We start from the raw sequence: 144,179 nt of genomic DNA on the forward strand, positions 1-144,179 counted from the left end.
CCTGTCTCATGCACTACTGTCAGGATATAGTGACCACTTTATAAAAAGAACGTTTTTTAATAATATTTACTCCATTTCTACCTACTGCTGCTTTAAGCCCCTTGAGAGGTTGAATTCTCTTTAGGCTTGATGTCCTTGAACAGGTCAGAGGTCGAATCAGCCAGGGGAAGAGCAGAATTCATTAGCACTCAGGCAAGGTGAACACATGCATTAAATAGGACCTCTGCTGCCAGAACATACTTAAAAAATGGCATCCTACCATTAATGCTGCATATTTTTACCAGCAGTACAACATTTATGCAGCGCTGTGGGAATATGACAATCAATGTTGCTTTGCTTTAAGGCTTTTTGTTTTTATTAATTGGAAGAACATTGCAAGGCAAAATAAATCACAGAGCAAATATGAGTATTCATCAATTTTTTCATCCATTCCCCCCTCCCCAACAGTAAAAAAAAAAAAAGGAATATCAATATCACACTATTGGCAACAGTTGCAACAAAACTTAAAGCAACGGTGACACCAAAATTATTATGAAATTAAATTTAAATAGTTAATATGATTAAATTATTAGTGAAACACTATGCACATGAAATAATAGAATACATACAATACACACAAAATAAAAAAAATAATAATATATAAAGTCAATTAAAAAAAAAAAAAAAAAGATTCAATATGGTTTACGAGAAGTTTCCAAGGGAACCCTTAAGGGAAAATCGAAGTTTCTCCAAACCAATGGACAGTAACGTGCCTTTCACCCACCTATTGTGAGTCGGAGGTAGAACATGTTGTGTTGCCTTGCCAACAAGGTGGTAAAGGCGAGAACATGTTGCATGACGCTTTAGGGCTATTTTGTAACTTTTGCCATCGTCTACTTCATGAGACATTTTAATCTGTTTTTGTCACTCTTATCTGAATATGAAGAGTTTTAAAATATAAAATATTCTCTTTGTGATTTTTTTTAATCTTTTCCTGTGACTTCATGGCCTTTCCTTTACAGCTCTTCTAATTATTTCCTGGCTTTGGTGGAATTTGCAGTCACACAACACAATTGCATTTCTCAACAGGGTCTAAGGAGAAAAAAAATCAATTTACTATATAAATGCCTCTACTTCAATTAAAGAAGCTTTTGCAGCCCGAGTCATACACGGTATGTAATGACACACGAGGCTTATCTCTAAATTGCCTGCCAGCTCATGTTTGTTTGCTATCTTGTTATTGTACTGTGTGGAAGTGTAATTTGCATACATAGTTATAAGTTAAATGACCTGATTTCCCATTGACTTTTAAAGCGTCTTATCTATGAATGTGATGTAGCTGTGCAACATTAAATTAGATTTACTCAGCATGGCTGCAGGACTGAATTGTGTTACCCACTCAGATGACATTAATGTGTCTTCGACTTGATGTGAAGTGGTCTTACAGTACAGCTCAGGAGGAGTTTCATTCAAGTGTTTCTGTACAGAAAAGAGCTTAATGAATGTATTTGTCTCCTTGTCATTTCATTAATAGTCTCCTCGTGAGGTAAACATCATGCTCCAGCATCTGTCGTCCTAATTTGCGGACAGTTTCTCTCGAACAGGACGTCACCTGCAGCAGGAACATATGGCTTTTGTTACATGACAGTAATCTTATTATTGGTGACATTGTTTCGTTAATGGATTTTATTACCATAGTAATCTCTCCTAATGTCACAGCAAAATGCCAGACACATGCTGTAGTAAGCCATTTCACAGTTCCCCAGTGACCTGTGTGACAAAAGGTGCTTACAAAGTGGTTTCTTACAGAAATCCGATGCTAATTAGAATTAAAATTCTACATTACTTTCAAAAACCTTCCAATTTAAATGTTTTGCATCAAATTAGTTTGTGAGGATAGTTTGTGGATGCTTGTTGTTGTGGATATTTTACTCTGTGATACAAAAATGCAAAATATATATTGTATGTCATGAACAGATAGTTGGAGTAAATGCTTTTATTCGCAATCTAGTGATGATTATAAATGCGGAGCCATGCAAACATGCTGTATATTCCCAGTCAAACTTTGACAGCAGTAGCTGGAAAAAAAGCTCAGAAGACAGATGATCTGCAACATCAGCAAACAGAAATGCCGCAGAGTTGAATGTGTTTAATATGATTAAACATGTATATTTTATACTCTTGCCTGCAAGCTTGCATTGTAAAGACTCAGAGGGTTCAAGGTATCACAAACAAATTGCATCTCTACACCAAATCCTGCTGAATTGTTGAACTGAATCGTTTCCTCTGAGGTTGCAGTTTCCTCATCCTGCAGAGAATTATCAGCAATATATTCGGATGAATCTGTGAGACAGGATTTAAAGGTCTACACTGACAGTCATGGTGTAACCTTTGCTAAAAGTAAAGTGTTGAAAAGATTACTATAGAGACAAACTAACCTACTGAATTTAAAGGGCGTCGGCTCGGTGTGTCTGAACCTTAAACCTGCAGTAGGCAGAAAGATTTTGGCATCATTGGGCAAAAATGTCAGCATATTGTAATTCAAGTACAGTGAGAGAAAACTAGACTTCTGGACCTCCTCATGGCTCTGTTTTCAGGCTTTAAAAAATATAGCCCGTGATGGGAGACTTTGGCCAATCACAGGTCATTTGAGCGTTCCTATTGGCTGTGCTCCGGCTGGTGGGCGGTGCTTGGTATTTCCTCAACAGATCTCATCATGGCTGCCGGGTCACAAACTTTCTCATTTTACAGCTAAACAGTACACTACAAGATGTTTCTGAAAACATTTGAGACATAGACATTATTTCACAGTTTGTTGGTTGGTAGACACTCCAGATACCCAAATGTACTGTATGTGCACACAAGCACTGAAAAAGTGAGACCGTAACTGTACGAAAGTCCTTCTAAAACATATTTGTTTTATGCGGCAAAGAGTTCAGTTAACTGCAGTCTTTTTTTCCCACAAAGATCAGTGACTCTGATCTGATTGTGGTCAGGGCTGACAGCAGATAGTTTCATACACACTCAAACAATCTCTATAACTGATGCTGGTCTCAAGCTTCTCGCTCATCAGGCTGTGTTTAACACTGCGTTGCACGTTCGCCGTCAGCCGTTCCAGCCGTTGGTTCTTGATAGATGACAGAGCTGAAAAAGAATAATTGTGGTTTCACAGTAGTTAAGAGTCTTTCTTCTGCTGCTGATTCGGCTGAGCCCTGCAGAAATCAATCATCATGAACAACTGAGCGCGACGAACTCGTGCGACGTGCGTGTACACAAAATGAAACACTTGCAAACGCACACACACACACATGCATGGCCATTAACATACAGAATATGAACCCACTGTGGTTCCTGTGGTGCTATGAAGTATAAAAGCCTGGAGAGCAGGGGAGGAAAATCAGCGAGTTGTGCTGCAATGATAATTACTCGACAGTCTTGAATAGGTATTCATCAGGCAGTCGAGGGAACCTGATAGGCTATCAAAGAAAATGAATGAGTGGTTAAGGTCAACAGTATTTCACTCAATGAATTATTATTAAATATTAAATTGTTGCATTATCCCCTCCTGACAAACACACATTTAGTGCTAAGTGCTTTGCTCAAATGCTTCTCTATAATAGATGCAGTAACAGGTAGAGTTTCATGTAATGTCTGAACTCAGACTTGTCTGGAGCTACATGATGGTTGAATCAATGTTACTGTACTGTACAGTTCAATAACAGTATACATCAGAAGTCAGTTTTCAGATTAAAATAAACTATCATCCCTTGGTTTCTGCTTGAAGAGAACATTTTAAGGGTCATGGTGCGACTCAACCTTTTTATTTCGGTGTTGAAAGTGTAACTCTGTCTGCTCACTTCTACTGTATAACACTTCAAATAGCACAAACCCACACACAGGACTCTTGCATAACTGGTGAAAATAGTCTGAGGAGGTCAAAACTCCAGCAACACACGTAGTATCAAGAACAACTTTACTGTGCGAGCGATGCATTTCGCCTTGTGGCCTTCATCTTCATCATCACCATAAAACACATTTTATAGAACATTTAAATGAAACTGGCATGACAGAAAAACATGTTAAAAAGACACCCGATCACATACATTTAGACCATAAACTGTATAAAATATGGATGTAGTTTCTGTGACGTCACCCTTAGGTTTCTGAGGAGCCGAACCTGTGACTGCAACCACCTTTCACTCAAAGCGGCCACGCCCTCAATTATGCCTGACTTTCAGCCTTATTATAATTCAAACGGGTGGGTTGTATAAAAATCCACCCGCCATACAGTTGTCATGAAAGGGGAAATTAGCTATAGAGAACAAAACCGTTTTTTGTACCAGGCTGTAAACATGTTTATTTCTGCTGTAAAGTCAGGCATTTTTACATGGGGGTCTGTGGAGATTGACTTGCTGTTTTGAGCCAGCCTCGAGTGTTTATTTGAGGAACTGCTGTTTTTGGGACTTCCGCATTGGCTTCGTTTCTCAGTATCGGAGGTTGCCGCTTGATATAAAGACACATATCAGCAATTTGTGCATTCACACATGGGTTAGTTGTGCTCATGTGGGTTTCAGGCCAATCATATTCTGGTAGAGAGGAGAGGGGGTGGGGTTAATAATAGGTATGGGTGACAACAAATGTTGGGCCATTGACAAGAAAAATGCATCTATGGGGAGGTTTTTCCCAAAATGTGCTTCTAAAGTGTGGCATATGTGAAAACACTTCACAAAGTGCTAGACATCGAATGAAAATGTCTAAAATAAATAACTTGGATAAAAAGAGAGCCTTCGATGAGAAACATTATAAAAGCACATATATAAGAACTGATGAAAATAGTAATTTTGTCATTTCCTTCAACTGAGATACGATGGCAGTGAAGAGGCTAAACTAAACTTAGGAATTTTAAAAGCATCATAACTCAAAAGAGTATCATGACAAAAACAAATCTCAGAGGATGGCACTTAAAAGCATTATCCTTGATGGAAACACAATACAGTACATGGAAACATACAAATCAAAGGAAACAGTATAAGCCTACTAGTCCCCCTTGCAACTCCACGCCCATGATTCAAACTCCCTCCCTTAAAAGTGAACCATCAACATTCCCCACAGGTCCGCCTTAACTTATGTTTTAAAAATTGCCTTTGTTTGGCTTTGTTTAATATCCAGGGGCTGGTTGTTCCATAAGGAGATCCCAATATAGAGAAAAGAGTTTCATGCTATTTGACTTTTTAACACGAGGAACAGTGCATGACGTAACGCTTGCTCTTGTGTTGCGATGGCACAGCCTTCGGGAGCAATTTGGGGTTCAGTATCTTGTGGAAGTGCATTTCAACATGCGGACTGGAGGAGCAGGAGGATCAAACTGCTGATCTTCCGATTGGTGGACGAGCCATTCTCTAAAGCCACGGCCGCCGACTGGGGCCCTTTTTTGAATGATATTAAACATATGATTATGATTCAGGCAGAGAATGTCACAGTTGCACTGACTGCAACACCATCAGTGGGTTTAGCCATGCTGTGAGAGATGAAACCTGCACAGATGTCGTAGTTATTTCTATAATAGAAATAGATCATCACCCTGGACAGAAGCTTTCTATTGTCTGGAACATGTTTGAAGGCTTACTTGGCAGATTTCCTCTCCACTCCTTCTGTTACATCACAATTTGATGTCCCGGTGTTCTTCCCCACCCACTGAGATGTCAGTGTCACCTATCCCATCGGTACACCTCGGCAACGGGGGGTTAATTAAGATTAACGTGGGGGCTGAGAAGGGTATTGCTGACTGAGCTGACACACACACACACACATTCATACATACACTTTACTATGCAATCTGGTGAGAGGAGATAACCGCTGGGCAGTGAGTGCTGAATGGAGTAGTAATTCAGCACAATAAGATTATAAAGCTTCATTTCGTCACAATACGGGCCATAAACTACAGATTTTATGTGAGTATTATGTCTGTCCAGCTTGTCCGTAGATCATCCTCATCCCTGACTTTCTTCCTCATCCCTAAAAGGTCGCTGGAAATGACTTTGTGAATGTTATTTTTTCTTCAGTGGTACGACAAGTGTAGTTTATTCTCTTGGCTTGTCAAACTAGCAAAGCAGTAGAGATGTGAGGAGATAATACCTGACACAAAGTTTCTCTCCAGAGAATAATAACGCTAGTTTATTGTGTTGTTGATCACAATGAAGGAATACCACTTTCTTTTCCTTTATTTATATGTTTTGTTTTGTTTGTCTGCTTGCACTTTTGGATTATTAACCAATATCTTACTGTTGATCACAGGAGTAGACCTATACTTACTCAGGCTGTTCTCATACACCGTTCGTAGCTATACCCACAAAAAGCAATGCAATGTAATTCGTATATATCCCACAAAATCAATTTGTATTTAATCCACGTAATGGTGAATCAGGAAGTATAAAGAACGACAAATGCCATGTAGGGAGGAAGTCGGCGTGGATGGTTGGATCAAAAAACACCGGACTTTCGCCCAGGAGACCAGGGTTTGTCCCGTGTAAGCCAGAAGTCAGCGTTGATTTATTTGACACGTAACTTCCATACCTAAGTTACGCCACTTCTGGAGTTATTTTAACCCAAACCACAATCTTTTCCTAAACCTAACTAAGTAGTTTTGTTGCCTAAAGCTAACTAAGTAGTTTTGTTGCCTAAACCTAACTAGGTAGTTTTGTTGCCTAAACCTAATTAAGTAGTTTTGTTGCCTAAACCTTACTAAGTAGTTTTGTTGCCTAAACCTTACTAAGTAGTTTTGTTGCCTAAACCTTACTAAGTAGTTTTGTTGCCTAAACCTTACTAAGTAGTTTTGTTGCCTAAACCTTACTAAGTAGTTTTGTTGCCTAAACCTTACTAAGTAGTTTTGTTGCCTAAACCTAACTAAGTAGTTTTGTTGCCTAAACCTAACTAAGTAGTTTCCTGTGAAGACGGATTTTTTTTTTAAAAGACTGGAATAGAAATTGACACATACGTCACGTGTTGCTGGACATTCTTAGGAAAACGCACAAAAAATGAGGAATAACTTTTCCTAAGCTATCATATGTAATCATATATGAGGATACATTATACATATGCATATATATAACATATTACTAGGCATTATTGTATATATTTAGTATGGCTCTAGTTTTAAGGAATATCTCAGTTTCTAATTAACATTTAAGTTATTTTTGTCTGCATTACTTTATTTTCTTATCTACCTCTTTGTGTGTCCTTATGTTGTTTTGTACTGTGTGTGACTTGGCGTTTGTAACACCCATTGGGATAAAAAAACGTTACATTGAAACTGAAATGTTAACATTACACACCAAATATGTATAAAAGAAAATCCACATGGTTGTCTCTGAACGACACCCACGATAGCGTGTTTACATGCATGTGGAGGAGCATGATTCTGGCTTTCGTAGGACAAATTAAATCCTCCCTTTGGTTTCTTCAGAGGAATGATTTATCACAACAACACAATGAGCTTTAATTAAGTTGAATCCAATCAGTTGATGAGGAAACAGCAGCAGGTGGTGTGGCTGAAGCTGTAAGAATGCTGCTTGTTGAAAATTAGATGTCAACAGTTACATATTAGGCAACACATAAAGTTAACAGAAAATGGCACAAATAGCAGCTCTACAATTATGCCAACCATATTTTTGCTGTTCTATTCGTGATGATAATACAGTATTGGTTCCTCCTTTGTAAGCAATGTCTCTGTTCTTTTCATTCTTTTCTTCCTTCTGCAGGATCCAAGATTATTATGGGATCAGTGCTGCATCCTGTCACGAAAAAACAAGGAACTTTTCCTTGGGGTTTGTTTGTTTGACAGGGAGTGCAAGACATGCACACATACACACACACACACACACACACACACACACACACACACACAATGCCGTGGCAGCAGCGACAAACAAGACACAGGGTGAGCTTTTTAGATTACAGCACTCTGTGTGGTGAAATCATGGGAACTATTCACAACACTGACAGAACGACATCTTACTTTAATGGTTTGAATTTCACTCCTGACAGCAGATTGATTCCTTAATTAAAAAGGTGTCTTTGGAACAGAAAAAAAATGATGGGTTTAATAACCGTTTGATTTTCTCCAGATTCTGTTGCTCGTCGCCTGCTGTGTGTCAGTCTTGACAGGTTGGATACACACACACACACACACACACACACACACACACACACACACACACACACACAGTCACGTTTTCATGACTTTTGAGGACATTACATTGACTTGCATTATTTTCCTGGAGACTAACCCTAACTGTAACTGTTACTTGCCTCATCCTAGCCCTTACCCTAACCCTAAACCAAGTCTTCACCCTAAAATATAATGATTTACGTTATGGGGACGTGATTTTGTCCCCATTTGGAGGGCGAGTCCCCACAATGTGACTGTGTAAACAAGTGTATGTCCCCACAACGTAGGTAATACACACACACACACACACACACACACACGTTTACACAAGGGAATCCTCACTTTGCTTTTAGCACCCTCGCCTGAGCGCTTGTCTCCGTCTTCACAGGCGAGTGACAGTGACATACTAATCAATATGCATCTGAGAGCTGAACTGGAGAATCCATACAAGTGAATTGGGCTCTCATATTTAACTCCCAGCACGTCCTTCCCTGCAGACGCAATCACTAAACAACAACAGCAACAACCTCCACCAAACCACAGATGTTTGCCTTTGTGGTTTCTTTTGATTTTTAATAAAGAGGATGTTGCTGTAGAGACAAATAGCAAATGTCTATTGAGAAATACTCGTGTTTTTCGACGTCTGAGAGCGCTGTAGCATGTGTGTAGGGGTTTTGCACCTTGCATAACAAGCCCTTGCCCAAAGACATTATTATGTGGGGGGCTTTGATGAGAAAGCACCCATAGATGTCCTCCTTCTCCTCCTATCACATTGACTTTGTGGTTACCCATTTTTCTTTTGGAGCTTCCAACCCACAGCGTCCCAACAGCTCATTATCTGTCGGATGACGCACTCATCTTGGTGGCACATACTTTACTTGAAAGGCGGCTTTTGTACGTATGTGTGTGTGCAGTTTGCATCCCGATCATGCAAGCCTGTGATTAGCGTCTGTCTCCAACACCAACACTGCATCTTAAAGACTATATGTATTCAAATGAAGGTTGCATGGCATTATGTTTGTGGTGAAAACCTTCCTACGTCACCTCTCTTTTGAAAATGAGCTGAAAGTGCTTTCCATCCCCAACTTGTGCTGCAGCACCGACCAGACATTTGTATCTCTTCAAACACTCATTGTGCTCCACGTCAGTTAGATGAATGGCGTGGGTGGAAGATCACAGTTCTCCATGCCATGTACGTCACAGCTGATATAGCTTACTCAGACACAATGAATAGGGAACGGCTCAGCAGTGTTGGCGGTCCATCTCCAGGTGTTGTCTACTATCTCGCCGGAAAACAGGTGCCATCCATCTGTGTGGAAATTATACTGGCGGGGAACGGATATGGGCTAACCTAGATGTTAATCTGTTGCCTTCTGTTTACCTGCAACAGGCGACATATTAAATTAGTCCACAATTATCTCCTCTTTGACACGGTTGCTACAGTGACACTGTCTGTCTCGCTGCCAGCGGCTCAAGTAGCTGTTCATAATAGAATTTTAAGGATAAGTCTTGTATTTTCTTATTTGAAAAGACAAAAGCCAGCTTTTTAATAATCCTACTGACAAGTACTGTGTAGCCCAATCCTGATGTAGCTCATTTCTCTGCTATAGACCTCCACTGTTTTTGACGTTAACATGCCTTTTCAATACAATGAACGCTGTAAGTTTATTTTGAATAAAAAACTAAATCTGCTGCAGAAAATAATGCCCAGCAAATACATTATCAATTTCCATTTGAGTAACGTTAGCTAACACTACAGTGCCCAGTTGTTTTAGGAAATTATTCATCCTTTTTTTTTTTTATGAAAGTATATATTTATGACCTGTTTACATCTTAATGGGATTTGGGCCAAGTGCCACCGACAAAATAGGGAAAATACTCACCTGCTATTATCAGAATCAGAATCAGAAATACTTTATTGATCCCCGGGGGGCGTCACGGTTGCTCTTGTATAAACATGAGAAATGTAAGAAAATAGAAGTAAAGGAGTATGTAACATGTAAATTATGTACATAATGCTACAATGTGTATATAATGTTCCGTAAGTAAAAAATAAGAAAATGAGAATATGAAGAACATGAAATATTTGCATCAAGACGTGCATAATATTGTATGTCTAGGGCTTTTATTGTGGAAGGTAAGAACAGAAGGAGTAGATCTAATCCATGCTGCATTTGTCAAGGTTGAAAGGAGTAAAGTTTGCCATCCTAGTTTTGACAACGGAGCCTCCATGTTGTTGTTTCATAAATATAGGCGCAACTCAACCTGTTCCGCACAACGTGATTGGTTGATGCCTTTATTTGCAGAAAAATCAACCTCGTTCCAAAATAAGTACGTCACTTTTTCGCCACGTAATATTCACATTCTGTGTGATAGTACTCATGACAAAAACAACAGTTCGAAAAAATATATTGACGTGTGAATTAATTGCACTAAAATGCCCCCGGTGTGTAAAGGCCTTAAAGATTGTATGACATGTTTCTGGGCAGACAGGTAATTCACAAAACATTCTGCATGATAGCAAACTGGTAAACAAATTATCACAACACTAGCCTAACAACTGAAAAATGCACCGAAAGTAGAGGGATGACTGTTGATGCTCACCCAAAACATTATTGAAATTCCTCTTTCTTGATTCGGCTTTCACCCCAAAGCCACTCACAACTGGAAATGTATTAGTGCTGGGTATGAAAAATGTGTAAATATATGCTCAGTGTTTAAAAGGCATCCATAAATAGCTGTGAAAACGACATCACTAAAATAAGGACACCTCTGCCTGTTAAGCCAAAGCATTTGTAGAATTCCCCACAAGACACACAGAAATTGGATTAACCCTTGCCGTTACCGGGCCTTCCTCTAATACGGCGTGTCTGTTAGCCTCCATTTGTGATATAGTTATTGTCACAAAAAATTAGTATCGATATCCTGTCTGTCTATTTTTCTCCTCCAAACTCATCATTCTTTTCAAGTGGATCATTTATTGCAATCTGATCTGCTCCTGTGGGTGCATGTGTCGCCCCGCTCGCAGCAGTAATCTTTCTCCTGCTGTTGAACCTGAAAGTGTAGGTGCAGACAGTCCAAAGAGAGAGCTACTGAGTGTTTTTGACAGTGAAATTGTAGTCATCATATTCAAGTGATTGAACAGACCTAAGACAAGGTTCTGGTGGTTTGACCCTCAAGCTCAGTCAGACGAGAGAGGAGATAGAAAGAAAAGAAAAAGAGCTCCACACCTAATCTTACTTAAAGGGGACACCATGTAGAGTTTTCGGCGTGTTTATAGCTGTAGGTGTGGTGTACCAGCCCGTTCTCATTCCCAGGGCGGTGTATGAGACGCACCGGGCTTTCCATTAACTACAATGTAAACCCATTCACGGCAACAGTAAATGCTCAGAAAAGTGCACCTACTTACCTTGATAATGACATGAGAATTTGTGTATTTGAATGACTGACTGCACTCTTTGTGGGTTGCGATAGCTAAGTTATCTAACATTTTATCCTTGGATATTTGATGTAGATATGAAGCTTTGTATGCTTATGATGTGTTTTCTATTACGCATGTAATGATTTCACGGTCTTAAATGGGTTTCTGGCAAGGTTATGATTTGGGCTGTTTTACATTCAATTGGGCGGATATTAAGTTGTGATTGGGCTGGAAATTGTCAATCGGATCTGACAACACTGGTGATGACGTAGTTTCAAGGGTGAAAAGACATATTAAGGGTGGGCAGGAGGGGAGGTGGATGGGTCCAACAAACACAAGGCTTTCATCCAAGAGTCCGCTGTTCGTGTCCCGCGCGTTAAGTTTCACTTTCACGTTACAATCAGCTGTTTCCGAGTTCACAACGTTGAGTTTCATTTTCATTTTAAATTTTTTGGAGTTTTAAGCCCAACCATGTAGTTTTTTCCTAAACCCTACTGAGTGGTTTAAGTGGCCTAAAGTGACGCCAAGAGGCGTGACAAAGCGGCTGTATGTGACGAGTTGGGATGAGAACGTGTTGGGTGTACAGTAGGATGCCCATGACACAGGCATAATAGCAAAAAGAAAGCAATAATTGCAGCTTGCAGCATCTCAAGGCGACTAAATTGCAAACCCTCATCTTGTTTCCATACTAGACACACTCGCACACACACCAGTAATTGTTCCTCCTTATGATGCATCTGGTATGTACTTTTCAAAACTATTTCCTCCTCTTTGGCTCATGTGAATGAGATCTACAAGAAGAGGAAAGAATATTGGCCCTGGACCTTTCATACGGCGAGGACGCAAAACGCTTTTCACATTTTGACAAGGTAACTGAGAAAGAAGACTTAGTGGTGAGTGATATGATCTTGCTCTAAGGAAATCATTTTTCTCATATTCTGTGATGAGTAGAATAGCCTCTACAGAAAACTTCTCCCTCTCGAAGCGACAGTCTCTGATTGCTGCAGTTCAAAGAACAAAAATATAGTTTTTCTCAACCAGTAATGTCTGCAATGAGGATGGACAGCTTGCTCCCACAATCTCTTCACACTGCTGTGGAACATAAGTGCATGTGGGCTGTTCATTCTTTTTAAGTGTGTGGCTGTCAACCTGAGGAGCAGCTAGTGACCAGATGGCTACAGCAACAGATATTTCAGGGCCAGATGAACTTCTCAGAAGTGCTTCTTGTTCTAGCCTGAAGTGTTGGGTGATGAGGTGTCGGACAAGGCATTTTCTCGAAGTGAGACTTGGATGTTATTTGCAGCTCTGCAGCTTATATAGCTGTCTTGCCAGTTGCCAGTCAATTTCCAGGACAGAACACGGTTTGGAGTGTAATTGCAATTGTTTCTTTCCCAGACACTGCAGGTATCTCACTTGCTGGGCAAGCGCGTGATGTGAGGCTGAATAACAATGAGGATCAATATAATAAGGGGATCACAAGGCTCCTGGCTCGCTGGTTAATCAGACAATATTTAATTACACTTGCGGTTACCTACAAGCAGTCAAGTTATCTCGAATCCATTTTGCTTACATGAGTTTGTCACTATTTACTAGTTTATTTTTAAGCACATTATAAATATAGTAGGAGCTGAAAGGCATTTTAATATATTGTGTATCATTTTGCATTTTGAGACTACAGTGTTGAATATTGATATTCTTTATTTTTCTTACAGTCAACAAATCCCATCGACAGACTAAAACCAACAAGGAATTTATCCACTATGTAGTCGAAGTCCGATATAGCTCATTCCTTTCTGCCAGAGATCTCCATTGTTGTGTTGAAAACACAACAATGAAGACACATTTTTGTGCTGAGTGACCTTCCCTCGTCACCATGACAACACATTCTCACTCCCAACTCGTCAAATATCTACACTTGGTCAATGGCCCTACACTTCAAACTTTGATGCTAACTAAGTTAACCCTCTAACGTCCGTTTTTGACGGGTCAGGGAAAGTGTGTCAGTTTCTACTTGTTGCAACGTCGTTGCAAGTCAACGTTGACTTGGTTTCACACGGGACAAGAAAGTCTGTGTTTGTTTGACCTATTCATTCACCCTGACCTTCTCCCTAAGCGGACTTTCTCGCTCTTTATACTCCGTCAGTTGCTCTGACTGTCTCATAATGACACGGATGGGTTTACATTGAGGTTAGTTGAAAGCCCGGTGCGTCTCATAAAGACGCTAAAGGGTGCCTAACGCGTCAGTATCATAAGCAGCGGGCCACTGACCAAGCGCTGGTATCTGAAGTTGGGAATGAGAACGGGTTGACCATGAACTTGGGCAGCCGTAAATACTCACGAGAGCACCAAATGTGTATTAATCCACTGCTGAAAATAGTCCCCAACAAATAAAACTCCAGCCAGCTCCTAGTATTCATTCTGTCGTCTGCTCTGTTTTTCCTGCCACTTGACTAACTCTCCACTCTCCTGTCATTGCAGATCCAGCCACTCCCTCGTGACCTGCAGTAACTCTTTCCTCGCCTTTCCATCACCTGACCTTCCCCGCCCACTTCCTGACCTGCTTCCCATTACCCTAATCAGCCTGGCAGTATACGTACATACCTTATTTTCACTAAATTATATCTATGTCAGCGCCTTTCCTTCTGAATAGGTGAAGGGCATGTCATTTTGAAATTTGATGGAAGCCAGGAATGGCATTTTGTTAACTGGAATAAGAATAATAAAAAATGTTGTTGGCTTTCCAAATAAATCAAATGATGAAAGATGGATTGTGTCCTTGGAAACCTAGGTTACCATTTCCCTTGACTCACCTTCTACACACATCACCTCGTATAAAATTCAACCAACATTTCCTCATCTACAGTATGAGCCTGAATCTTAGAGAGGACATATTCTGCTTATTTTCAGGTGCATCTGTATTTTGGGTTTCTACTAAAACATGTTTACATGGTTGTGCTTCACCCTCTGTCTGCAACGCTCTGTTTGTGCTCCTTTGGGCCTTGTAATTTTGCAGACCTTTTACATGCACAAAAACTATATGACACACTAAAGGAAAGGGGGAAAGCACAATAGGTTCTCTTTAATGTATATGTCGTCTGATAAGCCAGATATGTTGCCATATAGATTGCCTGGTGATGGACACAGATTTTAGACTGTATTGTCGAATGTAAAAATCATAAAATGAATCTATAATTCACATTTATGTATTCAGCATCTTTCTCAGGATTATTTCTGGACCATGACAATACAGGAAAATTAAATCAGTGAAAGAAAAATCACCTCCTACTTGTTCAGCACAGCAATTTGTCAGCCACCAAGAACAGCAGTGCTTTGGTAGCAGTATACTGGTGTGCAGCAGAGTATAATTGTACAAATTTGTTAGAGAGCTAGAGCAAGATAAAAATGGACTTAGATTGAAAAAATTTTACTCTATTAAAGCAATCTCATCATTTTAAAAAGAGGGTGTAGAAATCTGGGATCACAACAACATACACACATCATATGGAAAAACATGCAGAGGCAGCACTGAAGCATGCAACATTTAATAATCTTCATACACACACTGATCTGCCTACAGCTACTGCAATGCAGAGGAGAGGAAGTCCGTCACACTGACAGTATAAACAAAGGTATTGATATTAAAAAGCTATCATTCATTAAAATCTGATTGAGAACGCTTGTAATTGTTTTATCTGTTATCTAATCGTCAGTCATGCTGGCAAACGCATGACAGGTTCGAGTCTGCAGAGAGATGAGAGACTTGCCCCGAGTTTAAGCTCCTGTATTTGTTACCACGAATGACCCCTGACTTTGGGGAAATTAAATTACCCTTCTCATCTGGGTGAAATATAATCCTTGATTTAATTCAAGAATGCAATTTTCATTATCTTTGTCTCATGCCTGTAAGCAGCGGCGCAGGTCTTTCAGACGTGGAGGGAGACTCCCAGTCTCATAAAATTTGGAGAAAGTGAAATGAGCAGGAACTCTGGAACGGATTGACAACACAGATGATGTGAATCCTTCTCTCCTCAGTGATCGCTCCCGTTCTGACCGCAGGCTACACATCCGATACTACTGCTGCTGTTGTGGAAGTTACATTTTTCCTGCTTTAGGTTGTTCCACATAACACTGTAATTGTCATGTGGAATGATATCGTTAACAATTTCGGTTAAAGTTGAACAGGCATGATTTGCACGGGAGAGACAGGGACACAGTGGTGTAGTGAAGTATACCATGGATGTATTACAAGAACTGGATACCGGACCCGAAAGAAGGCACCTATTCAGTCCAATGAGAATTGCTTGCCTGGCGCATACTCCAAAAAAATTTACATCCAGGGTATGCGGCCCACTGAATATGTGTATATATCACGGATGTATAAAGATAACTGGATACAGCGTCGGAGGTGGGTTCCCTTTCATTCCTATGAGAGTTGCTCAGTGGCTCATGAAGCCAAAATGGCTCAACTGCCGAGTGTTAAAGTACCTGGATCATCCGGTGATCTTCCGCATCCATTGGGCCCATAGAGCAGGCGCAGTAGCGTTTTCTTTAACTCCGCCTCTCAGCCCTTGCTCCAGCTTTGGGCTCATTCACACGAACGGAGGAAGGAAAATAACTCCGGATTCGGCTATTAGTGCATTTTACAACTTGATCTAAATAAGGGCTATTCAAGTGTCCGTACTTCTTACCCAATATCAGTTTCAAAAGTATTTTTGGGCCCAATAGAATCACGTGATGGACACAGAAGTTGTAGTACCACCGTTTGACCACTACAAAAATGTGCTTCAAAGCCCGGCGCTCTTCCTTAGGTATAACATAGTGTTCCTCCCGCTGGCCCCGCCCGCAAGCTCCCACTAGGGGAATAGACTTTAAATTGTGATGACATCACAGATTTTTAAATTGCTTTCCTTGGCTTGAGGAAAGTTTTCAAATATATTAACTCCCTGGATGGAAAAATCATAATAGAAAGAGTCATAAAATGACCTGCAGCTTGAAGTGTCCTGGCAACAGTTCGTAGTTTTTGACAGTGAATTATGAATGAGTTATGATATTTGCATAACCAATGGGTGTTTATGGGATGCATTGTTGCCAAGTACTTTGTTGAACTATGTCTCTGTTTTTTACTATGTCTAAAATGATTGATAGTTACATGCAAATTGTGTATTTTAAATCACTGTAATGCAAATGATATAATGTATCTTATAATCTTATATGTGTGTGTAAACAAACAAATGTCTCTTTTACAATACTGGTCTGTATATGGAGAAAATTATTTTTGGGCCTTAGGTGGATTTTTTGATGCAGCACTCTGGACGCTATTCCCTGACTCAGTCGTGTACCATTCCCTATATGTAAATAAAGCAATCAAAGTTATTTTTGTACATGTTATATTATTTAGCAGCAGCTTGTCTTTTTCAAGGGCATTTTTGTAAACCTACAGAATGATGTCTACCGTTTGCCCGAAGGTTTAAATCCAGTTTTTCCCAAAATTGTGCAACTCTGTTCTGTTGTCATGGCTTCATCAGTTCCCAGTAGATACTGTAAATGAATATTCCGCTCTTGAGCAGGCTGGTCTGTGCCGTTAACACAAACTGAGCCATTAACAGCCACTTCATCGAGTGGCCTAACCTCTCCCTCTTGCTATACACTTACCATGCTAAATTTGGGTCTGTCGCTGCATCTCTCATCTCTCAGCAGCTATTGTGAAATGACTTTGCTTTGAGTAAATCCTTCTGTTCGCTTAAAGTACAAGTGAACTATTCAGTAACAGACAATTTGAGGCAAATTATCATTAATTATCATTACAAAGTGGTTTATTTAGCGAATGTTAATTGATGCTACAAAGACTATTTATTTTTATCCATTAGCTCCAACAGTTAATCTAGTCAGAAGTTACGTTCCAACATTATTGTGCTGCTGATTGATGCAGAGCTCATTCACAATGTGTGAAATACTGAAAGTTATTTGATTTAATTCAGAATAATTCTATCAGCCTTTTATTCTCTGTTTAATGAATTTGTAAAATGTGCAACTGCTCTTTCTCAAACCATGTGTTTGCATATAAATGGATGATTTAGGAACTGTAAGCTGCATAAATGAGTGGAGAAACATAGCTAATTAATGCAGACGCTTCCGTAAAGGGCACGGGGGGTCACTGAATGGTTTGATGAGTATGAAAATGAGGCGAATCATATGCACCAGATGTCAACCTAGTTGAGGGGAATCATGTAGCCTAACGGAAGAATGACCATGAGGCTTAATTCTACGAGGACACTTGGTGTTTTTTTCTTTAATTTGTCCCCTTTCTATACAGTATGTACATGAATTTATACTTAATGCCTTTTATGTTCTTGTATCTCAGTAGAAGCAGTGAGAGGAATGTACAGTATCTGTTTTTTCTTGCTGCACCTATACAGAAGCTTAAAATATATCATAGCTCACCTTTCAATGCCTCCATTTGAAAAAAAAATAGAATGTTCTTCCAACTCAATAAGCTCCCTGAACAAGGCACGACTTTTTTCCAGTCTGGCACTCAGCCAAAGGACAGGATGTTGAACTTGATAAATAAGATATGGAACATAATGAACATTATGTAGCTGCAGACTTTAGCTGCAGTTGAGACAGAACTAATGTCCAAGTTTAAATTCATGTATTGAAGAGAACTTGTTGCTCTCAACTCACTTCCTCCTCTTAAATGTGAGACTAATAAAATAAAGCTTAATTTTGGCTGCAGAGGCTTTGTAAGAAATGATGTCTGATCCCAGCTGAGTATTCATATTTGTGTGTATGTGATGACTACTAAAACAGATGGAGGACAATATCTCTCAAAAGTATTCGCTACACTAACAATATGGGTGTATTGATGGCAATATCAGTCTGTCATGCGCTATAGGTCTGTCCACCACTTTGGTCCTGACCAAAATATCTCTCGCTTATATAACTATTAGATATAGTATCATGACATTTGGTACGTGGTATCCATGGTGTCCATAGGATGAATCCTAATAACTTTTTCTCTATAGCGCCACCACGATGTTGACGTTTGTGGTTTTGAGTGAAATGTTTTATTCTATTATATTGCAGCCCAGTTGCACAGAAGTTCATGAAATAGTTACAAAATTGAATGTATTGATTCGTGTACATAGACACAAATTTCAAATTTGTTCATGATGGTCAGCACAAAATCAGTGCATATGTAATCGACGTAATCAGGAGTCAACGTTGATTTATTTGTTACATAACTTCCGTACTTAAGTTACGGCACTTCCGGAGTTATTTTTACCCAAACCACTATCTTTTCCTAAACCTAACTAAGTTGTTTGTTGCCAGAGCCTAACCAAGTTGATCTATTCCTAAACCTAGCTTTATTTTTAAAAAGTGCAGAAATTGACATTTGCGTCACGTGTTGCTGGACATACGTTGTTGAAAGACGTGCTGAGCGTCATGAAAAAAAAAAAGGGAAATTCATGTCAATGTAGGCCTACATGAATCAAATACATTCAATTTCAGGACTATTTCACGAACTGCGGTGAGACTGTATTGGTTATCGGAAACTATTGGATCGATTGCCAAATCTGGCCTGAACCAAAAAGACCATCTTTCAAATAGTCTTTCCTTTTTCATCCAATTCTTGTTTCACCCGGCCTAGGGGGAAACCTGAGCGCAGCATAAAACAGTGACTCCCAAGAATAACCAATGCTGCTGCCGTCCAGTCCACATTATTGATTTATTCAGAAGCTATTGGCTAGAACAGTCTTCAGGGTGAGCAACAAAACAATCTTTAAGAACAGAACTCGCTCACCGAACCTCCCAAAAGAAAACAAAAGAAAAAACAGGCAGCATCCCTACATCCCTACTGAAATAAACAGGAGAAAAGGGTTCTTCACACCCCTACACCAGGATTGATTTTTAGACCACATTCACATTGTGGTACAACAGATCGGTACACTATAGGTTTGACGACCCACTTGGGAGCACAGCACTGACTGGTTGGGAGTCAGGGAGAAGAAGGAGTTAATTATTTTGTCCTTTATTTGACAGAGAACAGTGTAGAAATGGGGGAGCGAGAGGGGTATGACATGCAACAAACTCTTTTTAAAAAATGTTTTTATTATTTATTTGTTGTACGAGTTACAGATTTATTCTGATAACCACATGGAGGATGATTTAATTTCATCATACTTGACATTAAAGATGCATTCTTCATTAGCTCATCTAATGAATCGATGAGTCACTTATAGGATTCCCAGTTTCTAAGCAGTAATTAGTCTCTTGCTGCTAGGAAAGGGGATTCCCAGTAAAAGCTGTTTAATGGTCCTAGTAGTTAGAGGCAGCAGAATCCTCTAATTACATTGCCAGGCTGCAGAATGGCCAAACACATGCACACACACGCACACACAAACACACATTCCTCTTGTCATTATCATTAGGCAAATGAAAAAGAAAGCATGCCACTGCGATTAGCACACAAGGTGGGCGGAGAGCGCTATAAGTTAAAAGGGCAGAGTGGGAGGATGGAGCTATGGATTGATGTACAGTCTGAGGGATTATGGAGATTCATCACCCGCTGTCAGTCATGAAGGGCATGCAGCAGCAGAACCGGGTCTCTATGCATCATCTATAACCTGATGCAAATATCCATTCTGCTTTTTCCATCCCTTTTATTTGTTTTGTTTTTTCACCTTCATCTGAGCAGAAAGGAGACTCTATCCTCTCCACAAATGACCACGCTTTGTTGCCATGGTTACCAGGTCATGACAGGGAAAATGTTATTTGTGCATGGGTATTGCATTTATAAATTCATATGCTCGCTTGCACATTTCAGTCAGTCTATATCTCGGTCAATTTTCAGCCTGAGTGTAATTATGAATCACTTTCTTGTTGCTTGCTGATAGTTGTCTTATGCACTGGGTCACATTGTGGGCCGTGGCTTCTTATTTTTTCAATAATGACTGACTGAACAGAACTAAATTGAATTGGACTGAACCACTGGTTTATCATATGATGTTGCTTTAGCAGTCTTCAGCAAAGAGGAAACTTAAATGGAGAAGCCTACTCACACATCCCATTGAAATCATTCCTGAAAGTGCTGCATTAGAAGTACGTTTGTATAAGTTGCTTGTCTGTTAAGTTCTACATGCATGCATTACAAAAGTCACATAGTGATACGATAACGGAGTGTTTTACGAAAGTTTTACGACATTCACTGAATAAAACAGTGACGTGTTCAGAGAAATTTCAAGCCAATAAGCCTGAAATGTAAATACACAAGCTTCGTCTTCAAAAACAGTGTTATATACAATTTTCATTGAGTTCTCTAAAGCCTGGTGAATTGTTAAAAATGTAGTAAATTGTGATGTGAGTAAAAACACTGCAGATCTACTTGCACAGAGCTGTTAAATAAGGGTCAGATACAAACATGACACTGAGGAAGCAGGTAATAAGGTAGCATATAAAATTCTCTGTTTCTCAGTTTATTGACGCCTGTCCTGCATCAACAATACACATACACATTTTGTTGTATTCATGTTTGGTGAGACATTGGTAGAAATGCAAAGCACAGAAACATTAATTGCTTCTCTACCTCCTCTCCAGCCACATTCCTTGTTCTTCAGAACCCTTCATTGGCATTTTCCATCCATCTACCAGATGCCTCTGGACTTTCCCTTCTTCCCCCATCATCTGACTGGCCCACCCATCTACACACCTGTTCCCACTTCCCTAATCTGCTCTGCAGTTGCCTGACCTTCCCCGCTCCCCTGTGTGCTTTCATAGTCTGTTTCTTAGTCCGTTTTGTCTGAATCAGAGTGAAATTGATTATTTGTTTTTTTTTTCTCTTTTGTCTGGTTCATTTTTACAGTTCACAAATTAAAGTGGATCAAATTTTAAAAATAAGTTTCTGAGGGGCGTGTACAAAGGAGCATATTTATCTTTTTTGTCTCAAGAGCTGCCACTTCTATGCAGGGAATCACAGACTTTGATATATTACTGTCAACGTTTTGTTCACTTTTACTCGGCACTGATCTACTGCGCACAAATCCCTTCTCCTCCAGTTCATCTCGAATGACTTGGAAAATTAGGAAACTGGCTAATCTTTTAACTAAATAATGTCATTGTCTGCATTGAGAAAATCCTTTAGGTATACAAACTGCTTTGCATAAACCGGCAAATGCACACTGGTCAATCTGAATCTCTGTCAGGTCATGAAATCTGACGTGGGCGATACGAGGTTTTCACCTTTCTGCAATGTCATGCTAATTAGCAGGATGTTCGATGCAATGCTCAGCGCCTCCAGAGAATCCTCTTCTGTTAATACAGCTTCTCTAATTCAGTGTGAAAGACACTGAAGTGTGATTAAGCACATTCAGCGTGTGATAATGTGTGTGATTCCGCATTTTCATTCACAATACATACAATTACTTGACACTCGGTTACATAAAACTCTTCAAGTGTGAGTCATTGTCACGGCTCTGCCCAACTCAAGAACATTACAAAAAGGGGACAAAAAACGTCAATTGTTGTTAAGTGATTTCCTTTAAACCGTAGCACGTAACCGAACAGAGACTCTTGTGAGGTCAGTGTGACATCAGAGAGAGAGAGAGTGAAATCTGTAGAGGAAAGAGTCAGGAACAGAGACTCAATACTGGTGACAAATGCATGTTTCGTAATCCACAAATAAAAAAATAGAAATGTGTTGGACAATTTGTGAGTTTCTGGTGTTCACAAATGCATTTTCCAATCCACAAACAGCCGCATCCCAACTCGTCATACACTGACGCTTTGTCAGGACCCCTTGGTGTCACTTTTTAAACTATGACGCTCCACAAGGGTCTCAGTAAACACGTGCTAAATGTTGTGAATTCAAAAACTCGCTTAGGTTTAGGCAACAAAACCACTTAGTTAGGTTTAGGAAAAAACATGGTTGGGCTTAGAAGTACTACGTTTGTAAAGTGAAAATGAAACTTAACATTGTCTCCTGGATGAAAGCCCTGTCTTTGTTGGACCTATCCACCACCACTCCCACCCACCCTATGTGTGTTGCTTTGCTCTTAAAATTATGTTCCCACGCTCAGCAACCACTTTCTCTGAGCATTTAATATTGATGCGTCTCACACAGGCGCTAAAGGCTGCCTTGTGCATACTGTAAGTATCCCATGCATGGCATGACAAAGGGTCAGTATTTGACGCCCTGGGTAAGAGAACGGGCGACATATGTAAACAAAAAACAATTTTACAAATAAATACAACCCAACTTGAATGGTATTCTACATATATATACATCTTCAAGTTTACTGACCAATAGTATTTTCTTTTGAAAATCTTCCTGTGCATATAAATGTCTAGAAATGATTGTGATTTATTACTTATCATTATAAATTACTCACACACAAATTGTCATACACATTTGTAAATCTTGTTTTTATTTGTGGCTTTTTGTCACTAATAATGAGGCCAATAAATGAGATGGTGAAATTAGGAGAGGAGCTAGTGAAAGGCTACTAAGAGATCTTCATATAAAGCTGTAAAACATGATACAGTAGTTAAATTCAGAACAAATTCACAAATGCACATTCAGGTTAAATTCATGCATTGAGCAGAGGATTACAGTACCTCTATTCTCAGGGTTTACTTTCCCTACCAACTGTGAATCTGTGTGAGCGCTATTGTGACCGAGGCAGTCGTATCTTTTCTCAGCATTCGGTAGAAGCGGTGAAAGGGTCAGTGTAGATCATGCAATCGACAGAAAACCACAGTCCCTTTTTACGTCAGCAGGGTGAGAGGAGGGACACAAAGAGGCTGAATAAAACATTCATTCAGCTCTCCATCCTGCTGGAGAGTACCCACGTGCTGTGAATACAGTAAGAATGTCAAATACAATACATGTTACTGTGGGCAGGTTGGAAAAAAAATTTTGGTTTAGTAGCGGAGGCCTCGAAAATATTCATGCCGAGCAAAATATTCATAGAGTTCAGCAGAGTTCAAGCGCATGACACTACGGAGTAACATCATTTTACAACAGCAGATCAGTAATTTGTTGTGACTCACCAGTTCAACCGCTGCAGTTAAAAACCTTGAAGAGCCCGAGGTCTAACATAACCTTTACAATTATCAAATCAATATTTATTATCTGTCTCTGTGATCCGGGTCATACAAAGTGTGGGTAAACTGTTTTTGAGTCCCTTGCAGGCAGAATTTGTGTACACATGTGTTTTTGTGTGTGTGTGTGTGGCGTTGCTCTTGTCTTGCTGTTAGATCTCTGAGCGTCCCCATGCTACAGCTGGCCAGAGGGTATGTGGACACAGAGGTGTCGCCTTATTCAATCAGTAGTCCTCATCTAATTCTACATTACAGTCAAAAAACAATAAAAGGAGTTAAAAAAATAGCCCATTTCTAAGAATCTGAAAACAAGGTTTGTTCAGGACCCCATTGGTGCTGTGTTTTTAGCTATCGCTACTGCGTGGCAATCGATTGGTCTGTCCACCATTCGAGATGGAAATCTCAACATCTATTGAAGGATTGCAATGCAATTTGGTACATACATTCATGGTCCTCAGAGGATGAAACCTACTAAATCGGGTGATACCTTGACTTTTTCGCCAACATGAGGTTGACATTTGTGGTTTTTCAGTGAAATATCTCAACAAACAATTGGATGGATTGCCATGAAAATTCATAGTTTTGAAAGTTTTCACTTATTCAGTGAAATATTTCAACATCTACTTAAGTAAATAATAACTATTGACAACTGAGGGGCGGCAAACATTATTGAAGTTACAGCAACTACAGTAAGTCTGAGAATTCTACAGTGCGCAAACCATGGCCTAAGCATTCTTCAGTGTATTTATGTGTTTCTGTAAAAGAAGCGCCATCTCAAGGTGACACCGTGCAATTGAATGAATAGGCAAGTTTACAGTGAAATCTAGACACACCCTGTCCGAAAACGGGAGGAGCGGGGGAGACTCCCAGCGGCTGGAAGTTGGCTGGGAACTGGCTGGCAATCGGCTGGGAACTGGCTGGAAGTCGGCCGGAAACTGGCTGACAATCGACTGGAAGTCGGCTTGGAGGGGAAATTCTAGGTGGCTGCATCTGTACTAACTTTCGTCATCTCTTGACCTTTCCTCTAGCGCCACCATGAGGTTGACATTTGTGATTTTCAGTGAAATATCTAAACAAGTCTTGGTGGGATTGCCATGAAATTTGGTCCAGACGTTCATACCCCCCTAAGCATGAATTGTAATAACGTTGGTGATCCCTTAACTTCTCCTCAAGTGCCATCTATCACGTCAAAGTTTTGAAATGTTCAATTCTTTGGTTTATGACCAAATACCAGCAAAACCGACAGCCTCAGTTGCACTTGAATGCATATTTGTATATGTTAGCATGCTCATAACTTAGTAAACATCATACCCACTAAACATCAGCATGTTGTCATTGTCACTGTGAGCATGTTAGCTTGTCAACGTTACCATTTTGCTCAAAGCACATGACTAGGTATAGTCTCACAGAGCTGCTAGAGTGGCTGTAGATTCCTCATCTTGTTTTAATTTTGTCTGACAGAGCTGCTGCTTTCTATCTCTGTGTTAAATTGTCTTTTTTCTCCTGTTGCTTTTGATTTGCACTTCTTCTGGAGAACTCCCAAGAAAGAACAAAACAACTTATTGAGACAGTTTTATTTTTCTAACAGATGCAACTGCTGAACTAAACAATATGTGTCAGCTTCAAAAGACATTTTCTTTTTTTTATGCTTTGGTGCATGTAAGAACAAATTGGATGAACAGGAACAATACGATGATGAACATCTGGAGTACGGATGAAAATACAGCAAGAGGAAGAGTGCTATATGTGCTATCTCGTCAGAACTCAAAGCTTTGGTCTTCACTGAGCGCATTAGGATAAAATGAGTTTTGGTGATTACAGTTACTGTAGTTTTTGTGTTAAAAATATGGAGTTTCGGCACCAAAGCCACACTGCTCTTAATAAATCTCTATGTCCGTGCGCCGTAGACCTCAATTTCAAATCACAGTGAAAACTCGGAACATCTCAACATCGTTAAATCACTATGTCACTATAATTAAACAAAGGTAACTTCCATTCTGAAAGTACGCACGTATAATTTTCTTGGAAACCAATTTATTTCATCAGTGGTAAATGGAGTCTGACAAGCCCCTTTGATGATCTTTATCTATTATTTAGTCATTTTTTTTTCACTCGTGCTATTTCTTTCTTCTCTCAGAGAGATTTCAAGAGTGCTTTTCAAAAGAATATTGATTTTAATGCGAATAATAAGACTCAATTAAATTTGAGGACCTGTCTCTTACTCCAGGGATTGTGTTCGATCTTCCTGTTATATCAATAGATTCTGTCCATTCACTATTCATTCATGGAGGGATTAGGTATGTACTGAATATCGCCCATGGTTTTCTGTAATCAAGTGCACTCCATCACTCTGTGGGTTGAAAAAAGCTGTATTCTATAATGTTAGGGTGAGGGTACCTGTACATGCAGAGGTAAAATGACTGTTGACGACGTGAAGCCAGTGTTGCTTGTGCAGCTAAAACACAGTTTATCAAACCTGTCTTTTCTCACTTACCTGGTCCCTCTGGTGTGCATCACACAAGCACACACACAAATGTTCCCCGTGGTCTGTCAGTGCAGGATGAGCACTACTGTATGTGTGAATGCTGTTTCTCTCCTGTGAAGCAAAGGTCAATGCAGCTGTGTCCTCTGGAGACACAAACGACACAACTAGGAGATGAGGGGGAGGAGGATGAGGGATGGATCAGGAGGAAATCTCTGCTGGGTTCATGATACATCTGTCAGCTTGATGGAAAACACAACAGACCAGCTTTAACCCCGAGATGTCCGGCTGACACACAGCTCTCTCAGTTTTTAATATTAAAATTCTAATTATTTATATGTATGGTTTGTGTTTAAAACTGATCTTACGAATATTTTTATATTAACAATGGATCAAATTACTATGCATAATATGTTGAAGGGGTCAAACCCACAAAGAATTACCAGCCAACTTTGCAATTTCCTTATTGAGCATTTTAGCGTCTTTCGGCTCATTGTTTTGGTTTCGTTGATTCAATCGCACTGCTCTCATTAAATCAAATCAAAATCAAATCACATTTATTTTCATCACACATCACATTTATAACAAAAAAATAGAAAAAACAATAGAATACTATAAAATAAACCAAATAAAATAATATTCAAAAGGAACAATAAAACAATATATCAGTATTATCAGAGAATGAAACAGTGAAACAACAGCATCATTTCCAGGGCTCCAGCTAAAATGTCTCTAAAAACCGACTGTATGCTACCTGCAAAGCACCAGATGAGATAGCTGGTGAACATAATGGAGCATTTAGCAGCTAAAGAGCCAGATGTTTCCATCAGGAGTTGGTGGAGACCAAAAACAGAGCTAAAAGAGTGAATTTTGGACCACATATAATAGAGTCACAACGCAAAATGACTAATGTTGCTCCGTATCCTCTGGATGCGTTAATAGGAAGCTGTTTGCTAACAAGTTCGCCAGATCAACTTCATAAGGTATGTCAGTGTTGTGTTTACAGCTTGTTTCCATAGCCCCCAAGTGGCCATAAAATTAATTAAAGGCCCAGTATGTAGGGTTTAGAGGGATGGAATATAATATCCATAACTATGTTTTCATTAGTGTATAATCACTTGAAACTAAGAATTGTGTTTTCGTTATCTTAGAATGAGCCCTTCATATCTACATAGGGAGCGGGTACTGTTAACGGAGTCCGCCATGTTGCTCCGCCATGTTTCTACAGTAGCCCAGAACGGACAAACCAGACACTGGCTCTAGAGAGAGCTTTACACATTTTTACGTTACCTGAAGGCCACCGTAGTTCTCCGACATGCTTGGAAAGGGTGGGTGACGGGTGGGTGGAGTTGTATTCAGTTGGTTGCAATCTGCAACCTCACCGCTAGATGCCACTAAATCCTACATACTGCTCCTTTAATGCAGGTTTAAATTTGCAGTCATCTCAAAAATGTTAAGAAGAATGGTTGACATAGTTGTTAAACATGTGACCAACAAAATAAGATGGTGATTGAAACTTTGTCATGTAATATTCAAAGTTTTCTGTTTGTAATCTGTTTTGTTGTTATTTAAAATGTTCATTTAGAAGATGTTGGTAGTCTTTTGATATTTGAAAACCATTGTTTTGTAGATACATGAATTGATTTTTGCAATGAGTTCAATGCATACTGTAGTGCATTCTGTATAAATTGAAGACATGAGTTAACACATTCCTTCATGCTGCAGTGTGGAGGAGTAGGTTAAGTCTAACCTCAGGCGAGGCACTGAGACAGGCAGCCGTGTGCTTGATGGATCTGCCAACACGCCACTGACATGGTAAATGAGGGCCCGTGATGTTTCTGAAGTGGACTGTAATTAGTTCTCGCTGCAGAGGAAGGTGAAGCCCTCAGGATTTTCTTCTAAATCATTCACATTGGAGGAGAATATATTGTTGGAAAGAATGTCATGGACACATTGCTTTACATTTAAAATACCTCTAGTATGGCATTCCTATATATAGGCGAGGTAGAAGCAGATGTTGCACTTAAGCTCGGTTAGAAAAATGTCAGATTTCATGACTCTCTTTTTAACTGTCCTTCTCCAAACGAAAGCTGCCAGGAGTAAGTTATCGAATAAAATGCACCACCACAGGCTGACTCATCCTTTTGCCCTATGTGACCTCCCTCAGTCACAGAAGGTGATATCTGAAGCTGTTATCATCAAAGACTACTCGCCTGTGCTAGTCTGAACCACCTCTTCTAGCTGTTTCTGCCTTTAATTACTTAAGTCCAAGTCTAGCATGTGCCTGTGGTGCACTCGGGTAATACGGTTGACATGATACATGATACCAAGGGGAGTACAGTGATGAATAGAACAGATTAAGTCTGGTGTCTCCTCAAATTTATTACAGCCGAAATGCTTTAAGCCAGACCTTGAAATCTATGTCTGTTTGAGTGTGAGTGTGAGTGTGTGTACAGTATGAGAGAGACTGAAAGAGACTGAAATCTGACGGAAATGGTTGCATCATGATGAGTATCTGCCCGGTGAAATGGCATGTGCTCCAGATAAACATCCGTCCCCAGAATGGTGCAGCAGGCGATGCATACTGGCCAATATTGATTGATCGATTGATAGTCGGAGCCTCTCGCTGCATTCAATTCATCACGAACAGATGACATGATTTGTGATCCATGTTAAAGGGGAAAGCAATACGTTAAGTGTGCATGTCACGGTGGTGGCTCTTGGAATCAATCCACCTGTAAACAACAGATATAAAGCATTTTTAATTGAGGGCCTTATGGCACTGATGAATCTGTCTAGTAACATGTATGATGTACTTTGCGTCTTATTGACAAAAGCCACCTTTTCTCTCTGTGTTACTAATGACGACATTGTCAAATGTCATGTCATGTCATGACATTTGAAAAAAGAAATGTCAGCCTCTCGGCCACAGCTCTGAACGCTCGCATCATTATTCATCGATGTTAGTGTAAAGTTGTTTATTTCCGTAACTGCCTTGAAGAAGAATTATTAATTTAATGTTTTTAAAAAGAAAGAAAAACTTGTTAAGCTGAGAAATATATGGGTCGATACATGCTGGCTTTATGGGGAATTCATTGCTTCAGGTGCAGGTATAGTGTGATTAGCTGCTGGATTTATGCACATGGAAATTGAAATTTACATACAAAATAGAGTACACGCACTGTATGCAAAATTAAATTACATTTGGTCTGTAATTTTCTAAATGGAAAAAGAAGTTTCCTAGAAGGAACAATGTAATTTCTTACTAATTATAGGAAAATAGAGACAATGTTTAATCTGCACACTTCCAATTAATCAACTCTAATTAATTGCTATAATAACCTAGAGAGTATTTTAATAGAGTGCTCCAGGGATGATGTATTTTTGTAGGCCATCCAGAAAGTTAGAATCGCCCTGGATCCCTCGACAAAAAGCCAATGGGATTTTTCCATTGTGTTTTGGATTATTGCAGAAAATAAGCTCTGTGGCAAACACACATTTATGATACTGATACTTATGATAACCTCCACAAATGAACACCACGTTTATGATTTTTGAAGTGTGAATGCAATCGCCAGAAGTAAAAAGCTAACGTTAGGCTATAAACAAACTACACCACGGTCGCATGAGCGTGAGTACACACAACGAGGCTGTAAAGGAGGAAGAGTCGGCGTGATGACATTTAGTCGTCTCATTTAGCCACTTGTTAGCAACCGCCTTTTTAAAGACACATAAAGGCTTCAAAATTCACAAGTGGGATATTTACTGATGTATTTTATATCATAAAACAAAACATTAAAATCTCTTCAGCATGTGGTAACCACAGACCTTATTTCAGGCTTCTAACTAAAAACCCATTCTATTAGTTCAGTAAATGTTGAGAGCCAAACATGTTTTACTTCTGTATAATGGAGCAGTGCTTTCAAGAAATTCCTATTTTCCTTATAATTAGTACCAAATTACATAGTTCTTTCAAGGAAACTTCTGAGGAAATCAGTAGTAATTATAATTTTGGACATTATTGTTTTGTTAAAGCGACATAAACCATGAATTGGAAGAGTTTAAAAGCTGCAAATGAAGAAATTCTGTGAATGTCAAGCAGCTTTAATGCTCCTTGAGATTATCTTTAAAGCTACTGGGGGGATGAAACAGCATTCTTCTTAAAATATATTCCTTTATTTGGTGTTTTGATGAACGCTATCGGTCTAAAATTCCACAAGTGTTCATTAGGGGTTGAGATGTGGTTACTATGGAAGCCACAGCATCATTATGATTCACATCATTTTCATGCTAATCGAGCCATCCAGTGACCTCTGCCCTGTATGGAAGCATCTGCATTCGTAATACGTCACCCAGGTGTGTGTGACCGAGAGATAAGAGCAATTCTATAAAGACAAAAAAAAGCTTGTCTTCCTGTTTCCACTAAATCAATATTCCAGTCACTGGAGACACTGGAGCTCTATGTTTGTCATGTGGCGAGGGCTTTGTGTAACTCCTCATTCTATTCAGAAAATATAGAGCAAGCTGTGTCACATCAAAGGAGCTACATGCTGTGTGAGTTTAGACAGCTCACTGGGCTTGTAAGATTATTCTCTCTTCTATATACACACACATTTATACATATATTATAAAGTAATCTCTTTTCCAGGAAACAGTCATTTCTCTGACTTCCATTCAAATCCAGAGTCTCACTAACTACAAAGTCCTCATTCCAGGTCGGTGTAAAGCAACCGCTGCTTGACCATTAGTAATAGCTCTTTCATCCCTTTGTGATGGACATTTGCCCCTTGGTTACACATGATTGGTCTCTAGGTACGATGCAGCCAGTTGGCTTTTCAACAAAAGCTCCTGTATTGTTAGTCCGAGGAGGAGAGCTGGATGAATCAATTCAAAACTCTTTTTCTTTCTTTTTTTTGCTCGTCATTGCTCTACACACACAGGGAGTAAAATACCTCCCACCTCAGCCTTAAACCACCTGTCCTTCATCCTGTCAAGCTGTCACATCACACAGCACAGCGTCTGCTTTTAGCTCGATGTCAAAAAGCCACTTAACGTCACGACAAATGTTTACCTGCCTTTTTGGCATTATGATGAATAATTCATTCACTGCAAGATGAATTGTTTTTAATGCAAATAATCCCAAGTTTCATTATGTTGTCACTGACATGAAGTCATTTCAAAAGGCTGTATAAGAAGTGGTAAATAAGGTAAGCAGGCTTAAATTTGAATACAAAGTCCCTAACTTAAGGAACCAGACTGACTAAATTGCAACTTTTATGTCCTTAAAGTGAGACTATGTTACTTTTGAAAGTAGAAATAACACAATCTTCCTCTTACAAAGTTTGATTCATAAGAAATGAAAGGCACCTTTGTTCAATTCAATATGCAGGTTTTCCTATTTCCAAGCTGACTTGGTCTGGTATGACCAGTAGCTTATATTAACTAAGGTTAGTTAATGTTAGCAGGCTTTAGATATCTGCTGTGTAAGTACAATAATGAGTATTTTCCTCTGCTCCTACTACAAGTCTTTAAAGCAACTGACACAAGAGGATCTTGGGAATTAAAGGCAAATTCACTATGCGATTATACTGTAGTTGCCAGTTGTGGCTGTTCAGCAAAAGTGATTTTATTTGGCTTGAAAGCTGCCTAATGCCACAGAAAAAAATTATTTTGCCGCTGCCTGGTGTGAATACGGCGTAAAAGTGACCTTGCACGGCAGCTGGATTCTCACAATCTCACATATCACGCACACTTGTCAGGCTTCAAGTAATGGGTTTGTGTCCGGCAAGCCAGAGCACGGACCAATCAACGTCCTGTGAGGAACTGGCAGCTACGGGCGCGGCTTAACCGTGTGTGACGACACGGAGAGGCGACTGTTCATTCTAAACAACAGCGGCGGCTCCTGAAGAGGTATCATATAGATATCAGAACTGAAGAGTATTTCTTCATTGAAAGAAGAGCAAAAAATGGCACTGAAGGCGATGTTTTCGCTCTTCTCACGACTGGCCTCGGCAAGAGTTTGATTGACAGATAGTTCATCCAATCACCTGCCAAGTATTTTTTTAAAGTTCCCATCCTTTTCCAAACGGTTTCCAATGACGGCTTCTCAGATGGTTCTGTGTAACAAACCATCTGGCGGGTCAGGTTAGCCTAAAAGTTGATTTAAAGTTTTTTACATGGTGTTTTCTGATTACACTTTGACTTCTAACACAGCAGCTATTGATCTTTGAGCAGATGTCTGCCTGCGGGTCTTTATGTTACTGGGGCTGAATCTGTTGCTGCAGAGAAAGTACACCGTCAAAGGTATCAGCAGTTTATCGAACACAATGACCATGAAATACTGCGAAGCAAAAATAGTTTTTATTCACCACTGAAAATCAGCGAGTGTATTGATGAAAAGCTTTATGATGAATGACTGCTATTGGCTCAAATTGATCATTATTTCTTTTCTGACACAAAAATGCCCAGTTAGCACCATGAAGTTTTGTAAATGTGGTTTTCTTATAGAACTTGAACTGGACTGAACTAAGGAAGGACGTGCTGAAACAAGGAAGGAAGAAAACAATTCTGTCCTTCCTTAAAACTTGATAATGAATGAAAATGATAATGAACACTTGAAAATATATAACTTTTCATCTTTTCACAGTATATGCACTATTGTATTATGTCTAAACCGCCTTGATTGTGGAACCAGGCTAGATCCCACTTCCCATCTGGTTAGCAGACTTTTTTGCATTCATTACTTGAAGCCTCCTGCTCTTTTGTAGCTTTAATGTTTTCTGTTAGAAATCAGCAGCATCCCTTCATGTCCTGTAATTCTGTTGACTTATTTGTTGATTGTATTATCTCTTGGGAAGCTCATTGTAGTCAATGCCAGCAGGTAATTACATGTAAGTTGTTACATGGTGCCACCATGTGGCCTTCCACACGGTTTCTCTCTCAGCAGACACCACCAGGTACAACAGCAACACTTATTCATGAGGGACGTTTTAAATTCCTGAGAGCATGTATGTGGAATAAAATTTGTATGCATTATATTTGCAATGCATTAGTGTCTGCTGTGTGATGTGCAGAGTGGTTTAAAAATAGCCGAAAGATGGCTGCTTGACGTTTTCCCTATCAAGGTCTCCTTTATAGAGTTCCCTCAGGCGGTGTTGCGAATTCATATAGATACAGTCACGGTACAGATAGCTGATTTAGGAAATGTTATTTGCATTTTATAACAGTCTATTAAATAGTTTATATTATAATTCCATAAAATAAATAATTTTGCTTTTAATAGCATTTAGTTTTTTCTTCTGACAAGGAGACCATGTATGCTGAGCCTTAATAGTGGAGAGCATAAAGATGTAAAGAGCGGCTTGGCTGCTGTAATAGGATCAGCACCCCTCATGCTCCCACTCACATCAGCCTTCATTACGACCAGCTTTGAGCAGGATTATTGTGCCCTGTAGGTGATGCTTATTTACTGTTGGTGCTGATGTGTGCTGATGCATGTAAGTTATGCACTCTATTCCTTCCATTCTCTGAATCTGAAAATCTCTCTATATGATCTGCAGAATCAGGTTATTCCGCACAATATTCAGTCAAATCAAAAAAAGCTTTATAACCATGAAATACACTTCAGTACATATGTCCACAGCATTTGATGCAAAGTTGTTTTATAATCACGTTGTACTATGAAAGAGGGGATATTGCTAGTAGATAAAAAAGCTAATTTTATATCTTTTTCTCTTATCCGTCTCTTTTACCAATAATTTTATTATCACCTCCCCATTTGTCTGCCTCCCTCCATCCCTCAGTCGTTGTGAATCCTCTTAGAGGTGGATTATGGGACTAAGATGTCTAACTGAGAGGGAGAGAGAGAGAGAGCGAGGGAGAAACAGAAGAGCATGAAGCACACAGAGTGAGAGAGAGAGAGAGAGAGAGCAATACAGGAGGAGATATAGAGAAGGAGAAGAAGAAAATGGAGAGAACCCCTCGGCCTGAAATGGGCCGGGAATGGGGTAGAGGATGGTCTGTAACTGGGGTGAGTGCACCACCATTTATTACATTTGCTACAAGAGGACAGCAACTAAAGAAAAAACTATTTTCTGCAAAAGACAATACCACGTTTTGTTATGATATCTGTGCATGTGTGTATGTTATTGAGCGAGACTTAGAAAGTTAGAATACACAAACTATTACCTGCATCCTAATGCAGCTTAATTAAGTCAAAACTTCCGTTTGGCTTTAAGAGCAGGTGACGTGGACAAGCTTGTGTGTTTATTGAGTTACCTGAGGACGAATTACAGTAATGTGATAGACTGCGGCGATGACGTTCCTCTTAATTAATCTCACTTTCTCAAGTTTATGTTCCATTAGTTGTACTGAGACAAAGGTGTGTTAGAGAGACTGTGTGTGCTACAAGGAGTCTTGATGGCTTAAAAGAACAGTGTGTAACATTTTGGGGGGATCTATTCACAACTATGTTTTCATTAGTGTATAATCACCTGAAACTAAGAATCATTGTGTTTTCGTTATCTTAGAATGAGCCCTTCATATCTACACAGGGAGCGGGTCCTCTTCAGAGTCCGCCATGTGTCTACAGTAGCCCAGAGCGCTTAAACTAAACAGTGGCTCTAGAGAGAGCCTTTCACGTTTTTACGTTACCTGAAGGCCATCGTAGTTCTCCAACACGCTTGTGAAACTGCGGTAACGTGAGCCGCAGAGTGCAAAACCGTGGTACCGCCAGCCGCCGTCTGACTTCCATTGCTCCTAAAGTAGTGTTAAGCATGATTTATGCTTGCCGCATCCTTGAGGGTCTTGAGGCTCTCTGCATCCTCATCGTGTTGCTCCCAGAGGCCAAAGCAAACGACCTGAACACCACCACTCAGCGCAATGGCGGGGGATCCCAGTGCGGGGAGTACACTAACCAGGTAATTACTGTAAACATCCTGAGTACAAGCCAAAGTGATGTTGTGTTTCCTCCTTTTACTCCAGAGATGTGTCAGCTCTGTGAAAGAGCAATGTAGCCTTCTGCGGGAATGAATCATGCAAGACAGCAGTGGTGGGAAAAAGGACTTGTGATTATATATTATATTAGATAATACTGATACTGATCAGGTTGTATTTTACAGATGTAGTTGGTCAAGTTGCAGCTAGTTTAGTTCAACAGTTTGGTCCAGTTGTTCTCAATCTAGGGGTCAGGCCCCCTCCAAAGGGTCACTAGACAAATCTGAGGGGTCTTGAAATAACTAATGCAGTTGGAAAGAAGAAAAAATACAATTCTGCTACGCCAATCTACATTCATATTCTGGATTTTTCTCTAATCTTTGCTTTTTTAATGAAATATTGGGATACTTTTACCTCTTTGGGCCTTGGATGGTTATTTAAAATGTTATGATCATACTGTAGTTGAGCTAATTAGAACTGCTTCATTTACTTTTTGGGTAGTTTAATCTAAAGTAGGGGTGTAGGAAAATATCGATACACCCGAGTATCGTGATATTATGTTTTGCGGTACTGTATCAATTCTCCAAGATACTATATTGACATTTAATTAATAGGCTACTTGCAGAGATTTGTGGCAGACAGTGGCTCAGATTGCACAAAAAGTTGTGCTACGATGTTGGATGTTACAGGGACTGTGATAAATGCATAAAAAACTCAGATTTTATGCATATGGCAGTGTGTTTTCCTAAAATTAGATTTTTAAAAATCGCAGTACATCGCCTTGCGTACAGTATCGCAATATATTGCATCATAAACCCCGTATCATGATACGTATCATATCGCCAGAGTCTTGCCAATACACAGCCTTAATCTAAAGCATTGTATTATACTGTATCATATTAACTGATCATATGTTTTTTTATCTTAATTTGAAAAGTAACTAGAATGATGGCGATGACCCTCAACTAAACTAGACTAGAGTCCAGAATGATGTCTTTAATAGAGACTGAATAGGGGTTGGTGATAAGGATACAATCTGCTGTCATTGTATATGCAATTTAATAGCACAATATAGACATAGGCCTATATTAGGGTAGTCAACTTTCTGGAAAATCAATTTAGATGGATAGTTTATGGATAAAATAATCAGACAGGAATGTATGCTTTTGGCCAATCCAGCGAATTACTTGAAAAAAGTCCGTTGAGAAATGTATGTCTATATATATTGTTATAACATGTGAATATATTAGCACAACTCCAGATGCAAAATAAAGTGTTGACCTGCAAAGTTCTCACTATATAGCTATATATCTAGTGTAAAAGGAGATGAGCTTGTGGCTGGTTTGTAAGGACATGACATTGAAAATAAAAAGCCTCTCTTGGCAGGACCCAATGTGCTGCACCTTGAATCTTCCACATTTGTCACAGCTGGGCTTTTGAAGGCTGTAGTGATATTATTTATCAACAGCTATTTTGACACTCTGTTGAGCAACAGCAGCTCTGGGAGTCAGAGGTCATTTGTCACCTCACAGGTCATGGAGGACGGGATGTGTCGGCTGGTGGCAACGCTGCCTCAACTGGACGAGCAGAAGTGCCCGGATATGTTTCGCTGCACGGACGAGGTCTCCTACTGGCTGCACGAGAACGAGGAGAGGAAGCAGCAGATCGTGGCCCTGAAGGAGACCATCTCTGAGCTGCAGGAGGAGCTGAGGAACCACCGGCACCGCATCAAAGTCCTGGAGCTGCAGGTGAGATCTCTATATGGACTTAGCAGACCTGGGTCAACCATCAGCAACAATCCTGTCAACTGCTTTGCACTTTAGTTCAACCTGCATGTAGCTCCCCGGATGTTGTGACAATGTGACTGCTCCTTTTTTGCAGACCAGACATGCTGCTCATGTGGAAAGTAAACTTTTAAAAGTTATTTAAAGACATTAAATATAACTTTTCAGGGCCAGACTTTTTGTTAAATATTAACTTATATTTTGTATTTCCTCTGCTCAAGGCCTTTTGGTTGAGAGACTCAGAGTCAGAGTCAGGCTAGACATAAATATTTGATCAAATAAGTCTTGGACGTGGTTTAATTTACTATTCATTTGAAAGGAAGGAGACAAAATTCCTAAATGTGTTCTCTGTATACTCAAAAAACAATTTCTACCATTAAAAACACTTTCCTGTGCTGTATTTTAGTACAGGAAAGACCTTAGTTGTGTACAGTTCTGCACTGTAATGTGGTGCCTGGTCATCAGGCCTGTTCCCCCCAACCCCCATTCTAACATGTCCTTGACCTTAGCCACTAACAGGATTAGCCTCCTACTCTTCCGCATGCTGCGTCATGCGTCTCAGGCAGTGAGCCTATATAAACACAGACTCTCAGCTGGACCAAAGGTGGTGGAGGGGGTTCAAGTGTTGTGTGAGTTGTACAGGAAGAGAACAGGGCATGAGAGAGGGCTCCAGGGTTTGTAGTAATGGGAGTTAGTGTTATCCTCCATGTGCAGGCTCGGAATAGACTGAAGTGCCTGGCTTTAAGTTTTATAAGGGAGTCCTTGTTGTTTCGACAGCACCGGGAGACGTCGCATGTTTGAGTTTTAATATGTGCATTGAGATCGACTTGAAAAATGCAGTTGTCCATCATAGACCTAGTGGGCGTTAAGTTAAAGCTGCACAGAAAGAAGAAATCTAAGATCATTTACACCATTTTAAAGGAACAGTGTGTAACATCTATTAGCTGAAATGGAATATAATACTCGTACCTATGTTTTCATTAGTGTATAATCACCTGAAACTAAGAATCGTTGTCTTTTCGTTAGCTTAGAACAAGCCCTTCATATCTACATAGGGAGCGGGTCCTCTTCAGAGTCCGCCATGTTTCTACAGTAGCCCAGAACAGACAAACCAAACAATGGCTCTAGAGAGTGTATTTCATGTTTTTACGTTACCTGAAGGGCCGTAGTTCTCCGACACGCTAGTGCAAAACTGTGGTACCGCCAGCCGCTGTCTGACTTCAGTTGCTCCTAAAGTAGTGTTATTATGGTAAGGATGGTCTCTGAGCGAGGCGAACGGCGTTACCACGTCGGTTTTGCACTCGGTGGCTCACATTACTGCAGTCTTGGAAAGGGAGGAGTGAGCGGAGGGGTACTGGGTTGGTTGCAATCTGCAACCACACCACTACATGCTGCCTAATCCTACACACTGTACCTTTAAAGGGTTTCTTTAATACATCTCACTTATTGCCTACTGTATGTTCTTCTTGTATGTATGCGTGCGTGTGTGATTGGGTATTTTCATGTATGGTGTCAGAATGAAGAAAGGACCCACCTGAATATCTCCCTGGAGCAGCGTTTTCATGAGTTGGAGCATCACTACACTGAAGCCACCACTCTGCTGCATCTACAGGGCACTCTGATCCTTGACCTCCAGGTATACCCACTATGAGTAGTACTATTTCACTTTCAGTGTGTGTTGTTGGAACAAAAACACCAAAAGAACATATGCACACTGGGTGGTTTTTGATAGTTTCACTGTATTTCTCTTTAGAACCACCTCCATAATCTGACACTTTCGATGGATAAAGTCAAAAGCAGCCCCGAGTGCATGATCAACATCGTCCGTCCCAACCCGCTGATGAGTGCTCAAGAAGCTCTGCACCCAGGTACACACTCTCAGATACATACAGTACATGCAGTGCTATGATACCCCAGCAGAGGGCGCCAAACACCCCTTGTTGATTTACTCCCTCTCACTCCTGTCTCACATTCTCTTCCCTCAGAGATTCAGCATGTGAGAAACTGTCCCATAGACTGTGCTTCCATCTACTACAATGGAGTGAGGAGATCAGGCCTCTACACGGTGGTGCCATCACTGGCCGGCATGCCTGTGGAGGTCTATTGTGATATGGACACAGACGGTGAGTTGCACAGTCACACATGGGTAGAAAGTTGACTTGGCTGCGACTGTATTTCAGCAGAATCACCTAAAGTTTCAGTCCATGGGGGTGGGGGCGGGGGCGGTGATGCCTCCATCTAGGGTGCCCTTCCAGTGGAGAAAACATGACAAAGTGCCTCGTAGGGTGCCCTTCTAGTGGAGAAAACATAACAAAGTACCTTGTAGGGTGCCCTTAAATGGAGAAAAAGTGATGAAGTTCCCTCTAGGGTGCCCTTCCAGTGGAGAAAATCTGATGAAGTGCCTTTATATAAGTGCCCTTATAATTAAGAAGATGCAATGCAGTGCACAGATAGGCTGCCCTACACGCTACAAAACGTCCTGCGCACTGGTGCCCTTTCAGTACTTTTTCACCCCTGCTCCTCAGACAGCCTGAGTCCACCACTGTTGGCAAGCACACACTATAGTTGCTGAGTACCAACACCAGGGTCGCTGTGGTGCAGTCGACCTGTTTTCCTCCTTTGGCCAGATGGGAACAAGAATAACAACCCATAAGACATGACATATTCTTTCCTTTCCACCTTCTTTTCGCCTCAGGTGGCGGCTGGACCGTGATCCAGCGTCGTGCTGACGGCTCACTGAGCTTCGACCGCACCTGGAGGGACTACATGGACGGCTTCGGTGACCTGCACTCAGAGTTCTGGCTGGGCAATAACCACATACATGACCTGAGCACCCAGGGAGACTACAGCCTGCGCATCGACCTGGAGGACTGGAGCAACAAGCACAAACATGCCCTCTACCAGAGCTTCAGGTCAGTGGCACGCACAAGTGCACAACAAAACACATGCACTTACTTGTATGTTATTGCAAAACGTGCACACCCGTCTCTACCTCTTGCATAATTTCCCTACTGCTTCTATGTATGTGTTTGTAGTGTGGAAGATGAAGAGCATCAGTACCGTCTCCATGTGTCAGGCTTCAGCGGGACCGTGCAGGACTCTTTCAGCTGGTACCACGACAAGCAGGGCTTCAGCACCCCAGACAGTGGCAACATCTGCGCTGAGATCTCCCACGGTGGCTGGTGGTACAACCAGTGCTTCTACGCCAACCTTAACGGAGTCTACTACCGGGTAAGTGTACAAAGATTAACCGTGACTTCAGTTTAAGCTTTCATAAAAGGTCATGAGTGTTTACTACGTCCTGATCCTACAGGGAGGTCACTACACCCCTAAAGGCCGGGGGCCGCTGGGTCCTGATGGGATTGTTTGGTACTCCTGGAAAGACTCGGACTATTACTCCCTACGCAAAGTCACCATGATGATCCGACCACGCTCTTTCCGAACCCGTCTGTCACCATGACCCACTGTCACCATGACAACAGGAACAATCCGGGCAGTATAGGGGTCACACCGGCATCTCATTGGGACGCCGTGGTGATGATGATGACATTTTACTGACAGAGCTCATCAAGAAGGAACTGAACGTCAACAACAATGGCCTTCTGCTATTTTTGAACCACTGTTTGTGCAAATGTGGCTGGTGTGCTCGATAACCTCAAAACCGTGGACTCATTTTTCTGCTGCATATTTTTTTTTTTTTAAACAAACTTTATACTGCGGAGTTCTTTTTGGGACATTTTTCATTCAGTCACATGGAAGTGAGTTCTTCCTTATTTTCTACTTCTATTTTGTACCTTTAGTTTGATACTTTGACACACTATTAGCAGCCCAAAAAAAGGTACATTTGTACAGTGTGTTGACAGAGGAGGCGTGTGCAACTAACAGGAAGACTGTTTATTGAACGATCTGCATATGGTGTGTGCTTATCTTATTGCATATACGATTACTCTATTATCTAACTTTATTCATTTTGAATTGCAGCCAACTATGAGTTTAATCTATTGTGTAAAAATATTTGTCGAAATAAAAAGGGTTTTAATACTATAACAAGTCAGGACACCGGATTATATTAGATCTAATAACCCTTTGATTTGATAAGTGCTACTGTCTCACAGTATAGGGTAAGGCAGAGATGGTGTGCTATATGAGGACAGTGTATAAATACATACTGTATGGATTGTACAATAAACACTATATATACACAAAATGTGACACAAATGATACTATTTCATATAAAAGAAAGCTCCAAGTTCTGCATGCTGTTGATCTGTGGCATCCAGTTAAGTGTTACTTACACTCAAATTACTTCACGTATGGGTTTCCACAGACCTTTAGCCTATTGGCAGATTTGTGTCAATATAGCAGGCATGTGTTGAGCAGAGGTAAAGTTGGTGGGCCAAAGGGTACTGGAAAAAAGCTGCAGGTTTGTATCGTATCGCTGGCGATCCCGACCAACTTCACTGTCTTTCAGAGGCTGTAGAAGCAGGCTCAGGTTTTAGAGCTACAGTGATGGTATCATATGAAACTAGAAAACCTAAGGAATCTATCTGGTACCAACCATGTCATGTTAGCTTGTTGGTAAAAAGGCTAAATAATGCTCTAAAGTTGGGGTCCCTTGACCTCTGACCTCGAGATATATGAATGAAAATGGGTTCTATGGGTACCCGCGAATCTCCCCTTTACAGAAAAGTCCACTTTATGATAATCACATGCAGTTTGGGGCAAAAAACATGCAATTTTTTGAGCATATAAATGTGTTATTTTCGCCTATTCTAAATGGTGTATTTGAATATTTCTACATACTGTGATCCCTAAACAGCCTTGGGAATGCATAAATTGGGTATCACTGTAAAGCTGAGACTCTTGTGAATCCAATGAACCCAACTGTATTCATGTGTGATGATGTTATTCCCCATAGTAGCCATTTCATTGTAGTGAGATCATTTTTTTAAATTTGACCTCACAGTATAAAATGACCTGTGGTGACCTCTAGGATAATCACAGCCCCAGGAAACTTTACAACCCACAAACTAGACATAGACATAGACCTAGGGCATTCAGAGGATAGATGGCTTTTCAAGGTAGATTGAGAATAAGGGTGTTTCTGAGCAGTTTCCACAACGGAAGTGCTCGCCATCCAATCGCAGAAAAACGCAATCTCTAAATGTCAAGTTTTTTATACCAAATCCCAGCAAGGCTTTTTCTATGGTGATCCTCAAGGCCTTGGTGTCTTCATGTGTTATTTCGGATGGATTTTATTCATAATGTTCTAAACCCTTATACATGTTTATTTATTTTAATTTATTAATTCATGTTTATTTCTCATTTATGACTTGAAAAACTGGAAACAGTGCTGAGCTGCATCTCAAATGAATCTTCAGGTTCCAAGCTTTAAGAAGAGATACACCATTTCTATGTCACATATGCTGCTGACCTGCCATCTCCCCCTGAAGACCCCCTGGACCCCCCTAAAAAAGACAAAAATTGGTCTGAGTGGGTGTCTTAGAGATAAACTCGTACAGATAGATAGTAACTTTATTGATCCCGAGGAAAATTCAAGTAACCCGTATACAACTTGAAAACAAAATCACAAATGTTTTACTAGATTTTACAGGCCGACTATGAGAGTATTTTTATTGCATAATAATCTTTCAAAACTGAAATGAGTCCTCTGAATGAAGCCCTAAACACACTAGAACACATACGCTCAAAAATAACGAGAATGCATGTACTGTCTGGTGTATAAGATCTCTACACATCCAGCTGCACCTGATGGGAGCCGAGAGCTGAATGTGGGGTAAAAGGGTTCTTTCACTTCCTCCACTACAAGACCACAGGACCACACAAACACACTCTTTGACCCTTCGCACAGGCTGCCGACTCATTCTCATTCCTATCCGTCTCTACGCAAGAATCTGCTAAAGCGAATAAGGGCTTTACTGTGAGTGTTGTGCACTGTGAACCGTGCAGAGAACAAGACAAGGTTTCTTTCAAACACACACACACACACACACAAAGAAACAAATAAACTCCCAATGAGTACAAATCATTGTTTAATAAATCAAACTGAATTTCTGCTGCTCTTTGAGTTACACTGTATTGCAAATACTCCTATACATAAAATAGTATCTCAATGACAAGAAGCACCTGATAGGTCAGATAGAATATATATTTATATATATGTATATTTGTCATGTGTCGAGTGATAAGAAAACAAAGAGTGAACAAGATTAGAGGCTGATTGAAAAACAGGGTGGTGAAAAGCAAAACTGCATACGTGACATAATCCATGGCTCCGTCCCAAACTCTTCTTATAGTACAGCTCACATTGCTGTTACACCTTCATATAAAACACCGTAATCTGGTCAAAACAAAAGGACAAATATTCATCAGGAGAACCGGGAGAGAGGAGGAGGAGGACGAGAGAGGTATTAATTCAGACCTTTGGCTTTTATTTCCAACGCTTAAAAACACCAACTTTATGCATCCCACATTTTGTCGTCTCTCATGAAATGTAAACTGCGGCATCATGGTATGCAGGCTGGTGGGGCAACCATTTCTGTTTTCCTCAAAGGGGCAAGACAGGAAGGAGGTGGAGCTTCCTGTTAGCTCTTTGAGGAAGTGCAGGATGAAAGGGGGGCTAGTAGGGACTGCCAGCAGTGGACGTAAAGAGGAGGACACACTCGGCCTTTTGACGACTCTTCCAAGACTTGGATTCGTACAAAGACAGTTCTACTGCTTTTACCGAAGATGTTAGGACTCTCAAATGTTTAAGGCACTTATAAGAGGCAAAAATAATTCAAATACTGGCTGAGAAAAAGCCAGTAAAGCTCTGATTTGTTGCCAATGCTGCATTCAGAAATGTTCCTATTGAAAGGAGGACATTGGTTTTTCGGTGTCAGTACATCACACGTGTAAACCCTTTCCTTTACCATTTTTAAACAAGGAAAAAACTGCAGGGTATTGCTTTAAAATAAGTAGACATAATGTAAGCACAAGCATGTTGACACCTATAGCTGTACAGAACTTGCATCACATCATAATGCTATGTAGCAATTCATGGTGATTACTTCCTCGGACGGAGGAAAAGGGTGTGTAACAAGTGTCTTGTTCTGCTATCGTTGCTGGCCCTAAAAAAAAAAAGTGTCAAAGCCTTTTCAGCTGCTGCACATGCTCATAAACTGTTCATAAACTTGTGAGAACGGCGGGGCGAAAGTAACACTTTGAGCTTGGGCTGTCGGCATGATGAGCAGTAAAGGAAGAGATGAGGTGAGAGCAAGAGAGAAAGATGTGAAAGTTAAATTAAAGGGAGGGAAAAGAATGCGGTGAAAAGCAAGAATAATTTTGGATGTTGAGCTGCTTTGACTCTTCTTGTCTTGTAGTGCGAGACTGAAGGCTTTCACATTGTAGTGAACTGGCTGTGTGCTTGTCTCAGCTTCGCAGCAATCTGTAGATTCAGAGGGAGAAAACAAAATCAGAGGCTGGTGAGCGCTGCAGTATGCAACCGCTCCACAGGTAATAAGGACAGACTGTTACAGACTCCAATTTACTCTGATAGATGGTCGAGAAAAACGCTTTACCGTCTCGTAAAACTTGACTTGCTCCTCCAAGTACAACTGCATGACCCTGTTGTAGTCATAGATACGGTTGCTATGGAAGTGGTTCATCTCAGCTGTGGGAGATAAGTTGAGGGGAAACCACGTATCAGATAACATGTTATGATAAACATCACACAGCTTGAATGTTTTCTGAGTGAGCGTGTTACCTTGTAACGCGTACGACATGGTGCTGACTCGTTTAGCCATGGTGACTTTGTCCTGAGGGGTAATTTTACTGGTGGCCACCAGCTTGTCGGCCTCCTTCACCTTGTCTATCGCTGCCTGCAAGAATTAAGAACAGGCAAGAAACGACACAAGAGTCTTCAGTGACATAGTACAAAGACAAAAAGACCATTTAACTCATCTGCATCCAGATAAAGTGAAGGAATTTTAAAAAGAAGTAAAATGAAAGTTGTACATGTTCACTATATTTTGTCTATCCTGGACTGGGTTGCACCAGCTGTTCATAAATCCTTTACTAATGTAATGGGTTCTTCCTTGAGCCATGCTATACCTTTCTACCTAGTTTCATGAAAACTGGGATAGTCGTTTTTCCGTAATCCTGCTGACAAACAAACCAAAGAGAAAACATAACCTCCTTGACGGAGGTATAACTAGTGAGTCACTAAATTGAGTTGCACTATTAAGACTTCAGGAAATGTCTTAGCTAGTAGAGACTTTAACTAATCGGCTGCTACATCTGTAGCACTGTCCAATCAAAAGCAATCAACTATGTAAACAGGAAGTCACTGTAGCATCTATAGCTGTAACATAACTTCCTCAAATAACAGTTTTAGGAGCCAAACGAGAGATTAAACCAACTTTTCTTTTACTTACATATACGTACGTAGAGAATTATATGTGTTTCAGAGTTCGCAGTATTCAAGCAGTTTCTCTTCTTAGTAAAAACTACTAAGGCTGAGCTTGAATTTAGGAACAGCCGGTGCAACCAGTTCCTCCTTCTGCTGAAACAGTTGCCCCCCCCTTGAAGCAACTTCAAGCCTTTACACCTTGAGTTCAGGCAATATAAATGAGAAACCCCGTTACATTTGTTTTCTAATAATCCTTTAACTGTTTCCCAGTGTACCTTGTGGACTCCGATGGTGTCCGGGAAGCATCCAAGAAGACCCTTATATTCATTGTTGGTCTCCATGACAAAGTGGAGGTCTTTCTTGGGCTGTAAAGGGAGCAAAGACCAAAATAGATAAATGTAACATGAAATCAAATACAGGAAATAACACACAGATCTGAAAGTGTTAAGAAAGACGTCACAGTCACAGGGGGTAACTTCCCAACGTTTAATTTTAACACAACGGCCTAAAAAAAGACAAAAAACTAAAAAAAGTGTGGGTTTATAATAGTGCAGATTCTCCTTAAGAGACCACAGACACTAAAAGAGTTGCTGTAGTACTACAAAACACAGGTACAGTAATAGAAGAGGCAAAGATATTTAGCTGCAGTACATCTGGCTATATGTTTATCAAAAAAAGGGAAAGTTGTATGCAGCCTTAATGCAACAGATACAGTGCATTGTTTTAGACTTTGTATCATAGCTAAACTAAAGCCAACAATTCTACAGTAGCACTGACACAAAGGTGTCTGGAGCAGCATACTGTAAGCTTACCAGATGAATCCTCCCTCTGGAAGCTGCATGGACATCAAAAAAGGCCCAAATTTGATTTTATTACACACCACACCAATCAGACGACATAGAACGGTCATAAAAAGCCACAAATAGCTGGTCAAAGCAAGATTTAGGAAATACTAGAGACAGAGTTTGCCCTAGGCATTTTCCTTGACAGATACAGTCTTCACAGACAGGACGCTGGGTTAGAGGGGTTGTTAAAATGCCACAACCAGGATGTGAACACTAACTGGAAGCAGGAAATGCTCACAGACACTATGAGAAATTGTGATTATTGAGAAAGTGAACACGAAGCAATGTGGTTGGTGAAAATAAACTCAAAGATCTTTTGAGGAAACAGATGCCCTTAAGTTCTGCTCTGCTGCGTTGTTCATGAAGTAAAACAAGTGCAGTTAATTCAGCACCCCTGCCAGGTTGTTGAATTTTAAGGCATGAATAAATAATAATTAAACGTAAAGGTTGTTTGGGTGACAATAAAAACACATGACTACAACCTCCGGATCTGAGAAGTGAAGCCAATGCTGAAGTGCCTTAAACTTGCATTCTTTCGAACAGCCAGCAGGGGGCGCCTCCTCTGGTTGCAAAAACAAGTCTGATTGTATAGAAGTCTATGAGAAAATGAGCCTACTTCTCACTTGATTTATTACCTCAGTAAACATTGTAAACATGAGTTTATGGTCTCAATCACTAGTTTCAAGTCTCCTTTAATACAGCATGATGTTCATTTAGTAAATTATGGTCCAATTTAGAGTATAATAGACCTTAAAGCAGGGGATGCTTTAGGGCGTGGCTACCTTGTGATAGGTAGGATAGGTCACTGCCACGCCTTTGTCTGGTCTGGGAGTTGTCCGTGTTTCCGTCTTACAACTTTAATCCTTTCACGGTGTGTTTTCAGTTCGTGAAAGTTAATTGTAACATTCTCTCGTGTCACTTCTGGCTTCAAAACGACAGTCCACAAAGCAATGAGTGACGTCACGGTGACTACGTCCACTTCTTATATACAGTCTATGAACAGTACCTACCTGCTCTGCCACCATCTGAGCTATCTCCTCATACGTTTTGCCCGCTGCCGTCATGGCGTCAGTCAGGGTCGACTCGCCTGCAGCAGAGAAGGGGTTAAAATATGTCATCACAGTGTTTGTTAACAGTATCTGTGTGCCAATTTGTTTCAAAACAAGACCACATAATGAATGACTGCATAGTGAATTGCATCAACTTCTGTTACCACCATTATATGTGTTGAGGTTTTGAAGGTGTCACTCAAAGCCATATTTGTATTCATTGTCGTACCTTGGTATCCGCTGCTGGTGAAGACCGAAGAAAGGTTTTGGAAGGCTTTGCCGATTCTCTGGTACTCTTTTGGCAAAGCTGTGGGGAGGAGAAGAAAATGAAACATGGAGACAGGCACACACACACACTGTGTGAACGAATTTGTCTTGAGTTGACAAAACACTCCACACAATGAACCATTCTTTAATATAAACAGTAATTACAGTGTAAAACATGTATTTAGCATCATTGTGTACGTACGGCCTGTACATCTCTTCCAGTGCTCGTTGCCCACTGTGAGGATTTCCTTCACCCCGTCATCCATGGCTTTGGTGAACCTGCTGAACTGCTCACATTTCTGCTCCCTGTGAACAACAGACATATTTTACATAAAATAAGCAGGTGAACATACAGTCAGCCGCACAATTAATGTGATTGCGAGCCAGTTTTTTCCTTTTTGCAGCGGTTTAAAGTTCGATTAAACTCACACTTCTGCAGGATCCAGGTCGGCACCTTCAGACTCTATCGTGGAGAAGACCATCACTCCCACCGTCTCGTCTTTCTCTGCTTTTCTCTTCCCCGTCTTCCAGTCCTGTACCAATGAATCAGTTTAATTAAGCATTAATAATAATATACTTTTCAATTCATCATAAATGAAAGGAGAAGTAAAGGAGAAATACCTTCTCATCCTTGTAGGTGAGGAAAATCTGGAATACTTCACTGTTGGAAACAACCGGGTGCCTGCACATCCTGATCATCCAGCCCTGCAACCGCTCCATACGCATCTTAATAAACTCTTCCTCAAATCGCCCTGGAATAGAGAGGGGAGGGGGGGATGCACAGAAATTTTATTTTTCATATTCATGTTCAGCTTTTTTGTGTTTTAGTCACAGAGTCGGCGACTTACCCGTCACCTGCTTGTCTGGTAAAGAAGGGATGGGGATGGCTGACCCAAATTTGTCTAGAAGCCTCTCGTACAGCCAATCAAAGTGCTTGTATCTGTGATTGACTGGGCGGTTTGTGGTCTGCAAACCAATAACATGGGATCATTTAAATTTGAGACAAACACCTATCTTTATTTTAATTATATTTATTTTTCTGAATAAGACAAGAAGATGCTACTGGATACTTACATTGGGTGTGATTTGGTACTCGATGTAGCTCTTGAGGCCGTACAACTTCGAGCCTTTCTTGGGATCAGCCACCACACAGTCCAGCTGAGTTTCTGGGTAAGACCACACTGGACCGACTTCTCCAAGCTGAGCATAAAACATAAGCTTTAGAAACCTGCTACTCTGAATTTTATGGCATAAAAAAACATAGATTCACACTGGCAAAAAGAGGAAACCAAGCAAAACTGTATTTAACAGCTGTTACGACCACTGATATAACGAGGATAGGAGGTATGGATATTTGGAGATAACCTACATAGATTGTCAGCTTCTCTTTGCCCTTAGCGACCTGCTTGGATAGGAGGTAGAGCTCTGGACCGGACTTGGAGAACCCAGGAAACCTGCTCAAAGAGAAAGACAAGTTTGAACATTCACCATGATGTTGTACATGAAATACTGGGAGTGACATGGACATTCTTGAAAGTAATAAACCAATCTCTAAAAGGCACATTTCAGCTAATTAGAAACCATTTGTAACAGTTAAAATCACAATATTTTTCTTTTTCAGAAAGCGATGTGCTGTATTGTACCCAGTGATTGACAACGGTTTTAGTACCATCAACACTATTCTGCTCCTCCATTTTTCTATAAAACTCAGGAATTCAAAGCCTCTTACTTCTTTATCAAGTCTTACTTGTTGAGGGAGATTTTCATTGAGGACGCATGAGCTCCTCCTCTCTGCATCGCTCCGCTTTCTCCAGATTCTTCACCTCCAGTGGACTTTATGTCGTCCCACTCATCATCCCACTCATCGTCCTCCGCTCCTGAGGGCAGATACACGCACACACGGTTGTGTTTTAGGCACAGAAAGTACAAATTCCTTGTTCAACAACCTACTGTACAACGATTATCACTGTTGTGTTGGATAGAAAGACATTAAAGCACTAGTCTGACTAATATTATCTAGATGAAATGGAAGAATATTTGAATGCAATTATGGTTTCTTATTCAGTGGAAAAGTACTCTGCTTAGCCTCACTCTGTGGTCCTAAACATTCGATTTTTCCAAAGGTAACAGATGCAGTTGCAATAGCTTGAGGGCATGCAGCACTCGCCTATAAGCTATCAGAGACACTGCATTTCTGTCATTTAATGACATGCATCCTCGCCAACAAAATGTGTAAGCATATACACAACATTGCCGCAGTTGCTCTAAAAAAATGAGTTGCAAGTATTGCCCTTGTGTTGTGATGTTTGGTTAAATGTCTTCAAGGGTTCAAAATGAAGCATGCACCCTGGGGAAAAATCATTTCTTGCATCTGCAAGTACAGCCAAGACGAATAAATAGCCAACAATTTGAACTAGTGGTTCTAAATGGGAACCAATTCTCAATTTCTGTCCCTAAATGCGACTAAAATTAATACATAATTTTGCACAGCATGACTTTCTCAACAGCCGTGCACTCTCAAAATGATTACATCTGCCCTGCAAAGTCAAAAAACACAATGACTACATATCTGGTCAAAACTGAGACCAGAATCTGATTTTCTGACATTTGTTTTACCATATAAAATATGATGATGCCAAAGAAACATATCATTTTAGAGAAAACAGCACGTGAAGTACTACTACAAAACATTTTGTGAAATTAAAGCTATCTAATGAGATGGCCACAACTAAAGCTAAATGTAACTACTCTGTTCTACTAACTTCCTGTAACAGAAGAATCCATTTGGATGATCCAACATCGTAGTGATTCAGTTTGTTATCTAATTTAACATTTGGTAAATCCAACCATGATGGATAAACCAAAATAACAACAGCTAGCCTAGTTAGTTACTAGCCGCAGACATGCTGTGAGACGTTATATAACTCATCATTAAAACACCAATCACAACAGAAGTCTGAGAGAAGTCAACAATTTCACATTGTGATTTTGACTCCTCTTACCTTTCAGAGGTCATCTGACAACTTCCCCACATCACAAGAAAGTTAATATAGTGTTAATATCAAGATACAAATCGAATGCCACACACATGCTTTTTAAGACTGTAAATCATTTCCTAAATTTCCTGGAAACTCTCTTCATGAGTATTTATTGCCAGTCCACAAACACACGTTAAACTTAGGAAAACGCTTCCATCAGGCGGTGCAAGGGATACCTGTGTAATCGATAAGGTAAGGATACGGGTAGATGTCTTTGGCAAGAGAGAGAGAAAGGAAAAGTCTGTTAGTTCTTCTCTTCCCCATTTATTCCCCCAGTTCTCTTTCTACAATAACAACTCGCGAATTAAAAAAACAGGTCCAGTAATTTGTCCTTCTGAGTCATGAGTGAGGTTAACTTTTCCACAGTCATGATTTGACTGTCCTGTCCACATGCTGGAGCGTCTCTGCGGAGGGACCGGCCAGAGACACGCGACTGAGCCGAAACCACAGTAGGAGTTAAAGTCAAATCTGGAAAAGACCTGGATGAAATTGTATTTGCAAATAATAAGCACTGGATCAAGCTACCTGGAGTTCCAGATTAGAGGGTTTGCTGTATATTCTCAAGCTATTTCACTTAGTATCAGGTTCAGTTCAAGGACATGAAACAGTACACTGTCATGAGTATAACGATAATTTATTCTTTCTTATATTGTTCGATGATGCAAACCCCATCTGGTACTGCGAGGAATTGTTGTTTGCTAGGACTTTGTGACCTATATTTCACTCTGTGGTTTTATAATCTTCCTGGTGAACATAAAATATTAATTTCTTTAAGGTTAAATATAAGGGGGAAAGGCAAAACGTTAAATACATTTTAAAATACTTCAATCATCTTCTGTCTTACAACCAAGACACTTATCAAAGTTGCAGATAAACTAACTCTTCTTAAACATTTAGGCGGTCTTCCAATTTTGCACCCATATATACTTGGAGAACTGGATTGTGGTTAAAACAAACTCAATTTTACGTGGGATGTAGCAACCTGTGTTGCAGTGTAGTGTTACACCTTGCTTGCTTATTATTATAAGCTTTGATTGTTTGATGAATTAAGCACACACCTCCAGAGGGCTCAGCAGTAAATCTCGGCTTTCCGGAACAACCCCATCCACTGCAACCATATAGTTTATCCTGTCCCCACAATTACAGTTTAAAAAGCAAACTATCTGCAAACAGTAAGCTGAACTGTTTAGCAAGATATAGACGGCAAGAGAGCTAAAAAAAACTGTATGTGAGCTTCCCATGTGTGCAATATAGGGCTGCAACTAAAGATTGTTTTCATTATCGATATATCTGCAGATTATTTTTAGATTAATTGTTTGGTCCACAAAATGTCAGAAAATAGTATGAAATGTCCATCCCAGTTTCTCAGATTTCAAGGTGATATATTTAAATTTCTTGTTTTGTCAGTTCAAAACCCAAAGATATTCACTTTAATATGATATAGAACAGAGAAAAGCAGGAAATCTCCATATTTGAGAGGCTGAAAACAGCATTTTTGGCCATTTTTGCATGAAAAATTACTTCAAAATAGTTGTAGTAATTATTTTTCTGTCAATCGACTAATCGATTTTTAGACTAATGGTTGCAGCTCTAATGCAATCACAATGTAGAGGTGTAATCTCTGATCATCTCTGATCATTAGGTCTGTTCCTTCAGAAATCTTTGATTCAAATAAACTTAAATTTTCCTGTTAAACATTAAACAGGAAACAGATATAATACCCAGAAGCACGAATAAAGCAGAAGCACTTTAGAATGACAAATGTGAAGCGTAGTCTTTATATCCTAATTCAAATTATCATGAGGTTTTGAATAGCAGTACTGAGTAATAGAAGTACAACCACAAAAATGTGCAATTTATAAATAGCACAAGATCATACGCGGTGATACAGTACTGGCATCAGGCCAACCATGGATACTAACTAAACAGCTGTTCTTACCTGGGCCCTGGTACGCCTGAGGGTGGCCCTGTGATGCGGCGCTCCAGGGGTCAGGGGGACTCTTCCCAGTCTGGGTGCCCTCTGGATTGGACGCCCAGTTATTGCTGGAGCCCCCCGACGGGTCCGCGTTCCACACCGACCAGGGATCATTACCGTTGCTAGCCTGGGAGAGACAGAGAGGGGAAAATGTGAGTATGGAGAGGGAGAGAGAGAACACAGCTAGAGTCCAGTCTGTTTAGTGAGAAGCTGACAGCGGTCTCTAAACAACATGCTTTTTCAAACCCAGCCTCCGACGGGGACTATGTTAACAGTTTGTAGCTGCTTAACACATGCAGTAACTACAAATGATATAAAATAATACAAACACAACCATTCTCAAGTCCATACACACAATGTTTTTACAGTTCTCACAAGCTGAAAATGCAACTGCATGCCGTGCTTGGGGGGCTCACATACTATGAACCGCTTTGAAAACTTGTGGGCATAGCCATGCTTTAGACTGGAGCGTATGTGTGTGCCTCTTGTATGTTGCAGTTGGCTTAATGCTAACCAAGTACCGAGCTGCGTGAAAGACAGAACTAGTGCAGGGTCACTTAAAACACCACATAATGCACACAGACATACAGAAAAGTACTGTAAGATTAACCAGTAGTTTCAGAAAAAAAACACTCCAACAGATATTTTCCAGATTTAGCAGCAGCTTCACCGTATATAATTAGAAAAAACATTTTACACAACAGTCAGTCAAAATGGCATTGAAAACATTTTGAAGATTATTTATGAGATTCTGATCATCATCATCATCATCATCATGGAGCAAATGTTCCGTGTTCTGGTGCGATGATTCGTCAGTGTGATTAGTCAATTAGATGTGAGATACGAAAATCACTGACTCTGATCTTTACGCTCTTAAAGTTCCACTGTAGTGCTGATTCATACAATTGAGATAAAGGACGTGGGAGAGACGATTGGTGAAGTGTGCACTGTAGTGCAAGGTGTACGGACAGGGTGAGATCATGCTGTCTGGCAGGCAGTAAGGGGTGGGAGGGGGAATTTGCCAAAACAGACCAATCAGAGAGGAGGGGGGCTTTGGGGCAGAGGATGGGTGCAGGGCTTGGTTTCATCCACCACCCCTACGTGGCGGTTACCTCATCAGGGGACGAAAGGTAGGGGGAAACGGGGGTGTCGGGGGTGTCCGGCTGGGGACTTAAGCCCCCAGCATCCACCTTGAGGGGAGAAGAAGGTTACATCATCACAAAGCGCCAGCAGTGAAGGTTAACACTCAGCACGGGATGAGTTAAAGTGCTGCTGGATATGGATGTGTTTTTCTTTGTGAGAGAGTGTGGGTGAAAAGAGAAAGAGAGAGAGAGAGAGAGCATGAGGGATAACGGCTGACACATTTCCTGCCTTGACTCAACCACTTACTGTGCCCAAATTTCTACTGATCCAGCAGTACGCTCATACTTGTGGAACTTCCTGCCTGCTAAATACAACAGATTTCACTGAACTTATTTCCTCTTGGTTGGTTCTATTTTACTAGAGCTAAAACTTGTGTCGGTTATAAATGACCACGCTGAATATCTTCCACAGCAGCTGCTCTCACTTCTGCATCTCTGGGGATCGCACAGGCTGCACGGACGTCACTAAGACTCTGTCATCGCCCACTTCTGCTTTCTGATTTTTCTTTAACATCACCCAATCACATATATACTAAGTTTTTTTGAGGACAAATGGGAACATTAACTTCTCCAGCACTGGTCTGGGTTGCTGAATTTAGAGAAGTTAAGGCTGTACATTAACCTACAACTCTGACTATATGTCAGTAAATAGACAAAAAACAGGCATTTGATACGACAACAGTATGAATTTAAAGAGAACTTATTATGCTTATTTTTTAGGTTCATACTTGTGTTTTGGGTTTCTACTAGAAAGACATGTTTCCATGCTTTAATGTTCAAAAACTCTCATACCAGCTATGCTGCAACACCTCTTTTCACCTTCTGTTTGAAACGCTCTGTTTGAGCTCCTCCCAGTCTGCTCTGATTGGTCAGCTGGCCCACTCTGTTGGGATTGGTCAACCGAACCAAACTCTTCAGACTCCGCTCCAGCTCTGCTCTAACTACCTTTGTTTGAGGGCGTGCCAAACTAGCCACTAGGCAGGTATTGTGCAAATGTGTTACTTGGTGACATCACCACGTTACAGAAGAAAAGGCAGGACTTCAAGCAAGGCGTTTCAGGAGCAGTGTTTCTGTGGGGGAGAGCAACTCCCTTTGGCGTGGACTTTGGGCTTTGTGACTTTGCAGACCTTTTACATGCACAAAAAAACTACATAACACTGCAAAGGAAAGGGAACAAAGCATAATAGGTCCTCTTTAATACACCCAAATATTCATTAGGTGAGTGCTTTACCTGGGTTTGAGCAGGTGCTGCTGCGGGAGCGTAGGAATCAAAGATGGACAGGTCTGGAGGTGCAACATTTCCTGCACTTGGAGTAGGTGCTGCAGTTCCTGCTCCTGGGAACGACGGTAACGCCTTACTCAACTACACATGAAAAGATAAAAGACAGTAGGGAGACAAAAAACAGTCCCATCAGGAGAGCAGATCCAGATATTCCAGTGTAATTTAATGACTTTTAAAGATACATTCTTCTGGTGAAGTGATCATATCTCCTTGGCATTCCTTGGCTTTGCAAACTGGGTTTGAAGTTTTCTCAGTTTATCCAAAGTGTGATAGCAATAAATCTGCTTTACCACTTGTCAACATGAAGATACCACACTTAATTATTCTGGATGTTTTTGTAGGTCATCCTTTTGTTTTTGCAGATCTTATTTTTACCAGTAGAGTGCACTGAAATAGAAAGTAGTTGCTTGAGAAACAGACTGTGCCCTGATGTTTTTCATTAAATGTTACATAAGTAAGAAGTGCAATTGTCATCAGTGGGTTGTTTTTTATGATTTGGAAGCAAATTCAAAACAGTCTAGGGGCAGCTGGCGAGGTAACTTAAGGTCAGACAAACACTCACATCCACATGAGCGGACGAGATAGCTGACGGATAATATCTTGTGCACACAGACACTACATTGTTAGATGTTGCATTGAGTGTTGTTTGGACTGAGGCTTAACCGTCAAATAGACTTAACAGACTTTACTTTTAATCAAACCCTCTCTGCGTCTCTTTCTGGATGTCTTCAGAGTGAATCACATCCCCCATGATGAGGTCAGAGTTAGTGGACACACACACACACACAAACACCCTAATCAGCAAAAACCCTGAAGGAGGCACATCCTGTTGTGATTCTAGCTACGTACCACAGTTTACAGTCAAAGGAGAGACATATCCTTGACTATAACGACACAGACGGAGGCATTGAGAGGTTAAAATGTTAAATATTTGGCTGAACTTTGATATAGATAGTACACATTGTGCATCTTGGCCTCAAAGCGTGATAGCAGATGGCTTTGCAGCTTCTTTTTCTGAGGTGAAATCACCATCATACACTGTCTCTCTTACATCAATGTAGTCTTCTGGCACCAGTCCAACCTCCCCTCTGGAGTTCTGTGCTTCAATCCAGCCGCCTCCGATACTCTGAAATAGAGCAACATGTTAGCATACACGACCGGGAGTAGGTGTCTGCATCATATGCACACAAAAGACCAGCCTACTGCGACAAATCACATTAAAAGGAAATCTGAGAATGTGATTAAATGCATAGCAGTAACGTTACTTATGACTCTAAACCCCACATTTACATGCAGCTGGTCAGTAATCAGATTTCTCCTCTCGTATCTACAGTATGTTTGAATGATGCTGCAGCCTAAACATGTTTGGAGCATTTGGATAATAGCAGGAGGACAGTAAAAATAAGAAAGCTATCTTATGTTTACATGATTTAATGTTCAAAAGACTGCCTTATTTTTCTAATACCGGCTGTGCTGCACCACCCTCTGTCTGAAACGCTCTGTTTGAGCTGCCCCCCAATTCAAAAACTCTTCGGACTACACTCCAGCTGTGCTCTAACTAGCTTTGTTTTAGGGTGTGCCAAACTCGCCACTAGGCAGGTATTATGCAAATGGGTTACTTAATGACATCACCACGTTACAGAAGAAAAGGCAGGACTTCAAGCAAGGAGTTTCAGGTAGTTCAGGAGCAGTGTTTCTGTGGAGGAGTGTAACTCCCTTTGGCGTTCCACATAAACTTTGGACTTTGTAACTTTGCAGACTTTTACATGCACAAACAAACTATATTAGACACTAAAGGAAAGGTAAAGCGCACAAAAGCATGATACGTCCTCTTTAAGTCACACTATGGATCTCATTAATTTCGGTGCAAGGACACATTGCTATGAGTTATGTTAGCAATGTGTTAGATGTTCTCTTTGATCCCTACTGCTACAGCAATACTTACTAATACTGTATAAAGTATTTGACATGCACTTGTGTAGAAACCCTGGAGAAATCAGGCTTTTCCAGAAACTTGTAGCTGTGTTACTGTAACTGCATTTCCCTTAATTCACTCCTGCCATTAAAGAAAGCAGGTTTCCCATTTACTATTTAGCTGACGATAACCAGGTTACCCAATGATCTGTAAACACACCGAAAGCTCCCGGGACAAATTCCTCTACAGTCGGTTTATTTAGAGAAGAAAAATAAAGAGTCTGTTTTCCTGTTACAGTACGTCCTGATTGGCTTAAGACCGACTTTTGATTAGAAAACTATGTGGGTCAGTCAGCACACAGTGAGTGATCTTTGAACTGCTGTAATGACATCATGTTTACTCCCTCTCTTTTTTTTTTTCCTTCCTCTGTACGTGTTTGTGACACTCCTAACCTGAGATCATGTGAGTTGGGCCTTTACAGGACTGTCGGTTTTCAATAGCAATGTTACAGAGGAGTCACATGAATGTTAACATTTGATGCTAACACTCAAAACTATTATAGATAACTAATACTATACTTTGAGGCAGAAAATACCGCCACTTTAAAAATGACGGACGGAAAAACAATTTGTTTTCCTCTTCCAGTGTCAGTGGAAGATTCACTTTTAAGAATCAGATGAGATCATGCAGACTCCAACAATCTAAAATGTGAATTTTACATGATGTACACAAAAAAGGAACCACCAACAAAACCACACATTAAAACTTCATGTAAACAAGCTGAATATATATTTAAAAAAGACAACTAAAAATGCAGCAGTAGGCAGCGGGATCCTGCACCCAGTGCCACCCAGTGAGGTGAGATAGGGATAGAAGGAAGTTAGAGGTGTGATGGTACAGATTTACCTGATTGGTGATCGTAAGCGTCTCGCCTTCTTTCACCGTCAACTCGTTGTTTCCAGCCTCAGCAGTGAAGTCATATAAAACTTGTACCTGCACACAATCAAGAAAAAAAAAAAACACACAACACAACTCACTGCATGTTTGACAAACACTTTCATGAAGACATCCCGTGAGCATATATTTGCATGTGCATCTATGTGCATGTGCACACATAGACCAACACACCTTGCGGGGTTAAATTAGGGAAAAACAGGTCAAGCTGGTTCTTCTGCACACGTTATGCTGACTCTTAACCAGGCGCCAGTATCAACCGAAAACAAGGCCAGAACCATCATGTTACCTGATTTAGTTTAATACAGGAGCCTGCAGCAGTTCTAACACTGACCCACATCTACTAATATGTCCTTCCCCCTTGGCACACACACACACACACACCACACACACCACACATGTGTCACACAACAACACCTACATGCAAAAGTGAGAGGTACCAGTGTGAAAACTAATCTAAATATGACTTTACTTTTCACAGTTCACTTCATGGCTGACTTTTAGTCCTACCCACTCATTTGTTTTCATAAAATTTGACTATCCAGATCCACTTGGATTGTTAGTTCTTATCTATACAAAAACAATCAGCATGCCATGTGTTATCAAAACAGTATCAACTTCACAGACTATATAACTAACTAACTTCTAACTAACTTGTTCATTAACCAGTGAGATGGAATTCAAGGCTATTTGCTCTTTGATGAATCTATTTTAGTGTTAAAAGAGAAAAGAGAAAAAGTCATGAACGTTTCTGGCTGCTGGCTCAGTTATTAATTAAACAGTTTGTTTCTCTTGAACTTTGCTTGAGGATGCTCTAGACCTTCCTAGCTTATATATATATATATATATATATATATATATATATATATATATATATATATATATATATATATATAACTTTAATGGGTAAGAATCTGGAACCACAAATACAAAATTGTAATCAATATAAGCCTCAGACTCACTCACCCCTGATAGAATAGTAATACTGGCTATAATACTATTCATAATACTAACAGTAACTCAAATTAATGTACTAAAACTAACTGTATTAATTGATTAATTATACACTGTAGTCTATGATGAATAATATTAACAATAATCACTCACACACATTATTACTGTACTGAATGAGCAAAGCCATACAGACTACATTTCCCAGCATGCCACGGGGGGCAGTAACGACCCGCACTGGAAAAGGTAGTAAAATGTCACAAGACACTTTCTTAATGAGGCACATTTTCCATGTATAGCACAAAAGAAAACACTCGTGTCACATTCACTGCATACAAATGTGTCGTTAAGCGTCCATAACACGCTTCTTAACTAGAGTATTATAATGTTTTTGACTCTTAATATGAAGCTTATCGAGTGTAAACCGAGAAACTACAACTCTGTCTGTGCTGCTATGAGTCCACAGCTCCTTATTATAAACCGCATAAACACAGCTGTCAGGTTAAACCGGAGGAGACAACACACACCCGGGGTTTGACGTTAAAACAGCACTAGAGAAAAGTTGTCAGACGTACCTTATTCGCCATTGTGGAAGCATTGATTAATCATTACAAAAACAGGCCCTGCGGTTTTCAGGATCTCCTCCACTCCTCAGCTGGACATTGCTGCTGCTGCTGCTTTGCAACGACGAAAAACGTAAATCCTCCCGGTGAAGAGCCACAAGACTTTAAACACTACTAAAAAACACTTAAAAAGTAAAAAAAATCCTGGGAAAAAGTTGGTAGGAATGGGAGTAAGTTAGTTAGTTCAGTGTGTGGCTGTAAGTTTTGAGGCGCGCTGCAGAGAGCTGCTGACAGTACTGACTGAGGGAGTGACCTGCTGGCTGCAGCAGGAGGGAGGGAAACCGGAAAGGTAGTCTCGGTCAGACATATGGCCCTCTCCAAGACAACACTAATTCATATATAATATATAAAGGAATTTATCTAAGATAAAATGTAAGGAACAGATAAAAACATTAATAGTATAGCCTACATTGAAAATGGTTGAAATCACACACAAAATAATAATAATAATAATAATAATTATAATAATATTAATATTAATATTAATATTAATAATAATTCATAAAACACTACAATATAATAACAATAACAGCAATAATAATAATAATAATTTATTAACCACTTAAATAAATTACAATATAATAACAATAACAGCAATAATAATAATAATTTATTAACCACTTAAATAAATTACAATATAAAACAATAACAGCAATAATAATAATAATAATAATTTGTTAACCACTTAAAGAAATTACAATATAATAATAATAATAATAATAATTCATAAACCACAAAGAAATTACAATATAATATTAACAGCAATAATAATAATAATTTATTAACCACTTAAAGAAATTACAATATAATAATAATAATAATAAGAAGAAGAAGAAGAAGAAGAACAAGAAGAAGAACAAGAAGAAGAAGAAGAAGAAGAAAAAGAAGAAGAAGAAGAAGAAGAATAGCATCAGTCAAATTGTAAATATAAAACAATAGCAGCCATCGAAAATTTTCGCTTTAATATTCTAAATATTTCTAATTCGTGGTGTATTGGTTAGTATTCTATTTTCGAAATTATATAAACAATGCTCAACATATAAAATCTACATTCACAGTGTTCTCAGTGTGCACCATTCCACTAAGTCTCCTTAAACTTTATTACAATCATCATAAGCATACAGGTACATATACATGGGGTGGGCTGGGATGGCAGTATCTCAGTCCCTGGCTTGATTTGGGAACCGGGGGGGTCGTCGGTTCAAGTCCCCACATATACAAGGATGGACCGCAGTCCACAGTTTGTAAAATGAATGGATGCTCCACTGTGTCGAAAGCTTTGTGGAAGTCTAACAATAAAACAAATCCATTATCATTAATTCATTCTGAGTGATAGGTTTACCACATAACTCCATTTCATTTGTATCAATAGATTTAACTCTCGGAGAGGTCAAAAAGGTATCAGCAGATGCTTGGCAAAACATAGAGCTATATCATTTTTTTTTTTTTATTTACTACAGTGACTGGATATTAATTTGTAGACCTCTGTAATAACCCATTAGTGCTAGAATTATGTTTTTCTAAATTGAATAATGAATTGAAATGAATTTTGTTCCCCTTCTTCAAGCCATTTGTTCTAGACATGATAAATGCACCTTTAGCTTTTTGTCTGAATAATTCATCTAGTTTAATTTGAAAGTTAGCTAGGTACAGTTTCTCCTCCTCTAATAATGTAGACCGTCTGCTTATCTCACGCCCAGATATTATTATATATATATATTATAATAATCTGAAGGCAGATCCTGTAGTGTGTTTACTGTTGTTGACAGCTCACAGCTGGCTCAACGGCTGAAAGGGAGTCACCCTGAACTTATTTATTGTGCTGAAGTCAGCCTCTGCTGGGCTCAATGTGCTATTACATTACAAGCAAGGTCCATCATTGATATCTCTGTGGTCAGGGTCAGATACATAGCCGGTATTAAATGCATCTACTGTCCAAGTTTTTGGCCATCAAGTTAAAACACAATAAACAAAGCAACAATAGCAGTAATAATAATGTTTATTCAGTCCAGCTCACATTTTTCTATTCACTCTTTGCTGTTTACTACAAAACTAGAAAAAGGCTATATTTTTAAAGGACATTTAAGCCTGCTCTAGAAATTGCAGGTTAAGGAGAGGCACCTTTTAAAAGAAAACATGTAAAGAAAACACCCAAAAAATGTATTTTACTTCACTTTGTCTATTTACATCTGCAGATTTCTCCTTATTGCATATTTAAACATATTTTAAAAATATTTGTCTTAATGTAAGTAATCAACTGAGGAGGTTTCATGGTGATATCTATTAGTTAAAATGTTACCATATTCACCATATTCAATATGTATGGAATTTTACAATACATATCTTGGAGGCTGTTTTCTCAACAAAAAAAAAATCTGAGCCAGAAATCTCCACTTCAGTAACATTTACCAAACTTTCTAGTTTCATTCCTATCTATATTCTGAAGGTTTTTACAGAGGGGTTTGTTCATATATCATTCATAGCCTGATTAATAGAGCATTTTATTATTAAAAACATGGCAAAAATAGATTTTTTTTCATGGTTGTTGACAGTATTTTCTGATTTATGGAGTGATACAAAGAGGTATCCAAAATCTCCTCTGTAAAACCTTTGACTCTAATAGGTCAACAACTGAAACAAGAGTTTTGAACCTGGCATTATCCAATGTTTAGATTTCTGTTCTGGAAACGTATGCAAATTAGCACATATTTAATAAGATAATGCCTCATTTGCATCTTTAAACATTCACTTTCAGAAAATTTGTAATACAAAAAACAAATGTCTTAATGTAAGTAATCAACTGGGAAAGTTTGGTGATATCTATTAGTTACATTTTTTACCCTATTCACCTGTAGTGTCTCCCCTTAAAATGCCTTAAAATGAATTCTTTGCATCTGAGATGTTGAATGTGAGCTGCATTTTAAATTGAATCACTGAAAGGGTTTGAAGTGTCTTGAAGCGTAGAGCCGAAAACCGTTGAAGTCAGTTGAAGCACAATTGCTGAAAGCAATGAATTTGAATTTTTTATTTCAAGTTTCAGCCCTGTAAGCAGTTACATCCTCAGTATGTATGTAAGCACTGAAAGCAGTTGAGGTGCAAAAGATTGAAAGTTTACATTGAATCTCCAGACATAGTTTAAAGGGACAGTGTGTAGGATTTGTCAGCATCTAGTTGTGTGGTTACAGGCTGCAACCAACTGAGCACCCCTCCGGTCACGCCTCCCTTTCCAAGACTGCGGTAACATGAGCCGTCGAGTGCAAAAGCCTTGGTAACGCTGTTCACCTCGTTCAGAGGCCATCTTTACCTTAATAACACTACTGTAGGAGCAACATTTCTGTTAACGTTGAAGTGCCAGAGATAGTTGAAGTGTGTGCACTGTATATAATAATAATAAAGATATACAATATATACGAGAGTGTGAATGAAAAAGGCAGTTACTTTTAATTCTGAGCATCTCAAAGAATGATCACACTATTCCTATAAAATGAAATTGTTTTGGCTGGAATCAAGTGTTTGATATATGAGAAGGTGACAAAGAGAAAGGGGAGATGAGGGGTTTAACTTTCATTTTGGCAAGAGTTAATATATTGACAACCTTTACTTTGGCCAAAATGAAAGGTATGACTTTCATTCCTGCTCCCTCCTCGTCACCTCCTCATATATCAAACACCTGAGGGGTCTCATTTGTCTGTCCATGTGAGAGAACCGGTGGAAGAGGCTGACATCAATGAGAGGGGATACAGTAAGTAGGTGAAATCAGCAGCTCACCTGACCCACAGCCCATTGAGAAAAGACAGAACGAGGGTGTGTAATTCTATGAAAAGACTTTAACTTTCACAGCTCTGACATCCAAGACAGTGACAGGCTGAGAATAAGCTTTGAAGAAATCCTTGAATTTATAGTGAAATATAGCAAAATGTGGGCGAGGCCGCAGCCAAAGTGGCATACAATGTTTGTTTTGTTCCACAAATGACTGAGCATTTTTTTTTTTGCCTGTATCACCTGAGTTCATCTAGCAACGCAGGTGTGTTGGAGGAGGGCACAGGAGGGCGTTTGGCAGCTCTGCAGACAGTGAGCTCAGTTTGAAGATCTCCAACCTCACAGAGACATCATGCGCTCTCTTCTTCCTCTCCTCTACCTGCTCTCGGTCTGGACAGCAGAAGCGGGGGCGTCTGACCCAAACTTGCCCTTCATGGACTACATAGACAATAACCATATGGTCTGCCTGAAATGGGGCTTTGATAACCTGCAAGGAAACATTACACTCAAGTTCATCGTCAACACAACAGGCTGGGTGGGCTTTGGCTTCAGTCCGAACGGAGGAATGGCTGGAGCAGACATCCTCATGGGGGGAGTTGGACCCAATGGAACCTACTTCTCAGTGAGTCATCACCAGATATTAACAACTGCATGTTTCGTTTTACGTTTCCTCCATACTTGGATACCTTTAAATATTACAGGCGTTTATTTTTTCCATGTTCAACAGCAAATATAACACAAAGTCTTGTCTCTTTTTGTCCCTTAGGATCGTCATGCCACAGGGAACTCCATGCCGGTGGTGGACGAGCAGCAGAGCTACACTCTCCTCTCTCTGATTGAGAGTGAAGGTCAAACCATCATGACTGTTCAGAGGCCCATTCGGGCGTGTGATAACAAAGACTACGACATCACTGTAAGACATTCACGTATTTTCTCTCACTTCTTACAGCTCTGGCCCCCAACCTGGGGGTCAGGACCCCCGTTAGTGGTCACCAGGCCTTCTTGATTTAAAGGGGTGTAAGAACTTTTTTTTTTAAATATGCAGTTGGCCTATATGTTAGGATTTAATTAATTTCTGTGAAGAAAAACTAAATGAAATTGTTAAAAGTTTGGATTATTATTTAAGATATAAACGGGATAAGGGCGATAATGATGAAGACCTAAACAAAAGCTAAAGCTTAACAGCCTCGTCCTGCATTAGAAAAGTACAAAGTTAAAACAAACAAAGAGCTAATAGAACAATGGCCAAGCGTCAGGGAGAAGAAAACACTGAATAAGCCTATTAAGTACGTATGATTGTTAAAAAAAAATACATAACACAGACAGATAATTGTATTAAAAGTTCCTAAAATAATAATTAAATTTTCATACAAATGTTACAAATTCATACAAATTTCTTGTTTTACACAAACTTCCTCCAGTTATTGCGTTCACTTTTTTGGTTAATTGTACAGTTTATTAGTTGTTCTGTACTGTTGTTATTATGAATTGAATATAATATGAAATATCCATGTTGCACTTAGTCAGGGGTCGTCAGTTTACTCAATGATAGAAAAGGGGTCCCTTGAGAAAAAGGGTTGGGCATTACTGTTTTACAGTATATATTCTGCATGTGCGATATTAAATGTAAAGCTGGTGAGCACCTGCAGCGATGTTGCATTCGTACAATATCAACTTCAGTTACCATTGGTGCAAAAAATTGCTTGAGAAATACAGTGATTTTTCAATGACTTGCTTTTAAGCATCTTTTATTTCTTCCGGTCAAGTTTCACTGCAAAATCACACTGAATATGTGATGAGATTGGAAATGTCCTTGCCATATGATGTCAGAAAAATGTCAGACTGGTTAAAACTTTATACAGTAAAAAATAATTGATTAAATGTCTTATTGATAACATTTTTATGTAGATTATTATTTAAAAAAAAAAAATACATCCACAGAGCTTTTAGAAAGGTGGAGAATAAAAGTACATGTCTTTCCTGAAAAAAATTTACATGACGAATTAATCATTTTAAAACTTTTGGCGGGTCCAAAATTAATGTTTTCTTTTTCTCTGTGGAAGATATCTGATGTTTATTGGCCAATAGTAAAACAATGTTTTTATCACGCGTTATCTTTTGGTCGTCAGTTAGTGTGGAAAAAATGGATAAATGGCTGAGATTGACGGTAAGTGCCTGGCAACCACTTGTTGTGAAGTAAATGCAATGGAACGGGGGAGGGAGAATCAGTGTTATCAATAGCACCTTTAATGAACTATATGTCTTGTAAGGGTGGTTGCTACCCCCTCTCGGAGGCTGCTGTTTCTATGGGAACAACACCATGCCTACAGGGCAACATCCCTCCTCAACTCATTAGACCTCACTTAACCTTAAACTTTGTTTGTTATTTTACACCATGGAGCTTTAACCTGAATCAACTTTTTCCATTTTCTCCATTGTTGTGCCTTATTATTTGTAATACTAGAGTCCTTTGTATTACTGATCTTTTATGTAAAGCTCAAGTTTCCTGATTGTAGCCATGTAAACTTCTTTTGTGAATGTTCTTCAATACCGGTCCATTGAATTGGGTGTTTTCAGATATGAAGACAATGGCAACAAAAGAAAGAGGTACGCGAGATTCTGCTTTGCATTGAACACATGGAATGCTATAGAAGAACACCTATAGAATACCTTTGCTGTATGAAGTCAGAACATTAAACCGTCTGTGTTTATCATTTCAATTTAAAAAAAATAAGTAGTTTCTTTAAGGTAAATAGAGACTCCTGTGTTCTCAGTTTTGAGAACACAGGAACACGCCTCATCCCTCGTCCCCGATGAAAGCCCTCTCATGTTGCCACTTTTGTATTGTATCATATTCGTTGATTAAAATCTGCATTTCTTTTATAGGTCAAGCCTGTTAAAATTATCTACGGCTACGGAGAAAAAGATGAATACAGCTACCACGGGGCCCGTAGAGGCACCAAGGAACTCAACCTGCTGAACTATATGCCCAGGACGACCTCAACCAACTCCAACTATCTCAGCGCCACGGTGGACAATGTAGGAATCATTGAAAACTGTTGTGACAATGATAGACAAGGCATGTTTGTAGGAATTTGAATAGCTCACTTATCATTATCTAACGGGAGAGCTGGAATACATTATAGTCAGTGGTGGAATGTAACTAAGTACATTTACTCAAGCGCTGTACTTAAGCACAATTTTGAGGTACTTTTATTTTACTTGAGTATTTCCATTTTATGTAACTTTGTACTTCTACTCCACTACATCTCAGAGGCAAATATTTTACTTTTTACTCTTTTATACTTATTTGACAGTATTAGTTACTAGTTACTATTAGTTACTTTGCAGATTCAGATTCTTAATACAAATTATAAACCAACTAATAAATCATGATTATATATAATAAGTAATTATTAAATATGTAAGGTAGCTCCAGAGACAAAGGCGAATTGTGTTTTGTTCACCTTCATCTTTATTTTTTGCAGATCACTATCCCTCAGAATCAGACCTACTACCACTGCAAGGTCATGAAGTTTCCAAACTTAGATCCAAACACAATATATCATGTATATCAGGTAATCATCCTTTCTTCATGTTATTGTCATCACTCATCTGTCACCATTAATCAAAATAAGCAATTTAATGCTGTTCTTTACATGAGATGTTGGATTTACACACCATATACTGCTGGGGTTTCAAATGCAAAACAAGTCTGACAACAATGACAATACTTATTTGTATTAGTTAGTGTCATTTATTAATTCCTAGCTGAAAAATGAAGTACAAGCATTACGATTTTCATACTTATTTCTACCTTCATTCACCATTTTTCATTCCTTCTGTACCAAATCTATCCTTATACTTTTCCTCAGTTTGAACCAGTGATCGAGCACGTTGACATTGTGCACCACATGCTGCTGTACAGCTGCCCCCCCTTCGTGACGGAGCCATACGACGGGTGGTGCTACATGGGCAACCTGGGGGACCACTGCTACGGGGTGGTGGCTGCATGGGGAGTGGGAGGAGGGGTGAGGGAGAATCAAGTGTTTATCTCTGAAGGCTTGGATCCATTTTGTTGTCTGTGTTCTCCTGTGTATATTCATGTCAGTTTTGTACTATGTGCAAGCTGATCCACATTTTATTCCTGATTCCTCAGGTGTTTGAGCTTCCAGAAAATGTGGGTATTCCTTTTGGAGGTGCGAACAGTAAAACATTCTATAGGCTGGAAATCCACTACAATAACATAAACAATGAAAAAGGTAAATACTGCAGTTCCTTTTTCACACTTTCTATATATATATCCTATTCTTGAATTGTGATATTACAAAGTACACATATAATATTGGTTACAGATTAGACATGTATTGATTCTATGACAGATTGAATGGCTCAAACTGCTGAAATATGCTGAGTTTGAGTTCTTAGTACAGGTCAAGTTCCTAGTATTTTTGGCAATAGCATCTCTGTGTTAAATCCTCCCTGCCTTTGCTCCTTGTAAGCGCCAAACCTCCAGTTTATAATGCAGAATTTCTCTTATGAGTTCATACTTTTCTTTTTTATATATATATATATTATTACATTTTACATGAAAGTAATTCAGTAAAAAATTTAAATTAAATGAATAGGTATAAAATAAAGTAATAAATAAAACATATAAGTCCCATGTGTCAGTAGCCCCATTTGCTGGCAGAGGTAGTGGGAAAGTGAGCCCTGAGTGTTGCCATATATGCACGAAACTCTACATATTACGAATGACAAAACAGTCACTCATACAATAATATACAGACCAACTACTAATTATGAGGATAACAAGACATATAAGTAGAGAGGCACAGAATAAATGGGATGGTATACGGTAAAAAATGAAGCAGAAACATTGAATAAAATAAATAGGTGAGTGAATAAATTAAATTAAAGGGCACCTATTATGCTAATTTTCAGGTTCATACTTGTATTTTGGGTTTCTACTAGAACATGTTTAAATGCGTTAATGTTAAAAAAAACACTTACATTTTCTCATAGTGGCTGTGCTGCAGCACCTCTTTTCACCCTCTGTCTGAAACACTCTGTTTGAGCTCATGACCCCCCTCCCCTCCAAAAAGCCCAGTCTGCTCTGATTGGTCAGCTTGCCCACTCTGTTGTGATTGGTCAACTCGACCAAACTCTTCGGACTCCGCTCCAGCTCCGCTCTAGCTAGCTTTGTTTGAGGGCGCAAAACTACCCGCTATAGGCAGTTATTATGGAAATGTGTTACTTGGTGACATCACCACGCTACGGAAGAAAAGTGGCTTCAAGTGAGGTGTTCATCACATGACCAAGATGCAACATTTTTGAACTCATGTCTCTTTCTGTTTAGGTCGGACAGACAGTTCAGGACTGCGGCTGCACTATACAGCCAAACTCCGGAAGTATAATGCGGGCATCCTGAACACAGGTGTGTCGCCAGGTGGGAACTACGACATCCCCCCGAAAGCCACTCAATTCCGCACCTACGGCGTGTGCAATACCTCTCTCTTCTCACAGGTCTGTAGTGGTTCAGTATGGATTAACTTATTATAATAACTTAGACAAGTAGTTAATAGTTGTTTTTCTAGTTGCTTATGACTCTGGTCCTGATAGTGTTTACTGTCCACCCCTAGCTTGTGAATCCTGTGCCTGATCTGCAAGTGTTTGGTGTGATGCTGCACACTCACTTGGCTGGGAGGAAAGTCAGAGTTGCCCAATACAGGTAAGAAAGAGAGATTGGGGCTTTGCTTTATGTCAGTCAGTATCAAAGCTGAAGAACTAAAACTGCCTTGGTTTTGTAAAAACACTGTCACACATTTTTGGTAACAGTAAAATCAAAGTCATCATCGGATTTCAATGGACAAGCGAACAAGAAAGAAGAAGATTAAACCTGCAATAGGCAGAATGTTTTTGGCGTCATTGCGCAAAAATTATGTAATAACCTTTCAGCATATTGTAATTCAAGTGTTCTCAGAGAAAACTAGACTTCTGCACCTCCTCATGGCTCTGTTTTCAGGCTTTAAAAAATCTAGCCTGTGACAGGAGACTTTGGCCAATCACAGGTCATTTCAGAGAGAGAGCGTTCCTATTGGCTGTGCTCCGGCTGGTGGGCGGTGCTTGGTATTTCCTAAACTGATCTCAACATGGCTGCCAGGCCACAAACTTTCTCATTTTACAGCTAAACAGTACACTACAAGATGTTTCTAAAAAAACATTTGAGGCGAGAAATAGGCATTACAGTAACAGAATATTGATTCATATTTGATCAGTGTTGCCTAGTTTGACCGTTTGATCGGAGTTTGCAAGTGATTGACAGCTGCTCAGAGATGGCAGGCTCCAGCTCGGCTCTGATTGGTTGTTTTCCTCCGGTCTGTGAAAACTTACAGATGCCATTAGGAGCATCGGAGGACACAAAGGCACATGATTTTTTTCAGATTACCTGTCTCATGCACTACTGTCAGGATATAGTGACGTTTCCAAAAAAATATTTGTATTAATCATATTTGCTGCTTTTCTACCAACTGCACCTTTAAATAATGAGTTTAAGGTAATTGTGTTTTGGGATAAAATCCAGTTTTGATACCGATTATGCATTGTAGCATTGTTTTCTTGTAAACATAGTCTTATTTCATATGTCTTGGTCTCTGTAGAAATGGAAAGCAGATACACTTTGTGGCCCTGGATGAGAACTACGACTTTGGGCTACAGCAGGGCACCCTTTTGGGAAAAATCAAGACCATAAAGCCAGTAAGTCTCTATTGCCTCCATGCCCAGATATTATGCCCATATGTTACAACGCAGTTAATTTATTTAGTGAGCTATTAGTTGTTAAAAACTTTATACTATTAACAATGTTCCATAATTTATCAAGCCACATTACTTGTCTCCCATTACAGGGTGATGAAATTGCAGTGGAGTGCACCTACAGTACTACCAATCGCACCAATGTCACTCGGGTAAATACTGTATGACCTCATGTCATTATACAATGTGCTTTAAATGAAATCAGTGTTGTCCAAGACCTGGCTTTCATATTTCCATGGCATCATACACTATGTTTTAAATCCATACACATGTATAAAGAGAATCCTGTGTCTTTATTGCCTGCCATGCTTTACATTTTCCTCCTTCAGATGGGGTTAGCAACTACTGATGAGATGTGCCTGGCCTTCCTCCTCTACTACCCTGCAATCAAGGTCACCACATGCCACAGCACCCCAACTACAATGACCACAAGTTACCTGTAAGCCCCGATGCAGTCCTTCACCTAATATTTCTGCTGAGACTGCACCAGTGCTGGTACATATTTTCTTCAAGCAGATGTATCTTGATGCTCTTTTAAAGTAGCTCTATTTCTGACAGCATGTCTGAAGACACCACAACTTCAGAGCAGGATAAAATTGCTAAGCAGGAGAGTTTCATAAAGAACCATCCACACATTCAGTATGCCGGTAATGAAGAAGTAAGTGACAGTCTGAACTGTTTGTTTAGTTGAAGATTTTTTAGTTTTTAAAACTGTGGAGTCCCCTGTCTGTCATTTCTATATCATCTTTTCTTTTTCACAGGACAAATACGTATTTAACCCAAATGGCACTGTCAGGGAGATGATGAAGACACCTACTGTCAATTGTCAATTTCCGGGCGCGGTGACCAGCGGCACTTCCTGGATTGTGAACCCAGCAGGAATCATACTTCTGCTACTCTCGATTGCAATAATGTAACGTGGTTGTATGAGCAACAGATCCAAACCACTGCAGTCGTGATAAAAGAAGGCACAGTTGATAAAATCTCTATTGTATCCAAATGGGGTATATTCAACTTTACAGGACAGGCTCTATATTTTCATAGCATAGCTTTTCTCTTTGGTATTGATTATTAATCACAGATCAGGTGTCATATCATTAGCAACTGTCATTGATTTACATATTGGGATTTACATTCCTGTCTTACTTTAAAGGGACCGTGTGTAGCATTTAGGGGGATCTATTGGCAGAAATGTAATATAATATTAATAAGTATGTTTTCTTTAGTGTATAATCACCTAAAACTAAGAATTGTTGTGTTTTCGTTACCTTAGAATGAACCCTTCATATCTACAGACGGAACAGGTCCTCTTCACAAAGCCCGGAACGGACAAACCAAACGCTGGCTCTAGATATAGGGCCATTCACGTTTTCACATTTTCGCGTCGGCCACCGTAGTTTTCCTACGTGCTTGGCACACAGGAAAAATTTCAGTTGGTTGCAGTCTGCAACCTCACCACTAGATGTCGCTAGATCTTACTTACTGCACCTTTAAATTCTGTTTCATAAAAGCACAAATATTTGGCCATATCAGACAAAGACAAATCAGTTAATTACACACTCAATTTATACAGTTTTCAGGTAAGGTTTGACCATACATGATCAAATTTATACCGTAAGACCTACAGTATAGCATACCCTGAAACTAAACTATATATAGATGTATATAGTTTAGTATCATCATCATCATCATATGAAACTAGAAAACCTGAGGAATCCATTGGTACCAACATAAGGAAGCTAAATAACGCTCCAAACCTGCGCTAAATTTTGGCAAGGAAAAACTGTCATGGCCATTTTCAAAGGGGTCCCTTGACCTCTGACCTCCAGATATGTGAATGAAAATGGGTTCTATGGGTACCCACGAGTCTCCCCTTTACAGACATGCCCACTTTATGATAATCACATGCAGTTTGGAGCAAGTCATAGTCAAGTCAGCAAACTGACACACTGACAGCTGTTGTTGCCTGTTGGGCTGCAGTTTGCCATGTTATGATTTGAGCATATTTTTATGCTAAATGCAGTACCTGTGAGGGTTTTTGGACAATATTTGTTATTGTTTTGTGTAATTAATTGATTTCTAATAATAAATATATACATACATTTGCACAAAACCAGCATATTTACCCACTCCCATGTTAATAAGAGTATTAAATACTTTATAAAAAAAAAAAATCTCCCTTTAAGGTACATTTTGAACAGATAAAAAATGTGCGAATAATTTGCGAATAAACATTTTAATCCATTGACAGCCCTAACATATATATATATATATATATATATATATATATCCATCCATCCATCCATTATCTGTAACCTGCTTATCCCATTCGCACAATTAACCTCACTTGCATGCCTTTGAACTTTTGGAGGAAGCTATTTATATATATATATATTTATATGTATATGTGTAGTATTTCTCAATCAGTCTATGCACAATTAGCCATGATTATGTATTATGGCAACACTTTATGTACTTATCTCTGTTTGTGTACATGTATATTGTGTTCATTTCATACACTGTAAGCCTGATTGCTTGTATTTATATGTATACAGTTATAAAAGAACCAATCAATTGCTAATTTTTCACTCAATAAAATATAAACATCCCAAATAATGAATACAATTGGTGTTATCACAATCTTTAAAAAAGTGACATGCAAGTGACATGAAGGCATGTAGTTACAGAAGCTTTCCACAGGGAGGAGCTCTAACTTATTCTGCTTGTCACTGAGCTGTCAGCAGAACTGTACTATAGCTTGCTAAAACTGCACAGAGGGGGTTTAGATATATTATTCTGTTGGGTTCCAGCACATGAGGGGGTGAAAGGGAATGAGTTTGCAGATAAACTAGCAAAAAGTTCACTGCAAAAGGAAATAACAGTACCAGTTTTACTTGGGAAAGGAGAAGGAAAAGCTGTGATTAAAAGGAAAGGAGTGGAGATATGGCAGAAAAGATGGGAGGAGGACCAGAAAGGAAGGGGATATTTAAGAATACAAAAATTGGTCATAACAAAGACATATAAAGAAAGGAACAGAAGGGAGGAAATCATCATAACAAGACTCAGACTGGATCTGGACACAGGTCTTAATGGCACTTCGGCTTTAATGGGGAAAAGGAACAGTGACAAGAGTGGGGATTGTGGTGATAAAGAAAATGTGCGGCATATCTTAATTCATTGTAAAAAAAAGGGGGTTGAAGAATTTAAGAAACTCCAGATTCTTACTTTTTATGATATCAATATTTCTCAAATATGTGTTTTTATTTATAAGATACTTTCTGGTGGGAATATTCCTGAGCAGTTCAAGACCTATTTTAAAACAAATTCTCAGGTCCATTCTTACTCAACCCGTCAATCTCTAGATCTTCATCCTCCTAAATTCCTCCTAAAATTTTCAAAAAGATTTAGGGGAACCAAATTATGAAGTAGCTTTTCACATCTATCAATAAACTGTTCATCTGTAAAATGTTTCAAAAGTCGCTTAAAGGGTCATTTAATTGCTGTTTTGTAATTGCTTTTCCCCATGTTGTCCATGTATCTGTTTTAATGTTTTCTATTTTTTCCCACTCACAATGTTGTTTGGTTACGATTGCCCAGAATAGATATTTATATCAATATTCTCCTCGCAAACACTAATCATACACTTCCACGCAACACACACACACACACATTTACTATATTGTTATTGTTGTTATTATATATATATATCTTGTCCTAATTGTTTGTTATCACTATTATGTAGTCATATTATTTCTTTATATTAATATTGTCTCTAGGTGGAGGCTTCAGATAAGCCCAGTGTTTTTTTTGCCTCTTCCTGCACTGTATATTATTCATTTTTTTTTTTTTTTTTAAATAAAAAAAAAAAATAAAAAATAGGTACTATATAGTCCCTATTTTTTATTTTTCTATTTTTTTTGTTATGTTGTATATATTTTTATTATTATTTTATTTTGTTTCTGCACAATCTCCTGCTCCACACTCCAGTCCAGATGGTGGCAGTAATGCACCTCTAAGCTGGTTTGCCAATAAACACCAAAGAAAGCAAGAAGAAGAAGAAGAAGAGCTGTCAGCAGCAGGTGAATGAATGTGTATGGGCTTAGTTAGCCGACTGGTAGCTTTGGCAATGTTGTTGTCACTATCAGAATGATATCGCAGCGGGACAGAGGAGAACTGGCTCGGTTTTATACTGTCACGGATCCTAAGAAGCACCTGAAAGGCTACACTGTGTACAAAGTCACCGCAAGGGTAAGTAAAGGGAGGATCTGACAGCAGGGCTAATGCTAGCTGTTGTTAGCAGCTTGAGCTAAGCTAACGAAGCTAATATGATGCAAACACAAGTAACGTTGCTTTTACTATGCCTGGTGATGGTGACAGCTTCACCACAGATGTAATAGGTACACTCACACATGCTTATGTTTTAACATGTGTTTTTATTTAATTATAATTAGCCCCAGTGGATGTTGTTTAGCTGATAGCTTACATTAGCATGTATTAGCCACACTGATTGAGCTAAACGCTTTGTTAACCTGGTTTTAACCACTAGATAGCTGAGCTTAGTTAGTGTTATATGTATGTTACAGTATACCAACATTAAGGAGATCATGTTAAGCGTCTTTAAGCAGAAATAAGACTACATAGCTGGTTCATATTGTCATTATATTTGAGGTTAAGTTGACAGAAGTAAGGTTAATTAACATCCTGATGATCAAGCCAGATGTGTGGTGTGGAAAATTTCAAAGCCTGTCATTGCTTAAACTCCCTGTTTCTATCTCCCATAATAATGCTATACTCTTAAACTATGTCAAGGTAGGAGAAAAAGACAAAATTCACTTTCAGTTTTGGACAATCAGGCTTTTATTTTGTAAGAATGAGCTCCTGTCCCCACTGATAATATACAGCAACTCACAGATCAAGTGCTTGTACAGAGAAATCCTCTGATGATGAAATAAATATCCTATTATTCAAGGAAAAGTTTATTATCCCCTAGGGGCAATTTGTTGTACAGTCAGCAGTACCATACAGTCATCAAACAAATACAATAAACACAATAAATAGCCTATTAAAGGCAATAAATACAAAGTGTCACATGTAGCCTTACAATACACCGACATTAAGGAGATCATGTTAAGCATCTTTAAGCAGAAATACATCTGTTAAGACACTAACATTAACTACATAGCTGGTTCATATTGTCATTATATTTTAGGTTAAGTTTCCCAGAGAAATGCCTTGACAGAAGTAAGGTTAATTAACATCCTGATTATCAAGCCAGTCCTGTGGTGGAGAAATGTCAAAGCCTGTGTTAACTTCATTGCTTAAACTCCCTGTTATCTATCTCCCAGAATAATGCTATACTCTTAAACTATGTCAAGGTAGGAGAAAAAGACTAAATTCACTTTCAGTTTTGGACAATCAGGGCTTTCATTTTGTAAGAATTAGTGATGGGAATTTCCGGCTCTTTTTAGTGAGCCAGATCATTTGGCTCAGCTCACCAAGAAGAGCCGGCTCTTTCGGCTCCCAAACGACTCTTCATTTTACCACTTCTGCCTTTTATAATTCAGCCAAATTTTGCGCTGTTTTGACCTATGATTAGTATGTGTGCACATATATCACTTAAATTATTCAATATAATTATACTAAACCTTATAATTTCCAGAATACCATAATTTTACATGCTGCTTCGTTTCCGACCATCACTCATCTTGTCTGCTATTCGCGCACTCCTCTCTCTCTTTCTCTCCTCCTCTCCCTCCTGCTCTGTACCTGTAGACCGTCAGCGCGCCACGCAACCCCGCCCCTCCCTGCTTAATGGTATGATCCTTGTCTGTCATCACCATATTGGTCGCACGGATGTCATTAACAAAACATTCAGTCACAGTCAGTGCACGGAGTGCCCGTGGCACGGAGAAGATCGTCCTATCATTCTGCCTTGAATTAATAATTAAAAAAACAAACGAAAAAACGGCTCTCGGATGGGAGCCGGCTCCCATCGTTTACTTAAAAGAGCCGGCTCAAAGAGCCAGCTCGTTTGCGACCGACACATCACTAGTAAGAATGGGCTCCTGTCCCCACTGATTATATACAGCAACTCACAGATCAAGTGCTTGTACAGAGAAGTCCTCTGATGATGAAATAAATCCTATCATTCATCCACACTTTCTGCCAGACCTCCAGTTACCAGTCTCTCTGCAGTGATTTTACAGATGCATGGGCCACATTCTCAGCTCAATAAGTCAGAACAAGGACAGGGCTGAGTTTCTTTGTCTCTGCCTGCCATCCTGCTTGTTATGATTGTTGGTGATGTCTCGTTCCTACACTCAAGACTTCCGTCATTCGCTGTATAATGCTCTCATTGTCACACTGTGTCCCTGCTTATACTTGTGCCAGCCTCACAGGAAAGTCTTGAACCAGCGCTGGCATCTTATTCTTTTTAAATAGGAATCACATGGATGTCCTCTTCTCCCTTTTCCCACACAGATAATCTCCAGGAAGAACCCGGAGGATGTCCAAGAGGTAAGACATGCGGTCATTATTTGTATATTGTGACTTTGTGAGTGTGTAAAGCATTGGCAGACAGTTGATTTTCTTGAAGGACAGGAGTTTGGTGGAATATTTTGGAAGGAATTTCCCCTGCAGGGTTGGAAGATAAGCACTGCTTCTGAGTATAGCATTAGCCTGTTATCTGTTATCACAGACTAAGTCGGTTAAGTCCTTCCAAGACGGTGGACAATAAAGTCTATCTATCTAATAGGGCTGGGACGATACACCTAGTTCCCGATTCGATACTATCACGATTCTTGGGTGATGATTCGATATGTATTGCAATTTTTAAATTGCGACTTTTAAGTATTGCGATTTGATATAACAATTTATTGCGATTATTGTTAACTTTTTTAACACCATACCATGAGAAAAAGTTAGCATTGTAAAAAAAAAGCCAAGATTTAGGTCTACATCATGAGAATTGTTGTAATTCATTGTCTTTTTACATTTCAAGCTCTCTGTCTTTCTGTCAAAAATACTGACACTTTTATTGTCCACAGTTTAAAGATTGCCTGTCAAAGACATCTGTTATGTCTTGTAAAAGGTTTTACAGAACATTTAACTATTTCTCATATTGTATTTACAAACATGCTGTAAAAACTCACGTGCATGCTCTCTTACATTTGTCACACACCGAGGAATGCAGTCCAGACTGGAACCAGCGCTAATGCAACAGGCATGATGTCAATAACTGCTTGTGTGTCTGAGAGACAGAGTGAAAGAGTTTTGCCTGTAAACACATACCTCCATTATGGAGCAGTGCTCCTGTTTGGGACTGGTGCTCAGCCCAGTTTTCTCTGCACCAGCAAGCTGGCCAGGATTTTAGCAAACCAGTCTCAACATTAGGCCATTATGTTTTACTTTATGCCGCAGAGTAAGGAACTACTTCTTCCATGTTTGTGACTTATGTACGTAAGATGAGGAATTTAACTTGTCATATGAATTTATTATTTGATTCACTGTAGTGTGAGACTACGGAGTGCCGTATTTTTAAATAGTTGTTGACTTTAACAAGACAACAAATGTATGAATTATATTGTGATAATGAGATTACTTTTACAGACAAGTATACCTCTTCAAGCAACAACATCGATATAATCCATTTGGTGAAGGTTCACATGTCTTTAAACAGATAATGATTGATTCTCCAACTCCTCCTCCTCCTCATCTTCATCCATCTCTCCTCTTGCTCTTTCTGTAGATAACCGTATGGAAGAGATACAGTGATTTCCGGAAGCTTCATCAGAACCTCTGGCAGCTGCACAAGAATGTCTGTAGCCAGTCGGAGCTGTTTCCTCCCTTTGCCAAGGCCAAAGTCTTTGGTAAGAAACTAATCCCCCTCGATTCCCCTCGAACATTTTTGTCCAGATAAAAGTAAAGAGACCAAATGCTTGTCTCTGTAGTGCCTTCTTCACCTGTTTGAAGTTTTTGGTCTTCGGGTACCTTTTAATATTTGGTTGTTCATGTTAGCGAGCTGCTCTAAAATGACCAAAGAAAAACTGATATAGTAACAGGCCGCTGTTGTAGTAAAAGACAAGAAATCCTGGATCTTTGGATCACTGGAGTAGTAGTGATGAGTCTGCCCCCTTGAGGAAGCTCAGTGTTATTACTCAGTCAGTAAGCATTACTCTTAGTTGACATGAGGACTTGCTTAAAGGCAAAATCACTGATGTGTATGTGTGTGTGTGTGCGCATATATTTCTATATTTATATTCTTCCATGTATGCATTGGCAGGACGTTTTGATGACTCAGTAGTTGAGGAAAGAAGACAGTGCTCCGAGGATCTGCTGCAGTTCTCTGCTAATATCCCTGCTCTCTATAGCAGTCAGCACATCCAAGATTTCTTCAAGGTACCCAAACACGCACATGCAGAAACACAAACACACTCCCACTCAGACTACTATCAACTGAAATGTTTTTAATTCCTTTCAAGGGAGGTGAGGTCCACGACGGCTCGGAGCTCATTGGACCAGCTGAGCCCTTTTCCGACTTCCTGGCAGACAGTTTATCAGACTGCAGCTCTGACGGTAGGGTTACACTCAACAAGTCTTCCTCTTAATTTACAAGGTACGTTAATTTGCACTTGCTCAGTGATGTGTGGGCATTTTCTTTTTTCAGTTCAAAGAGACATCAGTGGGGCAGATGATTTGACTATCACATCCGAGTATGGAGGTATGGTTCATTTGTGTATCAAAATTAGGGCTGTCAAAGTTCACGCGTTAACGCAAATTTCATTTTAACGCCACTAATTTCTTTAATGCATTAACGCAGTCGATCTTTTGGAGGTTGTAACAGGCTCAAGTGAAGCTAGAGTGAAGATACTGGCATCATATGAAACTAAAAAACCTAAAGAATCCATTGGTAACAACCATGTCATACTAGCTTGTCGTGAAAAAGGTTAAATGACGCTCCAAACTTGCGCTAAATTTGGCGAGGAAAAACTGTCATGGCCATTTTCAAAGGGGTCCCTTGACCTCTGACCTCAGGATATGTGAATGAAAATGGGTTCTATGGGTACCCACGATTCTCCCCTTTACAGACATGCCCACTTTATGATAATCACATGCAGTTTGGGGCAAGTCATAGTCAAGTCAGCACACTGACACACTGACAGCTGTTGACAATATTTGTCATTGTTTTGTGTTGTTAATGAATTTCCAATAATAAATATATACATACATTTGCATAAAGCAATCATATTTGCCCGCTCCCATGTCGATAAGAGTATTAAATACTTGACAAATCTCCCTTTTAAGGTACATTTTGAACAGACAAAAAATGTGCGTTTAATTGCGATGAACTGGAAAATCATGCAGTTAATTGCGATTAAATATTTTAATCTGTTGACAGCCCTAATGAAAATATCAGCCATATACATTAGAACCCATGCATAAACTCATTATGAAGTGTGTATCTGTCTGTATTGACCCTAGCGCTGTTTTCCTCCCCAGGCCCATCCAGTGACAGCGACCTGACCTCCCTTGCTGTGGATACAGACTCTTTGGCTGGGCTGGATGATGGCATGGCCTCAGGCCGCACCTCCCCAAACCAGCCACAGGGGGGAGCCTCCAACATTAGCAGCAGCTGCAGCCCTCGCTTGCCCTCCCTGCACGACCGCCGCACCCCGTCTCCTGCCCCGGTCCCTGCCTCCTCAGCCCCTAACCCAGAGGTCAGCTGGCCAGGCCGAACGCCACTATTCTCCGGCAGTCTGAAGAAAGCCATCGGCGGCAACCCCAAGGACGTGAAGTCGGACTACCTAGACAGAGCCAGTGAGCTCATCTGTTTGGCTGTACAGAAGGAGAAAGAGCAAGACTTCCAGGCAGCTTTCTCCTGCTATCGCAGCGGAGTTGACCTGCTGCTGCAGGGAGTGCAAGGTCAGTTTGGGAGAGAGCTGGGTAACTACATATGCAGCAGTGACCCAACTTATATATTATATTCACTCTAGACCAGGGCCTTGAGGAAAAGTTTTTCTTTCTTTTTTAATTAGCTGTTAAATTTGTGGGCAGCAGGGTTTGTTGCAGGAAGCTGTGAGAACTGACATTTGGTTCAAAGTGTAGTGCAGCGATTTTAGAGTTACATTCCATAAAGTTGGGGGACCTACGAGAGAAATGAAAAAGAAAGAATGGTTCAAATTGATGCAGCAGAGACTGAGATATTCAAACTTTTAGTTCCTAGTATGGTTCGAGCTTTAAAAATAGTGGATTGTAAATGTTCCATAATGTAACTCAGTAGCGTCACTTCCCTGCCTGGTGAACGCCCACGTCTTTCAAACTTAATCCCCCAAATTGTAATGCTGCTTTTCTGTTAAGCCCAAATCCAGATTCAGACATGATGAAGCTCCCTCCAGAATCACAGAGGTCATTATAAAACAGTAATACTCACACCATGACTACTAGTAAACCCATTAGAAACTTCCAAGGTCCGCCCCACAGGTACTGAAGGTCATAGGGCTGTCCTGAATACCATTTTTTGGGCTTCGAAGCTTCGGTGAGAAATATTCGAAGGTATTCGAAGCTTCGCAGAGCAGCAGGCTGACATGTCCTTCTGTCTGTCTGTTTGTCTCCGTCTCCCCCATTTCAGTGCCCAGGACAGTGCCGCACTACTGTACACCGAGATGCTAAACACAACAAACAGCGATAACCATCTGAGATAACTCATAATAATGAACGTTGAATATGAATAATAAATAATGTTGTGGGATTATTTCTGGTTTCATCGGCTATTTTGGGATTTATTCATTATTATTACACACTTAAATATATATATATATAAAAAAAAAAAAGAAAGCATTCAAATAGTGATTTGGAGGTTGAGTATCATGGCAACGGTCGAAGCTTTGAAGCATTCGGGTCACTGTGCCCTAGTAGGTCATGACACAATCTTTGAATACGGTCCTCTAGATTAGAGGTTCTCAACCTTTTTGGATGTGGCAACTGGCAAGCTAGCAAAAAAATGGTCTTGTAGACTGGCGTGGGTGTGTGTTTGGCCAGACTCCTGTAAAAGCTCGCCTCCAGATGTGTGATAAGACATGAAAATAATTCACCTTTAAATGACATCCTAAACTGTTCTCCTTTACATGAAGAAGTAAGTTAAAAATCAGCTCATTTAATTCTACTTCGAAAGGGTTTTACAGGTGATACATCTGTATTGAAGAATCTGTCAGAACCTCATCCATCAGGGAGAGGGAGGGAAGCGCAAGCGAGAGCGTGGACAGAAGGAGTGAAGTGTGAAACTGAAACTATTTAGATATCATGTCAAATTAAACTCATTTTAAACTCAAATTTGGGCATATTCACAACGAATCCATCACAGTGTGACACAGTGGAGAAATGCTTCATGGAAATATGGGCTTGGGAGGAGCAGTACGGCAAAAAAAAATATGAGCGGACACTATACTGAATGCGTGTTTATGCACACAGTCATTCCTGATCATCTGCCATCATTGCTCACGCTGGCAGGCGGGTGGAGAGAGTGGATGGATGATCGGTTCTTGTCAGATACACTGTGTCGACCAGTGCCGGCTCACAGCTCGGTTGTTGAGAATCACTGTCTGCCTTAGAACATCCTGTTGTTACTAATCCAAAGATAACATCAATTATTATAGCTACTGTATCTAAGCGCATTACTTTATAGTGGTATCCATGGACGTCTGCTCGGATGGGTGGCCTTGTGTTTATGAAGGCTGTGATTCTGCGAGCATCCACCCTGCAGGGTTGCTCTTCTTTAGTTTTAGTTTATCACTTTTACTTTGTGCTTTATTAGCTTGTCTCTCACATTAACAACAGGCTGTTTTGTCAGTAAATAAAAAGCTTGTACAGAAACTTTTAACCCTGCCGCACTATAAAAAAAACTGCTTCGTAAAGAAAAATGATTTATGTCTCTCACCCCTGTTCAGGTGAGCCCAGTCCCACGCGGCGAGAGGCAGTGAAGAAGAAGACTGCAGAGTATCTGATGCGTGCAGAGCAGATATCCAGTCAGCATCTGAGAAGCAACATGGGTCAAGGGTCAACACAGACAGTGGTGAGTGGGAAGGAAATGGCCCGTATGCTGTCTGTTAGGTTATGCAAATGTACTTTAAATGCGTGCATCCACCGGGGTCCTCAAACCACTTGAGACAGTATATCAGAGTGCATTCGGGTTTACTGCAGATGAACATCACAGCAAGTTGAAAAATTGTTAAACCTATCTTTTTATAATGCACATAGACAGTACAAAAGAATCAATAATAATGAATAATAATTTCCGCCCACAGCAGGCCGTTTGTGGCTTCAACAAGCTCTAGAAACTGTACACTACCTGTATCTGAAGATCACAGTCTAGAGTTAATCTTTTTATGTTGTTGACTAAGACACGGACTGTTGCTTGTCTTCTTATATTACTTGGGGCACATGTTGCAAGAGATCATATCATGATACTTAATGAATGTGACCATGTTTTAATGATCAAATTTCACACCATGTTTTTTTTTGTCCAAGGCTTTGGGAGCACAGTGCTGCCCGTCCACCAGCAGAGGAGGCCAGCAGAGTCCATCCGAGGAGCTGAGAGCCTACAGGGTGTTGGGGGTCATAGATAAGGTCAGTTTACTATTGACAAGTCTTGCAACTTGTTTTTCCTAAAAAGTAGGGCTGTCAATCAATTAAAATATTTAAATCGCGATTAATCGCATGATTGAAGAAATGTACCTTAAAGGCAGATTTGTCAAGTATTTAATACTCTTATTCACATGGGGGTGGGCAAATATGCTTGCTTTATGCAAATGTATGTATATATTTATTATTGGAAATCAATTAACAACACAAAACTATGACAAATATTGTCCAGAAACCCTCACAGGTACTGCATTTAGCATAAAACAATAAGCTCAAATCATAACATGGTAAACTGCAGCCCAACAGGCAACAACAGCTGTCAGTGTGTCAGTGTGCTGACTTGACTATGACTTGCCCCAAACTGCATGTGATTATCATAAAATGGGCATGTGTGTAAAGGGGAGACTCGTGGGTACCCATAGAACCCATTTTCATTCACATATCTTGAGGTCAGAGGTCAAGGGACCCATTTGAAAATGGCCATGCCAAGTTTAGAGTGTTATTTAGCCTCCTTCGCGACAAGCTATCATGACAGGGTTGGTTTCATTCCTTAGGTTTACTAGTTTCATATGATGCCAGTATCTTCACTCTAGTTTTGAAACGGAGAAGAGAAATTGGTGGCGTTAAAATTAATTTATAATTATAATTATTATAGTTATTATTGCATAAACTTTGACAGCCTTACTAAAAAGTTATTTCATTTATAATCACAAGCAATAATTTGGCTTTTTTCCTATTAAGAAAGTGAGTAAAATACACAAGAAGACAACAATTCATCTGTGTTAAATAAAAAATAAACATTTCATTTTGTTTGATTTGATGTCAAAATGTCCTCCTTGAATATTATAGAAGCCCACTTATGAAAGAGGAGAATTTTTATGGTGAAAACAAAACGATAATTTAGGTCCTTACAAAATAATTACACTTAAAAACCCGGCAGACGCTCATTTATTTAATAACTGCTCCGGCCCAGAGAAATGTGGATGTGTCAAATTTCTCCTCCTTGTGTCCTTTCCGTCTTCGACCATCTCTTTTTATCCGAAGCAATAAAGCGTAATAGATTTACTGAATGGTATGGTAAGGGCTGAGTGTGTGTATGTTCAGCGTCAGTTATGACTACCACAAGGTCAGTTTAGGTTGCCGGTCCTCTCAACCAGCTGCCGGCGAAGCAACTTCACCACTCAGCCATGAAATGACTTGGCAAGCAGCTCAGAGAGCGGCACACAACATTGAGTCAATGATGCTCGTCCTCCACACACACACACACACACAGACACACACAAAACCCCAAGGAAAATGTTGATACAATACTAACATGTGTTACTCTACAGAGGTGCGTGCAAAATCCACAATATGTCAGAAACAAATCGGACACACAGCAGAAAAAAAAAGCGCCATAAGTGGAACTACGCTATCCAGAAACGACCCAGCTTTCCTCTCCTCTTTCTCCTCCTCCTCCTCCTTCCTCCTCTCACTTTTAATGGGGACAGAGGGGACAGATGGAGAGAGCTCCTCACCCTACTGCCCACCCCTGCCCCTCCTCTCCACCTCCCCCCTTCCCTGATGTTTGTGTCTTAATTATATTAGCGCCCTGGCTAGCACCGCCACTCTGTTTACTCACAGCTCCATTCATATCCATTTAGCCTGCACCTGTTTGGTCCCAGCCAGGGTCACATGGAGAGAAACGCACCCACAAAAACATACGCACGCACTGCACCACGCACAAACACAGACCGGGTCACACACATATGCTTCAAGCTCTCCCCTGAGACAGCCAGGGAGCAGAAGAGCAATGGAGATGTCGGGGAGAAGGAGGGAGGGGAATAAAGATGTTAGGAAGAGCCAGAGGAAGATGAACTAAAGGGGATTTAGAGCAATTAACTGTGTCTGCAATGAAGCATTGCATGGATCTGTAGTGACTCATTTTTCAAGGAACACATGTGTTTCAAAATAAAAAAAAATTAGGAGCACAGGAAAGACATTTTTGCATCCGATATATGAACAGAAATGTGTATAACCAACTGCTTGGCTTGCAGGTTGCTCATATGTCCATTTTTGGTGTATTTAGAGCTGCAACTAATGATTATTCTCAATAATTCTGAATCCGTCAGTTATTTTTTCTATTGTTAAATCTATGAAATGACCTAAAATATTAAAAGACCAAGTGAAACCATGTGAAACATTTCGGGGGATCTATTAGCAGAAATATAATATAATATTCATAACTATGTTGTCCAGAACGGACAAACCAAACACTGGCTCTAGAGAGAGCCTTTCACGTTTTTGCGTTACCTGAAGGCCACTGTAGTTCTCAGACACGCTTGTGAAACTGCGGTAACGTGAGCGGCAGAGTGCAAAACCGTGGTACCGCCAGCCGCTGTCTAACCGGCGTTACCGCGGTTTTGCACTCGGCTGCTCACATTACCGCAGTCTTGGAAAGGGAGGAGTGAGCGCAGGGCAGTTGGTTGCAATCTTCAACCACACCACTATATGCCACCAAATCCTACACTGTACCTACTGTTCCTTTTAAGATACTCAATTTACGATGATTTTTTTTTTTCTTTAGAAAAAACTGAAAAGCATGTAAATTCTTTTCTGTCAATCAACTAATCTATTAATGGACTAATTGATTCAGGTATTAAAAATATGTGTTCATTCTGTCACCTTTTCATTATTTTTTTTCCAGCTAGTATGCATTTGTTTCCCTTTTTTTGCTATTACACTACATACTAGGGCTACAACTAACGATTAGTTTCATTGTCGATTAATCTGTCGATTATTTACTCGATTACTCGATTAGTTGTTTGGTCTAGGAAATGACAGAAAATGGTGAAAAATGACGATCGGTGTTTCCCAAAGCTCAAGATGACGTCCTCAAATGTCTTGTTTTGTTCACAACTCAAACATATTCAGTTTATTGTTATAGAGGAGTAAAGAAACCAGAAAATATTCACATTTAAGAAGCTGGAATCAGAGAATTAAAAAAATAAAAATAAAAATACTCAAACTGATTAATCGATTATCAAAATAGTTGGCGATTAATTTAATAGTTGACAACTAATCGATTCCTTTTTGTAGCTCTACTACATACATCTATAGATTCCTTTTTCTTTTCTTTTCGTTATGTGGCCGGGATTTGGTTTGGTCCAACACAGCAGGATCCGACGTGTTAATGCCAAATTTGTCTAGTATAATTTAGGGACCTACATTTGTCTTGAGGTGACCCTCATGTGTGCCCTGACCCAGTCGTTGAAAAACGCTGCTGTGGAGGACACAACCACTACATCATCTTGTATGTCTGTTCATATCTGGCAATTAATGGCACTCTTCCATCGCAGGTTCTTTTGGTCATGGACAAGAGAACACAAGAGACGTTCATCCTGAAAGTAAGTTTAATATGTGTGTGTGTGTGTGTGTGCACGCCGCATCCTCATCGTCCTGACTCTAAGTGTAAGTGTGAAGTGTGCCAGAAGCCCCTGTGTGTGACCGGTGTAATTGATTCTAATGGGCCTGTCCCTGTCAGCTCCTCTGCTCTCAGGTGTGAGACGTGTGCCAGATGCCAACGCACAGCGCGGGCACAGATGAATACACACACACACGCATGCCTACACACACACACACACACATGCAGCCAATGTGAACTTTACGTGTAGCGCTGATAGATTTGTGTGGCTCTTTTAAAGTCGCGCGCTGTATGTGGCTTGATGAATCCAGTGACTTTGGGTTGCCATGGGGCAAAGCTGGCACCTCGTTAATAGGAGGTTTCTCCTTTGCCACACTTTTTTTTTTTTTTACACCTTATTCTACACACTCACCTTCTTTTACCTCCTCCCGCTCATGTCCTCCATATTTGGGTTAATTTCTCTTTTCTCCTCTTGTCCTTAAATGCAGATTTCCTTGCTTACTTTTTTTAATTACTCACCTCCCCTTCCTCTTCTCTCTTACCGTAGGGTCTGAGGAAGAGCAGCGACTGCGGGCCGACTAAGAGGACAATCATGCCTCACTCGGTGCGCCACATGGTGCAGCTGAGGAAGTTCGTCGTCTCTGAAGACGCTGTTTTTCTTTTGCTGCAGTATGCTGAAGGTAAGACACACACAAACATCTCATGCTCACTAGGGGTTGGAAAAAAGTCAATTCACCTAGGTATCGCGATTATTTATTTTTTTGCAATTTTGCAATTGATTTTTTTAATGCCAGAATCAATATATTTGCTTTATTTGAGTCTATGTGGAGCTAGAAGGAAGTTACTGCTTTTATTGTTGTAGTCTGAGTAACGTGACATCATATCCGTTCCGTATCCGTCAACCAAATTAATCCAAATTAATCCAAATTAAAAGTCCCTAGAAGTGTATGATTCAACTTTTTCCCATGGTCTAGTGTTAAAAAAGTAAACGCAATAAATCGTAATATCATATCGCAATACTTGTAGAATCGCAATACTTAAAAATCGCAACACATATCGAATCGACACCCAAGTATTTTGATAGTATCGAATCGGGATAGAGGCGTATCGTCCCCGCCCTAACGCTCACCAGTTTCCCTCTTTTGTCTTTTTTTTTTTTACCTCCAACTGTCTTTTCCCCTCCTTCACCCGATCCCTCCTCCTCCTCTCTTCTCTGCCCTTGTTCCAGACAGATGTTTGATAGAGATGGGTGTGTGTCACAGGTCATTATTCTGAATACCAGGTGGCGCCATGCTTCATTAGCTATGCCAACACCTGGGCCTCCTTACATCCCACTCACTCTAGGATGTGTGTGTGCGTGTGTGTGTGTGTGTGTGTAGCTTGTGTGTGTGTGGGTGAGTGCGTACAGTGAAAGGCAGCCATATTTTTGTAATGCCCTGTAACCTATTCAATCTGGTGCACTCTATAACCACCCTGCGCTAATATTAGTGGACAGTATTTAATATCATATGAACATGATCTAATAAAGCAAAGGCATATTTTCACCTCGGTTACCTCCCAGCTCTGCGAGTCACAAAATCCAGGGTTGCTCCTCCTTAAATGCGTCTTCACTATGCTGTTAGCAGCTGATGGGTTGAACGAGGATAGACAGACAGACAGACAGACGGAGGGAGGCAGTGACCTGAGTGACATTGGACAAAACAACATGTGGATGGTTTTACTTTCTAAGCCATCGAGTTGCCCCACTATCATTATCATCACTGTGCACTCCCGATCCATTCTCATCACACACAACAGATGCCGGCTTCCAATTGCTCACACTACAGCTGTGTGTGTATATATCTGTATGTCTGCGCGTGAGTGTGTGTGTAAGACAGAGAGAAGTCAAAACGTTACACTTTGGGAACCTAAAACACTCACACACACATACCCAACCCCATTTAGCCAAATTGGGTTCAATCATAACTGTTCTTGTTTGCCTGGTTACTCATTCCTAAGTAGAAACTAATGACCCTTCTTACCAAATAGTCCCAGTAACTGAGGAGAAACCAAAGTCAGGAACTAAAAGTCTCCTTTACCATTCCTTTTTGCATTTAACTTTAAATTAAGCCAGCATAACTTTGTTACTTTGTTTGAATATCAATAAATCATCTCTATCCTGGCACTCAGTGCTTGCTGCATGAATGAATGGTGTCTTCTAGTTTCATATGATATCAATATCTTCACCATAGCTTTAAAACTGAGCCTGCTACAGCCTCTTAAAGACAGTAATGTCAGTCTCAGAGGGTTAATACTTCTGCTTACCACTGTATTAGATACACCCGTCTTTTGTCTTTGTCTTTACTGCCCTGTTTCCTTCATCTCTAGGTGGGAAGCTGTGGTCTCACATTGGAAAGTACCTGCGTGATTCCAGCCCAGATGAGAGCTTTGACATTCCTTTCATCCAGAAGAGCCACACAACGGCTATACACTCTCCACAGCATGTCATCCCACAGCTGGATGCAGGTTCAGCCAGTTCTGGTTCTGGGCCAGTTGCTTGTTCTGATTCTGTCTCGGGGCTGCAGAACAAAGGGAAGAAACTCACCGCATCTCCTAAGAAAAGCGCTCTCCCTCCGAGGCTTATCGAGAAAACCGGGGCTCAGTCCGGAGACTCTGGAGCCACCTCCGAGGAAGAGTGCACCAACAGCTATTTGACACTTTGCAATGAGTACGAACAAGATAAAGTAGAACCAGATGCACTAGAAGAGGAGGAAGAGAAGAGCGAACAGGAAATGCTGTCGCTGGAGGTTCCCGTTGCGACGACCAACACCACTTCCTCGCGAAGCCGCTCGCTGCTTAGCAACGACAGCCTCTCTTCACCTATCAGCTCTCAGGAACTTGGCTTTTTCACAGAGTCGTCCGACAAAAGTGGCCACACCCTTGACAATGAGCAATGCCATGGCGAGGGACAGGATCCCGGTGAAGTGTTCAGTCCTTTGCCCTCCCCTGCCGTGCCTCTGTCTCTGGATCAGTCCAAGCACACGCCAATGGAGTTTTTCCGTATCGACAGCAAAGACAGTGCGAGCGAGGTGACCTGTCTTGACTCAGGAGAGCAGCGCACCTCCCATAAGCAGGTCCCCCTCTTCTCTGCATCCGACCTGGGCTCGGATGTCACTGAGGATCTCCCAGAGCTGGCTCAGGAGGTCAAGGGCCACAGCTCGGAGCTTTGGGGGTTGGACTGTAGTGATAAAGGCTCTAATGAGTCAGTGCCAGTCATCTCATTTAAAGAGGCAGTAGTGGAGGATGAGGGTCACCCGCCAGACCTTTTGGTCAACCTGCCTGTAACGGGCGGGACCGTAGACTCTTTACAGGAGGAATTAGACACTTCTGGGGTGTGTCTCGGCCTCGAGGCCACGGCCTCTCCTCAGAAGTTCATCCAACCTGATGTTTTACAGCTTCCCAGCCAGCCTGAGGAAGAGGAGCTTTCATCTTTATGTACGGCCTCTGCAACTTGCGACACCAGCGTTGCATCTTCCTCCCCCTTCAACTCGCTGTGGGACGACTGCAGCTCGGCGTTTCAGCAAGAGGCCTCTGACAAAATGGCGGTTCATCCCGCTTGCCAAAATAACGAGCTTCCCCTTGACCTTCCAGTTACTGACTCGCTTAATGAGAAACTAGAGGCCGGTACAACAGTAAACACAGACTTGGTTCCAGACCGCGGTGGCAAAAGCACAGACTCTATCCCAGACACAAATGGGACCGAGGCCTGCGCAGTGGTTGAGAGTTTATTAGGTCTTGATGGCGAATCATCAGGAGTTATTAGTACTACAGGTGGCAGCGAATTTGATAAAGAAGTATCGCGGCTGTTCGCAGAGCTGGACGAGCTGTCGTTGGCTGCGTCCCAAGCTCGTATCCCGGAGGAGTTTGTCCGATGCTGGGCCGTCGAGATGGTGACAGCGCTGGATTCTCTGCACCAAGAGGGCATCGTGTGTCGAGACCTGAACCCCAACAACATCCTGCTCGACCACCAAGGTTAGACATCCATTATTACCACAGCTTATTATCAAGCTTTGTTCAGTAAGATCCCACAATCTTGTCGTCTATCTCATAGATCTCTTAAATCTCGTACTAGATTGTTGCACACAGATGACAGTATATGTGTTAAAGTGTAAAAAAAAGACCTTTTAGAGTACTTGCACATCTGTAGTTTGGTTCATTTGGCCAAGACCAAGGGACAAAATGATGCATTGTTGCATTTTAGTTCTGGTCTGGTTCCTGTTCACACTGACTTTTTACAAACGGACAAAGAGGAGTAAACATGACGTTATACAGACTGACAGATAACGTACTGGACAGTTTTAGGGATTGTCATCCTGCATCATCAGGACCCACATGGGGAAATCAAATTCTGATGACTGGCAGAAGTTTATGCAGCACTTTAATGCTCCCAGATATCTGGGTGAACGCATAGTTCACCCAGATATCATGATACATGATTGGCGTACTGTGGGATCGCTGTCACAGACTTTTTAACGGAGATAAAGAACTTACAAAGTATATTGAATGTGAAGCTGTTTGAACAGTTTTCGCCCTATTAATTAGGGACAATACACTCGCTGACATGCTCATGTACATGGCCTACAATACAGATTGCTTCCTGAACAGATTTCACGATCAGCAGATGGATTTATTCGTAGTTGAGCTTTTGAAATCATGCTAAAAAAACATATCTGCTATCATAAAATCCTGTGGTTGGTTCGTTTATTTTCCCACCACAAACGAACCACACCAGAGACCACCTTTTCGGACGGTCTCGGTTCGGTTGTTTGGTCAGCACCAGGGTTTTCGATTGAGAGTTTTCACACCAGCCCAAATGAACCGTACTAACAGGGCAAACAGACCTGAGTTGGTTTTAACCGAATCAAACAGGTTAGGTGTGAAAGCACCCTTGGACTACGTTCTTGAAATATTAGCTGCTAAGAAATACTGCTAAGTGCTGAGCAATGCCACAACTACTTACTTACGTGCTATAATATCAGGAGCAGCATTACAATACAGTTTAGTTACAGAAAATTTAGAAAATTATGTAGATTAGTTTAGTGCAAAATACATCTGTGATCATCAAACACCAATGGACTGAGAGAATTCAAACATCTGCTGTTAAACCCTAACACATGACTCCCATCACTTCATTGTGGATAACAAGCCATCAATATTACTTTTAAAGCAAAGATGGACAACAATGCACCAAATCAACCAGGGAACTTGAAGTAAATCTTAAATAAATGGCTTGTGAATAAAAATTTAAATGTCAACTTCCAAGAAACGTGAATTACAAAATCCTATAGACATCTTACAGCAAGTATAAAACCGCATCTCTCTGAAGCTGCTGTACTCATTTTGTTTTCTCCAGCAAAAATGCAAAGAGCTTGAAGTCGAGATCTCTGCTTATTCCTTTCTCAGAGCAGATAGTATTTGACTGATGTCTCTGTCAGTCAAGCATGATGTAATCCTTTTACTAAAATGAAGGCTCTTCCAGAAGCGACAGTGTTGTTTTACCAGGAGGTCACAGATTCCCCCCTAAACTTCTTCCTTTTGTCGTCCTACAATCATCTCTCTCCACCTCGTTATCAACAAGCGTCTAATTAGCTGAGTGGCTGTTTTCGTCTCCCCGGTGGTAATTATTGTTCTAAAGGGCCCATCAACGGCGTAGTGTGGTGCATCAGTCTGGCTAGCCCAGGCTAATGGCCACGGCTACCTAATGACACCATTAGTTCTAATGATAGCGTTAACGGGTAGCCGCTAAACAGGAGTAATCGCCGGGGCTGTGTGCTTGAAAAGCTCACGGAGGGATGTGGAGAGAGGCGGAAAGGAACGGAAGGAAGGAAGTGCTCTAAAGGTGAGTAAACGGTTTGAAAAGTAGCGAGTCGGAGTGACACTTGACTGCGCAGGGTTGAACCCAGATGAATGTTTCTTCCTTCGACTTTGAGCTGAACACTTTCCCTCTCCTTCGTACTTCCTGTCTCCTCAGGTCATGTTCAGCTCACCTACTTTTGCAGCTGGAACGACGTGGAGGAGTCCTGTGACAAAGAGGCCATTGCCAACATGTACTGTGCACCAGGTGAGACATGCATATATACATCTCTCTGATTTCTCTTATGTACCCATTCTATACTTATTAATTGGGGGGCCTCATTTTGTGTGTTTGTGTGTCAGTTAGGAGGTTTATGCGGGGTTAATTCTATGCAGGCATGCAGGGCCATAAGTAGGCCACTTTCCCATGCTCACAAAACCCTCATTCATAGCCAGACATGAATAAACAATCCAAGTGTGCACAAACCACTCTTGAGAGTAGAAACAGATGATTCTTTCTTGACTCTGAAATAGGGCTGGGCGATAATTCAATATAATAATTTATCGTCTTTCAATGGAATCGTATCGTGGTGAAATCATGTATCGAGATATCGTGATACACAATTATGTCGTCTAAATTGATAATAACAAATGCATATTAACTCAAATGTCTCAGAAAATCTGATCAAATCAGTTAAATCGAACTATTGTCTTAATCTGATTACTCTGTTTTTGTGTCGTATTTTGTATTGTGTCTGTATTTGTGTGCATGCATGTAAACATGGTCGTGTATAGCTGGAAATATTTATTATTATTATTATTATTATTTTCTCATTTTGCACTAAAGTTCTTAATTAAATGAGAAAATACTCTTCATTTGTCCAGTATTTAACTCACACAGGAGTGCACAAAAATAGGCTTTACCATGCAGTTATTTCATATAGACTATTTATTTATTTAATTACCACAAAACAGGCTACATCGCGATATATATATCGTTATCGAGATATGAAATGACCTGTAAGATTTTTAACCGTATCGCCCAGCCCTACTCTGAAATCAACAGAAATCCATATGCAAAGCGGCTCTTTCCGTTCTGTTCTTTTACTTTTTTTCCATTAAAGGAACCACGTCTAAATGCTACACACAGTAATCATCATCGCAGTTATTTTATATTTTAATTAACACTCATATTGGTTAATATCTGGAGGGTAAATTAGTTATAAATATCTGTTTTTTCCACTCTTGCGGCCCCAGTTTGGAGAGGCCGGCTCTGGTTGTAGTTCCCTCATTGTCCTGTAGAGTGTGCTGTTGTGCAGCAGTGAGCCAGCCGTGCCGGTAACCCCATGTGTTGCCCTCAGCAGGCTTGTGGCAGCTCTGGCATGCTGTTTACAAGCTGCCTAAAACAAACTGCTGCTAGACTACAGCACCATGTCCCTACTTAGCACTTCTGTGTGTAGGGGTGTGTGTGTGTATGAGTGCATGTGTGCACATGCATTTGAAATGTATGGGCGCATACGTTTTTCAATATGTTGCTGTTTTAAGCTTCACACTCGGGCTGCTGGATAGATTTTATCTTATATGTTTGATTAAATCTTTCTTAAATATGCGGTATAGATAACTGTTAGCTGAAAACTCGGAGACATACTCAATGACCCTCACACCCATTCACTCTCCCACGCACTTATATTAAGCTATTCTCTCATATTCATCCTCTCTCTCAAGCCAGGAAGGTCACTTCAGATTTAAATCCTCCTTGTGACTAGAACATACAGTATGCCACCGTTGCAATAAATCTGAAAGCAACAAATGCTCCCATCTAATATCCAAAGTGTGCATTTTTATTCCCTTAGCAACAGCTTGTTTAAAAGCCTACTAATGGAAATAGAAGCAGCATCGAGGCATATGTTCAGTGGCCTGCAGGAGATGACCTAAAGACACACAGGAGAAAAGCTCCGCACAAGGAGCCGTATGCATAATGTAGCTGAAAATCTAAGTGCCGAGCCGAGACGCGTTTGCCACTTAAGTCATTGTGTAATTAATGTAGTAATCTCCTTGTTAATATGAGCAGCGGGAGATTTTTACACGTGTCTGAGAGTGTGGATGGATGCAGGGTTTGAAAGGTACTCAGTAATATGCTGAACAATCTTATCTATTTAAAAATGAATTTGGTATTCAAATTAATAAAAAAATTAAAAAGGTAGATTTTGACAAAATGCACACTTGACTTACAGTTTATTAAAATAGTTCTGGATCAATCAAGTAAAGTAAAAGTTAGTGCTGCAACCAATGGTTATTTTCATGATCAAATATTTTTTTGATTAATTTTTAAAAGTGCTGTTCTCAAATGTCACATTTTCTCTGACCAGCAGTCAAAAACTGGAAGGTATTTATTTTAAAATGACATGAAACTGGGAAAACTAAACAAATATTTACACTTGGGAGGCTTTAAGCAGCTTTTGTTTTTTTTAACTTGACAAATGTATGCATTGAATATTTCCATAAATTAATCCAGGATTAGTTTGAAGACGAATAACAATAATAAGTATAACCACTGTTGTAGGGCTGCAACTAATGATTGTTTTCGTTGATTATTTTCCCAATTAATCAATTATTAGTTTGGTCTATAAAATGTCAGAAAATGGTGAAAAATATTGATCCGTGTTTCCCAAAGCCCAAGATGACGTCCTCAAATGTCTTGCTTTGTCCACAACTCAAAGATATTCAGTTTACTGTCATAGAGGAGCAAAGAAACCAGAAAGATATTCACATTTAAGTAACTGGAATCAGAGAATTTTTTTTTTTTTTCTTAAAAATTACTCAAACCAATTAATCAATTATCAAAATAGTTGCCGATTAATTTAATAGTTGACAACGTATCGATGAATTGTTGTAGCTCTACACTGTTGGACCCGGTGTTTGTGGATGACGAGAGCAGCTGAAGGAGGCAATGAAATAAGAACCTTTGCAAAGTTGTACATCATTTACAGTAGCTCCTCCTGATGTAATAAAAGCCATCAGAGTGGTGCTCTTTGATTCACATTTGGACGGTGTAAAAAAAAAAATATTCCTAGTGAAAAATGTTAAATGTTGGGGATAAAAGCCAGCGCCTTTAGTGAAATGAACTGGAATTGAACTGACCTCAGCGCAGGTGTGAAAGGTTTTGTTAGTTAAACGACTGTTGATCCCATGTGGATCAATGGATGTAATGCGTATTAGCAGCCAGCAGGGGGGGTGTTATGCTGTTGTTGAGCGATAATACCTCGACTGTCCTACTCAAACACTGGCAACTTTTTCTCTTTCTCTTCTTTTTCTCTCTAATGTCCACCTTTCTTTGTTATTGTTGTAAATGTGGGTATTACTAAGTAACGGCTATCACCTATTTTACATGCTTTTATTCCACACCTGCAAACACCCTGCGTTTGGTACATGGCATGTATCTGTAGATGTATTTGCTTGTTAACACACACACACACACACACACACACACACACTCTATCGCAGAGGTTAGTGAGTGTGTGTCTCCCCTGCCCTTGTTATGTATTGCTGTTTATCCAGACAGGGTCAGCTCCAGCGATGGCTTCATTCCTGATGACAGATTTATGACTGTTTGCCAGAAAGCTAGCAGGGGGCCTGCTGTGACCGTATGTGCGTGTGACGTGTTTATGTGTGTGTGTGTGTGTGTGTGTAAGACGGAGGGAAACATGTTTTTAAAACGCACACATTCACACCCAAAAAAACACGGGAGTGGACTCGGAAAATACAGCGGCAGGGTATTAATCTATTTATTCTGCACTTCTGCTTATTTACTTTCTCACCATATCGTCATAATTGATAAACATCAGATGGCTAATGTTTTGTTCTGTAATAAGGAAAAAAAAAAACACAAGCTGTTTAGTGACGGTGTGACGCAACCTGATTTGAGCAGAAATGTTTATTGTTCCGCAGAGAGGGAAGCAAGGCCGACACCGATTGTCTTCAGTGTCTAAGTAAAGGGAAATTCAACATTCAATATCTTCCCCTCTGAGGTAACAAGTCAGTTACTGTTTTATTGTTTTTTTCTTTTACCTGCTCAGCCACAGCGTGATCTAATGGAAGATAAAATTGAGTTCCCCTTTTGACAAAGAGCTGTCACCTCGTTGTTTTCAAAAGCTTTTCAAGTAAGTAAGAAACTGCTTCTGCTTTAGTAATTTGAATATTATATATATATATTCAAATATTCTGTCCTCATAGTGAAAATGAGTCATAGGATTGTTTTGTTTTTGAATTACGGCTGTCAAAGATAACACGATAATATGGAGTTCACGCATATTTGTTTTAACGCCACTAATTTCTTTAACGCATTAACACAACTTGGGATTTTTAGGTTGTAGCGGGCTCAGTTTAAAAGCTAGAGTGAAGAAACTGGCATCATATGAAACTAGAAAACCTAAGAAATCCATTGGTTATAGTAGCTTGTCGAGAAGGAGGTTGAATAACGCTCCAAACATGCACTACATTTAGGCGAAGAAAAACTGGCCTGGCCATTTTCGAAGGGGTCCCTTGACCTCTGACCTCTAGATATATGAATGAAAATGGGTTCTATGGGTACCCACGAGTCTCCCCTTTACAGACATGCCCACTTTATGATAATCACATGTAGTTTGGGGCAACTCATAGTCAAGTCAGCACATAAAGCAAGCATTTGCCCACTCCCATGTTGATAAGAGTATTAAATACTTGACAAATCTCCCTTTAAGGTACATTTTGAACAGAAAAAATATGCGGTTAACTATGGACAATCATGCGATTAATCGCGATTAAATATTTTAATTGATTGACAGCCCTATTTTGAATATATAACTCATTCGGTTATATATAATTGCCACTGTTTTAACAGAGCTTCCCCAGCTCATAAGACACACACTCAGTCTTGGAACATCATATACCGATCCCTCCTTACTTCCTACCTGCATGCGCTCTACTTCCCCTTTCAACAATGACAGTCTGTTCTTAAGCCGACTTCCCTAAAAACTTAACAGACAGGGAAGTCGGCTTAAGAGGAGAAGAGAGAAAGTTCCTTATGGCCCCCAGGAGAGAGGAGATGTAGTGTGATTAAGATACAAAGCAGGAGGGAACTGCGTTGTTGAGGGGAAAGGGAAGAAGAAGAGGCCGATAGGTGAACGCGCTGTATTGTTTGTAACCGGTGTATCTGAGCTTCTCGGTATGCTTTTTGTTTTCTTCGAATTCTCATGATTCATTTTAAAGTTGTTTTTTTTCAAGAAAGAAAAGGCCAGCTGATAGTGGAGGTATGGTCAAATTTCCACATCACACAGTGTGCAGTGTAACAGCGGGGTTTTGAATGACCCATGGCCTGTGGATGCAGTTAATTCTCCCCTCCCATCCTCTTTCTCTCTATCTCCCTTTCTCCCTGCCTCGCTCTGACAGAGCGGTAAGTGTAGCCAGCTCCACTGTACTCTCCCTGCAGCTCCTTAGACATTAATCCATTGTGATGACATCGACCTTGCTCTGAGACGTGTGCTTGCTTGCATGTGTGTGTGTGTGTGTGTCCAGTATCTCCCCTCAAGCTCATAACTACGCAGGTATCACTAGTCCATTCAATGACGATCTTCTCTCCTTGGCTGTCAAAACAGTAGTCCTGGGGAGCCCTGAAGACTGGTTGCTCAGTTTGCTGTTTGTGTGTGTATGTGTGTGTATACGAAACGTGCAAGTCGTATCATAGCCCTCTCTAACCTTTGCTGCAAGAGAGCCGCACAGGCCCCCTGGAGGTCCCGGCAGCCTCCGGGAAATGAGGGGTCTTTGTCTCTTCTGCTCTCCCAGCTGAGGAGCCTGGTCTCTGGGCACACGCAGCCGTGACCCTGGGACCCGGCCCTCTGGAGAGAGCAGAGGGAAGCTGAGCGGCACAAGAGGCCATCTGGTACCCAGTAGAGCTAGCACACACACACTCACACACATATACACTTTTGACTTTAGCAAATGAGTATCACTATTGGTTTCTGTGTCTTATTTAAACACACACTGTGGAGTCCCAACAGCCCTCCCATCAAGCTTACACACTGGCTGCGGATCAGAATCTCACAGAGCGTGGCCATGAGCTAGACAGTGGACAGACTTCCAATGAAATGTTCACCTTGAGAGGGTTTTGTTGTCTTTACATGTGACTTCATGAACACGAGACCAAATGCGGAGTACTTTAGAAAAGGAAGCGATGGTAAATGATGTCTGTAATTTAGATTTACAATGATTAATCAATTAGTTGTCAACTATTAAATTAATCGCCAACTATTTTGACAATCGTCATTTTTTAAGGAAAAGAAAGTCAAAATTCTCTGATTTCAGATTCTTAAATGTGAATATTTTCTGGTTTCTTTTACTCCTTTGAGACGGTAAACTGAATATCTTTGAGTTGTGGACAAAAAAAAGACATTTAAGGACGTCATCTTGGGCTTTGGGAAACACATTTTTTCTCAATTTTCTGACTTTTTATAGATCAAACAACTAATCGATTATTCGAGAAAATAATCTGCAGATTAATTGACAATGAAAATAATCGTTATTTGCAGCTCTACTGTAATTATTGAGAGCCTTTAAATTAGTTTTGATTGTCAAGACAAAAACCTTAATGACGGACTGTCATCAGGGTCTGTGGTAAGGCTGCAATGACTTGCCGAACTGGCAGTAGATTAATCGTTATTGTAAACTGAAAAAATGACATTTGATGAAATAACTTTTGGCTTTAGTAAATTGTGATTTACTCATTTTCCACAATTTCCTGACATTTTAAAAACCCCAAAATGAATTAATAATGAAAATAAACGTTAGTCGCAGCGTAGATTGTGACAAAAGAACAAAAATGTTATACGATTTGTTCTCAGCTGTTCCTGCTTTACATTTCTTGGTGTGTGTGTGTGTGTGTGTGTGAGGGTGTGTTTGCGTTTGAGGTCAGGTCATGCAGATGGTGTGAAGTTGCAGCAGACGGTTTCCTCAATTTAACTGCTTTTTTATTATGCAAATCACCCTTTTATGAGACGCACACTTGTTTGTGTGCGACTGTGTCCATGTTTTTGTGCATGTGTTTTTGTATCAATTCAATGAAATATTAAGTAATCCAAGATGTCGGTCTGAATCGGTGTTTAATGTTGAGGTTTTTTTTATGTAATTACTAAAGGGGGTCTTTTGCACTTAGCTAAGCTTAAGATCAGTAAATGATTTTATTCATACGGTTATTTTCTTATTTTACATGCATCACTAGTTGTTTATTCTCCCCCAATACATTTTTTTGCTTGCTGATTTATTGATTAATTCAGTGTCTTCTTTCCTTTCTGCCCTTGTTTCAGAGGTGGGAGGTATCAGTGAGGAGAGCGCAGCGTGCGATTGGTGGAGTTTGGGCGCCGTCCTGTTCGAGCTGCTGACGGGCACGGTGAGTCAAAAAGTGTGAAAAACGTTATCTTTGTTGCTAAGGTGTTGTGGGATGTCTGTAGGTGTCTTGGCTTTCAACTCTCTCGCGCTCTTGATGCTTGTGCCAGGTTGTGTATGACTCTGCGCGCGTGTCTGTCAGTGTGTGTTTGTAGATGGGAGTTTGTTGTTGTTGTGTGTGTTTGAGGTGCGTCTTGGCTGCCGTCTCCTACTCTGGTTCTCGGGGAGTGCCAGGGGTGTCGGTGTGACTTTCTCCCCCAGCCTGAGCTCCATCTGCTGGGCCAGGGGGTCAGCTCTCCCCGGGCCTCTTTTGCTGGCTCCTGGAGCAAGCGCTGGGCTTGGAGCGCGCCGATCCGAGGTCGGCGTGGAAGGTGAAGACCGGGGCAGCTCTCGAGGTGCTGCGACTCGGCTGGTCCAGAATCAGGGGCTGTTTGAGGGACTGTCTTTTAAGACAGGTTTGGGAGGAAGGGAAGCCTTTTTTTTGTTTGGAAGACAAACATGCTAATTCGAACTTGCTGCTCTCTTGAAGGACAAACGCACAAACAGTTGCACACACAGACGCCCAGTGCAGGTGCACAGCGTCCCTTCAATTTTTCATTGTCTATTAAATTTGAATAAATCCTAACTGATCGCCAGTGGGCATTTTCATATCCGCTATCAGCGATTCCCATCAATGGCCTCAAACATGAGTCGGGGTGTTAGGTTAGTGTTCCTGTGTTGAACAATACACACACACTTACCTGGGAAAAAAAACAACACCGTCACACAGATGTCTCCTTTGATGATTATGTCTGGGTACAGCCCTGGCAAGGATACACACACACACAGGCACACATAGTGTCTCTTGATCCTTGCAGGATAAGATCTTGCCTGGAGCAGTCTTGACTGCGGCTAGGAAGCCAGCCAGAACTCCTGCAGCACGTATCAGGAGAGAGAGAGAGAGAGAGAGAGAGAGAGGGAGGCAACCGACCTAACTGATGGGAAAAACACACACACAGGGTCCCCCAACACAAACACTTCACGGGCTTTCTCTTGCTGCGCACGTTCCGTTCTAGCATTTTCAATTTGTAGGTATAGACGCAAAGATGTCCTGTTGCTACATAGAGTGATTATGGTCATTATTGTCAATTATTTTAACAATGGGGGGCTACGTTCTGTGGTTGTAAAAGCATTTGCAGGTCTTGTGCTCCCTTTCTCTCACTTCTGAGATTTTTATTTATTTCATTTTTTTCCCCCGTGAATGCAACAATTCCTTCCAATTGACAGTTTGACCTGGTCATGTTTTACTCTAAAAACAAATAAAAAGCTTTTTATATTTAATACGGTTCTTCCAGTAAAAATTGCTCTGTATAATTGAAGAACAAACTAACCAAAAAACAAACAAGTCATTCTTTTTTTGTGACACTCCGCTGTGTCTGACACACATACGCAGCAGTTCTAAGAAAGAGCAACAGTAGTTCAGTCGCTGCCTTGTTGTAGTTGCTGTGATCAGTGTTGTTTCAGGTGCTCTGCTCTCTTTGGTCTCCTCCTATTTGTCCGGCACTGGTGCTCTCACGTTGACCTAGGCTCTGCGGGTGTCAGTATATCTGTCCCCTTTCGCTCTCAGTCTTTGTTGTGATTGATAGTTATCTATTCTTTTTCCACCCCTCCTTCCCTCCGTTGCAGTCTCTGCTGCGGTGCCATCCAGCGGGAATCGGTCGCCACACCGCCCTCAACATCCCCGAGTCTGTTTCAGAGGAGGCCAGATCTCTGCTGGAGCAGGTGAGAGTCTAGTATGCTACTGGTTAACTTGCTGTATAATTTACTGAGACTGTGTTAATTCCATGTATAGAATTTAACGGAGTGGCCCACTCAAATAGATTTCCCCCCCAACCTAAAAATATGTTTTTGTAATTTTGTATTTATTATCTATTCTGTACAAATGTCACATGCACTCGAAAGTGCAGATTGAAGAGATGAACATAACTAATGTCACATTCGCTACTTCTTTCTAAAGGGGGATGGGTGATAATGTTAAAGTAATAATCTGTTGCATTTTTATATGAATTAAAGTTACTCCTCTCACTGGCTGTTAAACACAATGGAAATATAACGTAGATAGAAAAATGTGTATATGTGATATTTAAATTATCCAGCTTTTGGCAGGTCTTTCCCATTGGAAAAAGTATGTACAATAAGTAATTTCCTACAGCAGCAATAGTGGTTTGTTTGAAATGAATACAGTAGAAGATGAACTGGGTTAGCAAGACAACATGAATAGCTGCTACAGTGACTCAACAAGCGCAAAAACTGTACCTTCATTGACAGGACATGCAGGTAAAAGGCATCACACTAGGGATGTCACAATACCAGAAATGTAGTAGTCGATACCAACACCAGTGAAATTCCACGATTCTCGATACCAATTCAATACCACGGTAAGAAATAAAAGTAAAACAATAAATCCCATCCACTCCTTTATTAACGTTTGTAACTGTTTTAAGATACAAATGTTAGTTAAACAGGTTATAATTCACCTACATTCATTCAACATCTCCTTCAAACAAACTTTCTCGCCAAATACAACATTTTACAAGATTACATTTGAACGCATCATGATAACTTGGAATTTACTTTCGCCTGATACTAATTTTTAATGAATAGAGCCTGAATGCATCATAATGTAACTCAATGGCGCTTCTCTTTTGAGTTGATTGTTAGCAGCCGGTAAGCAGAATAATCTGCTCAGAGCTAACAGCTAACATGAACTAGCTCTCATCAGCCGATTTCAACACGGATCTGTTGTTCCCAATGTATCAGGAAAAAATGGGATACGTACCCTGGATGCGTCTATAGTGACACATTTTCTATCGTAATGGGACACCATTAATCTCGAGCCTTGCCGGTACCTGCGGTACTGTAGAAAAATGAGTACTGTCACGTTATCAGAATTTTGGTATCGGAAGTATCGGTTCTTGTGAGATCCCTACATCACAGCACTGAAATCACCATCAGATAGATGACTGATCTCATAGAGAGAAGACATGACAGCAGTGAGATCTCATCTCCACAGATGTTAAAAACCACCAGACCTCACCATAACTACTTTAAATGATTAGGAATATCCGTATTTTTTTCGGACAGATTATAACAGATAAACCCACATCCTAGACATAGAGCACATATCCTTAATAACAGAGCTTGTGCCATGCTAATATCTTAAAGCTAATTGCAAATCCTCAACACTGGTAATCTTTAAATGTATATTAATATGTTTAGCATGGATTTATCTCCGCTTAACGTGGCACAAATCTGCCGTGAATCCGGTGTAGTTGTGTGATGCGAGGGAGTGGATATGCAGGCATCGCTTATTATTACTTGTACTGAATTAAAAAATGTCTCTTTTTGTCTTGTCCTGCAGTTGCTCCAGTACAACCCAATGGAGAGACTGGGGGCGGGTGTGGGAGGCGTGGACGATATCAAATCCCACCCCTTCTTTACCAGAGTGGACTGGTCCAAATAGACGCTGTGCATTGTGGAATTGCGGAAACCAGAGCTGCATACTGGGAGACAGGCTGTCCTGAATGAATTCCTTTCAGAATAGATATACAGTAAAATACAGATTATGCTTTTCTGCACATCTCCCATTTTACGTATGCCCATTCAGTCCTCATCTACTTTTTTTTTTTTTGTATGGAATTTGCCAAGAAGCAGTATTACCTTCCTCGTAAAAATGCTCATTTCTTTATCTCATAGAGGGTTTACCGTGTAACCTTTTTGGTGCAGGGAACACTTAACAACACGTGTGGTGCAATAATTTAAGTGCAGGTACTGAGTGATGATCCACTACGACATTGTTGCTTTTACACTCCTCATACGGTAGCTGTAAGCCAAAATGACATGAGTGAGAGGTGACTTTTTTTGTGTGTTTTCACTGCATTCATTAAGTTCTGCATGTCGCCCATTCAAACTGACGCAGACTTAAAGTCAGTCATGTGCAATATACTCACTTTGTTGCCACCTATAACACTTTCGCCATTCCTCACGTAGCCCGTTGAGATTAGCTGTGACAGATTGAGCTTTATATTTAATGCAGGGGTTTTGTTTTTGCTCTGATCTAGAACAGATTTCCTACATTGTCAAACAAAAACTTCTGCCACCCCCTTTTACAGCCAACCAGTTGCACATACAGTAACAGAGATGGACACTATACAAGGTGAACGAACAAAATAGTTCGAGGTAGGAGATGGTTTTGTTGTTGAGTGAAGTTTTTAGTTATATGAAGATTGAATTATTTAATAGATTATACTTTGAAAAAGGGCCCGTTTAGCAGACAACGTGAGCCTTCACTCTCTCCACAGACAGGCCTGTGAGGTCAATGAGAAAGAATAAAGAAGGATGAGACTTGAACCACACATTTCAAACCAGCCCCTTTTACAGAGTGTAGTTGTTTTTATGAATAACAGAGGCAACTCTTTTGTACAGTACAACACTACATTTTCTGCATGGAAAGAATATGATTTATGTATTTAATACTATGAAAAAATCTATCGAACAATAATTAATATGCGTCTTGTAAATATACCTTTTTAAAAAGGATGTTGTTGCCGAGTGAAAGATGCACCCAGGTCAACTTGTCAATCACTTACTGCCTCTTCAATCAAATCCTTTTTAATTTGATTGTGTGTGTTTTATCTGCTAACATGCCACACAGATCTTAATGCTGATTTTTAAGATACCTATAATGACTGAATTATATGGTAAACATCGCCATGGTTACATTACATGCCATATATCACTTTCTGTATCTTAACACTTTTCTCTAACAGACAGATAATCACTCCACTGTAGATGCTGTTGTACTCCACTGCACTGCGGTATGATACGTGTTAACTAACAGACGCTGTAAATTACCAGGTCATTAGTCCACCTATTAACTGTATCACACTGAGATCACATTTTTTGTTCAGTTTTTTATTGAATGCTCACTCTTGTCTATCAATGCACTCTGGATAACAATAAACATACCTGGATGAGAACATGTACTGTAGTGATGCTTCGTTTATAGATTCATTTATTACGTGTAAGGAGTGTGTTGTGTTTGTTCTGAGGCTACCGCCCCTCTTATCAGCAGGACCGATGATACTCCTGGAAATCCACTGTCACCCCTGCTGAGTGTCACCGTGACAGTAATATGAGCCAGCACGCACACACACACTGTATCACGGTAAATCTGAAGCACTCATTGATACACATGCTCCCTTTTGATGTGCAGTTATGATGTTACCAGCTTCAAGTCTTAAAAAATTTCTTGATTATTTGAAAATCCACTCGGGAAATGTAACAAGTACAGTAAAGTATGCAAGAGTTTTTGAAGATCATATTGACGGTTTTCCATGAAGCTGCATGAAGCAGCAGGGTACATCCAGGTACGCTGAGGACTTGAGGATTTAATAAGCATGATAAAACAAAGTAATGCAGAAATTGGTTGACTCCCCGATTGTTACATCGTTGGGATAACTAAATAAACTTGGTGTATATTTTTGGCAAAACTCAAAAATGGTGGCCAATGGTGGAGGAATAGTTTTGGGAAATTCACTATCTTGCGGAGAGTTAGACGAGAAGATCGATACTACTGTGTCAGAAAAGTTAAAAAAGTAAAGCTATTTTACCGGGGGTTATCCGTAGGACAATTTCTTGGCCGGCACCGTTGCAAGGCAGAGCAGAGGCTCCAGGAAGTTACTGCTACTGTCAAAAATTGCATACACATGGGAGGGGGTGGTAATCTTGGCAAGAAAGTGAATATAAGCATATTTCCTTAAAAAAAAAAAAAAATAGTGAACTTTAATTGATTTGCTGGACCTGTCTTCATCTTACTGCAGTTTTAAAAAGGTTTCAGCTAAAAAATGTAGTTGAACTTGAGGATGGTGATGGTTATATTAGAGGGACTCTGGCGTTTTAAACATTTAGAAATCAATCCGATTATTTCTTTGTAGATCAGTACAATCACTTAACATCATTTTCTGACTAATAAAAAACTGATTTAATAACCTTTTTATATCAGAATATTTTCCCATTTTGAAAATTGTATTAAACTGAACATGAACTCATTCCTCTATTACCTGAAATGACACATGCTCATCTACACACACACACACACACACACACACACTCACACACACACACACTCTCTGGGGTCGGTGGAGTTGTTAGCAGTGTCGGGGTGTGTATCCCCCTTGTGTCAGCCTCACTGCCACAGGGTCAAGAGTCTGGGCTGATTAGTGCTTGTCATAAGACCTGTCTCTCATTACACACACACTCAGGGCGAGAGGTTCACTTCAGCTCAGAGAAGAAACCTGTCAATCTTACTCAGCGGAGATGTGAGATGTGCCTTCAATGTGTTCACAACAGACACCGAAAGCCCTTCGAGCATATTTTACACTGCTGCACAGGAAGAAGTTCTTCCACAGATGGACTTAAAACGGCAGATAATACAAACCTAAAATCTATGTATATTCGTGTTTAATGTGGTTCAGCACATCATACCGATGTAACTCTCAAAACTGACCTCTATTTGTAGTGGTGGAAAGTAAAGTTTTGTGGTACTTGTACTTTAGTTAGTATATTATATAGAGTGGTATGATCATCTCATCTCACTCTCCGCCACAAAGTGAATAAGCATAAGTCCCAAGAAGTCGACTATTCCTTAAAAACTAGCTTCACATTGGGCAGCTATAACAGTAAAATGCTACTTATGCATTGATGCATCAGTATTAATTATATGATCACCTGGGTATGCATCTACAGAATGAGTACTTTTACTTTTGATACTTTTTGCTGATAGTAATTCTGCACTTTTACATAAGTAGGATTTTGAATGAAGGTATTCTTACTATTCTTGTATTCTCATATTATATGTAGTATTTTTACATTGTTGTACCAGCACTTTTACTTCAGTAAAGTAATCTGAGTACTTCTCCCATTCTATCTGTCTCCACACACAAAGAACCAAGGTGCATGTGTTTTATATGTGTGTGTCTCTTTACAAAGCCACAGGGAAGGATCCGTCTGGTCAGAGGCAAGATGAAGAGGACACGCCAAGGACTCCCATGATGCAATACAGGCCAGAGCCCCATAAAGCGTCACCCAGGCCCTGCAGGCTGAATTGACCCCCTGGACCTCTTCCTGCAACTTCCTGGACCTCCCTCTCTCTTTCTCTGTAGTCTTTTCCCACCTCTCCCTCTCTCTTCAAATCCCCTCAGCCCTCGCACCCAGCGCTTCCAACGCTGAGGCACCAAAGCGAGCGGGCAGCAGCCAAATGGCCTGCCCTCTGCTTCATATTGCTGTTGGTCAGGTTTTGTTTTTGTCTTTGACGGTTTGACTTTCGTTCACAAAGCCCAGGAGGACTCCTATAGCCCAGGGACAGACACACACACACTCACACACACACTTGCGCCAAGCTGAAGAGTTCCGCTCCGAGACCCCGGGCATCTTCTCCAGCTTCTGTCAGAGCCATGATGTCATTATGAAGAGACACAATGCCTCTTCATTATCCCCCCCCCACCCCATACACACAAAACCACACACATCCTTACCGCTGCACACACACACACACACTCAAGCTACATGCTCAACAGCATTAGGAGAAGCACATTGTATGGTACAGGTGAACAGCACTGTGAAACAGGTAAAGGTGTAAAAAGAAATTGAAATAAAGGATCAGTTGATTTATGTACAGCTTTATTACCTACTGTATATTATAAGATGTTTTGTCTTGACATCTTTAGGACAATTAAACACCTATATATTTTACTTTCCTTACATTTTGTTTTAAAAAGAACCAATTCAATGTCCACTCTCTGCCCATCGCATCTACTTTATGTTGTGGTAAATGTGGGTTTGCAGCGTAACAAGCAGTAGCGCAGGTGTCCAGTGTCTTTTCAGAATACATCATAAAATCTACTGACGTGTGTGTGTAAGAAAAAGGCCTGATATATCCACTTATGCAAAAAAATATTAAAATATTCCCACTAAGTATCTTCTACTGTACCTACAATCAGTGTCTCTGAATAAAAGTCATTACAGATTATAGTTAACACGAATGTTACTGAGTTAAAAATGTAGTATATCTTGGCAAAAGTCGTCCGCTCCAGATAAATTAAAGGTCTAATTAAATCTCCTCTTGGTCTGCCTTTAATTAACTGCTGTAATACTACTTGTCACTGCCCCCCGCGCCTTGGGCTGTCTCTCGCCTTAATCTGATCAGATAGTACAAAGCAGCTCTGCCTCTTACCTCGGCTCCTCTGCAGCGGTGATGATGAGGTAACTGTGAAAGACGTCTCATGTGCAGTCACAGAATCAGTTTCAGTAAATATCAGTGTCTGTAAAAACAACCCTAAAATTAACCACTGATAGGCCTTGAGGGTTTAGGGATCTTACAAAGAGCAGGTCATTGGCCCACAGTGTGCCGGTGCACCACACTTCCACATTTGCAGAGGACCTTCGTTAACCGCATGGCTTCATACTGTGATGCTCTGCTTTCCCGCCTCAAGATAATACAACGGGGTCACTGAAAGGTCAATGGAAACATAGGCCCATAAGGTCATATGAAGCCACCCTAAACATTTTGAGGTTAACATATATGACCTTTGACCCTTGAATAAGAGTAAAGCCCTGTTCGTCACTTTACAAAAACACATGAGAATCTATTATCTTGTGGTGTTTATTGTTTATTTAGCCAAAATGTCTTCATGTTTTGATCTGTATTGATGATTTAATTTAACTGACTGACAAACCTGCTGAGGTATTTCAGCATGAAATCTTCATAGCAACAAGCCCAGTGTTCTTGTGTCTTTTGGCATTATGTTTATATGAAGAAGAACGATGGCAATACTTTATACTAATACTAATTTTGTTATCTTGGAAAAATTATGCTTCACCATAAAAAACATTTGAAACAAAAGCTCTTTCTGACCGATCTCTCCAGTGATTTGAACTATCCAATCATCTCACAATAGGTCCACTATTTTTCATACATAAGCTAGCATCAGTGAGATCTCTTTTCAAAGAACACATAAAGCAATCAACACAAACAATTACACCAGTAGTAGGTTACACCTGAGAGAAAAAGAACATCCACAACAACTGAATAAATAAATGGAATGGAAATTAAGATTAAAATTCGAATGAAATACTATTAGTGAACATTGAAATAAATTAAGGCTGTCAATCGATTCAAATATTTAATCGTGATGAATCGCAAATTAATCACACATTTTTTATCTGTTCAAAATGTACCTTAAAGGGAGATTTGTCAAGTATTTAATAATCGTATCAACATGGGAGTGGACACATATGCAAATGTATGTATATATTTATTATTGGAAATCAATTAACAACACAAAACAATGAGGAAAAAAATAGGTTTACAAGAAAAAAAGTCGTAATATTATGATAATAAAGTCATAATATTATAAAATAGTAATTTTACATGTTATTTTCTTTTTTTCTCGTAAAGTTATGACTTTATTCTCGTAATATTATGACTTTTTTTTCTCGTTAAGTTACGACTTTTTTCTTGTAATATTATGACTTTATTCTTATATTACGACTTTTTTTTCGTAAAGTTATGACTTTATTATTGTAATATTACAACTTTTTTTCTCGTAATATTATGACTTTATTCTGTAAATCTCAGATTTTTTTTCCCTCAATGTGGCCCTAATACTCTGTAGTACATTTGCACTTTGGCCCTCACTGCATTAGACTTATATACTATATACTTAGACTATAAACTGTGTGACCTTCATCACAATGATCAAATGTTTTGCGGCTCCAGACAAATTTATTTCTTTATTTTTTGGCCAAAAATGGCTCTTTTTGACAGTAAAGCTTGCTGACCCCTGGTTTAGAGAAAACAATCCACCACCCAGCCTATAGCACGCTAAGTGACGCAAAACAGACGCACCTCCGACGTTATGTAAACAACAGGTGCATTCTGGATCTAGGTAGCATGCTGACATGCTGGATGTCTCACGGTGGTGAGTCTCCTGGTTGTTTCTGCGCCCACTGAACAACTTTTACCTGGTTGAAAACTTTGAGTGGGAGCAGAGAAGCCGAGTTTACTGGTTATATTACTGAGTGGACTTGTTATACTGGGATGGAGAGGCTGAGTGGACTCAAGCTGCCTTCACACAAGTGAGTACAACAAAGGCATGTCTGCAGCCCCTGTGGTTTATATTGTTTACACATGTGCATGTTTTCTGTCTTAGATTTCTGCACATTAGCATAATGCTTTATGCACCTGCTGCAGTGCACACTTGTTGTTTATTATTGGTCATTTTTGTCTGAGTTGTTGTTCTTGTTTGTGGTTAGCTCTAAAGCTGTATAGTGAGGAAGGTGGTTGTGTATATTAATATTTAATAATCAGGTTGTATGCTCAGCCTGCAGACTACCTTTGGTTTGGACATAATGGCTCTGTGGTGTGATGTGTTGATGCATTAAATGTGTTATTGATTTTAATAGGTCTATCATATAACATCATCATCATATACAGTTTGTTTGTTTACCATCCCTCCACCCCCCTTTTCCTTTTGAACAATGTAAGGCAGTAACTCAGAGTACATTTTAACATTTAACTGACCTACTTTTCACTTTTATCTAAGTACATATTTACCATTTTTAGTAATTTTACTTGAGTAAAAATTCTCTTAAGTAACAGTACTTTTACCACTACTACTGCTTTTACTGTACTCTTTCCAATGCTGTTGAATAGGATGGGAGCACTGTAATTTCCATATTTTTATTGACGAATAAAATTAACCTTGAATCTTACAAGTATAGGCAGGACACTACAAAAAGCATTAAGACTGCATGGAAGCATTTAAGGCTGACCCAAATGCTTCGAAGCTTTGACCTTTGCCATGGTAATCGATCTCCAAATTAGGGATGTGACGGTGAGGAATTTTCCGGTGCTACTGATTACACCGGACATTATAAAAGAAAAGATGACGGTCACTATATGTAGTGTGTTTATTTTGATCTTTAACGTTGGATGGCTGTGTGTCTGGCCTCTCCAGTGGAGCTTTTAGCTGCGGGGCTGCGGGTTTCCACTCGGCGCTGCTCCGCATGGCGATTACCTCATTAACATTATGGTTCCCTTATAGTATTGATATTAAATCTGACATATAAATAGGCGGTTTTATTTTTCGCTTCGACGCCAAATCCTCCGCCATCGTCTTGTCTGTCAACTCTCTCTCGTCCCATGTGTGTGTGTGAAATATGACTCTTGCTACTCTGCTGTGCTGAGACTCCGTACGGAGCAGACACTTTCAGTTTGTAGTGTCCGTCGTCCCGACTATGTATTGATAACGCAGCGCTGATACGCACAAATTAAGTAAATGGGTTTTATTTCTGTAAAGAAAGCAATAAGACAGTGGGTAATGTAATCGGTGTGTGCCCAACCACCGTGTAACACGACTACTGCCGCATGCCTAAAACCCGTAGAAAAGGCCCTTCCATAAAATACCATAGCATATTCTGTATTTTTAGTTCTAGTTGTGGTTTCATGGTTAGAAATCTGGAAGTTCAGCTCTCTTTTTGCTGAACCAACATACATTTTTGAACATTTTAAAATTGCGTGGTTGATTTGACTGATACTGGTTTGAATGTGTGCATTTTGAACCATCTCGGGGGGGAAAGAGAGAGAGAGAGAGAGACTATAGTAAGCACAGCTTAAATGCCTGCTAACCCTGAGAGATGTCTCTACTCCCTTCAAGTCAAATTACCCAAGGTGCCTTGCTGCATAAATCGTCCTCCGTATACCTCGATCGGAAGTGCCGGTTATTTTCCCCGCTCTGAGCGTTGTTCTACCTCACCTTCCCCGCCACATTGGATTTAGGGGTCTCTCTCTTTATATAACCCACATGCCCGCGTGTGAGTCATGATACGAGAGGCTCAGATGGTAAAGGAGTCCCAACCGGTGCCCAAAAGACGTGTCACTAGTAATACCTCCCCCGCAGACCTGAGGTGTCTCCTTTCGTTGCGCTGTGGGCCTCTGTGATCCGTGTGGAAGGGCGGTGCGCCAGGGCCCAGGCATGCCGTTAGCAGCTCACTAACATAGCATTAGCTCCACGGTCATCTCAGTGGGCCTGCGCTGTCTCAACCGTTTCCTCACGCTCGGCTACACACACCTTCTGTGGCTCCACACCGCTTGTTAGCCGCAGACCCCCTCTGTCATAAGACCACCCTCCCCTCTCCCCTCTCCCCTTCCCCCTGACTGTGTCTCCTTCAAGGCCTTTTTACCCTCCATCCCTCCTCCCTTCTCTCACTTGCTGCATCCCCTCTCTGGAGGGGCCTCCTGTTAGCGCCACACACACACATGCAGAAACATCTTCACGGTTGCGTTTTGACTATCCCGTTAAGAAATGAGAGATAAGGAGAATTAACCGACAGAGTGCCATCAGATCACTTTCTCCTCTCCTTGTGTTTAGTGTTGTGGTGGTGGAGGTTGCCGCGGGCGACCTGGAGGGGAATGTGATGCTTGTTAAGGAGACGGTTCCTGGGAATGCAGCTTGAACGGTGCGCTGGGAGCTAGAATCTACCCGCTAATCTGTCTGTTCCTCCGAGGCGCAAGTCTTCCTGGCGATGAGACACAGTCTGTTACCACACACACACACACACACACACACACACAGCCTTTACAGTTACAGTCCCAGCCAGACGACATCTCACTCACCCTCGGGGATAGAGAGCAAAGGAAGAGGTTCAGAGGGAGAGAGGGGGAGGCTTGGGAGAAAGGGGACAGCAGATTAGGGAGGTAGATGACATCTCACACATCCTGACAGGGGGGGCATTAGACGGAAATGAGGGGAGGATGGAGGGGTGTCAGGGAGGTGGGGGCAGATGAGATTGGGGGAAAGAAATGAAAGCAGTTGGAACGGTAACTTTGATGTGGCAGAGGAGAGGAAGAAGCCGTAGGACCAAAAGTGATGGGGAAAGGAGAGTTTTGGGAAGCAATGAGCAGAGGTCACAGAGTTCGCTGGACTGCATGACATCATGGTGTCTGAGGTAGTGGGGGGAGAGAGCAACGTGGTGAGAGGGGGGTGAAAGGGTGGGGTTAGCGGGGGCGTAGAGCAGTGTTCTTGAGGGAGTGTGGAGGATCCTTGGAGTCCTGGCACCTTATGGCATGGCCTGCAGTCAAACAGATGCTGCAGGCCTTGCCAGCCTTGAGCAGGGCACAGATGAGACCATTTAGAAGCAAAGGAGGGACGTGCCTTGTCTTACCGAGCAGTGCAGGAAGCGTGTGTGTGTGTGTGTGTGGACCTGTCTCTCAAAGAAAAGAGAGCGTGAGTTGTTTGTTGAAGTTATGCTAATGCACATCAGTTGTCTTCATGTTGATTTGTACATTCAGTGGATTTTCAGACCACGATGCCCCGGCAGTCAGCTGCTAACAGGACGTAATGTTCCTTGCAGGTTACGGTTGAGCAGGCACACATTTAACATTTATTGTGTTATAACATTTTGAGTCAATGGTGCTTCATCCATTTTACTCATCTGATGCGGATCTTCTATTTTGAGAGGATGATGCAACAGCAAGATAACAGCAGAGGGAGAACTTTTTTTTTATGACTTAAAGGAGAAATCCACCAATTTTACTCATCAATATTATCTTACTAGTTTACTTACTTGCTGTGGAGAAGTTTTGTCGAGTCTGAGAAAAAAACAAACAAGTGATGTCACTGGGGTTATGTGGGATTAAGCTGATCATTAATTGTTCAGTCATTTGGCCTGATATTGTGTTGATGGTAGCTGACCATTCTTATTTGTCTGATACTACTAAACCCTAATAACACTAAACCTATTTTGTTGCTAGGCAACCACCAAATGCTAATGCTACCTAATAGTTAATAATACAGTTTAAATTAATGAAAACAACTTGCCCGAAATCTCAAGTACCAAGCCAATTTGCCCCCTGCTGATTTCTGTTCAAATCGTGGTAACTACAGTTGGTAAAGTCATATAGATCTGGGTATCCAGCAAAAGTCACCACAATGAGAGAAAACGCTAATAACGTTGGGCACTTTTCCGCTCTGAGTTGAATTTTTTTCAACTCAAGGCACTGCAAAAACACAAGTCGCTCAAAGCGGATAAATGTGAGGCGCTCAGCAACGCAAAAGCAGCATCCAAAACGCTTCGCTCTTATTGAAAACAATTACAAAAAGCTGCCCCATGCTGATAAAACACATTCTGTCTGATTGGGGCCTAAGATTTCTTTGGTGGATTAGTCATTTTTATGCTTTTTTCCGCACTGAATGACTTATTTCTAAGAAACTAATGAGCATATATTCGGTAAACACAAGATTTCAAGTGGTGCTTTTGTGTGATTCTTTATGGAGAAACTCAGTTTTACAGATATGTCGATTAAATCAACTACTCAATTACGATTAATCGACAAAATAATAGTGGACTAAGAATGTCTTTGGTTGAGGACAGCCCTATTTCATGTATACATGTTACAAAAAAAGGGAAAACTACTTGAAAATGTGAGGACGCAAGAGGCTATGTTTCATTACATCTATACCGCCATTCCTCCTCTCTTTCCATTCCTGCCTCTCCACAAATCACACCTGCGTGTTTAAGGATGGTAGACGGGGTTTAAAAAAACCATCCTCTGTATCTTAACTTGAGAATGTATGCCTCTGTTGTGGAAAACTACTGACTCTAGTGGGTGGAAGCATGCGCAAGTGGAAGAAGAGCAGCGCCAACTCTCTCCTCGCTGTCTATTCTCTCTCCTCCATCTCTATTTTTTCAAGTGTAAGTGATAATATCCTCCCTTTTTTCTACCTCTCACCGGCTTGAGTGATTTGCTAAGGCGGTGTGTTCACGTGTGTGTGTGTATGTGTAACTGTGTGTGTGTGTGTGTGTGTGTGTGTGTGTGTGTGTGTGTGTGCGTCTCGCATTAGCCTTTTTCCATTAAAGCAATTTCGCCGCCCATTGTATTCCTGAAGAGGACCTGGGAAGTCACTAATGGTGCCTTGCGTCCACACTTGCGCGCTCGCACACACGCCCGCCTCAACATTGCACACAGCCGAACATCTCTCAGCGCGTGCTATCATCACCTGTCGCCTGATTGCTGTAAAACACACACATTAGCATAGAATGAGACACATTATCACTCCTGATTATGGGACGCTAAGAGGTTTCACAGAAAAAAAAAGACCTCGCACCTTTTCTCCACAATGCCTGCTGCTAGTGAGATAAATGCATGTTGTCCAACATCTCTGACGCTACCGAAACAGCCCGAAGACTCTGCTGATGGATTTAATGGCCTCTTGTTGTCCATGTTCATAACTGCTCAGATTTGTCATGTCAATACTAATTTTTTAAATTCAGACGGCGCTGTGATCCGGCTGCCACCCATCAAAACATGTACTTTGTATGTTTCCTGCTGTTTTTGAAAGTAGAGTGAAAAGCGCCGGGCTGGTGGTGATTTCAATGGGTTATTACTTATTTTAGTGGGATCAAATCTAAGTAGGAACGGAGCAGAGACACACACAAACACTCGGCCGCATCCGCCACCAGAGAGGTGACGGTGCATGGTGGTTGGCAGGTGGCCTTCTCTTCCCCCGTCCTGATGAGTACAGGAAGTGTCAGCCGTGTACAGCGGAGGCAGAGGACACTTGTTTGAGTCAAAGGTCGTCCCTCTCTCCTCTTTGCACTGTTTTCTTAAGTCTGGGGTCCCTGATGAGGTCTCGCCTCGCTCATTGCAGGGGTGGAGGAGGAACAGGAGGAAAACGCTGTCATTGACGAGTTTTTTACTATTTTCTTTTGTCTTTCTGGGCTTTTTTCACCAACATCCAGGAAACGGAGGAAGGCCATGTCTGGATCCCTATATAGCCTGGCCGGGTCACAAGGTGATGGGCGGAAGAGACTTTAGGGCTAAGATGGGAATTCCCCTACGTTTGGGGTCAGTTCATGGTGTGAAAACTGTTGACTTTAAGGGTTGACAAAAGCTTTACGGTCTCTGGAGAAAGTCCACTCTCTGGTGTGAAATCATTCATTCTACAAAAGAGGAACTGAAGGCTCAAAGATCTTTTTGATTTTGAGTAAAAAGGAATAGTTTGTGATTTTAAAAAATATATATGTCTTGCAAAGACACAGGTACACAGGTATTTTTGTAGCTTTTTTTATACGTTTTGGCCTTTCGTCCACACCCGAACAGCATGTTAGGTCACTGAAAACGGAGCTTTTGTAAAACTCCAGGCAGGGTGAAGATTTTCAGAAACTCCGTTTTCAGTGTTGACGTGAAGACAGGGGGAAACAGAGTTTTTGGTGTGCGCCGTTATCTCCTTTGTGAGGCGTCACTAATGAGGCGACACGTCGTGCAACCGCAGGCAGCATAAATACATCCACAAATGGCAGACACGGCCATATAAAACTTGCTAACAAGACTTTTTTACATGTTTACACATAAATGTACAGTTACTCTTCCACTATATTGAGGAACAGAAGCGTCAGAATGTGCTATGACTGGAGGTCACTACTATTTCTCCCATGCAACACTCAATTGTATTTTTGCGTTTTCGTCTGGATGGAGATTTTTTAAAAACCATGCTTGTGTGGATGGGATTTTTTTTTTTTTAAAACTCTTGAGAAATAAACAAAAAATATGTCAAAATATTCCTTTAAGGTTGATAAAAGCTTTACGTTCGCTGCAGGGATCCCACTTTTTTTGAGAGGAATCAGGAAACTACAACAAAGATTTTTAGGTTTTTGATTTAAAACTGCAGAACTTAAAAAGAAACTGCCGGGACAGACAGATAACATATCTATATTTAAAGTGATTTTAAAAATCCGCAGAGAAAGTGAAAGAGTGCGAGTTCAGATTTCTTTGGCACTTAGTAGCTTCGTTTGCCCACCTGTCACCCAGAACACACACACACACACACACACACACACACACACACACACACACACACACACACGGGTCTGTGATAATGACATAATTGTCCCGGAGCACACAGCCATGCAAATAGGGAAGATGGCTTGTGTTGCCATCCGTAGGTCTCTGCCATCTATTTCCATTATTCTAATGCACTGCTGCTGATGACCTGCTCTCACACAATTAACAGTCAGCGAGTGAGAGAGGGAGAGAGGCTGAAGCAGAGAGAGAGAGAGAATGTGTGGTATTTGAGAAAAGCATTTTTCTGCCCTCATCTTTCTACCCTGATCTCCTGGCCTTATCTTTTTTTTTTTGAAATGGCGTACCAGCTGTAACATATGTTAACTTTTCCTCTCTCGTTTTGTTTGACTTTTGTCATCTCTTCATCCGTTCCTGGAGGCAGAGTCGGAGCTATAGCTGAACTTTAGAATTAAAGGTGGAAATATATCCTCACTTTTCCGTCCACACTTTTCATGCCATGCTCTCCTCCGTAGTCTTTTCTGTGTCTCTTCTTGCCCCCTTATTTTCTCTGTGTGTGTGTGTGTGTGTGTGTGTGTGTGTGAGAGATCTTGGGAGAATGGGCTGTTGATTCTGGTCTGTTCCTTGGCTCCCCGTCTCATGGTCTTGGCCCAGGTCTGATCCCCGCGATTGGATCGGGGGGCTTTTGTGGTGGCTGATGGGACAGAATTAAGCCAAGTGGCACACACTGAGCACGCTCCACGGCGGGCAGATGGACGGAAAGTGAAAGAGCTGTGATTTCTCATTGTGTCCCGCCGTCTTTTGGGGTGTGTGTGATACCCCCAGAGCACATCCACCATCCAAGAGCTCTATTCTTCAATCAGCGGCCACCGCTTCCTGGGTCCAGAGACACGCCTCTTCAAGATCTCATCTCTGTATCAGACCACAACTGGGATGCAGGCAGCTTAGAGACCATTAATGCAGGGCAAGATATAGCAAGCTCAGTCTTTGTTTAAGGCTCTGTCTAAACTGTGAAATACACAGTTTTTAATATCATATAATAGGGTTGAAAAAATGATTCACCTGTGTATCGCAATGTTTTTTTTTTACAATATTGCGATTTTTTTAATGCCAGAATCAATATATTTGCTTCATTTGAGTCTATGCAGAGGTAGAAGGAGGTTACCGCTTTTATTGTTGTAGTCTGAGTAATGTGACGTCATATCCGTTCTGTATCCGTCAACCAAAACAACAAGAAGAAAGCAGAAAACGACGGAGAGTCTACATGGATACAACCTGCACCCTCACATTTTAAATCCAGAGTGGTAAACACTACACATACAGTAAAGTATGGAAACACTTTTGATTTCACACATTGCCAGGAAAAGCAGAGCTAGACGTCACGGATAAAGCTGCATGTTAACTCTGTCATGGACAGGAAACGTTATCGTATTGCGGTAACGTGCGGTCAAGCCAGCCTTCACTCTCGTCTCCGTGGTCAAATCGGCCGACGCTACAACTGTAGAGCACCCATATACTGACATTTATGTTAAATACAGTCAAACAACCCCGATGGAGCTGACCATGAATGTATAAAGAGAATGGAGCTAACGGGAGAGCTACGGAGAGCTGACAATGGACTTGGTGATGTTAGCGGAAGTGTGTGACTACTTCCGGTTTTCAGAATAGGGTGTTAACAAAGGGAACTGTATATACGAAATACATATATGGATATAATTGGATTTGGATTTAAATTCACAAGAAGTATAAAACATTGCATGTCCCTTATAAATTAAAAAGAAAGCTAATTTGTGAGGGAAATGTCTTTATTCTTTGATTTTCGGGTTGCTGGAATTTTTTTTTTTTACAATATAATTCCTGACAATGACTGATATATTTGACTTCAGGACATCTCTGACTACATGCACGCTGAAAATCAAACATTTTTACTGTATCAATTTAGATATTTTCCAAAGAACATGTCCCTTGAAGTGTATGATTCAACTTTTTCCCGTGGTCTAGTGTTAAAAAAGTTAACAAAAATTGCATTAAATCGCAATACTTGTAGAATCGCAATATTAAAAATCGCAATACATATCGAATCGGCACCCAAGTATCGTGATAGTGACGAATCGGGAGATAGGTGTATCGTCCCAGCCCTATCATTTAAAGAGTATTTATAAATAAAGGCGTATTTGAATATTCCTGTTTCACCCCCAAAAGTTCTCTTAATTGGATGCATTTGCAGCCGTGCAATCATTAAACACTTTTTTTTTTTTTTTTTTTTGAAAATGATGCGCAGCAGATAATTCTAAAATATAATGTTGTTATTTAAATTAAGTCTCTGGATCAGTGCACTTGCAGTTGTGTCCAGCTGTTGACAATGAGCTCGTATGCTCAAGAGATTTGGGGAAGTAAACAGATGCCCAAAATGTCTGTTTAAACATATTCTAAAACCGATTAAAAAGATATAAAGGGGTTAAACGACTGAGGCAGTAAAAGTTCCCACAGATCATATTTAACCTCTTACCTTTGGATACACCCCCCTAAAGCTTACCCTCAATGGGATTTACACCAGGGCGCAGTGTGTGTAATAGTTATTTGACCCCCTGCCTTTCTGTGCATACATATGCGAGTGTGTTTGGGTGAATGTGCCGATTACAGCAGATTACTTACACCCGTGTAAAAACAGGAATTAGTTCCCAATAAGAACTGCTTACGGGGCCTAAAAATGTCAAAGATAATCATTAGGCCAAGGGGAACATCTCTTATTGCATCACGCAAACACCCACTCTCACCATTACACGTTTAAAAAAGGAGTAAATACCCCTCTACCGCCTTCCTCCATCCCCTCCACCCCTCCCGGAACTAGCGAACTGAGCTGTCGGCGGTGATGCTTAACTGCTCCTCTGATCTGGACATTAGCGAGGGGGCTTTGGAGTTTTATTTTGAGGGGGAAAATCATGTGAAAGCCTGGAGTTGTAGCCAGGAAGGGGTGGACGAAATGCTCTCCATCCTCTGTCTAGGACGGATTCAGGCAGAACCTTTTGTCTCCTGTTCTGAGAGCTGAGGGAGAGAGGGAAAGAAAGAAAGAAAGAGAGAGCATATGAGATGACAGTGGCGTCCCCAGTAAGGGTTGAGTGATCTACTTAGAAGGGCCATGGCAGGCCTGGCCAGCAGAAGCCAGATAGATGCCTGAGCAGGCTGGCCGAGGACCAGACACCCCTTTAAATCTGTTACTATGGCTAATCTCTAATCTGGAGATTTACTATATCTGTTCCCCCTCTCCCTCTGTTTCTCTTTTTCCTCTCTGTTTCTACTTCTACAACATCTATAAATGGAGCAATCTGTGAGTATTTCAAAAACGCATTTATCCCCAAAATGTGTTATTAAAGACCGTCTAATTCCCCTCACATCCCTACTCCAGCCCCACCCCCTGACCATGCCCAACAACACACACTCGCATTTCTTTTTTTTTTTTTCTTTTTTTTTGCAGATGGTCACATAATGCACAATCAGCCAAACAAGACGGCTGATTTCAGGGTGGAATGTTGGACTCTCTCTCTCTTGGAGGGCATCCTTGGTGGACATCGCTAGCTAGAAGCCATTAGATGTTAGCTGTGTGCATCGAGCCAGCGCCAGTCACAACCAATCCTGAGTCTTCCTTTAACTGGACCGTGTTCCAGTCCAAAAACTGGAGTGCCTGCCTGAAACAATGTAGTGGGATTGCAGAAAAGACACGCCGGGTGCCATGCATATATCAGGTGATTACCTCACACATCTTGCAACAAACAAAAAAAACCTTAAAAGCATCTTTACAAAGACTTTTTTTCGGTCTTCTAATGGATGTTGCAGTCATGGGGTTGGTTTTAAAAGATGGTTTCCTTTTGCTGCCAACAAAAGCACCTTTTCCCCCTGAAGCACTCAACACATGGCAGTCTTGAAACTTGCATGATGAAGACATGATGTGTCATAATAATTAGGAGGTGGACAAAGGATCGACTGTTTAACATGGAAATTTATGCAGTCCCCTGTGATTTCTATGAAGCTAAATTCTAGCATTTTCCTTTTTTTCTTCTTCTTCCAAGTCCGGATTCGTTCAATTCGTTTTCATCGTCCCTCCGTCTCGGATAGGGCGAAATGTTCACTGACACTAATGTGGCGCAGGTCAAGAGAGGAAGGGTGCGCATCTTCATCCCTGCTCTCCTCTTCGCCACCGCCAAAAAAACAATGCTTCCCTCCTCCCTCGTCGCCGCTTCCCCATACTTAGGCCCTCGCAGCAATTATGCCCAATCACAGGGCCTCAATAGGAAGCAACCAGGGCTTGTTTGTGCCTCTGCGGTCATTAAGAGGGGGGCGAAGAAAGGAATTAATGACTTAATTGAGGAGGAGAGAAAAGGGGGAAATCACACAGACTCTGGGAGCGGAGGGGAGAGTATGAATGGGGCGCCTGGAACGCTCCTGGAGCAGGGGATTGTGGGATTGCTGAAGTGTGTCAAGATTTTGGTCGTCCTCCAGAGCAGATGGCGGCTTGTCGTTCGCATACCATCTATTCTCCTCTTTGTCAACCCAGAACGGCTTCTTTTGTTCCTCCCCATTGCTTTGCTGCAAAAGTTCATGGGCGGAGAGAAGAAAAAAAAAACAACAAAACAAAACTGAAACATTGGTCCAGATTAACAGTCTCAACGTCTCTCTCTCTCCCTCTCTCTCTCTCTCTCCCTCCTAAAGTTTTGACCAAATCAGAAAGGATGCTGTGTCTAAAGTGTTGGTGTGCCAGGCTTGGCACATTTCTATTCATTCCTCTCTAATGTGGCAGGGTCCCCCCACTGCCAAGCCTCCGCTCCTGCTCCACAGACTCCTGATTACTGTGGATAAACACGCAGGAGGAGATCCCCCTCCTCTCCTCCATCCACACCAACTGAGACTTGAGAGATACGCTACCTCCAGGAAAAATCTGGCTCGGCTCGCTCTCGCAATTTTCTCTTTCCCATCCAAGATTTCAAACCGATAAAGTAATCAGGAGGAAACTGCAAAAAAAAAAAAAAAAAAAAAAAAAACAGCTTGGTGACTATTCAACACTTGCCACACATGTGAAATGTTCCTCTTTGATTGCTGCATAAAAAAAAAAAAAGTGAAACGAGGACGGACGTTTGCACTGTCAAGCCCCCAGGGTCTACAGATCTGATGACACCAAGCTGAGGTGCTTTTAACAGTTTCCTTTTTTCTCTTTCATGTGTCCCTGATTCCTGGAAGCATTCCTTCTGTAAACAACGACTGAAAAAAAAAAAAAACAGGCTTATTTGGAAAATGGCTAGCACCTTTTTTGCAGGGGCTGAATAATTAATGTATGCTAATGCTTAAAAAATGTATTAGTTATTCAAATGTGATCCTTTTAGACAACAGAACTGTTTACCCCCTATTACTCCCTCTGATCGTCCACTCCAAAAGGGGAGCGCATAAAGAGAAGAAAGCAAAGGAAGGGATGAGTGTATGTGACACTAGCAGACACCAGCCAACACAACAAAGAAACACAGTGAGATTAGCATGACAGAGAATGCTAGCGCTCCACACATTAATACACAACATGAACTATAGCCATAACCCTCAGGGGCCCGATGCAATATTCATCTCCTCTACCTCCTCCTTCAATCTTTCTCTTTTCACACCTCTCTGTCATTTTACATTTTCTCCCCTCTTCTCCGGTCTCTTCTGTCCTCTGCCTCTCTTTTCCCACCCCTCTGCTCTTTCTCAGTAGACGTCTGAAGGGCCCTTCAGCCCAGAGGAGATGGGGGACTGGTCTTACCCGGGGCAGGGGCCACTGGTGGGGTGGGGGGGTGGCTCAGGAGGAAAGGAGAGGGCTCTCTGTCTGGAGGATGGTTATGTGTCTGAATGTTGGGAGAAGAGGAGGGCCTCCCATTGATAGATTAAGGACCAGGTTGGCTGTACTTGAGTACTATGGTTCTCTATCGCAAGGAGGTGAGACTGGAGAGCCAGGTCACACATTAGCATGCGTTTTGTTTTGGGAATCGGGCCGTCCCAGAGTCCGTTACTCAGTTGTATCACTAACAACCAGGGGGGATGTAGAGGAGGGTAAACCCACCGTCTTGTTTGCTGAGCACTATTTGCACAGCGTGTTAGGCTTATGTAAAGTATGTAAATCTTTCTAACACACATTTATACTACGCAGACAGGGGATTGGTTCAAAATGCTGCCCCATGGCTACCTTTTAAATATACTGTATGATGTCAAACTTAGTTTTGTAGCTGAGGAACCTTAGACCAACCACACAGTACTAAATATAATCCAGCGACGTTAAACTGTAAAGGAAAGTTTGAGGATTATCACGATAATGCCATTTACCCTGATATTTTTGGCCACCATTATCATGTTATTAATGATTATGATTAGATGCTGCATAATTTTTCTGTGAACTTCTTGTGTTTAGGCAATCAGGATGCATCTTGGGAATGGCGCCATTACCATTTAAAAACTACAATATAGAGGGGTAATTACAGATTGTAAATACATTGAATGGCTAATGCAGAAAAAATGAGTCAATAAGTAGTATTGATTTAATAAAATATGAAGGATTATAACTTTAAATCACATCAAATTTAAAGTTCATAATTAATGTAGATTGATTACAGATTGTCTTCTAAGCAGGAGAAAAAAGACTTAATATAGGCAGTAACAGCATCATTTCACACTAAAAAGAAGTGATTTCATCTTGAAATGGTAGCTGACAATCCATAAAGTACGCATGCGGTTGACAGTAGTGTTGGGGATTTTGTGTCTGTTATTTATCCGCAACTACACTTGTGTATCACTATGGGTTTGTTGGTACGCCTGGTCTGGAGTAGTTGTAATAATGCAGCCCAGTCACACGAAAAGGTGTATGAATGACACAATAATGCGCAATAAGAATGACGTTCTTGCTTTTGGCGTTTCACTTGTACGCCATGTAGTCTGAACTGACTGCAATGTAAATATATCTGGCTAAATATACCACGCTCAGAGATAGTGACATTGAATAAAAAGGTCTGGAATAGTTAACACTTCACAAGCACAAGAAGAAACTGATCAATCTGATTCTATGCGTAGAAATGAGCCAACACAATGTTCATGCACAAAACTGTGAGTGGAGGTGGATGAATTAGGACCCTGGTTTATTACAGTGGGTCTTATTTTTGTAGTTTTAGCCATCATTTCTATTGGCTATGATAACATTGCACTCAACAAAGTGAGTAGCTGGGAATCAGAGAACACAGCAACATCTTGTCTGACTTCCCAGATCAGCTAACTTGTTGTACAATCGTATTATTACTGACAGGTGTGATGGCAAAACTACTAGTGAGAAATCTGAAGGACATCATTTTGAAACTTTATGTTAACATTAGATGATGTTTGCCTCACAAGGACCACGGAGCCAAGTCAATTAGTTATCCATGTTCATATCCATCCCTACTTCTCTGCAAACGTAACCAACCATATCCTTATGGTCTGGTTCTCCACATTAACTGCAATCAAAATTCAAATACTTGAGAATATTTGCATGAATGAGACACACCTTGGTGGCTGAGGTTGTGTTCAGCGGTCACAATATCGTTTCAAGGGGTCTTTTAAAACATATTTTCATGCCAGCTCCCATCCGCGAGCCGCTTTCATTTGTGAGTCAGCGGAGCTAAGACCGCCTGAAGCAAGCTCCTCAAGGTGATTCAGTCTGGGAATGTCTTTGAACCTCCCCGCAGCTACGCCTGCCTGCACAAAAGATCAATGCGTCTGCGATAAATGCAAGCGCAGTTGAGTTTACCCCCGCCTCCTCCCCTCGTCTACTCATCAAAGATGAGCTTGAATTAGGTGCAATTAAGGTATTTCCACAGCCACCATAAAACAAAAACCACATGATAGTAGAGCCGTGGCTTCACCATTACCAACAATCGCCCGCTAACTTCACACATTGTCACTCTGCAGCAACAAGGTCAAAGATGTGAAGCTGACCTGTTTTTTAAAAAACGTACATGCCAATCACGACAAACAGTAAAATCCAACTAAGGGGCCGTGAAACAAAGTCATTTAAACGCTGAAAGCTATAGACCCCCTCCTCCGTTTCCCCTTTTGATAATGATATCAGTAATAGAGTCTTTTGTTTGATAATGAGAGCTGCTATTTCTGATAGGGAATAATAATACATGGCTATTACAGTTTCATCTGTTGGGATCGAATGAATAACAATGCTCTGTGCGATATTCAGCGTCGCGCCGAAACACACACATATTCTGTAATTGTGGGGTTGATATTGAAGTGGCCGGCCACCTCGGTCAGGCAGCATTGAGAGGAAAGCAAAGGTCCTTGGAGTTATTGTTACGGGTGTAACAATGAAGTCGATTTGGAGTGTTAATCATACGCTTTAGTCCAGCGATAAAGTCCTGGCTGTGTTCACCCTTTGATTAGACTGTTTTGATGCTAATTGTACAGCGGAATAATAATTAAGTTAATGACATGGACATTTAAGAGAACATGTTTGTGGTGCTGAGAAAGACTGGCACTCGTAATGAGTGACTCAGTCCTCGCTGTTAACAAAAGCTGGGAGAGGTCGAGATCACAATTCACTGTCGTAATTATAGTTCAAATCTTGCAATATGGATGTTAAGGGAAAGCAAAGTTTTAGCACACACTGTATAAGAAAGATTCTGAGAGTAAATCTACTATGGAGTAGGGCTGGGACGATACACCCATCTCTGATTCGATACTATCATGATACTTTGGTGCCGATTCGATATGTATTGCGATTTTTAAGTATTGTGATTCTACATGTTTATGCGATTTTTGTTAACTTTTTAACACTAGACCATGGGAAAAAATGAATCATACACTTCGAGGGACTTTTACTTTGGAAAATATCTAAATTAATACCGTAACAATGTTTAATTTTCAGCATGCATGTAGTCCGAGAGGTTCTTAAGTCAAATATATCAGCCATTGTCAGGCATTATTTATAATAAATATTATATAATTTCTCTCACAAATAAGTGGTATTTTCTTTTTAATTTATGAGAGGCAAGTAATGTTTTATACTTCTGGTAAATATAATCCAATCAATCTTTTTTCCATATATGTATGTTGTATATGCAGTACCCTTTGTTAACACGTTATTTTGAAAACCGGACGTAGTCTCACATGTATACTTCCGCTAACTTCACCAAGTCTGTCGCTACATCTCCCGTTAGCTCCGTTCTCTTTATACATCCATGGTCATCTCCATCGGGGCCGTTTGACGCATTTAACATAAATGTCATTATATGGGTGCTCTACAGTTGTAATTGTGTCAGGTGATTTGACCACAGAGATGTGAGACGGTTAAAAGAAATATAAAAAATGAAATAAAAAGCTGAGCAAAGGTCAGAGGAGCAGCTTGTCACTTAAAGGAGAATAGCTGGTCCACCTTAAAAGCCCACCTTAAGTGAGCCTGAGCCGGAGTTGTTGCTAACTTCAGGGCTGACCCCTTTCACTTTAACTAGCAGGTGGCAAGCAAGCAAGACGCGGGAGTTTGGCTTTGGTCTTGAGGAGTTGTAGCATTTATTCACCGACAAATAAACTGAACACACACTGCGCTGCTACGTTCAGAGCTATAACATTACTGATAACTTCATACTCTGTCTGTCGGACACTCGCTAACGTTATGCCGGGCTGACAGAGTACACCAGGTAGACACACAGCTGACAACCTCGCAGCTAAACTAAGTGATGCGGTGGAAACTATTACTGGGTAAATGTCCACGACAATACACGCAGCATCGTGGCTGCTAACCCTCCCGGATGGGTGAACTGGAGACTCAGTTGTTTGTTTTGCGCATATATACTGCAGCTGGTGATAAATGATGGATTTAACCTGTTTGTGCACCGGCTTATTAATGCAGCTGGGCGGCTTGTTAGGCACTACCACCACAGCACCACGGCATGCAACGCGCTAATCTTGTCGGTTAACGGTTAATGATCGTTTAACGAGGGAACGGCTATTGGTCAGCAAAAAATTCTAAATTAGCATTCCTAAAATATGCTCTGAAATTCCCTTTTAAAAGTTCAAGCACGACCAGTTGTCGTTTTAACGCAGCAACCTGTGAGAGTGAAAAGCTGAAAGGCTAAAAAACTCTGCAACAAATTGACAACTTTCTGCTGCTCCCGCCGCCTGCCAACTCCAATGACTCCAGCAGCGACTGCCAAAACACTGATTCACAATCTGACAAAACTGGATGATGACAAAAAAGCACATTCTTAACTCAAAACACTGTGCCGATGCTTGAGATAGAATTTCTCTCCTTTGTGGGATGGATGATAATAGGTGAAAACAAAGAAGCGGGGTGTAAAATGCTTCAGCTGAGCGTGATTACAGCTGTGGCCATCATTAGGCAGCCTCTTTAATGTAATTGATGGAGTGGATTCTCATAGCAGACCTCAATAGACTGGGCAGGGTCTCCTCGTTTATTTGGACTCATCTGCATTTGGTCCGCGTGTGTGTTTATGTGTTTATGTGTGTGTGTGTGTGTGCGCACGCACATGCAGGCATGAGGTAGAGCCAGAGTGTGCAATAATTACGACTTCACACTCTTCAGACACTTAGAGAAAAGAGCAAAACAAAGCGCAGTAATCAGTGTGTGTGTGTGTGTGTGTGCGTGTGTGTGCGTGTGTGTGTGTGGTTTGGTACATTCTAAGTGCAATTGTGCAAATGTGGTCTCGGTGTCTACATGTGTTTGCGCACACACGCTTGTGTGAATGTGTGTGCAGCAGCTACTGCGCACAAGTGAGTCCCGTAAGTGTGTGTGTGTGTGTGTGTGTGTGTGTGTGTGCGAGACGGAGAGAGACTGTTTGCATTTGCTCAAGGATCCTGACCCTTCAGAAATGACACGTTTTCTCTATCTACCCCATCCTTTCCCCACACATTAGGTGCTTACAAAAGACAGAGCACTAATGCATCATCTAATTGGCCTAGGCTCCTGCCTCTGCCTCTCCCTCCATCACTCTATTAGCTCAGTAATTACCCATATGCCTCAGCGAGGCGGGCGTCCAGATAATGGCCGCCTCAAGGGCCCTTGAGCGCGGCAGAGAGGGGCCGCAGTCTGTCGCCGCGGGAACACAGCGAGCTCTCCAAACTATCCCAGCACTGCACTGGGAAAAACACAATTGGGAAGGAGTTTGGCAACTTCGTCTCCCCCCCCCCCCCTCCACCCACACCCTCTCCTCAAAAAATTAAAAAAAAGTTATGAGTTGAGGGAGTGGAGATGCAAAATTGGGGCTGTTCAAATTGGATGTTGTCTATTTAGCTAATTGTGTGTGTGTGTGAATGAACCGCAGACATACTTTTGCATTTATTTAAAGGAGAGAGGGACTTTTTCACATCTGTCTTAATGCAATATTCAAGCCCAGTAGCTTTACAAATATGACCACACTGAACGATGCTGCATCACAACTTCTGTCCTAGGTCAATGTTCCCAATGCAGGAAGTCATGTGCCCTATACTGTATGTAGTGAGGTGAACGGTAAGGGTTAGCGTTGTCACGATACTGGAGTTTCTAACTTCGATACGATGCCTGAAAATGTTGTTGAAGGTGTGTTGTTTCAGGTACCGCTAAGACGTAACATTATTGAGGAAGGCCAGATCGAGTAACAGTTTCAGGGGTTTGAAGGTGTAGCAGACGCCAAAACACTGCACACAGGTTTGTAATACTTTGACACTTTTAAGACTTTGGAAAGATATCACAACAGGGATTAGTTTCTCTGTAATCTACCCGGAATGTGTGCTTGCACTTATTTCATTTGCCGTGCCAGATGATGTCGGGTTCAGCTTTTTTGACAGACAACCCTGAGATATTTGGGTCCTCTGTGTTGCCATTTGCTGTGTTGGCGGACTGGCCTCATTCAAATGATTCATACAGGGCTAAAGTCAGTCTGAATATGACATCCTGTCAAAGACCCTACAATTAACATTTGCCTGCCACCACGATTTTTTTCCTATCCTTATCAATACCGTAGTTGACGTGTGCATATTGTGGAAAGCGTGAATGTGAAAACGCAGTGCGTGTAGTCCAGGGTTTTTTCAGAATCATCCAGTATCAGTGTCTGGCGATGGTTGAATACTCACAAACCATCAGACGTCTCGGTAACTGAATATTTTCCGTCATTGACTGAATTTTTTAAACAATGATGGAAAAATCTGAAGGCTGTCCGTCGGACACTTTGACGGACTTGAGGAGGCCTCGGAGCACGTCTGACCATTTGGGTCACTGCGCAGTGCCGATGCAGTACCAATTTCCTCCCGGTGAAGTGAGTGCTCGCAGGATCCGGAAATCCCACGTTCAGAGAGCTGGTAATTCCACTCTCCAGTGTGGCAGCAGAGCGCGGGTTCAGCCTTCAGAACAAAATATAAACGGCTGTGAGAAACCGTCTGTCTGAGGAAAAAACATTCATCTGCTCCTGTGTGTTGACATGAAAAGTGAGCGCCCGGTCGGTCTCATGTCTCATGTCTCATGTCTCATGTTCATGTTTTCTCTCCGTGCCCTTATAAATGCATAATCTATAAGCTTGTTCTGTATATTCATTATTAAAAAACAAACACACAGCGCCGCAACAGCGAGTGCAGCCGCTGTGTGCTCCGCTGTGAGTCAGCCTTCAGTCCAATAGGCCTACTCTAAATTTATTGTAAAAGATAGGGCTGTGTATGAACACTGGATTTTTTCCAGCGGACACGCGCAGAAGCAGACTGTGAGGAGATATTCGCCAAATAGGCCTATGTATTCTTGTCATTAAAAAATTTAAATTAAAATGACGGGTAATAATGGATAAAAGATCAGTGATAAAACCCATCATCCTGTTCTGTTTAAAAACGCAATTCCAAAATTCATATTGGGAGTTGTATCAAGACTCACATCTCCTCTGTCTTCCTCTCTGTCAGTCGCTCTCTCCTTCCTATCTAAATCTCTCCATTTCACATCCTTTTGAAAATGGAAATCATAATTCTCCAATCTTCGATCTTCAGCCCTCTTAATTGAAATCGCATAATCTGTCACAGAATAGAAAACGGCCGCCCTCATCCCATCCCCAGATGACACTTCCGAAAAGGGTACAACAAAGAGCTTCTTAAATAATTCCCTTGCTCTCTGCGTCATATAATATGGATTACAGAGCGCTCTCCCTCTCCTCCTCTCTCCACCTCCCCGCTCTTGCTCCCTCAATCTGGGGATGTGATCTCATCCCTCCATCCTACCCAAGGCAGATTTTGGGACACTCAACCTGACCCGGGCAGCATTATCTGTTTTTTAAAATCAGATAAATATATAAATAAAGCATCCGGCAGTAATGCTAATATATGCCCTAAGAGGGTCTAAGGCTTCAGATCTCTGGACTTAATCTGGGTTTTGGGAAGGTATCTTCCCTTGGCCGTTCAGAGATTTGCGAGATCACTGTCAGTCGTGGGCCGGCTGAATTATCTTTGCGTATTGTGTTAATCTGTTGGCATGCAGATTGTGGTGGACTAAGGTTCAAGTGGGAAGGATTAGGGGAGATCTGAGCAAAGCTGATGCAGGCAGCCTTCTCAAAAACGGTCCATGCGTTCAGGCCCCTCTGTGGGTTTTTTGCACACTGACCAAAGGGACCACTGAAGCATGCTCTCTCTCTCTCTCTCTCTCTCTCTCTCTCTCTCTCTCTCTCTCTCTCTCTCTCTCTCTCTCTCTCTCTCTCTCTCTCTCTCTCATACACACTCACACACAAAGATACACACAAATCGCCTTCATTCCTCCCTCTCCATTCCTGATAATTCCCCTCTTAAAATCTCCCCTCAGACCAACCACTGCGAGTGCAGGACCCAAAATGCAAAAACCAGTGGCCATGCCCACTCTACAAATCCCAAAACCTTTTAGAGCTACTTGACAGAGAGAAATCCATCTGGAGAGGATATCCACCGTCCATTACTTAGAGACTAATGTCTAGTTTTAACTCAGCAGTATTTATTTACATCACAGCATCTGAATAAAGCACATTTTTATGCCCCAAAGTCACCCCGATAATACCTTATTAAGATGCTTCTAACACAGAGCCTGAACGCGGACAAGGTTTGTAACTTTGTTAATTGTTCGCTGTCAGTTCAATAACCCAGCACTTTGTGTCGGACTCTCCATGATTATCTCTGGAGAGTGATAAAATCACTTCAGGTAAATGAGTGATTGGACTGGAGGACCGCTGAAGTACAACTTAGCAGTCCTTTAGCAGCTTCTGTTTGCTAAATGGAGCCGTGGAGTTGGGAGTATGAAGAGGCTGGAGGGGTCAGTGGGGTCCATATGGACCAGCACTTGGACGACTCTCGGAGAGACGAGCAACCAATCACGTTCTCTACGAATCCTCGACCCGGAGATCCAGCAGGAGAGCCCTGATTTCGTTTCCACCAATCACTTGCCTTCAATGAAAGCTAATTGGAACAATTCTAATCTCTCAAATCGTTTTATTTGGTTTAAGTTCTCGGTGACGGGAATAACAGCGTTGGAGGTGCACTTGCCTTTATGGAAATGGAAGAACAAAATCTCACTGTGGAGTCGTCCAGACTAAACGGACTGCTTTGATTTTGTAGGAAGATGCGAGGGATAAAAAACACAGCTCTTGCACCAAATGACACACACATTAATGTATGAATTTATACATAATAAGCCCTCAAAAAAACTCAGTGTTGTTGAGACTAATGAGTCCACTAACCAAGACATTGAAACAGAGAGAACATCTAGTTTAATCAACCAGATGTCTTCGTTTGGCTTCCTACTCACAATCCTGCTCTATTAGAGGCAGCATCTTCCGGGTCTTTCTGCCTGCGTTGATACGGTTAATAAGTCTCTAATATGGTAATCGTCTGGTCAGGGAGGAAGGAGACCAACAAATTTTAATTAAGGAGCGAGTAGCTTTTTTTTTTTTGCCGTCCTCACTTCGTTTGTACTCCGGCCCTTAAATTATCTTCCAGATATGAAGACTTCCAGTTGTTTTGTCATCTCTCCAATTAAAACAAGCGGACGGTTTGGAGGAAGTCGCCGTCTAATTTCTTTTTTCCATTTGAGATCCATGAGCGAGCAATAAGGACACTAATAAGATCAGATTAGCGGCCGCCACAGGACTCCTTGATTGATTCTTGTCCGATATTGTTTTCCATAAATGTAATTAGGTTCCTCATTTCATCACTACAGCATCAGTATGCTCTCCTTGTACTCTTTACTAAATGTTCTACAATTATTACCAATTATTACTGCCCTCCTTTTCTCTTAAGAAATCATTTTCTAAAAAAAAATCTTAAATGCGTTACAAATGACCAAGCAGAACAGAGGGGGAAATGTGAAACAAATAACTTGTAAGTCCGCCGGAGAAGTTACAAAGAAAGACAAAAGCTTGATTAGCATTCATGTCAAACAATTAAAGCAGGAGTATTCATAAAGGGAAGGATCTTATTAGCCGGAGAAAAACAGAACGAGACGGACCATTTCTCGGCTGCTTAAGCCTCAGGATTACTCAACCTTTGGTGGCACAGAGGAACAATGTGGCTTTTAAAAACCCATTTTGGAGAGAAGCGTTTGGCGGACAATTATATGCCTCTAAGCTGTTTAATAGGTGGTCGGGAAGAGGTCTTTAAGATCCTCATTCAGGACGGGTGATCTGGGCCGCGGCGTTTGAGGCATCTCGGAGAGTGTGTGTGTGTGTGTGTGTCTGTGTGGTGTGTATGGGGGGTATGAGAAGGGTTTTAGGAAGAGCCTGACATAAGAAAGGACGGAGGGAGAGTTTTAAGCCTGCTAAGCAGATCAGTGTCTTTGTGTGCGGTCAACAGAGGCACTTGAAACTTTTCGTGAGCCCCAGCTGTCTGGAGCTAATTCTTTTTGTTAAATTTCTTTTGTACGAAAGACGAGGAAAAGACAGAAGAGGGACATTTTATGAAATACTTACAAATCTTTTTGTTGTACTTGTACACATGTTGAAATATTTAGCTGCACAAATGTTACATATCAAGGGAGAGGAGGGTCCATGAAACTGAGATATAAAGCACAAACTGATGAGTAATGTTATTCATGACACTTTTTTTAAAGTGAAATCTGAATGAACAGATAAAATGTTAACTGTTTGTGACCCCTTTTGACTCCTTAAAGCAGCCTGTTTGTGTTTACAGATTGATTTAAAAAAAAAAAAAAGAAACAGTCAATAATCTGTTTTCCCAAACGATTTTTAATCACCCTTTCAAATATTTGTGCCGTCGCTTGTGTGGAGTCGTGTCCTTTAGGATTTGAGATGGCCACAAACAACAGGAGGAGAGAAAAAAAAGGCACCACCAGAAAAAAAAAAGATCAACAAACAGGCGAAGCATAGAGACAGAACAGTTTGAGGATGAACGCTGCTAATCCTGACCTCGGCTAATGCTAATGCAAATGCATGTTTATCAAATATGTAATCGACATTAGTTAGAAAAACAAGGGTCTGCCAGCACTCTGCTCTTTGTTCCGTGATTGTGGAAGAGGGAGATTAAGATGGGCTTTAGTGATGCTCAGATGGATGGAAGGAGAGAGGGATGGAGGGACGGCTGGATGCACTCGTGCTCACTGTCAAGAAAAGAAGTGAACCTTTGCAGTTGAATCTGCTCCTCTTTTTCATTCGAGCTGAGTGGAACTGCATCCAGACAGTGTTGGCAATCTTTGCACCTGATTAGAATTTAGTTTTAGTCATTTAACAGAAGTGTGTAATAGTTTTAGCCATTCTATTTTTTGTTGATTTTAGTCTAGTTTCAATCAACAAAAATTAAAGACTTCTTTAATTTAGTTCTAGTTTTCAAAAATGACATTTTAATCTAATTTTAAGGCTACAGCTGTGTGTAGCATTTAGGGGGATCTATTGGCAGAAATTTAATATTATATAAATAAGTAGTTTCATTAGTGTATAATCACCTGAAAATATGAATCGTTGTGTTTTCATTCGTTTATATCTACATACGGAGCGGGTCCTCTTCATGGAGCCGGGCACCATGTTTCTACAGTAGCCCAGAACGGACAAGCCAATCACTACCTCCAGAGAGAGCCATTTGCGTTTTCATGTTGGCCGCTGTAGTTCTCCTACACGCTTGGCACACGGGAGAAATTTCAGTTGGTTGCAATCTGCAACCTCACCACTAGATGCCGCCAGATCCTACAAACTGCACCTTTAAAGGAATAGTTCAACATTTTGTCAAATAGGCTACGCTTGTCTGCTTTCTGGCGTAGAGGGAGATGAGAGGATTGATATCACTCTCAGAAGTGACGCGAGAGGGTGGAGCTAAGTGCAACCGAGCGTTGAATACGATATTTGTAGGCGACCAAAAAGGTTATAATTAGCTTTTGTGAACTGAAAACACACTGTGAAAAGGGTTCAAGTTGTAAGACGGAAACACGGACAACGCCGTGGTAGCAAACAGTCAATCACAAGGTAACCACGCCCTAAAGCATTACAACATACAATTTACTTTCTATTTAGATTTAGTCTCATTTTCATCATGAAAAAAGGCTGTCAATGAATATTTTTCATCACAGTTTTTGTTAATGAAACTCTGACACTCCCACAACCAGCTTGTGTCATTATTTCAAATGTTCCAGCTAAACGAGGCATACATCTTTTGTTTCTAGAGTGAGCATTTAACTAAAGATGTCACACATAAAGCACATTATACGTCACACTTTCTCCTGTGTTACTGGGGCGTGTTGTCAGTAGTGTAGTGGGGCAGTTTTAGTAGTTAAATGTTTACAGGATGACACAGGGGCACAACTCTTGCCAGTTTGTGCGTCCCCTGGGCACCCGGAGAAACAGAGGTAACCTATTTTCTTTGGCAAGGTTGAGCAGTCACACGGAGACTGTGTTTGTGTTGTTGGATTTCATTGCTCCTTTAGGCTCTCTTACCTTGCTCTCTCCATCTCTCCTTTCCACTTTAACATCTCCTCTTTCTTTTTTTTCCCTCCTCTCTTAGCCAACACTTTCTCTTCTCCTGCTCTTTCTTCCTCGTCTCCATGTTTCCTTATTCCCCCTTGGCTTCATCTTTCCTCCTCTCCTCTCCCTCCATCCTTCTTCCCCTCCGTTCACTGTCACACAGGGATAAAGGAGAGGTCTTGCTGCGCTGTGTGTTTGCCTGCTTGGTTGCAGGGTTTGTTGTTAGTAAATGAGGTCATTAGAAGACACTCTGACCTAACCAAAGGCATTTGTTCTGCATGCTTTATATTTTTTTTTTACCCTCTTTTTCCTCAGTATAAATAAACACCTTTGATGGAACAGCCAGATGCTGGGATCATTAACATGTCATTATATCATCCGACAAATTAGGGTGAAAAATTCCTTTCTATATTCCTTTCACCTCTCTAAGCATTACACACAATGACAACTAAATATACACCCAGTGTCTATTCTTTGTCACACACTTTCAGACGTTATCTCCAATCCTCATCGCCGTGATGTTTCGGTACATCTTGCGGCAGGGTGACACCTCCAGGCGAGCCTCAGGGCCTTTGGGTCTAGTCTCTGGCACGTAGCCAGATCCCTGATGACACCTGTGAGCCTTGGCAGAGCTCCTGGTTTACAGTAGCTGTTAGCGGGCTTTTATGTCAAACAAAACACCAACACAATGTGTTCTCTCTCACTGTACCTCACCGATCCCTCCCCCAACCCCCCTCAAATGACTCCAGCCCACTTTCTCCTGCACTCAGAGTGGTCGCGGCTCTTTCTGCGATCATATGCTACTGTAAACACCGCCAGTGAATCAGTCTTTTTCCTCGCTGTGTCAACGGGTTTTAATTAGCGGTGAATGTCAAGGATGTCTGCTGGGTCCACCTCATTTCTCTCAGAGCCAAACCCATTTCTTGTGTTGTGTAACATTCATCCCCCCCCCATTGTCCGAGCGCACTCATAAACATACTTCATACGCAGCATCTCTGAAGTGTATTCCATTGTTCCTCAAGTGGGGAGACGAGTGTTTGCTGCTCTCCAAATGGACATTGGCGCATCTCCTGAAACAATACGGTTCCCCCACACCACATCGCTCGCATGTGTTTAAAAAACGCCAGACCTTGACCACTTACGCCTGGAAAGAAAATTACCTGAGCACAAAGCGGGAGCTCTTGTCTACACCCTAAAACACATCATAGCACTCTTGTCATTGCAAGTGGAGGGTCTATTATAAACAATTATTTTAGCCCTTCACGGACAGTTTGGTCTTTGTGATGCATTGTGTTTTTGAGCGAAGAAGTATAGGCGGTAATCAATGGAGGAGCCGTACGGTCAAGGTAAGGCTGCCGGGTGATCTAAACGCATACGTGCGTGGGAGGGAGAGCGGGGCGCTGTGAGTAAGATGCTGATGTATGATGTATTGTATGCATGAAGGCTGAGAATAGCACGACAACGGAGAATACTCGTTTCCGATTGGCTGGCACGTGTCCGTTAAAAATCATATAGAACAACTCCTCAAACATGGTTCTTATGGCAACAGTTTAACCGCAGTTGTGTACAAGATATATTTAATTTAAGGTAACCATAGCAACAGTGCTTGCTGCTACATCACAAGTTTATTAATAGTAACAAGATGGTTTATAAAGACAAAAAAACACCATAAGATCACAAATTTATGTTTATCAATTAGGAAAAAAACACATTAGTACAATTAGTGTTGTCACAAAACCAAAATTCTTACTTCAATGCGATACCCTACCTAAATATCTCGATACCAATACTGAAATGATACCACGACAATTTTTTTTTATCAATTCAAAATGTAAAAATATATTAATTAAAAAATGTACATGGTATCCAATAATCTGATGTCGCCTATACCTGAGTTTGTGATTTATAGTTAACTTTATATTTGCAACCAGATATCACTTATTAAACAGCATTTAATAAGGATTTCTTTTGGTAAAACAGCGCCCCCATTGGCACATCAGTAATAGTTCAGGCGGAGAGTGGTACTGCAGCACAGGAGACAGCGAGAGGCTTCCGTAAACAAAAACCCACAAAATGATAATAACTTCAGATGAAGTTCTGTGAGATGTTAATGAGGAAAAAGCTGCTAAAATCAGGAAGAGTCCACAGTTACTATAAAAAAAAGCCCAGTGTTGTGTCAAAGTGGTGTTTGTGAAGAAAATCACACTCTCGCCGCCGGACTGCTTTTCCTTTACGTCCACTTGACGTTACTGAGAAACACGGCAAAACAATACTTCAACACGCGCTCTTTGGTGGATTATGTGTTTGCCGAATTACAGGAGATGCTTGGACCGATTCAGAAAAGATGGTGAATCTAATTTAATTGGTACATTTGGTTGGTAATTATAGCCGCGCTCTTATTTTCCTTGTTTTTTTGATCGGAGTTCTGCTGTCTAGTATCGGTATATCGTGCAACACTAAGCACAACATATAGTTGTTGTACTCTGCCACATTTTACTGTAAAGGTTTCTACTGTACATGTCTGTCATCTACATAAGATAAGACAAGAATTATGAATAATAATAATAAATGTGCAATAAACTAGCATACACCTCAATGAAAATCTACAGTTAAAATTTCACATTTTATGAGTTTTAATGTCAATTTTACATGTTATCCGTTTCAATCAGTCCAGATATTAGACTCCAAAGAATAAAGTAACCATATAATAGAAGGAGATCAAGTGTGAGTATGAGGAAGGGTGCATAAGGGCGAAATAGAAATATGGAAGGAGAAAAGAAGGACAGAGATAAGAGACAAAAAGCGAGAAAGAGAGGTGTGAGACGTGTGGGTGGACACTGGGCATGGTGGCAATAGGCACAGGGGCTTAATGAGAGGTGAGCCAGAGGAGAAACGAAGCAAGGACAGACAGAGAGAAGGTAGCAGGGAGAGGGAGAGGTGAGAAGGAGGGAGTGAGTGATAGATGGTGCAGCAGGAGAGGGGAAATAGAGGAAGAGAGGGAGGACACGGGACTTTGGAAAACAGAAGCAGTAAACAAACAGCCAAGAATAGAGTCCAGGTGTGAAAAGTGAAGAAACAGGTGAGGGAGACAGGGATAGAGAAGGACGGGATAGAGGAGAACGCTGAAGGAAGAGCGAGGCAGGGTCAGCAGGAGTTGTCCTCCCAAGTTAAAGCTGTGCGTCAGCCTGAAGGAAAACAAAGAGGAAAAACAAAGAGTTTTACGATCTATTTTTTCTCCATATATAATCATAATAAAACTACTCAAATGACACATTTTTACAGTCTTACAAAATATTTTATAAGATCATTGAAACGCAAACGCGATGCAGATTCAGAGCAGCGAGCAATAATCAAACGTGAAACGGTATGCCTTCATCACAAGTCTCCAGATTTATGTAGAATTTGTTGTTATTTTTCTTCAAACAAAGAATTGCATGCAATTTAAAAGTAATCTTTTCAAAAATTGCCTCCTATTTTGTAGGCTGGACTTAAACATTCGACTATTTGGATATTCGTTTGTTGGGCAGGTATTTGGTTTTCAATTTTGGGAATTTATTTGCTAAATATAGGCTATTTATTTAAGTCTATAATTTATCCATGATAAGAAACATTTTCAGAAACTGTCATTATGTCACAAAAATCGCATGATAGGACCTCGTTCAACCAAACCCCTCGGGATTATAAACATGCATAAACTAGGGTTTCTGGCAGTGTATTGCCAGTGGGGCCTAAGTTGACTAAACTAAAATGTGTTATACAGGTAGCGAACTCCTTTTGAGGAATAACTCAAAGTGTAGGTTATGTGCATGACGTTAGTGTGTGATCAAGAGAGAGAGAGAGAGAGAGCGTATATGTGACAGCGAGTATGAAGTTGACAGTAACGTTATAGCTGTGAACGTCCTCCTAGGATGAGTGCCGGGCTTTGAAGCAAATTTTAGAAGTGGCCAAACGATGGAATTACAACTTCCGTGTTTGCCATGTCATTGGGCCCAAAAATACTTTTTCCCATAGACTTACATTGAGAAAGAGACATCTGTAACTCAGCGGATAATTTGTTTTTGAGGTAAATCAACTTCCCAGTATGAACACTTGAATAGCACTTATTTAAATCATTAGGTCCTAAAAATTGTAAAATGCAGAGTAGCCAAATCCAGAGTTATTTTCCTTCCTCTTAGGTAAGATTGCCGGAAGATCCGTTTACTTAATCACTCGTAAATCCAACTTTTTTTTGCCTCATGCCCCACTGAGCAACTTTCATAGGAACAAACGGGAGCCCGCCTCCAACGCTGTATCCACTTCTCTTTATACATCCATGATTTGCACTGTCGACTTCTGTCTCATAACCGTCTGCAAACAGTTCCTCTTTTGTGCAGCAGTTTATACTCAGACAGAGGAGGTTAAATAAAAGTGGATGGTGCAACGCAGCTAATAAGCCACGATAGCTTCCTCCATTTTCAGACACTCCGACTCTCCAACGAACCTAAAGGTCACCACTGTTAAGAGGGCTTGCTATTGGCCAGTGTTGGATAGTTGTGGGTCAAAGTTCAATAAACTTGGCCTTGATGCAAAAAATGTGCGTGAATTTACTTTTTCCCCACAAACACTGATAATGGCGATACCATTGGAATTAATTGATTTCACCGTGAACTTTTGCTGTTCTAAATGCTGGCGCGACTAGGCCTTAATGCTACTGCGGCACTATTTGCAGCCAACTGCGTAGCTGAACATCTAAACCTCAATAAAAACCCTTGAAGAATGCTGATAATATTTATGTTTTGGGGATTTTGAGAGACGTGAAAATCGAAGAGTTTCAGATAAAGAAAACAGAGAAAACACTAAACAAAGAAACCCACTCCTCAGACACAAAGGAAAAAGACACAGGGACAAACTTGGCTCTGTCCCAACTTGTGAAGGAGTTTGGGACAGCACTGCGCCCCACCATCCTCTACACCTCCTCCACCATCCCCCTATAAAGGTGATGTATGGCCAGGGGATGGATGTGCCCTTGTCAGAGCCCTGTGTCTGAAAATGCTGATGGATGGAGGGATGGAGAGGAGAAGGCAAAGGAGGAGAAGGAATGCAGGTGATGGGGAGATGACAATGATGAAGCATGGTAGCGCCACTCTGCCACATCTCAGACAGCTGTTTAGCGACGGGGGCTAACACTCTTAGTGTGTGTGTGTGTGTGTGTGCGGAGGGTGTAGGGGACGCATATGTGGAGGAGGCTGCCGTGTGGTTCTGCAAGATAGGTGAAAAAGCATTTGAGTGTGTATTTATAGAAGAGTGAACATAAAGGACGTAAAAACAGAAATCAAAAGAGAAACGTTCCGCTGTACACAAGTCTATTTTTTGGTAGTAGCTTGTCAAAATCTGTTGGTTTGGTGTAGAAAAGAGTCAGCGTCTCCTCTGTCTGTATCTCATGTCCTTCAAGGCCTGGCTGTAGCCTCCAGGCAAGCCTCGGGCTCCAAGGCCTCCCTCCGTGTGGCAGGATACCAGATCGGACTCAGACACACACACAGCTGTGGCCCAGGGGCCTTCACTCCTCCCGGGGAATGACACTCAGACTCCCCAGAGCCATATTTAAATGCAACAGTAAGTGATTATGTGTGTATCAACTGTATCTGTGTGTTTGTGTGTGACTTTTAGCCTGCAGCCAGCAGGTATTCAAGGGCCCTTTCAAATTAGAAACGGGGTGGGGAGCGGTTGGCTGGCCGGCCGATTCCCCTCAGAGCCCGCTGGGTTTTCCGAGCAAGGACTCTGGGAATATCAGGAATATCTGTCACAGTGGAACACGGCAGAACATCACAGCGGCGGTCATAAATCACACAGCTTGTCCCACTCATCATCCACCGGCCACAGGTTACACCCGTGACCACACTGAGGTTCACTGGACTACAACTCAGGAATAGAATACAGTAGAATAAAACAATAGAATCAGAGGGAGATTGCTATTACACTGTTTCAATTAGGTTTGTCCAATGAGCGAGGCCCTGAATCCCTATCAGTTTCAGAGATGCTGTTCTGTAACTGACCTCTGACCTCCATGCATGACTTTTAAAGGAAGCTTGCAGTGTTTTTGGTCAGCCAGCAAGTTGCCCACTTGAAATGTCACCATGAGGACATTTTCCCACCGGTTAATAACCTTGTGACAACACCTGTCTTACTGATGACACTGGACATTTTACAAGAAAAGATGATGCCTAATATATGTAGAGCGCTTACTTCGATCTTTAATGTTGGATGGCCTCTCCAGTCGAGACAGACTTTGAAATGGTTTAGGTAACTTTATTACTTGTTGTTACATTACTTGTTGTTGAACAAGGACTAACCGCTGCTTGGCTGAGTTTCTGAGTCTTTTTCCTTTCCTTTCTCTTGCTTCCTTCCCTCCCTCTTTCCTTCCCTCCTTGCTTCCTACAGTATCAGGGTATCTCCTGAGGTTAAATAACACTGGTTTACATGAGTAGCAAAGAGCATTACACTAATGACAATACATGAAAACAACATAAGTCTTAACTCAAGGTCCACTTCTAGCTTTTTCTGGAGCTTTCAACTGGCGAGGCGCCAGCTCGGCTCTGATTGGTTGTTTTCCTCCGGTCTGTGAAATCTTGCAGATGCCATTAGGAGCACCAGAGGACACAGAGGCACATCATTTTTTTCAGATTACCTGTCTCATGCACTTTTGATCACATTTGCTCCGATTCACTCAATGCATTTTTTTGTCTATTTCAAGGTCAAGAATGAACTCCAATCAATATATTGAATATTTTATTCCACTAACTATACATTTGTGAAATTAAAACTTAATTTCTCTAAAACTAAAAAATCCAATTTAAGTTGAATAAGTGCAGCTCAAGGAACTGAAGGAGTACTAGTGTGTTGAAATGAATCAAATGGGACACACAAAGTGCAACAGCAGCTCTGTTACTGGTGTTTGATTACAACATTCCTACATGGTAGAAAACAGAAAGAGAAAGAACACTGAGACCAGGAGGGTTAAATAATGGGAAGATGTGATGATGGGAGGGATGTGAAAAAGTGGCAACATTGGGGGCAAGTTTAATTGAGGACTGGAAGAGCGGGAGATGAAGTGAAGAGGAGGGGCGAGGGAGAGGTCTGGCTTGGGACAGTGAACTGGAAGTGTGTGTGTGTGTGTGTGTGTATGAGTGTGTACAAAATGCACTTGTGACACAGAGCAGTATTGACAAGCAGGACTGATGCCCCTGAGAAAACCTTCAGAATTCAATCTCATTGATTCCCACAGAGGAGTGGAGGACGCTGCCTCTGGTCCATACCCTGAGTCATTACACACACACACACACACACACACACACACACAAATATTGTGTTTACAATTTTGCAGAAGAATTTTGCATTTCTTGTAACGTTTTCCACATTTCTTTCAAAACAAAGTAAATATTTTCACTCAAATTGCCCTCAAATGTTTTACACAAGAAAAATACATATATTATTTATTTATTTTTAACCATTCACAGAACCACCCCTGAATCTCTCTGAGCACTCAGTGTTTTCATGCATGCTACTAATGTGACTCATTTCTATAGCTCCCACATTTAAAACTTCATTGCATTGATAATGCCTTTCCCTTTGTGCAAGTATGTATGATAGACTGAATGCATGCCCGCTCGTACATGCATGTGTGCACCACCATATGTGTGTGTGTGTGTGAGAGAGAGAACTAGGGAGGAGGAGGAAGAGATGGTGGTGGGTGTTGAAGGGGGTGATGGTAGTGTTGGGGAGGGGGTGGATGGGTGGCACAGAGTCCATGTGTTGTATGACCTTGGTCACTGCTGAGGGGACCTAGTTTCTTGCCAAGCCAATCAATAAGCTAAACAGGCGGAGGATGGCTATTTGGAGCATGGGAAGCCAAACTCAAATACTGATAGGTTATCTGCCTGTCCCAGCACCACTTCTGTGCAAATATTGGACCAGCACATTTTTCACGGTGACTTGCATTTGGAAAAAAAGAAAAGAGAGTCAGAGAGGAGTGAGAGGGGGGTGTTGAGAACAGACATGGTTGAGTGGATATGTTGCAGAGGGCAAAACCTCCCTCCTCCCTCCATGTCTCTCTCTGCAGGCCCCCTCTTCTTACCCCCCCAAAACCTTTAACCAACAAGTGCCTCTCCCTCCCTTCCCCCCCTCCCTCAATTGGGGCAAGTGTACAAAGCAGTGCACACAAATGGAAAACAAAACATAAAAACAATGGTATAACTTGGATTTCACTTTAATTCATTTTTTTTTTTTTTTTTTTTACCAATCACATTCAGTAAATACTTCTGTACTTACCTAAAGTAACGCAAATTTGTTTTAACGCCACTAATTTCTTAAACGCATTAACGCAACTTGCAATTTTTTAGGTTGTAGCGGGCTCAGTTTTAAAGCTAGAGTGAAGAAAAGCTAGAAATCTTAAGGAATCCATTGGTACCAACCATGTCATACTAGCTTGTCACGAAGGAGGTTAAATAACATTACAAACTTGCTCTCAATTTTGGTGAGGAAAAACTGGCATGGCCATTTTCAAAGGGGTCCCTTAACCTCTGACCTCAAGATATGTGAATGAAAATGGGTTCTACCCACGAGTCTCCCCTTTACAGACATGCCCACTTTATGATAATCACATGCAGTTTGGGGCAAGTTATAGTCAAGTCAGCACACTGACACACTGACAGCTGTTGTTGCCTGTTGGTCTTCAGTTTGCCATGTTATGATTTGAGCATATATTTTATGATAAATGCAGTACCTGTGAGGGTTTCTGGACAATATTTTTCTATTTTATTTATCACTGTTTTGCATTGTTAATTGATTTCCAATAATAAATATATACATACATTTTCATAAAGCAAGCATATTTGTCCTCTCCCATGTTGATGAGTATTAAATACCTGACAAATCTCCATTCAAGGTACATTTTGAACAGATAAAAAATGTGCGATTAATTTGCGATAATCGCGACTAACTATGGACAATCATGCAATTTAATATTTTAATTGATTGACAGCCCTAGTTGTAACATATTTTCTGCTATTCAATCCTTCTTTAAAGCACTTTGAATTGCTGTGGCGTGAGATTGCACTCTACAAATAAACTTGATTCACCACTGTCTAATAAGGCACCTTCTCTAAAGGGTTTAAAATATTGCAAATAAATGGATTATTAATGGTTAAGCATTTATTAATGCTTTATAGATTATTATATAAGCAATTAATAAGAATACCCTTTTGGTTTCAACTAACTGGTGTAGATCCTCCTCCAGCATGACACTTGATTATAAATGCTGATAAGTCATTGAGTGTTTAAGTGTTAAAATAAACTAAATCTGAAGTTATAAACAGTTGTTAATAAATGTATTGTGTTCTAAACTCTCTACAGATCATAATTATTATGTTTTTGTTCGTATTTAAATCGTTGAAAGACATGTAGTTCTACCTAATGAATTAAAGAGTATTTTATTTTATTTAAATTTAAATTTTTTATGTATTAAAAAAAATATAAAGTCATTTAAAGGGAATTTGGATTCACAACATGGCAACCCAAAAGTTGTTTTTATTAATGACTTATAACTGATCTACGGAAAAAGCATTGGTGAATAATTTATTAATCATTAATGAAGCTATATTATAATTTATAAACCCTTTATAGAGGGTTCCTATGTCTTCATTACAACCGTCTTTGACACACCGTTCATTCATTGAGTGTTTACAGGTGTAATGAGAGAGAGCTGGGTGTTGGTCGTGTGCCTTGTATTTTGGGAGAAATCCATTCCCTCCCTTGTGGACAGAATGTAAAGTAATCCAAAATTCAATGTAGGAATAATTACAGCAAAAACTAATTATGAATTTTCAAATGACAACAAGACAATAAGCGAAGAAAAAATAGATGAGTTAGTGAGCGAGCAAGCAAGTTTGCTTGGGTGTGTGAGTGTGTATTAGTGTGTGTGTGTGTATTAGTGTGTGTGAGAGCGAGACAATGGCGTATCTCTAAGTGATCTGTAGATGATGGCAGCTGGATCTAATCAATAATGGATGAGTGACACATGCCAACCACTGTATCCCAACCACTCTGGAGAGACACCAGACAGTCCAATGTGTGTGTGTGTGTGTATGGATGTAGAAATGTGTGAAAGCAACAGCGAGACCCCCTTCGAGACGA

The 144,179-nt window shown here is 40.7% G+C and overlaps 4 protein-coding genes across 7 annotated transcripts; 3 read left to right on the forward strand and 1 right to left on the reverse strand.

Moving 5' to 3' along the window:
• Window positions 1-34,919: 34,919 nt before the first annotated feature.
• Window positions 34,920-41,081, forward strand: LOC141756604 (angiopoietin-related protein 7). The gene is made up of 8 exons (XM_074616466.1): window positions 34,920-35,063; window positions 36,612-36,827; window positions 38,380-38,499; window positions 38,617-38,731; window positions 38,849-38,986; window positions 39,559-39,775; window positions 39,899-40,094; window positions 40,177-41,081. Exons 1-8 carry the CDS (start codon window positions 34,920-34,922, stop codon window positions 40,321-40,323), a joined length of 1,293 nt encoding a protein of 430 aa, XP_074472567.1. The 3' UTR covers window positions 40,324-41,081.
• Window positions 41,082-42,898: 1,817 nt separating this feature from the next.
• On the reverse strand, window positions 42,899-59,578 carry snx9b (sorting nexin 9b). 4 transcript variants are annotated; one of them, XM_074615896.1, is made up of 19 exons: window positions 59,267-59,569; window positions 57,693-57,779; window positions 55,923-55,997; window positions 54,821-54,952; window positions 53,560-53,637; window positions 52,412-52,574; window positions 49,182-49,311; window positions 48,804-48,888; window positions 48,509-48,634; window positions 48,283-48,400; window positions 48,056-48,186; window positions 47,864-47,967; window positions 47,637-47,740; window positions 47,397-47,474; window positions 47,129-47,205; window positions 45,549-45,638; window positions 44,629-44,743; window positions 44,444-44,535; window positions 42,899-44,310 (listed from the first exon to the last, which is right to left on the reverse strand). In XM_074615896.1, exons 1-19 carry the CDS (start codon window positions 59,276-59,278, stop codon window positions 44,263-44,265), a joined length of 1,845 nt encoding a protein of 614 aa, XP_074471997.1. In that variant the 5' UTR covers window positions 59,279-59,569; the 3' UTR covers window positions 42,899-44,262. The 4 variants fall into 4 exon arrangements, with proteins under 4 accessions (XP_074471997.1, XP_074471996.1, XP_074471999.1 ...); XM_074615895.1 differs by having other exon boundaries at window positions 48,804-48,891; XM_074615898.1 differs by lacking the exon at window positions 53,560-53,637 and having other exon boundaries at window positions 59,267-59,578.
• A 2,149-nt stretch (window positions 59,579-61,727) lies between these two features.
• moxd1l (monooxygenase, DBH-like 1, like) lies at window positions 61,728-70,895 on the forward strand. The gene is made up of 13 exons (XM_074615900.1): window positions 61,728-63,695; window positions 63,840-63,986; window positions 65,960-66,112; window positions 66,562-66,651; window positions 66,949-67,104; window positions 67,233-67,335; window positions 68,433-68,599; window positions 68,716-68,804; window positions 69,733-69,829; window positions 69,979-70,038; window positions 70,216-70,325; window positions 70,445-70,544; window positions 70,648-70,895. The coding sequence occupies exons 1-13, from the start codon at window positions 63,426-63,428 to the stop codon at window positions 70,801-70,803; spliced, it is 1,698 nt and encodes a 565-aa protein (XP_074472001.1). The 5' UTR covers window positions 61,728-63,425; the 3' UTR covers window positions 70,804-70,895.
• A 3,027-nt stretch (window positions 70,896-73,922) lies between these two features.
• rps6kc1 (ribosomal protein S6 kinase polypeptide 1) lies at window positions 73,923-104,194 on the forward strand. The gene is made up of 16 exons (XM_074615899.1): window positions 73,923-74,134; window positions 76,367-76,402; window positions 77,634-77,754; window positions 78,168-78,283; window positions 78,367-78,460; window positions 78,552-78,605; window positions 79,385-79,807; window positions 81,829-81,953; window positions 82,409-82,507; window positions 85,861-85,908; window positions 86,473-86,605; window positions 88,293-89,936; window positions 91,936-92,025; window positions 99,095-99,177; window positions 100,839-100,934; window positions 102,574-104,194. The coding sequence occupies exons 1-16, from the start codon at window positions 74,033-74,035 to the stop codon at window positions 102,673-102,675; spliced, it is 3,366 nt and encodes a 1,121-aa protein (XP_074472000.1). The 5' UTR covers window positions 73,923-74,032; the 3' UTR covers window positions 102,676-104,194.
• Window positions 104,195-144,179: the final 39,985 nt, after the last annotated feature.

Source organism: Sebastes fasciatus, chromosome 18 (genome assembly GCF_043250625.1).
Source record: "Sebastes fasciatus isolate fSebFas1 chromosome 18, fSebFas1.pri, whole genome shotgun sequence".
NCBI classification, from domain to species: domain Eukaryota; kingdom Metazoa; phylum Chordata; class Actinopteri; order Perciformes; family Sebastidae; genus Sebastes; species Sebastes fasciatus.

Coding starts and splice junctions, on each gene's coding strand:
- LOC141756604 (XM_074616466.1), top strand. CDS start 34,920: ATGATTTATGCTTGCCGCATCCTTGAGGGTCTTGAGGCTCTCTGCATC. Junction 36,828..38,379: donor TCAAAGTCCTGGAGCTGCAG/GTGAGATCTCTA, acceptor GTATGGTGTCAG/AATGAAGAAAGGACCCACCT. Junction 38,987..39,558: donor TTGTGATATGGACACAGACG/GTGAGTTGCACA, acceptor TTTTCGCCTCAG/GTGGCGGCTGGACCGTGATC.
- snx9b (XM_074615895.1), bottom strand. Junction 47,968..48,055: donor TCACCTACAAGGATGAGAAG/GTATTTCTCCTT, acceptor TCATTGGTACAG/GACTGGAAGACGGGGAAGAG. Junction 47,475..47,636: donor CTGGAAGAGATGTACAGGCC/GTACGTACACAA, acceptor TCCTCCCCACAG/CTTTGCCAAAAGAGTACCAG.
- moxd1l (XM_074615900.1), top strand. CDS start 63,426: ATGCGCTCTCTTCTTCCTCTCCTCTACCTGCTCTCGGTCTGGACAGCA. Junction 66,652..66,948: donor CAATATATCATGTATATCAG/GTAATCATCCTT, acceptor ACTTTTCCTCAG/TTTGAACCAGTGATCGAGCA. Junction 67,105..67,232: donor CATGGGGAGTGGGAGGAGGG/GTGAGGGAGAAT, acceptor CTGATTCCTCAG/GTGTTTGAGCTTCCAGAAAA.
- rps6kc1 (XM_074615899.1), top strand. CDS start 74,033: ATGATATCGCAGCGGGACAGAGGAGAACTGGCTCGGTTTTATACTGTC. Junction 82,508..85,860: donor TGTTGGGGGTCATAGATAAG/GTCAGTTTACTA, acceptor CTTCCATCGCAG/GTTCTTTTGGTCATGGACAA. Junction 85,909..86,472: donor AAGAGACGTTCATCCTGAAA/GTAAGTTTAATA, acceptor CTCTTACCGTAG/GGTCTGAGGAAGAGCAGCGA.